Consider the following 118,921-nt stretch of genomic DNA (forward strand, 5'->3'; position numbering starts at 1 on the left):
ATTAGATAATGGCTCAATCTAATTAGAAATTGCAGGAAAAAAGTAAAAATCTCTCTTTTTACAGGTTGAAAAATGTTCCCCTAAAAGAGTGATATAAACCATAATCCAATGTATGTGATTTCCAGTTCAATCTAAAAGATGCTTGAAAATATAAGACACAGTTAAAGTCAGCCTAGCAAACAATTTGGCTAGTAATGCTAATTGTTTTCTTTTAAAATGAAGAATATTAAACATCTTGAACTTTAGTGCTAGAAAATAGCATGATATCTCTTTAAATCAGCCCATTTGTAGCTCTGTAAAGCCCAGGTGGTATATGTTTTTAATCACCCTTAAATGTTGCTTGTTAAACAGAAGTGAAACAAAGGGGCTTTTTGGAGTAATATTTATTCTCTTATCTCACTCTTTTCTTTTTTTTTTACTCTAATTAAAATGCAGCGGAGGTGGGGAAATCCTGGGATGGGCCAAATTCATATTTGGTGCACAAAAGTCAGTTGAGTTACTGCTTGCGGATGACTTTTGCTCCACAGGTTTATCTAGAGGATTTTATCCCCGCACATTTGTGTATTTAAGAATTTATGGGTCCAAATTCTAGTTTCTCAAATGTCTATTTTTCTTAGAAATTGTACTGTCTTTCCAGTATTTGATTCAACGGTAAGAGTAATTTTAAAACTGATTTGTAATGCTATTTGAATATTATAAAACATTCAATATATATTGTTTGAAAATGCTTTGGGCTGATGTGAATAATCAGCAGGAAACATAGGATTTTTCAAGACAAGGATATTATTTTCATGCAAATTGCCCTTCAGGAAGAGAAACATAGAATTCTATAAGCAGAACTGTCTCTAGATCAGTTTTTCCACAGTTTTCCATCGACTGCACATGGGTCTTTAGTAACCAAATATTAATTAATCAGTCCAGAAAATGCCTGTATAATACTAGTGTTTATATAGATTCCGGGGCAGTGATACATCTTTGTTTTGTATGCTAATTTTATTTTTCAAGTACTTTGGTTGAATTGAGCTCTCAGAAGCATGAAGATAGATATCAATGTTAGTGTAGAATTTTTTTAAATTTTGTAATTTACCACTTGCAAAATCTGTACAAAATCCACAATCGCTATATATACAACAATCACTCAATTTGAGTGAAAAAGCCAAAAATTAAGCACAAGTCATTATTGTGTTTCACTGAACTGTTTCAGGCAGGCTTGGATTAACCAGTGAGCACTGTTCAACAAGGAGAAAAAACCAAAAAGACTATGACTGGTGCTGCGACTCCACGCACAGGTTGCAATGTCAGTCACTCAAAATTGTTCTGGCCATGCCCCCCACCCCCCATAATGTGATGGAGGGGTGGCCAGGACAAACCTGGGGAAAAGAACTGGACCTAGGCTGGAAGGGCATCTAGCCTGTGAAGAATATTAGAACCACATTTAGGGTGAGAACTTACACTAAAGAAACTGGTTACAAGTATTAAGCTTAATTTGCATGCTCTGTTTTATTTTCTTATTTTCTTTATTTTATGCCTTGTTTTGTCTACTACCTCAGTAACTACTTAAAATACACCTGCTGTAGTTAATAAATGTATTTCTGCTTTACAGTATAACCGTTTGTGATTTCTAATGTGGGGGAGGAGGGGCGAGAAGTTGTGCATACCCTTCTCCACATTGAGGGAAAAGGCGAATTTCATATAATTTGGGATTTGTACTCCAAGGGTGGGTTGGACATCTGGGTGCTGTGGCAAGCCCCTTAATCTGAGCCTCTTCAGAGTGGATCTCTGTCTCTCTGTGCAGCTGGGGGTGGCCCTGCCCATGTGCTTGGCTGGAAAAGGCTGTGGAGTCTAGCCGAGCAAGACCAGGTAAAAGGGAGTCCTGGCTGGCAGAATAGTTTGCCTCAGTGGTGTCTCATTACACCAACTGACATCCCAGGGAATCCAACCCATCACAGGCACTACATACTTAAATCAGTAACAAGCATAATTTAGTAATAAAGGGGCAACTTATCTTTCCCATTGTATTTTTTTTTCTTTGTATTCTGTTTAGGATTTTGTTCTGTGGGCAGCTTTGATAGGGATGTCAGGAGCAGAGACCTCACTCAAATGGCCTAAAATATGTTCATGAGAGGAGAATGAAGCTTAAGCAGTGATTTTCCTCCATCCTTAACCTTGTAGAAGCCTGTCCTTACATATTCAATCTAAGTGGTTGGAGCTATGCGAGTTGTGGGTGGGGATGGCAAAGCTGAGGAAGATCCATGTTACATAGCAACAGTTTCCAGAAAACCCATGGGAAAATGGTAGTGGGAATTCTGGGCTTGTCAGCATTAACTCTCTTTTTCTGCTCTGAGCTTTGAGACAGTGGGCTAGCATGGCTTCACAGGGAGCCAGGTTGCCATGGGAATGAGAGGGCTTGATGATTGTCATGAAGGATATCTGACACAGATGTCCTGAAATCTGTGGGGTTTTTCTCTGTAGATTTCCTTAATTTGCTTCAGTAGGAGTTGTGGGTGCTCAACCCTTCTTAGGATCAGGCCATAACTGTTTTTCTTTAACAAAATAGTTTAAAAAAGTACCAGCACAGCCTTTTGTGGTGCAAAGCTGTCTTAGCAGCCTCAAATAGACCCGCTATGATTTGTAGCTGTGTTCCCTTTCTGCTTTTATGCAGCACCTCCTGTCCTTCTCATTGTTTTAGGCTGTTGGTGTCACTTCAAAGGTGTATGGCCTCTCCTTTTTTTGCTGCTTTAGGTCATATAAAATAGGCTCAAATGTTATTTGTAATTAGTCTACTTTTTCACCTTATAAATCTCAGGAATATTATTTTTCATCTTTCCTTGATTTGCTGGAAGAGCAAAGAATGGGAAGGGGAGCTTTTTTCAGCCCTCAATTGTAGGAGTGGTGAATCTCTCACAAAGAAAGCAAATTTTACAAATGCTCACTCATTTTTAAAAGACTCTCTTACAGGCTATAAGACAAATAGGAAGTTAAAGAATTAGTTACCTTAAGTTTGGTTAAGGAAATATGATTGCATGTGTAAAAAAAGGTCCTTATTAGCAAACAGAAGGAAGGTCTTGAAAATAATAAGAGCACTGTATGTGAAGACAGGCTATAGGGTCACAGCTGTACTACTGCTGGGCTTTAGCGAAGATGCTACTATGCTGCCCAGAGAGCTTTTGTTAGTTAATCCACCTCCCAAAGAAGTAGTAGCGAGATCAGCGAGAGAAACTCTCCTGTCAACACAGTACTTACTATTTATGGGGGGCAGCTAAGTCAGTATAGCTCCATCACTCAGGAGTGTGAAAAATCCACACTCCTGAACAATGTAGTTATCACAATATAGGTCTGTTGTGTAGACCTGGCCCAAGTTTTAAGGCCAGAAGGAATAGGGGAGGGAGGATGCCTAGCTCAAATAACTAATGAGATAAGGGGAAGCTTCTAAAAAGATCTCTGATCGATAGAGATGACTGCAGATAGTTTTACATTCAGTCCTCCAGAAAAAGGGTTAAATCAAGAGCTGATACTTCTAGCTAGAGGGTGAGTGGTCCCCAAGGGAGAACCTCCTTACTCATCTAAAGGAGGATTGCTTTTTAAACTCTGTCACAAAAAAAGAAAAAAGGGCACAAGAAGTCTTTTCTGTACCACATCACTTTTAAATGATCAGATATAGGGTTGCTAGGTGCCCAGTTTTCGACCAGAACTCCTGGTCAAAAAGGGACCCCACCTGCTCCTCTCAGCACAACTGACTGGGCTCCTAAAAGTCTGGGTGGCTGTAGTACCAGCGGGGTGGGCAGGCAGGCACGCTCTGTGCGGCTCCTGGGAAGCAGCCATCATGTTCCTCCGGCTCTTAGGTTCCACAGTACCTGCAGGTGCTGCCCTGAGCACTGGCTCCACAGCTCCCATTGGTCATGGTTCCCAGCCTATGCGAGCTGCGGGGGCAGTGCCTGCAGCCTAGGATTGTGTGTAGAATCCCCTGGCCCTCCTCTCTATTTAGGAGCTGGGGGGCCATGCTGCCACTTCCCAGGAGCTGCCTGAGATCAGAGCCACCTGGAGTCCACACACCCTCACGTACTCCAGCTCAGAACCCGCTCCTGCACCCAAACTCCCTCCAGAAGCCTGTACACTCTTCTGCACCCCAACTCCCTGCCCCAGCCTGCTCCCATACTCTAAACCCTCCGCTCTAGCCAAGCCTCCTAGTGCACTCCAAATCCCTCATCCCCAGCCCCACGCTGGTGAAAATGAGCAAGTGAGGCAGGGAGGGGGATGGAGGGAGTGGGGGTGGGGCTTTGGGGCAACGGTGTTCCCTATTCTGCAGTTAGAAAGTTGGCAACCATAATCAGAGACCAAGACTCTCCCTTGTTTTTAATCTCCTTGGTGTGGACAGAAGGAAAGATGGGTGTGGGACCTTTGATTTTACTTCTCCTACTATCAAAAACTGACGGTAAGGGGAACAAGAGCCAGAATTCCTGCTGCTGCTTCCCATTGCTGTGGCTGTGCAAAGAGGGGTTATCTCTACTATCTTCTCACGAGGGTTGAGGTGCTAATCCTGTAATAAACCCAGGGCTAACGGAGTACTATAACAAAAAGAGCTCTGCACTATGTGTGCTTTGCTTTGGCTACATTAGCCACTTAGCCAGTAGCCTTATTTTTGCACACCACCAAGGGTTCTAGGACGAGGTTCCTTTTTGCTGACACAAAAATGACGAGGTTTGTATGTTTTTGGGGTGGAGTTTGTTTATTTTTTTGCTGCATGCACCAGATACAAAATGTGTTGGCTCAGCTGCCGCACGCCAGAAGACCACGTTCGGATTGAATTTCCAAGGCTTCTAAAAGTGCTTTGCAAAAACATTTCAAGCCGCGGAACCTCACCAGCAAACTGCTGGAAAAAAAAACCCAACCCTCTGATGAGCTAGCCCGGCCCTGCACCTGAAGCCCCTAAGCGTTGTTAGCCGTGGCGCTGATCGTGATGTCACAAAGGTCCCTTGGCAAGCGAGGCGTTGCGAAACAATTCAGGTCCTGTTTTCACAGGGGTGTGCCCTAAATTAAAGAAGAAAACCAACAAACCCCTGGGCCAAACGAGACAGGCACCACGGGGCCTCAGGAGGTTGGTTTCCCAAGTTTTCTACAGGGCATCAGCTGCTCTTTAGGCCGGGGCAGCAGTGGGTGAGAATGAGTCACGGCCTCCTGCTGGGGCTGCTCATCCCCAGTAACTCCCTGTCGGTAACACCTGCCCAGGGCTGGCTCTTACCGACGCCGGGCAGAGCCAGCGGCCCGATGGGAATCCCGCCTGCCGAGCCAGCGGCGCGGCGCTTTGCACAGCGCCCCCGCCGCTTGCCCCCTTTCCGCAGCCGCACAAAGGAGAAGCGAGAAGGCAGCGGGCGGCTGCCAGGTGCTGTCAAGAGCTGGCGGGGGCGGCGCTTGTCACCGTGGGGGTGGGGAGGCTGCTTTCGCCCGCTGATTTGGCAGGCGGGCCGGGGGATGGGCCGCGGCCGAGGCGGCGCCCGGCTGACAGCGAGCTAGCGGCAGGCAGGGGGTGTGGGCAGGCGGGTTTCCTCCGCGCGGCCGGCGAGAGCGACACGTCCCCGGGGCCCCTTTCCCCGCGCGGCCGCGGCCAGCTCGGAGCTTGGGAGCCCGGCCCCATGGAGCCCGCGGGCCGGAGGAGCCGGCCCGAGGAGGGGGATTGGCCCGAGGAGGAGGAGGTGGACCCCAGGATCCAGGTGAGGCAGGAGAGCGAGCCCCGGGGATGCTGCGGAGCCGGCCGGCCCCGGGGGCTGGCTCTGCCCAAGCCCCGCACGCTTTGGGCGGACAATGCCTAGTCTCTGCGCCCTGAGCCATGGGCCTCAGCCTGGGGGTGGGACGGTCCTGCACGGAGCTGCGATCGCAGAGCGGGGGAGGGGTGTTCTGGTGGAGGGGGTCCCCTGCTTTGGTGAGGGGTCACTGCGTTTGCTCCCCATCCCTGCACAGGTCTTCCATAGATCTTCTCCGTGTTAGCCCCTTGCCACTCCGCCCCCCACCCGATGGGACGTGCAGCCGCTGTGCATCTGCCCGCTGAGCTCATTAGGTTTCTGCTGGGGTATTTCTGCGGATGGGTGGAGAGGCTGCTGGAGCACCGGGTGCCTGCCTGCTCCCCTTCGGGAGAGGGGGTTTAAAAGACCCCCTTTTAGGCAGCCCAGTGTGTGCGCTGGAGACAAGCCACCCCCCACCCCCACATAGGCAGCATCACAGTGTGGGGGCTTTTCTGAGCCTCCCAGAACTTAAAGCAGCCTGCCCCTTTCTGAACCCAAAGTGAAACCTCCTGTGATATTATGCTTGGGCTGCAAGAATATCTGAAGAGTGGTTTCTGCGGTGTGTGTGTGTCTGCACACAGACAAGACAATGCAACTGTGATTTTCTTCAGTACCATTCATACAGGGCGTCTTTCAAAGCGCTGCACAGTAGTTACAAGACCAGAGCTGAATCATTTGTGGCTTGGCTGTTAAATAAGATTGGGTTTAGGGGTGGGGAACAAAACATGTTTGAAGCTGAGACCTGAAATAAGGTTGTTGGAGGGGGTCATGGTCTCTGTTAGTTTGATGCCCGCAGCTGAACAAGGGCATTTGTGAAGTTGTATTAGTATGATTAAAGCTGTTCATGCTGGTTGTTTAAGATTATTATATTTTCCATTAAAATGTTATGTGCCATGGTTCTCTTCCTTTCCTTTAAATTAAAATTCTGACTTTTGCATTTTTTGTTGTGATTGAAAAATCAAACCTTATTTGTAAACCTACAGGGAGGAGATAAAATTCTTAATAATAATAATTAATAATGGTGGGATTTTAATTAAAAAGGAAAACACAGGCTTTGAAATACAAAATGTTACTTTCCTTTTACCTGTGATTTTAAAATGCTCTTGAATCTTTCTTTTGAACAGTGTTCCGTATCTTTCTCCCCTCAAATTCATGACCTGACCTATTTCTTGGTGGAAAGATCAGTATGGCCCTAATCCTGCAAAGACCTACACCCAGCCTTAATTTTATGCCCTGAGTAGTCCCTTAGTGGGATTACTGGCTGTGTGTAAAGTTAAGCCCATGTAGAAGTCTTTGATGGATCAGGCCTATATCTGTCTTCTTTATCTTTTTGCAAGAGCTGTACAGATTTGTGGCAACATTTTCAGATGTGGGTGCCTAAAGATAAGTCTGATTCTGCAAACACTTCAGAGACTGAGGTGCACTAGCTCCTAATGACTGAAATTTTGTCCTTGGGTTCTTTTTTATATGGAATATGGCTCTGTTTATCTAATCAGCACTGGGAGTTTGATTGCATGCTGTTAATGAAATGGTGATGGTGGTGGTTTTTGTGTGTTTTTTGATAATCTGGCTAAATAAATGTCTGTTGCTTTAACATTTGTAGGGCAAAACCTTCTTACTTAGATAACTAAACAGTAATTTGAAATGTATTAAAACCTGCTATTAAAAAAATAAAAAACAATTGTCTTTAATGTCCAAAATCAAATCTGACTTCTGTGGGTAACAAAGCTATATTGTTAGAACTAATATCTTTTCATTGTGACCAGATTAATTAATGTAATTTGGTGGACAGTCACTCAATAGCTGATCAATTCATGGTGTGGGTCCTTTAGTACAATTCAACATTGAGGGCTAAATTCTGATACTTCTGTTGCAGAAAGAGGGTATTGGTGTAACTGCTTCTAATGTATTGTGAGATGAGTCCCTTTTTGTACTTACTGTCTTTGCATGTGCCTGTTTCTATTACAGTATTGACACTATGTTCTAATCCTTGTCTTTGTCTGGGTGTATACCTCCTTCCCTACCACTGTGAAGACTAATGGCCTTGTTTTAAAAACTGTCTTACTGGGAACTAGCTGACATTAGCTACATTCTTTTAAGATACGGATTGTGTGTCATATATATTAATACTAAATAAGAATAACCCAAAGCAAGAACTGTACTTTATTAAAACTAGAATATAAGTGAAGTTTCTCAGCTTGTTTTTCTCTTTACTGAGTAGCTGAATGCTGAGACTAGGGGTTTGGCTACACTTGCAGCTGTACAGTGCTGGGAGTTAAAGCTGTCTTCGTACAGCTGTGTAGGGAAAGTGCTGCAGTGTGGCCACACTGACAGCTACCAGCGCTGCAGTGTGGCCACATTTGCAGCATTTGCTGTGGTGTTGGGAGTGGTGCATTATGGGCAACTATCCCAGTGTTCAAGTGGCTGCAGTGTGCTTTTCAAAAGAGGGGGGTGGGGTGGAGTGTGACAGGGAGCGTGCGGGGGAGAGAGAGTGGATTTTTGGAGCCGACACTGTGTCAGCTCCCTGCCTTGCAAATTCCGACCACTTCCCCCACCCCTCTCTCATTCACTCTTAAATGCAAATAGCCTTCAGATCAGATAAGCAGCTGCTCTGAGCCCCCCCCCCCCCCCCCGCACAGTGCTGTTTCTCTCCTCAAGCAAACACTAGTTGGGGACATTCCCTGCCTGCCTCTGCTGGAGCAAGCAATTGCTTTGTTTGTTTTTGAGATAAGCAGCTCCGGGAGCACCCCCCCCAGTTCACAACGAAACAAAGAGAGGCATCATAACAAAACAAAGAGAGTTCTTTAGTTAAAAGCATTATGGGAAAATTCCGGAGGTCAGTAACAGCGTAGTAAGATTAATCACTGTTTACACTGACACTGCAGCACCAGAGCTGTTCTCTTTGTTCCTCTCATCCATGTGGAGTACAACCAGCGCTGTAGCCAGGGAGATACAGTGCTTTATGTGTCTTACAAGTGTGGACGGGGAGTAAGTTGCAGTGCTGTAAAGCCACCACCAGCGCTGCAACTCTCCAGTGTAGCCAAGGCCCAGGTGCTAAACTCACAGACTTGTAAGGCCAAGAAGGAACCAACCATCCTGATAATATAGTCTGACCTCGGACACATTGCAGACCACAGAATCTCGCCCACCCGCTTCTATAATAGACCCATAACCTCTGGCTGAGTTCCTTCAAATGTCTAAATCTCTGTTTTCATTTAACATTACAGCCAGAGCCCTAATGTGCTTTCTTTGGGGATGCCAGATGACATTTAATAGAACCTTTCCTTCTTGGTCATGTTGGTGTCTGATTACTCAGTGCATGCTTGTGTGTTTGCTCTTTTCTAGGGGGAATTGGAAAAGTTAAATCAATCTACGGATGACATCAATCGAAGAGAAACTGAACTTGAGGTAGGGAGCTACTTCTCATACTGTCCTTTCTTGTAAAAAGGCTTCTGTGAGAAACATCTTTATTTTAATGGGATCGTCCAGTTCTCTGTGATAATTTGACACTAGATACCTGATGAATGACTCTGAAACAGTAGCTGTCTGGGTTTGAGCTGAAGTGGGTCAATGGTAAAGGGATGCTGTGAGATTAAAAAACATATTTAAAAAGAGAATTTCTTAGTTTAGATGATTGAAATTATTTTTAAACCATGTTCAATTCCACTGTTTTCTATAGTTTACTTTTTGTTTCTCATTAATCTTAGTCAGTGAAAATACACCCACTAGCTCAGGGGTCCTCAAACTGGGGGTCGGGACCCCTCAAGGGGCCATGAGGTTATTACATGGGGGGGTCGCGAGCTGTCAGCCTCCACCCCAAACCTCACTTTACCTCCAGCATTTATAATGGTGTTAAATATATGATAAAGTGTTTTTAATGTACAAGGGGGGGGTCGCACTCAGAGGCTTGCTGTGTGAAAGGGGTCAACAGTACAAAAGTCTGAGAACCCCTGCACTAGCTAGCCCTTCATAATTGAAGTCTCTCCATTTTTTTTTTTTTACTAGTCAATTTCACTTATGTCATCACTTTCTGGTTGTCAAGTGGGAGAAAGTTTCTATGTTTGGGTTGCAAATATTGCAAAGAAAGGTGTTAAATGCAAATAAAATGTCTTCATGGATTTTTAAATCCCTGTACTAGGTTCTGGACAACTTTTAAAAAGCTAGAACTTAATTTTTGTACCTAAGCTACACGCCACTTTCTTTTATTAGGCACCAATGAAAATGAAAGCCTGCAATAGCATCAGATGGCTGTGCAGATGGAAGAAAATCAACATAAAATAAGTGATGCAAAAGTATTACTTAATTATATTTCACTATATTATGTAAATCTGTTTAATTCTGGATAGTATGTTTCACTTCACCTTTTTAAATGATTATTACATTTTAAAAATACAACTATATAAGTACCTATCCTGTAAATTAAAAATTGTAACTTTAAAAAAAAAAAAAGACTGCTCCGGAATATGTCTCTTTTAGCCCTCAAAAGGTGTGGGCTGAGAAAAATATATTTTGGGGTATATCTTTGCTTTCTGTTGTGACTTCTTAATTTATGGGATATGTGTCCATAGCAATGTATGGGCACCTCCAGTTGTATGTCATTATTATTTGAATTTTAAAATACAAGATTACAGTAAAATGTACATTCAAAGTTGAGTAGACTTGCAAAGTTCTATAGTAAATAAGTGGTCCTTTCACATCAAACACTTATGCTTTTTTTCCCTCTGTCTGCACAACTGTCTTACACTTTTCAGGCTTTCATTTTCTGTCTGAGGCGAAGTCTGTAAATCATGAAGAATGTTTGGTGAATATAATTATCAGTGTTGCAGAGAGCTGCCTATACGACAGGCAGAATTATTAATTCTGCAGTTGAAATATATGCTTTTAAGTAGCTCTGCAGCATGATTTTAAATTTCACAAGTAAGCTTTTAATCCAATATATAAATAGTCAGTTCATCTCAACAGCCACCAATCTCCTTATTTCATGCTGAGGCACTGAAATTGAATGACATCACTATGAATGGTGGCTTGAATTTCATTAGACCTGTGGTACCCTGTGCCGACAACATATTATACCACAGGTGGAATAGTAGTATTGAACCACAACCTGTAAACGCTTATACATGTGATAATGGGACTACTCGCCTGGCTAAGTTATTCATGTGCTTAAGTGTATTCACAACCTAGAAACTTGTTCGTTCTGTACTTCGTCTGGTTGAACTATGCTTGTAGAAGACTTGCTGAACTCTAAAGTTTAAATTCATCCCTGGTCTACTGGCACCATTGGAATTCAATGAGAGATACATTTTGACACAAGGGTTAACACAATTTCTGTCCCTTCCCCTTATTTATTATAAGAAATATTCAATTTTAAACATCAAAGGAAACAATTGTGATAGGCTTCCTGCCTCTACCTTGAATAGACACTCGCTCAGGGTATGTCTGTAATGCTTACTGCAAGCAGTGTTTGACAGAATTCTTATTGACATCGTGTCTCTGTGAAAGTTTCTTCTCCAACAAAAACCTTCTTACATTGAGGCCAGTTTATGTAATATTAGGCAATCAAAATTTGATCCCAGAATTTTCATTTTTCTTGATCAGTTTAAACTTGTGACAGTTGACTGTCACAAGCAAGTAATCGCTAACATTTTATGTGCACAATGACAAAATTGGTCAATGTAAGATATATTTATATATAATATTTTTTATTTAGAACTCCTAAAAAATTATACTTAGAAAAACCCTTATTCACACTAAATAACAGGAGAAAAAAATCTACAGAGCTGCCTCATAGGCATAAATCTACAGTGAACTCTGGGGAAGAGATTATCTCAGTCCTAAATTTGAGGGTGTCATTCTACTTCAAGGATCCTTCAAAAGAGGGTGAAAACCTGAGAACATTATATTCAACGGAACTGCATTTGGAGCTTTTGTTTGTTACCTGAGTGAGAGAAGACACCCATTCAAAACGTATCTGTTGCTGCCTCTTCCTAGTCTAGAACAGCAGCTTCTGCTGCTGTTGTAGAAATGACCTGGTTAAATATTTAGATGACGAGAGATGACAGAATGTTTCTCTTTAAACAGACAGTGGAATTATATTTATCCTAGTCCTCCTTTCATTTTTCAAATTTGCCAGCTACTACCCTAACAACTTCGGTGGAAGTGAACATAGACCCTTATCTCCATTGGAAACAATGGGTCCCAGCACAGATGTAGGAGTTTGTGCAAGCAGATCTCACTGCAGATTTGGAGCCTTAGTTTGTTCTCCTTGCTGGCTGGAGTCTTGCATGTATCCTCCAGTATTCAACCTTTGCAGCTGTGACCTTTCCCAGACTATCAGCCAAAGGAAGGGGCATACTTAAATATACTTGCAGTTTCCAAAGGGGCAACAGGTTTTTCCACAGCTACTGCTGTACTTGGGAATGCTCACCCTTTCCTGAGCTGTTTTTGGGAGCGGGAGGGTGAAGACCCAAAGAAACTCACTCTTGTCACTAACCTGTCATTATTACATTGAGAGTTGATTTATGAATATTGCTCCCAGGTCACTGAAACATCCGTATGGTCCTGATGCTCTTACTGATAAGATCTGCACTGTTCTGTATACTGTAAAATCAGCTCTTGTGGAGATATTTTAGGTCAAAACCACTCTATGCAACAGTGTATGACTTCATATATGCAGAAAAGATTGAGCCTTAAGCATCTAAGACAAACCTCAGGAAGAAGTGAGTTTCACGTTGAAATATTAACCGACTGGATACCCTCTTGACATTCTTTATGACCATTTTATTTTACGTATTTACTTTCATATCAGTTTCCTTTGGAATATTTAAATCCTGATCCTGTAAGGGGGCCTACATAGTTGGGCCCATATGCCAGTGCAGAGCTACTGATGTTGGTGAGACTCCACAGGTTTAAGGAACCGTCTTCAGGGAACAGGCTGCAAGATGAGTACCAAAGTGAGTGTGTGGGGAGACTGGATCCTTATTTGAGGCACATAATTTTGGACCGTTGATTAGTTCTTTTTAGTCCAGTCATTGCTGGTGGGCTACTTAACTTACATCAAGGAAGTGAAGTGAGTCTTGTAAATCGCATAATTCTCAGCGTTAAGTATTCCAAAAATAATCTGCGAAAGCAATTTGCTAGAACATGCCATCTTTAAAGTACTACAGAAAAATGTTGTGGCATGTGTTGTGTGGCTTGATTCACTATTGATATGCAGAAAGGCTGGCTTTCTGGGTGACTGAGTGGTTGGAGTCTTATGAATTCTGGGTTCTATAACTGGCTCTGCCACAGACTTTCTGTGTGACCTTGAGCAAATCACTTAAGGCCTGATTATCTCCCCCTCCCCCCAAGTGTGGCGAACACATCCAGTTCTCATGGACTGTAAAGGAGGTTACGGATGCTGACTACCTCTGAAAATCAGGCATTAATCTCTTTGCCTCTGGTCCTCATCTATAAAATGGCAATAATACTGCTCCTCCACCTCACAGGAGTGTTATGGGGGTAAATTCACTGATATTTGTAAGGTGCTGAGAAACAATGCTGATGGAAGGGACAGACCCACAAGTACTCAGCTGCTTGATGTAGAGACAGCACTATTCATTCCAGAGAGCCAGTAAGAGGAACAGCCTATTATTTTAGCAGCTGAGCCCCACTTCAGTTCTTATCCAATAAAGTAATTACATAACAAACAAAGCAAGCGTGTGATAGGATTTAGAAGGGTGTGAGTGTAAATGCTGTGAAGTCATTTTCGGTGGCTTTATCAGTTCTGTGAGGCAGTAAATAAGTATACCGTTTGCCCTCTCAACCACCGCCATTTAAACCCTGGGGAAAGAACTTGACCTGATGCCTACTGTTAAAATGCATTCAGGATTGTTTTAGTCTTAAAAGGACACCAGGCTGCAGATAGTTACATGCTGGATTAATTAATGTACCGCCTATTAATGAATCTGTGATTAGGCTTGTTTTAAAATCTATACCTCTGCTCTCTCACAGTGGAACTCTGAATGTTACTGATGCAGCAAAGGATTATGGGGATCCTCAAAGCGATTTAACACTTGGCTTCTCTAATATTCTTGTTAATATTTGAAACATTCATGAAGAGGTGGGGGAGCCTGCTGTAAATATCTGAAAGTGGCGATAGGAAAATAAATCGGACAACAACAAGTTAGAGCGCTGCCTTATTACTTTGGGGGCTTTCTTCCTGGGTCTTGGAAATGCTGTGTCCTCCTGTCCCCAAAATCAGAATCATAAACTATTTTAATGAATGCGTATAATCCATAGTATGAAACGCATTCACCACATAAAAGGATGTCCTTGATAAACTCTGAAAAGTAGGATGCAGGTATAAGGGACTCGGCTGACCCACGGGCAGCACTACACTAGCACTATGACATAAATATAACAAACCACCACTGGCTCCCAACAATCCAAATTGTGTCTTGCATTTGTAGCACTATCTCTTGCACTGCTGTAGCTAAAGCCTTGCTGGCTTCTCTTAAGTTCTGTAGAGGGTATTAATGCTCTATGAAAATGTGGGATTAATAGTGCTGCATTCAGCCATGCACGCCACAAGCTGGCACTGTGCAGGCTCCTCTACCCAAGCTTGCCAATGTCCTCTAATCCTTCCTGACCTGCAAGACCCCTTGCTATTTTTAGTTCTGGGCTTCTCTTACAGAGACTGCCAATGATCCTGAGTTGTAGGTTGCCTTTGTGCTGGTCACAGTTAGAGAGCTAGAATGCACATCATCAAAATCGTTTTCACTTGTGCCCTCTGTCAGCATTTGAACTCCTCTGCAAAGATGAAAGATGAAGCGCACTAATCTCTGTACCTTGAAGGAAAAATCTTTTGTCAACAATTTTATTATAAAATTTTCTCCTCATTTGTAAACTTGTTTTTGGGGTGAGGGTTTCGATTCTTCAGGTGGGAACTTGCTGTACAAGATTTTAGGCTAGGATCTCTACACCTCCTCCAAATTTTAGAAAAAGTGCTTATCAGCGGTGGCTGGTTTGATTAACGTGCAGAGCATGTATGTACCTGCTGTAAGAGCTCGTATCTTCAGAGACAGTATCATTTTTGTCAGTGCCTGTATGAAGCATTTTCACAAGAATCTAGAAAATGGCCCAGTTGAAAGCTCAGTGTCTGAGACTTGTCCCCTGTTTGTTGGCTCTTTGGTGAGCACGGAGTGTGGTGAGATAGCTGCAGAATAGGATTTGTGAAAAGTTCACCTGTTCAAAAGGATGGAGTAGATGGAAATAGGGAGGGGTGTGTGCGTGCATGCACATGTGCTCACAATCCAAAACGTGGCTGGTATCATGGGTCAAACCTCTGGCCTTCCAACTCAGCCCCTCAAGCTCTTTCTGATAATCCATTAGTTTGTGGTGGAAATGGGCAATAGGCATCTGTACATGAACTGTTCTTTCCCTTCCATTTCTGACTGTACAAAAATGATTTCTTTCTGACTACCCCGCTTCTGGAAAGAACCATTGCCCAAGAGAGCCAGATGGTTTTTCACCCTCCCTCCTGCCCCCCCCCCCGAAGCAGAAGTGTGCTGATGGCACAGGGAGTTAATAAAAAAAAGAGTGCTTAGAGAGACCACCCAATTTCTCCTTTTCTATAAAACTAAACTTCAGCTTGGCAGTGGGCCCTGCCTGCAACTGTTGTGAGGCTGGAGGCTACAGGCGATGCCCCAAATCTCTATTTTCTAGCTGGCAAAAGGAATAGATCACTGGATGAGTCAGGTGACATCTTAATCTCATTAAAAAATTAAGTATTAAGAGTTAGTGGTTTTTCTTTTGAAAGACTGGCAGTTGTGTACTCTCCACATGACCTAGTAAAATACAAACCAGACAGCGAGGACCTTGAAAACTCAGAGCATTATCAAATTGTTTCTCAAGGGCCAGATTTTCAGTGTTAGGAGTGCACAAATGTTTCTGTGTCTAATGTAGATGTGCAGATATCAAGCGGGCATGCAAATTGGGTACACCTGGAATTTGAGGGCATAAGATATTGGTATGTCCCTAACTTTTGAAGGGCTGCTCTTAACTATCATAGCAGCATTAGATATCTATAGCATGAGAAAACAGAATGAATGTTTCCTCTGGCCCTTGGAAACTTACACTACTGTAAAGTAACCCTAACCCTAACCCTGAATGTATTTTGCAGTCAGTAGTACATTCCTTCCTACTGAATAATGGGTTGTCAAGAGGATCCTAGTTTCTGCATACTGCGTTGTGAAGAGGATATTGTAGCCCCAGCATTTGAAGTCCAGATGGAACTCTGAGCAATGAGTGAGTGAGCTGGGCCCTGTAATCTCCCTCAACTGCAAAGCTGTAGCAAATCACATTCCACAGAGCTCTGGATTTTAAACTGTTTTTAAATGCTGCATTTGAAAATACAGTCTGCTTGAAGGGCGGTCACCGAGGTTTGCCTGTCTTCTAGAATCTAGCTCCAAACCTCGCTTGTTGGCATTTGCATCAGAAAGGAACAAAAACATATTTGATCCTCTTAACAGCTGCTACATAAGTGCAAAATAGTATTGGGGGGGGGGGGGGCAGGGCACCGGGGACAGTTAAGTGGGGAGCCTTCTGTCTGAACAGTCTATTGTCAGATATGGTCCTCTGTTGTAGTTCAATAGCAGACTACTGCTCAAAAGAAACAGTTATTGGAATAAGTATCTGAGGGGTAGCGATGTTAGTCTGGATCTGTAAAAGCAGCAAAGGGTGCTGTGGCACCTTATAGACTAACAGACCTATTGGAGCATGAGCTTTCGTGGGTGAATACCCACTTCATCGGATGCGTGTAGTGGAAATTTCCAGAGGCAGGTATAATATGCAAGCGAAAATCAGACTAGAGATAATGAGGTTAGTTCAATCAGAGAGGGTGAGGCCCTTTTCTAGCAGTTGGTGTGACCACCAAGGGAGGAGAAACTGCTTTTGTAGTTGGCTAGCCATTCACAGTCTTTGTTTAATCCTGAGCTGGTGGTGTCAAATTTGCAGATGAACTGAAGCTTAGCAGTTTCTCTTTGAAGTCTGGTCCTGAAGTTTTTTTGCTGCAGTTTGGCTACCTTTAAATCTGCTATTGTGTGTCCAGAAAGATTGAAGTGTTCTCCTACAGGTTTTTGTATATTGCCATTCCTAATATCTGACTTGTGTCCATTTATCCTTTTAAGTAGGGACTGTCCAGTTTGGCCGATGTACATAGCAGAGGGGCATTGCTGGCATATGATGGCTTATATTACATTGGTGGACATGCAGGTGAATGAACCGGTGATGATGTGGCTGATCTGGTTAAGTCCTGGATGGTGTCGCTGGTGTAGATATGTGGGCAGAGTTGGCATTGAGGTTTGTTGCATACTTTGGTTCCTGAGTTAGTTACTATGGTGCAGTGTGCAGTTACTGGTGAGAATATGCTTCAGGTTGGTGAGTTGTCTGTGGGCAAGGACTGGCCTGCCACCTATGAAAGTGTGGGATCATTGTCCAGGATGGGTTGTAGATTCCTGATGATGCGTTGGAGAGGTTTTAGCTGGGGACTGTATGTGATGGCCAATGAAGTCCTGTTGGTTTCTTTCTTGGGCTTGTCTTGCAGTAGGAGGCTTCTGGGTACGCATCTAGCTCTGTTGATCTGTTTCCTTGTGTGGGTTCCACAGTTTTGAGACTGCTTGGTGATGATTTTGTAGGTTTTGGCCTCTGTCTGAAGGGTTGGAGCAGATGCAGTTATACCTCAATGCTTGGCTGTAGATGATGGATCGTGTGGTGTGTCTGGGATTGAAGTTGGAGGCATGAAAGTAGGCATAGCGGTCGGTGGGTTTTCGGTATAGGGTGGTGTTAAGGTGGCCATCACTTAATTGCACCGTGGTGTCTAGGAAGTGGACCTCCCATGTCAATTGGTCCAGGCTGAGGTTGATGGTGAGGTGGAAGCTGTTGAAATCTTGGTGGAATTTTTTCAGAGTCTCCTTTCCATGGGTCTAGATGATGATGTCATCAATGTAGTGTAGGTAGAGAAAGGGCATGAGTGGACGAGAGCTGAGGAAGCGTTGTTCCAGGTCAGCCATAAAAATACTGGCATATTGTGGGGCCATGCGAGTGCCCATAGCAGTACCACTGGTCTGGAGGTATATATTGCCATCAAATTTGAAATAGTTGTATGTGAGGATAAAGTCACAGAGCTCAGCAACCTGTTGTGCTGTGGCATCATCAGGGATATTGTTCCTGTTAGCTTGTATTCCATCTGCATCCATGGTGGCTAGGATGGTGTTTTCTCAGGAAATCAGTGGTGTCACGGAGATAGCTGGGAGTGCTGGTGGTGTAGGGTCTGAGTAGAGAGTCCACATATCCAGACAGTCCTTCAGTGAGAATTCCAGTGCCTGAGATGATGGGGTATCCAGTTATTGGAACAGTCTGCTTTTCAAAAAGGACTATTCCAACAGCAGCATGTTGGGTAGGAGACTGGCATGCTCCCCAAAGCTACACTTCTAGAATCTCCCTATTGGCAGGGCCAGTGCAACCACTAGGCAGACTAGGCTCCAAGTGGTTGGGAGCGCCAAAAAGCAGTGCCCCCTATTTTTTTTTTTTTTAAACAACGGAGCACAAGGCTGCTGCTACTCCCTGCCTCCCGGCTCTGGAGGGGCAAGGTGGAAGTTTCACCTAGGGCGCAAAATATCCTTGCACCAGCCCTGCCTATTGGCAAGGGGTAGAGGAGAGGGAGCTAAGGAATTCATAGTGAGGAACTGCTAGGACAATAAATATTCCCTTTGTGTTGAAGAGTAAACTCCAGTTGTCCCCATTTGATACATATTGGTGCTGCACTTTCCAGTTTTTTTTCCATGTGTCCTGTGGCTCTCAACCTTTCCAGACAATTGTACCCAGCTTTCAGGAGTTGGATTTGTCTTGTGTACCTCAAGTTTCACCTCCACTTAAAAACTACCTGCTTACAAAATCAGACATAAAAATACAAGTGTCACAGCCACTGTTACTGAAAAATTGTTTCCTTTCTCATGTTTACCAAATAATTATAAAATAAATCAATTGGAATGTAAATGTTGTGCTTACGTTTCAGTGTATAGTATATAGAGCAGTATAAAGAAGTAATTATCTGGAATTCTAGCTGTTAAGGGCTCCCAGTGTGAGGAGCTGGGTTTTGACCCTTTCCTTCGCCTCTCTCCACCATAATGCATACAGAAGTGAAACAGCCTGACTTCTGTTGCAACTTAAGGAAAAACTTCTTACAGTCTCAATTGAACAAGGGGGGAGAAAGAATGAAATGTTAGGCACAATTACTTAAAATCACCCTCTTACTGGAAATATTGTTATCCTACTAGCCTTACAAGGAACTTTGAAGGATAGTAAGATAACGTTTGGCAGACTCTATTGCCAAAAGAGAATGGAGGAAAAAGTTTGCTTTGCTCGGCTTGTTTACTTTGGCATTTGAGCAAACTGTACAGTTAGCTTTACTGTTCTCCATTCTATGTAGTTTGCCTTGTTTTATGCGCAGGGCATAGCATAGCAACAGGAGAGGGGAAAAACATTTAATTGTAAAACCACAAAAAATTGTCGGAGTGACTCATGAGCAGGGATAGTACCTGAAACTGCAGAGAAACTACTTTGAATACTACTAATTGATCAGATTTAAAGTTGATGAATGAATTTTAATTATTTTTATAAGGAACCGAAAGACCAAATATAGATGGGCAGAAAGAACTGAATCTCTGTGGGTTTCGTCTGAGCAGCCTTGCAGCACTCAACGCTCCTGTGACTGCTTTGCTGTGTGCCCCATGCTGCACCATTACAGTTTTTTCACTTCCTTTCCCCAGCAGACACATGCTAGGGCGTTAGATAGAGACAGAAGAGGTACCTTGCGGTTAAAGAAGGTAAATGCAAAACATGTACATCTACAGGACTGTAATGGCAGCTGGTCATGGAGAGCAAGGCAATAGATAATTTGGAGGTGCAGGTGGAGAAGAGTCCTCCCAGTGCATGTGATAGGCCTGTCTGGTATATCTATCTCAGGTATTTATATGGCCCCCTTGACTATAGTATCTAAGCTCCTCAGAATCTTTACTGTATTTATCCTCACAACACCCCTGTGAGAGGTGGGAGTGCTATAATCCTCATTGGAAAGACAGGGAACTGAGGCAGAGAGGACCTAAATGATTTGCCCACGGTCACATGGGAAGTCTGTGGTAGAGCAAAGGCTTGAGGCTGAGTGTCTCAGGTCCCAGGCTAATGCCCCAAGTGCTGGATCATCTTTTCTTTGCAATGGATCTGGGTGTTTGGAATGCCCGTCCGTTCACATAAGCTCTCCGAATGTTGAGCAAACACTCCAGGTGTCGTGGCACTTCTGAGCAAGCCTGGCCAGTGCTTCTGCCCACTCCAGCTCAATTCAAACTGTGTGGCAGAGCTGGTGTCAGTGGGCAGTGTAGCTATTGCAGCTGCACTAGTTCAGTTGGTCCATCAGCACAGTTGGTTGGTGGTATTCTATGCCCTTCACTGGCATATGGAGCCTGTGCTGTCATTGTATGTCCCTGCTCTGGGGAGTTGTGCCTGGGACTTTGGGCAGGTGGTACAGCAGATGTTGGTGGGAGTGGCATCAGTTTAGGCTAACTGGCTAGTGTAGATGCACTGAACTACAGGGACAAACAGTGCTACAGTTGCTTAGCTGAAACGTTTAACATGGAAGTGCCTCTTGTGTTGAGAGGGCTAATGAAAAGTGAAAGTAGAGTGGGGGAATGAAACAGAGGGGTGGTAACCTCTCTGGGAGCTAGTGGTGCTTTGGGTTTTGCTAATGATCAAGGCACATAAAAGACAAGAGTCTGCTGATCATTTTTTACCATTCAGAAGAAAGTTGAACATGCAGAATTAGGATCTTCTGTTTCTGATAAACAGAAACTTGAGGACATATTCTGGTTTAAAATGGGCTGTCTGGTTAAACCATAGGGTTTAAAAACAATTATCATCTAACCAACTTTCTCTTATTCATCAGAATTTCATTTGGGTTCCTCATTGTGTGTCGTGTCTTGTTTTAAAAAAAAAGACCCCAATCCTCAGAACACTTGAACATAGATGTAAGTTTACTCATTGACTTGAATGGGACTATTCACAGGGGTTAAGCTAAGCATGTGCTTAAGTGTTTGCAAGATGTATGCCTAAGGTGCCAATTAGAGAGGCGCTTGTTACAGCACAGTAATTAGGAGGTACTTCATTGGATAAAGATCTGTGGCTTCTCACCAGATTTGCTCTTGGTTTGATAGTTCCCTGCTGTTTTTATTCCATGTGGAGATAGTCACATCCGCTTCCCTAAGGGATGAGAGTACATATAATTAAACATGAATAAAACTGGGGAAGGTCTCAATGCACAAATTAGTCATTATAAGGAGTTTCTGTTGACAGTTTTCTTCCTTCCAAGAGTGTTTTTATGGAGCTAAGAATGAGGCTGTTGAGGGTCTCTTCACATGCATTAAAGATCTCTCACATTTTAACACACAACCCTCCCTACCCTCATCTGAAAATCTGGGGAAAGTGAAAATAAACTCAACTAACAATGTCCCTTAGAAATGAGTTTTTAATGGTAAGTTTCCCAGCAGGGCAAGAACATTCTCGCCCCCACCCCCTTTAAATATACTTTGCTATTTAAAAGTAATTTTTGTGCAATGAATTCATCATATTTGCTAAAGCAATTTAATTTCACCTATTTGTGAAGCTCACATTTTGAGTAGTGAACCATATAAAATCCATTAATCTAATTAGAAATGCTGTAATTTGTTTAACTCTTCTGATTCAGAAGCTTGCTTATTTATTTCATACATGTATTGTCTGGCCATTATCTCATGATGCAGTTTGATACTAACTCTTTTTCTCCAAGAAAAGAGACTTAAGCTAGATCAGAGTTATAAAATAGAATGGAACTGTTAAAATACTAAATTAACATTGGCTGTTGCCACATTAGGCATAACTATTAACATGGGGACAAAAAAATATGCTATTGATCCTGTTAGGATTTTAGATAATACTGAAAATCAGCCATAATTGGGTGTACTAAAAATACATTTTAATAGTTTGTTTTGAATCTTTCCCTTCTGCCTTTATGAATATCAAGTGTTAGGTTCCAATCTTTTTTTGTTAACCTTGGCAATGAATATTCAACTTTGTATTCTAGAAATCTCAGGGCTTGTCTACATCACAAAGTTGCAGCGCTGGTGAGGGGCTTACAGCGCTGCAACTTAGGAGGTGTACACATCTGCAGGGCATCACCAGCGCTGCAACTCCCTGTTTGCAGCGCTGGCCGTACTCCCGTTTTGTCTCGGGTGTAGAGGATCCAGCGCTGGTGATCCAGTGCTGGTAATCAAGTGTAGACACTTACCAGCGCTTTTCTTGACCTCCGTGGAATAAGCAGGTATCCCAGTATACCTGAGGAAGCCTCTCCTTCAAGCAGGTCTCCTTCCCTGCGGTTTGCAGGGGGGTCCGGGGAATGCGAGAGCAAACCGCGGGGAAGCTGGTTTCCTTCCCCGGTTTGCTCTCGCGTTCCCCGAACCCCCCGTGCAAGCAGGTCTCCTTCCCTGCGGTTTGCTCTCGCGTTCCCCGAACCCCCGAGCAAGCAGGTCTCCTTCCCTGCAGTTTGCTCTCGCGTTCCCCGAACCCCCAAGCAAGCAGGTCTCCTTCCCTGCGGTTTGCAGGGGGGTTCGGGGAACGCGAGAGCAAACCGCGGGGAAGCTGGTCTCCTTCCCCGGTTTGCTCTTGCGTTCCCCGAACCCCCAAGCAAGCAGTTCTCCTTCCCTGCGGTTTGCTCTCGCGTTCCCCGAACCCCCAAGCAAGCAGGTCTCCTTCCCTGCGGTTTGCAGGGGGGTTCAGGGAACGCGAGAGCAAACCGCGGGGAAGCTGGTCTCCTTCCCCGGTTTGCTGTCGCGTTCCCCGAACCCCCGAGCAAGCAGGTCTCCTTCCCTGCGGTTTGCTCTCGCGTTCCCCGAACCCCCGAGCAAGCAGGTCTCCTTCCCTGCGGTTTGCAGGGGGGTTCGGGGAACGCGAGAGCAAACCGCGGGGAAGCTGGTCTCCTTCCCTGCGGTTTGCTCTCGCGTTCCCCGAACCCCCGAGCAAGCAGTTCTCCTTCCCTGCGGTTTGCTCTCGCGTTCCCCGAACCCCCCTTGAAGCCGCCCAACAGCGCTGCAGTGTGGCCACATCTAACACCACTTGCAGCGCTGGTTGCTGTAAGTGTGGCCACTCTGCAGCGCTGGCCCTATACAGCTGTACTAATACAGCTGTAACAACCAGCGCTGCAAAATTGTAGATGTAGACATACCCTCAGGAAAAAAGGAAACAGGATCTGAATTAGACAGAGCTCCAAACCAGCTGCTCTCATTTAATCAAAATGTCACTCCAGCAGTGTGCCTAAATCCTTCTTTCTAATTAGAATTGCAAGGTTTGTCATGAGCTCACATGGTCCTTGCTCTTGGTTCCTTTAAATATAGAGCCAGGTTCCAATCTCAATTGCATCTGTCAGTCTGGAATAACTCAGAGTTATGCTGGATGCTGAAATCAGAATCGGATCCATTCTGTTTAAAAAAAATAAAAGTGGAACAGAAGGAGGATTCTAATCACCTTATCTAATTATAAAGAGGGCTAAATCCATTTGGGAATGACAGGAGTAGTTCTGGCTTTCTTAAGTATAGAAGAATAACGTCAAATGAGAAGCAACCATCTTCACTAACTGATGCAGCTAGAACTGAAAAGGTTGTCTTTCATGGCAGAAAAATGAACTGAAAGCTCTACAGAGATGTTGCCAGGAGGGTGTGTTTTAAATCAACCTTTTTATCTGAAAATTAGCATACAGACTCTTTAAAAGTTTCTGGTGCTTTCTCCTGGAGAAAGCAGGTCCTTTGAATCCTAGTTCCAGTTGTAAAATGGTGTCCCTTCTGCGAAATACCATGAAGGGCCTTCAGTTCCTGCTGCAGTTAATGTCAGTTGAGATCTCTTAACACAACATGGGATTGGGCCTTGAGATGGCAGGACCCACTGTGACCCAGGTCCAGCTTACAGAGCAGAAATGTTCAAAGAAGTGACCAGAATTCTGAAACTGCTTTGAAAGTCTCTTTAAATTCCTAAGTAAACATGTAGCTGTGTATTGTAACTATTCCCAAGAGATGTCCGTATTCTTTCCAGAGGACACTTAAAAGGACAAGTCCAAATCTCTCTGATATAGTGCAGGGACGTGAATTGCTCTCTAGTGTTAGAACTGTGATACTCAGACCTCAGTGGTTCAGGAGCCAAATTAGTGATCATCATTACCCCAAGTAGCCATAGTAGTGTGACTTAGTTTTGTTTACTTACTTACATGTGTATATATAATTATTCTTATAGCAAAACCAACCAAGTATTAATATTTTATCAACTACGGTTGGTTAATAACATAGTAAAAGCATCCTGATTGGTTAATAATTAAATCACACTGCATTTTAATATCATATGCTGCAAAGAGTCGCAGGAGCACATTAAAGAGACACTTGCCACTTGCAAGCTCAGTCTGAGTATCATTGTGGTAGAAAATCACACAACAGGCCAGGAGTATCTTTGTCCTTTACCTCCCTCTGCGCTCGGTGCGCTGCTGCTCTTCCCCTCCACTCCCAACCACTGGCCTATTAAGAAATCCTTCCTGGCTTATGCTGTCTTGATGTTTTTATATATGCTGCTTTCTGAAGATACATTCTGACATCCAGAATGGAAATCTTAGCTCTTGGGTCCATTCCAGGGTACTGGGTGTTATTATGACGGAACAGTTCTAGCTTAATACTAACGACAGCCACTATCCTAACATTCTTGGCTGCTCTTTGACTCCTAATCAACATCCCCCTACTAGGAACAACAGACCAAGAGAAGTAAATTTACACAAACGCTCTAACAACATGAGATAACATAAGAATGGCCTACTGGGTCAGACCAATGGTCCATCTAGCCCAGTATCCTATCTACCGACAGTGGCTAATGCCGGCTGCCCCAGAGGGAGTGAACCTAACAGTCAATGATCAAGTGATCTCTCTCCTGCCGTCCATCCCCACCCTCTGACAAACAGAGGCTAGGGATACCATTCCTTACCCGTCCTGTTTAATAGCCATTTATGGACTTAACCTCCGTGAATTTATCCAGTTCTCTCTTAAACCCTGTTATAGTCCTAGCCTTCACAAGCTCCTCATGCAAGGAGTTCCACGAGTTGACTGTGCGCTGTGTGAAGAACAACTTCCTTTTATTTGTTTTAAACCTGCTGCCCATTAATTTCATTTGGTGGCCCCTAGTTCTTGTATTATGGGAATAAGTAAATAACTTTTCCTTATCTACTTTCTCCACATCACTTATGATTTTATATACCTCTATCATATCCCCTCTTAGTCTTCTATCTTCTAATTTTTCTTCTATCTTTTCTTGCCTTCTTGTAGGATGCACGCCAAAAATTCCGCTCTGTGCTGGTGGAAGCTACAGTGAAACTAGATGAACTAGTAAAGAAGATTGGAAAAGCTGTGGAAGACTCTAAACCTTACTGGGAGGCCCGGAGGGTAGCCAGACAGGTGAGAACTCTCTCTTTTAAGCTTACGCTGGTAATTGGATCATGGTACGACACACACTGGAAAGTACACACTGGATACATCACATGGTACTATTTATAGCACCCTAAGTGTAGGCATTTGGCTGATGCTTTGATAGATGTTGGGGGTTGCATGCTTGCCATATGAATTGGTGGCAAAATCTGTTCCCATCCCGCACAGCAACTGTGTGTGCACACTAGTCTGAAAAGAACCACATAAGCATATGCTATCAATAGTAAAAGGCTTGTTCTATTCTCTAGCACTAATAATGGCCTTTCAGACAGTAAAAGACTTACTCAGGTTCCTTCCTCTCAGCAGTTATAATTGCTCTAAAACCAGTTATAGAGCTTGAATTCTTGTCTCTTGATTCTCTCTCTCTCTCAAAGCTTAATGCTAAGTACTAAAATTGAAGGGTATTGGAATTTGTTTAACCTCACTCCTTCTCCCCCACAACCAAGAGAATTCTGCTGTGATTTTTCCAGATAAGTATAAACACACAATATTCTCTGAAATGGGTGAATATTCAGGGATGTCTGAACTCTCCTCTCTGACATGAATTATGGCACTTGTGTGACAGTTGTGGGCAATATCACCCAAACTTGGGTGTTTAAAGTTAGGCATCCAGATCTGTTAACTTCATTGCTGGGGCTTGGAAAATCCCAGTTGCCTGGGGCAGGTGAGTGGACTGAGTTGGGCTGGGGAGCAGAGTGGCTGGAGCTGCTGGCTATAAAGGGGGTGAGAGCTCCTGGAAGCAGAGGTAACTTTTCTCTTTCTCAAGATAGGAAGTGCATGCGCAATATTTGTGCAATACATATATTTTACATCAAGCATGTTTTTATAGTTCTACAAATATGACTTTGTCAAACCCAAACGTAAAACTTTGTAAGTTACTCCCTTATAAATCGGTGATAGATGTGGGTGCTTTGTACTACTGAAAATTGGACCACTTTGTAAGGGATATAACTTCAGGCGCCAAGTTACAAAAATGTCCACTGTGACTGGAACTTGGCAGCTACTGCTGAGTCCCTGCAAATGACATTTTGTCTCTACTTCATTGTTCCCAAACTTTTTACTAAAGTGACCCACCCCCTGGGTTTTGTCCACATTCTGCCCTGGCACCGCAACCTAATCCTGGCCCAGTGCAGAGGGGAGGCATTTTGGTGGTGCAGGGGTTTGGAGAGTCATCTCACCTTTTGGCAGTGGCTTCTGTCCTGCAGGACTGGCCTAGCTGCCAGTTCCAGGCATTGCGATCCCATGTGCCAGGATGTGGTGTCTGGAGTGGGGAGCTGGGCCCTGTCCCACAGAAGAGGGTGAGTGTAAGACGTTCTCACCCTCCAAACCACTAACCCCCGCCCTGGCCTTCCATCCATATTGGGCCAGAAGTATTTGTTGCTTGGAGCCTGGTGATGTGTGGATCCAGCCCTGGAGATGGTGACTTATCTAGAACCTTCCTGAAACCTATGGTGGGTTGAGAGCCACATTTAGGAAACACTGCTCTGCCTGTTTGCTGTCTGTAAAAGCCCTTTAGTTATGCTAGCTAGAGCATCTTGTGAAAGGAGAGATTTGCGCTCTGTTAAAGGTCTTATTTCCAAAACATATATGTAACCATTGTATTTAAAAAAATCTGGATAACACTGAATTTTTTTACAGGATTGCAATATTAATACTCCAGAAATGACAGATTCATCAGTAGAGATTACCATATTTATTCAGTTCATTCTGTTAGGCTCAAGTATGATGCTATCCTCTCCAGACTTGTCCACTCACTCAGACTAATACTATTCTCTGTTATTTAGATTCTTTGATACTGTCGCCTTTTTGGAGGCTTATCTTCTAGCTATTTATAGCCTGCTTCTCAACAAAAACCTTATTTATCATTTGTATTGTGGTAGAGTTGGGTGGTCCCAGCTGTGATCAGGGTCCCATTGTGCTAGGGGCTGTGCAAACACAAAACAGAAAAATGGCTCCTTCCTTACTTAGGTTGTTTGCATGCTAAGGTCTTGTAACCTAACAGCTTTAGGGTCCAGGGGGATACTGTTCAAGAAATGTAATGAAAAAGAGAGAGCCATAAGATTACAAAGCATGTTATCAGAAATCATTTTTTGCCCCAAGCAGTTTATGATCTGAATGTTATTAAGTTTGTGTAACAAGATATAATTTAAAAAAAGGCAATAGGGAAAATGACTCAGAGTAGGGGGAAGAAATCATGAAACATTGGGTGACTTCCTTTGCACTGGGATATTGATCCATTTCAGTCATCCAGGGATCTTTTTTAACTTTGATTCCCAGAGGTGTAAAGGAGTGATGGGAACTAAACTTACCCCCCCACACACCCCCTGAGTTGTCTGATGCAAGCTGTGTTGAGTCATGATGAGATGGTTGGCTTCAGTAGTGCACTGACATTATTCTCCTATGAAAACATTGCTAGTGCATTTATTAAGGCGAAGCCAATCACAATAGGGTAAGACAAGGGTCCTGACATGAAGCATAAAAAACAAATGAAATCAGACTTCCAATTAAGGATGAATTTACTGTTCCTCAGGGCAGCCTGAGAACCCTGAGACCTCCTGTCCCTACCCCATTGTGCAATTTTGCTCTGACAGGAAAACTCAAGACTAATGAATCTCCTAAGTAAGAATCCTGTAATGTCTGTATGATATATTTCAGGAGAAAGTCAGCTTTGTCTGTCTGAGACGAAGCTCTAGTATGATGTAACGATGATCACTTGGGGCTAGGAGTTGGGTTTTCTGTACTTCCAATCCATTGCATGGAGCTGGGATGTAGATTATTGACACCAAAGCATTAACGTTAAATTCGTGATGGGGCCAGAGTGACCTGGCAAACTGAGGACCTAAAAACCTTGGGGGGAATTTTCAGGTCTGTGGCAGGGATGTTTTGCTATTTTGTACACTGTCCTACAGGCACATTAACTACTAAAATACATCTTAGTGAGGTGTCTTTGGGGAGGAAAATGTACTGCCTGGGAAGCTGAGCATATAAAAGGGTTTAGCACTTTTCTTCTGGCTTCAGAAGAGAGGTTGGCTAAAATAGCAGCCCAGCATTTCCACTGCCTTAATCAGGAGCACCGAGATTAGATGATTTAGCTACATCATGGGCTAGCAAGTCAACACTGTCATTGCAACTTATCACACTTCTTTCCAATGTGTGCTTCTTGTTTGTGTGAAATCTGTTGTTCCTAGCCTGCTGCCATAGATAATTGGTCTGAGAATGATACTTACTTGCAAATGGAATGGAGAAATGAATGGAGGAGAGGAAATCACAAGAATACATTAATGGTTTAATCACTGGGACAGGGCCTGATGCTGTGGAGAGTTTAGGAAGAGTTGAAGCTGCTTAACATCTCTCAAGATTGAGCCCAGAGTGTTCCACTGTGTGAGGATTTTATGCAAGTCTTGTTTCATCAGCTGGTTGGGAATTTGGGAATGGTGTGTTGCCACCATAGATGTTGCTGTCAGTCACTGGGAACAACACGCTATGCAAAAGCAAGTGTGGTCACCCTAGTACCTGTGAAGCACAGGCTGTGAATCAGAGAGAGGTTTGATTTCCAACTGTTATGTGGCCATGAGCATATTAAAATGGTGATGCCAACCTCAGTGAGGTGTTGAAGCTTAATTTATTAATATATGTAGAAGTGCTTTGATGCCCTTGGCTGGAAGATGCTACAGAAGAGTAAAGTATTATCCTGCATGAGATCCTCACTGATTGCCAAGCGAAGAACTAGTGACATGAACATGCAATAATGGACTGCTCCACTTCTGATTGGAAAAAATTGTTTAAAAAAACAAGTTGACTTAATGAAACTAACCAGAATAATAGAGAATAGAACCCTGGTAATGTCAACCCTGAGGGTAATGGGAGTACTCTTGATACCTTCTCATTCCCTGATTCTTCCGAACTCAGTAGTGATGCAGGGTGGGAGAGGAGTTGAATGCTGTGGCAGCTCTAGCATTGAGCTTGGTCTGGAGAAGCATTATTCTCTGTGCCAGGTTGCAGTTTGTTCTCTGCGCAGCTTCCACAGAGGACCGTCAGAAAACTTGTTGCTGGCAAAAAGAGGTGAATGACGTGTGCCAAGTTATATCTACATGTATCTCTCTCACTACAGTACCTTGCAGAAATGTTGGGAGGAGGATTCATTGAAAAGAATGCATGTTTGTTTCCTCTTAGGTCTTGGTTTTCTTCCCTGGCCCAGCTCTGCAACCAATTCTCTTGTAATATTCTTGGCTTATGTTCTTATGTACAGGGCCAGCTCCAGGGTTTTTGTCGCCCCAAGCAGTGAAAGAAAAAGAAAAAAAGCCGCGATCGGCGGCAGCTTCACTGCGCCGCTTTCTTCTTCGTCGGCAATTCGGCAGCAGGTCCTTCCCTCCGAGAGGGACTGAGGGACCCGCTGCCTCCACCGAAGAGCCCGACGTGCCGCCCCAAGCACCTGCATACTGGGCTGGTGCCTGGAGCTGGCCCTGCTTATGTAACATCTCTTTGTTGCAAACTAGACCCTATGTGCATTAGAAACAGTATATACGGGGATCACTTCACCACAAAGTGCAACCGTATTTGCAATGTAAAACCTTGTTGCTTTTGTCTGTTTAGAAGGCAAAGAGCTGAGGTCCATTCACATTGACTAGCAAACTTTTCTTGGCTAAAGGAGGGGGGAGAGGAATTTGAGAAGCAAAAATTACATGTCAGCAAAACTGTGACAGACTTGTATTCATATTTGGCAGCCTGCCATGGAGTTAGTGAAAAGCAAAACTACTGGCACAGATGCAGTAGACAAACTGACCTCTTCCGGTTGAAGGAGTGTGTGTTTAACCACTTAGCATCTACAAAAGAAGGAAATTGGATAGGGTGAATCTTTAAATGTCTTGAATTTTTGCAAATCCTTTCAACTGGGGGGTGGGGGAGGAGTATGACCTACATCCAAAATCCATGATGCAGCAGTATCATTGTAAGGTATAGTGTGTTTGGATAATTACTGTAATCTCTTAATGAGGGATAACTATATTCATCTTAGATGCAATATTGCTGCTAGGAAACTGCAGTTCTTCTCGTATTCACAACTATTTAGCCCATAAAAAAATGGATGCAAATAGCATGACAAAGCCTGTGAGAACTAGCATTGAAACAGAATTAACAGCACCTTCTTGGACGAGCACAACGCTTGTGAAGTGATTGTGAAGGGCCCTTGAGAGCACTTCCTTGGATATTCTTTGTAAATGTTCTGTTCAGTAAAATCGACTGTGTGTGACCTTTCTGTTTGTTTGGCAATCTGTGAGAACAATCCACAACCTGTGTGTTGAGTCGCTTGGTCTATAGTGTGGCTGTGATAAGGGTTCCATATAGGAGTGAATGCTTTAAGGGAAACTGTAGAGTGGGAGCTGCTCTTGCAGACCTGTATTGAATGCTACAGACTCTCCTGCTATGAAGTGGAAATAAATGGCTTCAGGCTGCTGTAGCCAACTGCTGTAGGAAGGCAGGCATAATGGTTTGAAAAGCTATTGCCTTGTCACCTGTGCAGAGGAGCCACTTGTGTGGCTAAGAAGTGGCTTTAGAGCCGAAGTGGATCTCAGAAGTGCATTGTGACTGGATTAGTAGTGGTATAGCTCCTTTTAAAAGAGGTCCTGCAAAGTGGAGAGTCCTTTCTAAAATGCTGGGTTCCTGTAACTGGAGAGCCCATATTGAGGAGGAGAGAGAAATCGGACTTGGGGTTCTTTTAACCTTTCCCTGCCACACTTGGCAGCTGTGAAGGGCAGTCGGAGCAGTTCTTGAGGCAGGACAGAACCATTCCAGGAAGTAGGGGCTGAAACAGCCCTGAAGGAAAAGGAGGCTTACCTCAGAGCCAACTTCCAAGTCTCTTTGGCCTATCTGGAAATGTAGGGGAGCCTGGCAACCAAAGGGAGTTGCTAGTGGGGGGGAAATCCATGTGAAGAGTTCAAGGAGAACAGTTCAGCTGGGTCTGCGTATAGCATCAAGGTTTCTGGAGTTAGTGTGGGCTGTGACTGATTCTTAAACTGGGCCTTTATTTCAGCTCTTTCTCTCCCACACCCTCCCAGTATTTTATTCCCTGTGGACCTGCTCTGTAGGGCAGTGTTTTTCTCTAGTGACTACTTTTTCATTTATGAAGCACGTCATTAAATCTTGATGCTCACCTCCTGACACCCCCATGGGGAATTGAGGGCAGGGTGACGTCAGTCTTCCTGTGAAACACGGAGTTCCATTGGCACAACCATGAGGGAACCTTCAGCATAGATTTGTCTCTCTTCTTGTTTGTGAGACTCAGGGCGGTGTGTGCGCTGGCTGTGTGACCAAGCACCAATTCAGCTCGAAGCCCAGGATGAATAATGCAAGAAGGGGAGTTTGACATGATAGCACTATTTAGGGAAGGCAGTCACTCCCTTAGCGGAAAAGCAGGAATAGAGTAACTAGAGAAGCAGTGTTTATTTCTAAAGCAGGATGCCCTCTGGGTTAGGGAAAGGAAATCTTTTGCCACACTCTGAATTTGATGGAGTGCCTTTTGTGCTGCCTTAGAGATATCAGATCAACATCAGTTAATCACTATATAGTGTATTCTGAATACAGGAACCAGTCAAGTTTCAGTGTGGTAGTTCCCATCCTGCTTTCAAGCACATCAGGCTAGACACGTCACAGTCTCTGGTCTGATCATTCCTGCATAACATTCTGTTTTGCTGCTGCCTCAGGGCACAGATATGTGTGACCAGAGGAAAGGGAGGTCACAGAGACTTTATTTGGTCAGACAATTAGGCTTTGGGTGACAGACTTCACTTTTCTTTAGGCCTTGATTTAACATTTATTCATTGGGTTTGTCAGCTGGCTGAGTAGAAGAATATTGAGTGTCTTGGACTAACTGTTTTAAAACAGACAATGGATACTTCCCAGTGAGACTTGAAAAGTCACCACTGGAGATCAGCTTGGTGAATTAAAGATCCTGAATATATTCCTCCCCGTTAGGCGGTTGTTATTGAGTAGGAGGCTGCTCTGACTGGCAAGTATGAGTTTTATTTATTCTTAACATAGAGGCCATGCAAAGAGTGGCCCAGGGTAGAAAGAGGAGGCAGAAGCTAGTTTGTGCCCTATGTGTTTGGTGGTGCAGGAAGGGTTGAGATTTGGATATTGAGTAGTTTGGCTGCGGCAATAAAAGAACCGCAATTTCAAGGAAGATAACTTGTCAAAACATCATTGGAAAGAAGGTGGTAAATGTACGGACAGGTCTTCCACAGTCCTGCTAGTGACATCTTCCCTCCCCCTCTAATCTTTGCTTAAGTTTTGATTAGGTAAAGAGTGTTCTGGGCTGCTATGACCATTCTGGGTTGCAATCCAGGCCAGTGATGGGCTGTGTCTCCACATGTGTGCAACCTTGGGTGCCTCACAATGCCTAGCTGATGTTACTCCCAGCCTGGGCCTCTTGCAAACAGCCTACCGGTATGCAGGTCACGCTCTGAGTGTCTGTGTGTAGCTCCAGTCCTGGTCCAGCAACTCTGGTTCCAGCAGCCTGTCAGCTACATAGTAGCCACACCTGCAGCAGAGTGACCCCAACATGCTCCCAGGCCCGGATTTTCCCCCAAAACGTGTTCTGCACTGCCCAGCCCTCTCCTGGACAGTTTGGATATTAAAGGTCCGTTGCTGCTGTAAGGGATGGGGTCAGTAGCCAACAGTTTGCTGCTTTAATTGGAGTTACCCAACAGTTCACTTTAAACACAGCACTGGATTAATTTTGATTAAAGAATAAACTAAGTTCATTTAACTACAAAGAGAGAGGTTTTTAAATGAGTTCAGATACAAGGTATTATAGTCAGAAATGATTACAAGAGAAATAAAGATAAAACGCTTCCTAGGAACTAAAACGTAACAAACTAAACTTGATTCAAGGCTGAAATCTTACCATAGGTTCCCAGCAACGTAGCTGACCAAATTCTCAAGTCAGGATGGGCCCTCAAAGTCCAAAGGGCTGGGTCCTTTGTCATCTTAGATGACAGAGAGAGTGAGAGAAAGAAAGAGAGTCTCTGGGGGAGTATTTGCCCCTCACTTTTATAGTCCAGTCATCTGAGGGTTAGTTACCTTTAGATAAAATTCCTTCCCACTGGGAGGATGGAGGCATGGAGACTCATGGTGAAAGAGGTTCCCTGTTGATATTCATTAAAATGCTAATTGCTCTGCAAAGAATGGCTGCTTGACTGGTGATGGCCAACCAACTTTGATGCTTCACTAGAGGCATCAGCTTGTCTTTTGTCTTCGAGAAATGGGTGTGCCCTCCTCCCCAGACTTGTCTGGTAAGCAAACTTCAGTCATAATTTCAGCTTATGTTCATATCTCTTAATATGCATTGTGTCCATACATTTCACCGTATTATTGACCAGCCAGTTTTTAATTTTCAAATGATACCTCACAAGGCATATTTTTGTACAAAGGTCACTATAATAGCATGTAGGGTGGAATATAGAGGGTATTCAATTGCAGCTGCTACTTAATTTTTTGTTTTTGTTGTTGCTGCAAACAATTTAAAATCTATCCTTAGGTAAGTGTCTCGCAACTGCTGCTATCCAGGCTCTTCACTACTGGTAGGTCTGCTTGTATTCCTGACCACTCTTGGACCTCTTAAACATCTTTTATGGTCTGTAAGTACCAACCATCATCTTTGCAGTGGAGCAGAATTGCACTTTAGAGCACGCCCTTGCTGCTCCTTACCCGACCAAAAGATTGGGACACTGTTGGTTGATGTGAGGCTTTCCAAGGATGGAGTACACGTCCTTGTAGGGCTGGTCTACACTGGGGGGCGCGAATCGATCTAAGATGCGCAACTTCAGCTACGTGAATAGCATAGCTGAAGTCAAAGTATCTTAGATCGAGTTACCTACCGTCCTCACGGCGCGGGATCGACGTCCGCGGCTCCCTCTGTCGACTCCGCTACTGCCATTCGCATTGGTGGAGTTCCGGAGTCGACAGGAGCGCTTTTGGGGATCGATATATCGCATCTAGATGAGATGCAATATATTGATCCCCGAGAAATCGATTGCTACCCGCTGATATGGCCGGTAGTGAAGACGTACCCATAGTTGAGACTGGAATCCCAAAGTCTTCATGTTTCATGCATTTTTCTTTTTACTTATGCTAGGATCTCTCTGGTAGGGAAGTGTTTACAGATCCTTAATGTCAACCCTCTGAGAACCTGCTGCTGCTTTGATGATTAAATGAGATGTGATTATAGTGTGCAGCCTAGTTCACTGAACGCTTATTATTTCAAGTAATTATAAAGTGAAATGTACTATGGCAGTCCACTTAAATCTTGCAGCATCTGTTTTTAGGACTTCAGTACGGAGGGTTGCTGTCAGATGCAAAATAGCATGTTGGCTGGCTCCTGTGAACTTTAACAACCAATTGTAAAATACAACCTTAGACTTACTGTATGTGCTATAGAGATTTTGTCCTGCAGGATCTTATAATCTAGATGAAGGACTCCATATTTCATCCTGGGATTCTAGCTCTCTTCTTGACGATAAGGATTTCTTATAAAACTGGCCAAGTTACTGTAAACCCAGCTTTCAAAGGGAGGGAGGGAGGGACAGTTCTATATTTTATTTTTGGCCATGCTGAAATACCCCACTAACAGATGGTGCTGGCTGCACAAGAAGTCAGTCCGTACAGTATTAGTGAGTATAGCATGGCAGGCTTTGGTGCCATAGCCATGCTAAATAAGGGAGTAACTGCAGTCTGGCTTGCAGCCGGGACAATCCCGCTCTAACAAGCAAGGACTGGATGTGTGATGCGTCTTCTGGGATCTCCATATATGCCCTATTCAAATGCATCACAAAGAATGTAATTTATTAGACAATGGAGTGGGGGAAATGAAGCCTCAGTTTTATCAAGCAATCACTAACCACTTTTGAATGGCTAAGAGCATGATGGAGGGGCTTATCACCCACTAGGGTAGGACTGGAGAGCTTAAAGCCTTCATGAGAATATCTGAAACTGGAGAGCTTTCAATGATGTTTTTGCATAGGTGCTGTCATAGGAGAAGGGACCTGCAGTTTATAAAGTCCCCTTCTTCTCAGGCATATGGCAGTGCCATGTGATTGATGCAGGCCTCCTCTGTTACTTGACTGAATTCTTTAAATACACTGTTTTTGTCCAGATTAAAATTGTTGTGTTTTTTTTCTTTAAGAGGCCCTGGAAGATTGTTATCTCTTGAATGCAAGAAAGCAATTGCATACATGATGTAAGCAGAGGCGGCAGGCTGAATTAGATGCCACACTGGGTTAATGTGTGAGCCTTGTTATTCCTGGAAATGTGGCTTCAGATTTGGGCTAGGTGATGAGGGAATTGAGTGTGATGATCTTGGCTTAGTCTGCAGCAGACATACTTCTCTGTCGAGCAGAGGTGTGTGGGAACAGTTTGCCTTAGAACCATTGCTGTAAGCAGCGATAGAAATCTCTCAATTTGCTACGTTGCCCTTGCCTTCCCTGTCCCATCTTGCAAAAAAGTTGCGATGGATGTAAACATGCTGAGGTCCAGGGGACAATTGGAGCTGTAACAATTCAGCCTCCAGAAGAGAGAATAAAAACCAAGATATTTAACCCAAAGCCGGAGTCCAATAACAAAGTAGGGACAGCTGGTCATTGTATCCCACGGGCATTTCCATTATTTATGGAGCAGGGAGGAAATAATTTGCTCCCAAGATGTTGGAGGTATAACGGTTGGGCTGAAATAACTCTTTTAAAAGGTCCCTAAACCCGTCTTTGAAAAGTCAAGTTTAACCTCTGTGCAGTGTAATAGCTCCTTAGTGGCCGCTTCAAAGATACCGAAACGTTTCAAGCTCTTGATAGGAATAGCAGAGAAATTGGATGTTCTGACACTAATGCAGAGAATAATTGTAGACTTCTTTTTTATGTAGCTCAGTAAAGATTCTTGTAAATCTGCCATTAAGGGACAGGCTTTGAATTTTATAAGCAATTGATTTGCGTGTGTGTGGAGAGGGGTTGTTCTGTATTTGAGATGACTCATCCCAGTCCCTCTAATCTGACTCCTCTTTTTGGCTTTGTTTTTGAGGGGGAGAGGATGGTTGAGGAGAGTATTTTTTTTCTTTTAAGCACACATTGTGCTCTCTGAAATGTTTGAAGGTAAGAAGGATGCTGTAGAAAAGTAACGTTATCATCTTATATGAACAACGTTTGACTTCAGTGTGAGGTCTGACAGCACATCTGTCCAAAATAACAGACATTGATTGGCTGCTATATTCAGTCAATAATTCTGGTAGCTAGAAAGAGTGCTTGTTTGCTTAGGACTCACTGGCTGTCAAATAGGTAAACCCAGGTAATTAAGAAGGGCTCACCACGGTGCAGATGTAGTGACTGCTTTCACTGGTCAATGAGTGTGCACCAGGGATAAAAGCCCAGCATAGTGCTAAAAATAGCCCCAAACCAGTTTGGGAGTGACCCTGCCCCATGTTGCAAATTAAATATGGCAACTCCGGTGGTGATATAGTAGAGTACCTAGTGTTCTCTCTTAACCAAGTGAGTAATTACTTACTTAAGAGATGATCGCCTAAATGTAAGTATATGAAACTTCCTATTTGTCTCTGAACAGTCTAGCTGGGAGCCAGTTAATTATTTTTGAGTAGTAAGCAAGTATTGGCTAGTAGCAAGACAAATTTTAAACACTTGTTTAAAGATTATCAGGCAAGAAATACATGGGTTTCACATTAACATACCAAATAGCTTAGAGCAGTGACCTTGGGCTGTAACATGATTTCCCAGTTCCTTAGGTAAAAAAATAGTTACATTCTCTTTTTATGTTTCAGTCAAGGGATTTTTATAAAAAGGAATTGTGTATGCCCTTCACAGTAGAACCACAGGGTTACAAACACCTCAGGAATGGAGATTGTTCATAACTCTGAACAAAATGTTATGGCTGCTCTTTCAAAAGTTTACAATTGAGCATTGACTTAATACAGCTCTGAAACTTTACATGCAGAAGAAAAATTGTGGTTTCCCTTTTATTTTTTTAGTAGTTTACATATAACACAGTACTGTGCTGTATTTGGTTTTTTTGGTATGTTGTTTTTTTTTGTTTTGTTTTGTTTTGTTTGCAGATTGGTGTCTGTGAGGAAAAATCAAACTTGCATCCTTCTTACTGACCAATGTAAAACTGGAAGCTGCTTTAAAACCATTTTAAAATAATTTATCTGCATTGACCGTAATGGAACCCTTGCCTGTTGCTATATTTGGTTCTAGTCCTGCAAGCACTTATGCACACAGATTACTTGAATGAGTCCTTTATCGTTACAATGTGTGTAAGTGTGTACAGGTTCAGGCCCTTGGTGAATAAAATTGGCCAAGGAGGAGAAATTCTGTCGCAGTACAAGCAGATTTATCACACTCCGCAGCCCTTTCTGTGCCTCTTCTTGGCAACTCTTGAATTCTGCCATTAGCTAAGCACATATAGTTGGAGATCATAGTTGTTGCAATGTATCCTTAGTTGTCAGTTAACCTTGAAGGAATACTGTAGCTGGGCTGCATTATGGCTTTGTATACATGAATTGGTTTGCTAGCTTGCAGTGTTGTGCAACTTAGAAGGCTTAAAAAAAAGTGTGGATGAAAGAAAAGAGAAGAATGAATATGCTATCTTTGTTTTAATATTCTTAATCTCTGTTTTTTGTGTTGGTGGTAGTTGATGTAATATCAGCGTCGTATTAATTGGAAAAGATGCCTTATGTGACAATAATAGGGGCATTTCTCTCCAGTGGTAGAGAAGCCACTTAGGATGTGGGATAAACATGGGCCAATAACTGCATCCTCCAGCACAAACATTTTGGAAATATCTTTTAATTTGTAAGAGAATTGGCAAAGAGGGAGGGCATAGCACACCGACCCTTTAATACAGGAGGAGAAGTTTTTAAGAAAAAGTGGGGTGGTAGTGGGGGAAGAATTTGACATACACAAAAGGCCAAGACTAGGAATAATGACCTCAACCTCTATCTTGAACATTCAAGTTATGATGGTAGAATGAAGAAAGTTCTCCACTGCAGTTTGGCACTGGCTTCTGAACGAAGTTGTGAGGCATAAAAGCTAGATGGATTCAAGAGAGGATTGTATTTCGTACTGAAAGAAATAGAGCAACCCATCCTTTTGCTTGGGGAAGGACTGGATGATTTCATCAGCCCTAAAGTGCACCTATGATGAATGGAGATCTCCACAGATGGAGCGCTTTTCTCAGTGTTGAGCCAATTTTATTTTAAACATATAATGAAAGGAGATATGAATGACTGCAGGACCGTTAAACATTAAATGTGTTGCACAGGGCTTTAGTAGCTCAGCTTCTATTACAGTCAGTGGGAGAATTGTGCAGCTAAAACCCTTGATTCTGGGCTTCAGAAACCTAATTCAAAACATTACTTTACTGGATTAGCCAGGTGAAATTCTGAGAGCCCTTTATCCCACACATGGCCTTCTAGAAAGTGAAAACCTTTTTTCCCAGCACCCAGGGTCAGCTGTCAGCCAACTCTTTATGGAGAACTTCTGACCTTCAGTTGCAGTGACCTCTTTACCAGGACAGACCAAACTTATTGGAAGAACAAGTAGTTACATCTTCCCGGTAAGCCGCAGAGGATATTTTTGGGACTGAGATTTATGCTCCTTTAGTATGTTTTATCAAAGGCTCAGACCCAACCTTGTTTAAAGATCATCTGAAGATTTTGCTATATCCACTAGATACTAAAGTCAAAGGCAGATAGCTAGTTGCTTAATTTAAAATATTACTTGCCCACAGGGGTTTAAGATTTATAAAATGCGTTTATTCACTCCGAGTGAGCAGCTGAAGTTTTTTAGCTGTCTTGAGCCTGCCTGTCAGACTGCCTTACAGTGAACTGGCACTGGGCTGGCAAAAACATTGCTTGTCCACTAATCTTGGCACAAAGCACAGTGTGTTCATGATGTGCACTTCTACCATAAATTAAATGCTCTCTAATGTTTTAGGGCTCTGGCAGCTAAGAAGACCTGTTTAAGGACTGTAGGTTGTAAACTGACTGAAAGCAGCAAAGGGTTGGTTGGATAGATCTGTGTGCATAAGAAGTACCTTACCACTGCTTCGGAAAGCAGTGTGCCAAGTCTGCTCAGAGCTGGTAGTAGTGAGGGTAAAAACACATTCTTACTGTTATGGCTTCTGATTTTTCTAGGCTAGTAGAGAAGCTCCAGCATGAATATATTTATCCACTGTCACTGTGCTGTAAAACATATATTTCTGAAGTGTGATATAACAGGGAAAAAGTCGAAAGAGCTTGCTACCATTTCAGAAGCTTTTGAGGGGAACTGAACGTGATTTTTACTTTTTGAAACTCCTGTTTAAATTAGGTGATACTTTGTTCCCCTAGGGAGGCCTTGTTTCTGTAACTACCTATATAAACAAGTGTGAAGTCTGATACATCTGGTGCTGAAAACAAGCTCTTTCAAAAGATTGCTGTTATACTTATTTCATATTCTAAAGCAGAGATTAGCAGTCCTTTCCTAAGTGACCACCTTTTTCTGCCTGCAAAACCAAAACCATCTACTTCCCCCACATGTGACTCTGTATTCCAGAATCCTTTGCACTATTTCAGGTCCAAACCCCTTTCCAAATGTTAGACACACAAGGTGGGTGAGGTAATGTCTTTTATTGGACCAGCTTCTGTTGGTAAGAGAGACAAGCTTTTGAGTTTACACAGAGCTCTTCTTCAGGTCTGTGAAAATGAAAACTTGTGGTTTTTAGGGTGTTCTGTCAGATCTGGTCAAAGCTGACATTTTTGTTCAGTAGATATAAATTAGTTAATTTCCTTTAAAAACTTTTGTAGTGTAACTGAGAATTTCATCTTCCCCAGTGCTGTATGCTAAAGAAACCTAATGCAGTTGCTTATGTTTGAAAGGTTTTCTTCTTAGGCAGAAGAGCTGGAAACCTTTTTTTCATTTAAAAAAAAAACCGTAGAATACAAAAGGCTATGATCATCAGTTAAACAACAAAACTCACACCCTAAAAAGGGCTTCTAATGTGGTATACCAAATGGATGTTCATAGGTAGGTGAAGGTAACTGAAGCGTAATGATCTTTCAATACCATTTCACTTATGAGCTTCTGATAAATACCTCTAACCTTAAAAACAACCTAAAGATCAAAACCCCCAGATAGCTGAGTTGATTCAGGGATAACCCTAAAAAATGAGTATTCATGTTAAAAATATGGAAATTTCCAGTAACTTGAAACTAGGTTTTTTTAAAAGGATTGTTTCCGATAATTTATCTTCTTAAAACCAACCCCCTCTCTCTCATAAACATTTAACACAAGTCATTGGTGCCAAAATATAATAGTACAGGCTGATGAACATGTAGACTTTTATCTGGTAACTGTATTTCATAGGAATATGCAGTGATAGTGGCTGTATTTATATTTTTTTGGTTGCCATGCCACCTATTTTTTCTCCCTGGTCCAGCCGCATGTGCAAATGGTTGCTGATACCACATTGGCTAAGGGTTTTTGGAAGACTGATGTGTAGTGTGTTTCAGACATGAAAACCAGATGGCTCAAAACGGACCCTGGATTTGAACACTCCCTAATCTCAAAACAGTTTTGACTGGGATTACAATATAGTCACTTGGGCCCAGTTCTTTTAAAAAGGTTAATCTGTAAAACCAGCAGCTTTTTGAAATTTCTAAGTAAATGTCCTCAAAAGTCAGATAATTACAATACATTTGTCCTGTGATGCCTCTAACTTGTATTTTCATTGGTTGGAAGTATTGTAACTTAATATCTTAGCAGGATACTTGTATGGGTGGAGTGCTTAAATGAATCCTCTTGCTCTTGGAACTAGAATTTAGATCATTATAAAGCCAGTTATTTCATAGCTCTCATCAAGACTTTTAAATACTATTAATTCAAACACAGCTGTTGACAAGAGTGTCCCTCGGTTTGAGCAACTGACCCAGGACTGGAGGCTGAACCAAATCAACATGTCCACTGAACATTGGTCTACACACTATGAAGTACTGCACTTAACTGATTGGCTCCCTCCATTCTTCCCTCTCCCCTGTGCGTCAGACCTGGGACCTGTAGTGCCTACTCTACCCCAGTCATAACAGAGTAGAAGAGAATACGTAGAACTGGTTTACAGATCTTTTCCCTGGAAAACTGTGCATCATGCTGTGTAATAACGTAACCTCTCAGAAATGCTCTTCTGCTTGGTTAATACTGCACTGCAGTGACTAAAAAATTGGTATTGACTTAAATTCTGCACTCGCAAAATGTTGCTCCCCATTGCATTCTTGTGAAATTAAACACCAAGCTGGCTATGGAGAGCAGAGATGTTAGGAGTTTTTTGTGTTGTCTTGCTGCCTCCTGTTTCTTCCTGATGGATTAAAGCTGGTTCACACAGTGTTTCTCCATCTGTCATCCAAATGCTTATTATGCAGAACTCTGATCTTCTGCATTCTGGGTTCATGAGATATGAACAGCATGGTAATGCTTTACAGAAGGCGTGTGGCTCTGAACTAGCAGTGACCCAGGCCAGGAAATATGTATGTGCTGCCAAACAAAAGGGTGGGAAATCAAAACACCGGAGTGTTTTTGTCCTTAAAATCCTGGTCTTAGTGTGGCAGTTTTTAAAAATAGTTAAGTGTTCCTTGATGTCTGATTGCCGTGTCTGTCTTTTAGGCACAGCTGGAAGCTCAGAAAGCGACTCAGGATTTCCAGAGGGCTACTGAGGTGCTGCGTGCTGCCAAGGAAACCATTTCACTCGCTGAACAGAGGCTGCTGGAGGATGACAAGCGTCAGTTTGACTCTGCCTGGCAAGAGATGCTCAATCACGCCACCCAAAGGGTGAGATCAATAAGGGGCTGCTTGCCTTGTGTCTTGCTCAGTTTGAGTTAGCTGCTTTGCATGCCACAAGGCCTACATTCTTTTTGATTTGTGCGAGGGATGATGCAGAAGGGCTGTCATTCCACTGGCAAATGAATAGAAATGGATTGTGAATCAGGAAGTTGGGGCACTATTAAAGATGAAATAAGATGGGGCTTCCTGTGAGATGGTGAAGAAAGCAGCTTGCCCACCTCTGAGAATGGTTAAGGGGAGCCACTTTGGATAAGCTAAGAGCTGCTCCCACCATGACTGGAGGGCATGGAGAGGGTGAACACAGTGGAGTCTGTGTAGGGTGTGTGTGTGTGTATGTATGTGTGTGTGTGTGTGTGTATATATGTGTGTATATATATATATATTTTTTTTTTACCATGCCTGACGCTATGGTATGTGAGCCCCGGGCCAGCAGCTCCCTTCCCCGATTGTATGGTGAGGAAGAGGAATGCTGAGTCAGATGTGCAAGTGAAGTTGAGTGGGAAGGAACCAGAATGGGGAGTCTCTGCAAAGGCTAGAAGGGAGTGTGGGGGAGGAAGCAGCTCCAGCGTGTCTCAGGGCCAAGAGGCCTCTTGGGGTATGTCTGAACTGTAGATAAAAACCTAGGGCTGGCCCATGCCAAATGACTGGGCTGCGGAGACAGCAGCAGAGTCACTGCCCGAGGGAAGGCCCCTTCCAATGAGGCGTCCATGGAGAATAAGATTAGTATTTTGAGAACCAAAGCTGCTGTTTGAAGTGCTGTGAGCCCCACAAATGTTAAGAGTGCAGGGTAGAACTACACTGAGACATCAAAAGCCTGCATGTGGGAGTAGCCCTGGATTCCACTCAATAGACCAGAGTTCTGTCTCTGGCTCTGCTTCTGGCCTGCCGAGTGACTTGGCCTTGTCAATTCACCTCTCCATGCCTCTGCTTCCTCCATCTGTAAAATACGGATCATTACACTGACCTCCTTTATAAAGTGCTTTGAAATCTAGAGAAGGCAAGTATTGCATAAAAGCTAGGTGGTGGCAGGAATGTTAAATGCTTGTTAGAGAAATTCATACTCAATTTTTTTATGGTTTCTTGCCACTTTCTTTCCTAAAAGAATGAAAAAATGGCTTTGGGTTTTTTTTTAAGAACATACAAGAACCAAACCAAACTTAAAACCTCTCATGCCAAACCTCTCCAGATGTGCCAGGAAAGCTTAACCCGCTATTCCAAGCTGGCTGAAGCAATAATGTAACATTATCTTAGTCCTGAAATCCTAATCCTTTTGTGGAAACTGTATTTGATTATAAGACAACATAGTCTTCATGTATAAATTGTATACATCAGCGCTGCCAGATGGTGCACGGTACCAAAAGAGCAACAGGTGTGCTGTGTGAAATGGGAAACCTGGTATGTGAAAACTGAACATTGCTGATATTGTTGTCACCACTGTCGTGTGTTTAAGGTTCCTATACTACAAAACTGCATGACGAGACTAGCTCCACCCCTTCATTGTGATTGCCGAGAAGGGATCAGCTGTAGCCCTTATTTGAAATGAGAAGTCTACTAACACACTAACATTTTTCTTTCTTGAAGCATGAGGATGAAAACTGGATGCTTCTGCAGGTTTGCAATGGGCTATACAACAGTGCCTCTTAAAGTCCAGTTAAGCTTGGTAGTGACCAGTTACTAGTGTGAGCTGTGCAGTTTACATGTGTGATTCAGGATGTCTAAGCCAGCAGCGGTATCAACCAAAAACTGTTCCTGGAAAGAATCATTTTGGCATTCAACTGAGAAGTGACAACAACTGGAAACGAACAGCTCCATCTCTGCAGAGCTTCCAGCAGGGTTAAATTCATATGTCCCAAGTTTCTAATGTTCCACTCAAGGCCCGGTCTTCGTTCCACTCCTTTCTTCAAGGGCCCACCCCTGCTCTGCTCTTCCTGCTGTATTCATCCCCTCCCCCAAGCATGTCCAGCCCTCGCTTCTCCCCCCCAGGGCCTCCTGCACACCACGGAACAGCTGATCGTGGTGGGCAGGAGTTGAGTTTGAAGATGTGGTTGCACTTGCTGGTGCTGGTTGCTGTTCCAGTTCCGGGCCTGGGACTGGAGGTGCTGTGGCTGTTTCAGTGGTTGGCATGGAATCTGGGTCCACTACCTCTGTCTGGGTCTCTGGTAACCCAGACGGGGCGTCTGTGGACGGTTCAGGAACAGGAATGGGTCTGGAAGCTTGCCTGGTTTGGCTACGTGTAACCATTTCCACTCTCTTGTCCCGCCTCACCTGGTTGGCCAAGTCTTCCCCCAGTAGCATGGGGATAGGATAATTGTCATAGACTGCAAAAGTCCACATTCCTGACCAGCCTTTGTACTGGACAGGCAGTTGAGCTGTAGGCAAGTCTACAGCTTGTGACATGAAGGGGTAAATTGTAACTTTGGCCTTTGGGTTGATGAATTTGGGGTCAACGAAGGATTGGTGGATAGCTGATACTTGTGCCCCCGTGTCTCTCCACGCAGTAACCTTCTTTCCGCCCACTCTCAAATTTTCCCTTCGCTCCAAGGGTATTTGAGAGGCATCTGGGCCTGGGGATCTTTGGTGTGATGGTGGTGTAATGAATTGCACTCGCATGGTGTTCTTGGGACAGTTGGCCTTGATATGTCCCAGTTCATTACACTTAAAGCATCTTCCATCTGATGGGTCACTGGGCCGAGGTGAGTTACTGGAGACTGGTGAGGTGGAAGAGTAGGGTGTCTGTGGCTTTACTTGGGTGGTATGTGGGGTCTTTGGCTGTCCTCGGTTGTAGGGTTTATGGTCGGTGTGCCCCTTGGGGTATTCGTTCCCCTTGACAGTAGCTTTTTTGCTTTTTGCCACTTCCATCCATTTGGCTCCAATTTTCCCCGCCTCAGCGAGATCTTTGGGTTTTCCATCTTGTATGTACCGTGTGATGTCTTCAGGAACACCATTCAAGAACTGCTCCATTTGTATGAGGAGGTGCAGTTCTTTCAAGGTTTGAACGTTGTTTCCTGTTATCCAGGCCTCATAGTTTTTTGCAACGTAGTAGGCGTGTTTGGGAAATGACACCTCTGGTTTCCACTTTTGGGTTCGGAAGCGCGACGGGCATGATCTGGGGTTATTTCCATTCTGTATCTGGCCTTGGTTTGAAAAAGTTTATAGTCATTCATTTGCTGCTTAGGCATTTTAGCTGCCACCTCTGCTAAAGGTCCACTGAGTTGTGACCTTAATTTTACCATGTACTGGTCTTCGGGGATGCTGTACCCAAGACAGGCTCTTTCAAAATTTTCCAAGAAGGCCTCGGTGTCATCACCTGCCTTGTAGGTGGGAAATTTCCTGTGCTGTGGAGCAATAGTTGGCGCCGGGTTGTTAGGGTTGGCTGGCACATGCAGCCCAGCTTTTGCCAAGTCCAGTTTACGTTTTCTCTGTTTTTCCTTCTCTTCATTTTCTTTTTGTTGTTTTTTCATTTTTTTTTGTTGATTTTTCATGTCTCGGCGGTGGGCCGCCTCTTCTTCTTCTTGCTTCCTTCTGTGGGCCAACTCTTCTTCTGCTTGCTTCCTTTGGTAGGCCACCTCTTCTTCTTCTAGTTTTCTTTTGTGTGCTGCCTCTTTGGCTGCCTGTTCTCTTTGGTAGGCTGCCAGTTTGATGCTTTCTTCCTTTTCTTTCATCTCCATCTTTTTTTGTTTTATTTCTAGTTTCTGTTTGTGTTTTTCCATCTCTCGCCTGTGTTCAGCTTCTTTGATTTGTTTTTCGGCCTTAATTTTTGCCTTAGAAGTCACGGTTCCTGTTTTCTTGGGTTGGGGTGCCCTCCGGTGTTTATCTTCTGAACTGCAGGTTCTCTGTTGCCTCCTGAAGTCTGCCTAGCAACAGTGCCTTTAGCTAATTTTCAATGTTAAGTAAACCTGAAAAACCACTTTATTTGCATGCATATAGTGCTGGTACTGACTCTCAATGGGAGTGCTATTGTGTGACAAAAGACCCTTAACAGTCTGGTAATGGCTTCTTGCTTAACATGCAAGCCACAAACTGCCAGAGAGAGCAGAAAAAAAAAAATCTCTCTGGTTCCCTTTTAAAACCAACTGTTTCTGTCTGCTAAAAAGCCCTTAGCAGAGAAAAGAAAAATATAATATTCCTACTGGCTTCTGGATTCTGTCTATCCCACCTCTGCCACCATATCATAACCTTAGTCCCAGATTTGGACCTTAGCGTCCAAAATATGGGGGTTAGCATGAAAACCTCCAAGCTTAGTTACCAGCTTGGACCTGGTACTTGCTGCCACCACCCAAAAAATTAGAGTGTTTTGGGGCACTCTGGTCCCCCTGAAAAACCTTCCCTGGGGACCCCAAGACCCAAATCCCTTGAGTCTCACAACAAAGGGAAATAATCCTTTTTCCCTTCCCCCCTCCAGGTGCTTCTGGAGAGATACACAGACACAAGCTCTGTGAAACTACACAGAGTGACTCCCCCTCTCTGTTCCCAGTCCTGGAAACAAAAAGTACTTTCCTCTTCACCCAGAGGGAATGCAAAATCAGGCTAGCAAATTCAACACACACAGATCTCCCCCCTGATTTCTTCCTCCCACCAATTCCCTGGTGAGTACGGACTCAATTTCCCTGAAATTTCCCAGTAAAGAAAACTTCAACAGGTCTTAAAAGAAAGCTTTATATAAAAAAGAAAGGAAAAATACATACAAATGGTCTCTCTGTATTTAGGTGACGAAATACAGGGTCAATTGCTTAAAAGAATATTGAATAAACAGCCTTATTCAAAAAGAATACAAATCAAAGCACTCCAGCACTTATATTCATGCAAATACCAAAGAAAAGAAACCATATAACTTACTATCTGATCTCTTTGTCCTTACTCTTAGAAACAGAAGACTAGAAAGTAGAAACTACTTCTCCAAAGCTCAGAGAAAGCAGGCAGACAGAAAACAAAGACCTTAAACACAAAATTCCCTCCACCCAAAGTTGAAAAAATCCGGTTTCCTGATTGGTCCTCTGGTCAGGTGCTTCAGGTGAAAGAGACATTAACCCTTAGCTATCTGTTTATGACAGCAGGATGTGCTGGAGTGGGAGGCACTGATTGGGGTTGCCAGTGGGCAGGAGGTGTTGGGGGCATGCGGGAGGTGCTGCTATGGGGGCTGCTGGTGAGTGCTAAGCACTACCATTTTTTTTTCATGCGTACTCCACCCATGCAGTCTGCACCTATGGCTAAATTTCTTTGCCATGCCCAAGGAAGGGAAACCCACTTCCTTGCTGTCCCAGAAGAATGCCTATCTTAAATATGACACTTCCTTGCCAAAGACAGGCTTGTTTAACTCAGTGGTTTTCATCTTGTGGTCCACGGACCCCTGGGGATCTGCTGACTGTCTAAGATTTTCAAAGGAGTCGGCACCTCCATGTGAAATTTTTGTAGGGGTCTGCAAATGAAAAATGGTTTATAACCATTGGTCTAATGCAGTCTTCTAGGAAAGGTCAAAGCATCATTCTAGCTTTCTAACTGCTGCACAAGCTGAGTAGCAGCAAAGAGATCAGCTAACGTGCTGGATGTAGAGCAGAATCTATCTTGAATATTTTATAATTTTGACCTTTCCTCCAAAGCAGAGAGTCTTATTTATATATGCAGGCAGCTGAGGGGCACTAGAGCTGAATATATATTCTTGGATCTAGTCAGAGCCTATGAAAACTATTCTTTCTAGGTTAGAGGGTTCACAATAAAATGTATATTTTTTTGGTTGCAAAATATGTAGTACAGATAAGGGGAGTGTGGCCTTAAGTAAAACTTCTCACTATTACGATAAGTGAAATTGCTAGACACCAAAATTTAATTTCATCATTGTTCAGTCTTTCATGTAAGCATCGAAAGGAGTAAAGCACAGGTTTACTCTGAATGCAATGGAAAGCAAAGGTCAGTTGTATACTTCACGTTGGCGGCATCTCTTTTGCGTGTTTTGAATATCACTAACTGTTTGGCTTGGCCTCCAAGAGATACTGCTTATTTGATCATAGGGGAACACAGCAATGCTGATGAGACTATTATTTGAAAACAAAATTATTTGCAATTGATTTCTCTCTTCTGAAATTGGAGCCTGCTTCTTTGGTCTGAGGTAGACTGCCCCTTCTGACATGTGTTGGAATAGCTCAAATAATGGAATATACTTCCAGCTATTTACTTTGGAGTTGGGGAGTAAATTGGTGTGCATTCTGAATTCTTGGAAAAGGAATATCGCAGAAAACAGGGTCCCATCGCTTTCTGTAACAATGCTTGCTCATGAGAGAGCCTGCGTATCACCTATGCAATGGAAACTTTCATGTCTTGTCAAAATGTTGGGGGGGGGGGGTGAGAGAGAGTAATGATGACTTTAGTTTATCCTCTGGCTGGACCCTGTTATGCAGTTCATTTCACTATTACGTTTTCTGCCTGGTAGTACAGAAAAATGGATGTCCTAATTTGCCATGTGGCTCTTCAAATTTGCAAATCAAAAATAACCCTGATAGGATTGCTGGCATCATAAACGAAGCAGGACATTCACTGGAGCAGATGAGGATATTTACAGCAATTAAAACAAAATTTACACAAATTAAAGTACTAAGGCAGTGAGCATTTATTTATAAATGTTCAAATGTTTGCTTGACTTGTACCCGAGCCATGGCCCTGTGTGTATTGGACTGGAAGTGTTCATGGAAAGCATGATACACTTAACCTTTGGGCCAGTCCTACACATGCATCTCTACCTGCCTAGTCAGTGTGGCAGCATTTGTGATGGCTTATCATCCCAGCCAGAAGAGGAATATTCTGTAAAGGAAATAGCTCACTTGTGGAAGAGAATGGGGAAATAACAGGGATGATATGGTAGCTCAGAATGGAGCCATGCTGGTGGATCTTGAACATCTCACTGGGACTGCAGGGGTACTGAGCTCTCATGTTTGAGGCTGCTTATACCAAAGCGCCCCTAGAATGCACTAAGCAGCAGTATGCTCCTTGTGTTGTTAATATTTTATTTGCTAACCAGACATGTTGCTGTTTCTTCCAAGAAGGATTTTTCTAAGTAGGTTAATTGAAAGAAGATCTCTCTTCTCTTCTATATCTCCCCTCCACCCAGCTATACTCTGAGAGGTTCAGAGAGGTTATGGAAATGCTATTCATTAAAATTATATGAAACTGATAAGCATGTGACATGCCTGCTACAAATCAAACCATTTGTTTCCTCTCTTGAAGGTCATGGAGGCAGAGCAGACAAAAACAAGAAGTGAGCTGGTGCACAAGGAAACAGCAGCCAAATACAATGCTGCCATGGGCCGGATGAAACAGCTAGAGAAGAAACTGAAAAGGGCCATCAATAAATCCAAGTACGTGTTTTAGCTGGTGGTGCGTTTACGTGCTAAGCCTACTTGCATGGGGTGCTTCACGCACGTGGCTTTCAGGACTCTGTCTGTGCTGAACTTGCCAGGGGGCTGCACAGATAGTGTAGCTGGTGTCTGACTTGCAGCCCAGCCTACATGGTGACAGAACTTCACACTGGCTAAGAAAGCAACCAGGCTATTGATTAAAAACTTCAAAGGTGCAAGACTACCTCAGAGCTCCATGTCATACGTCAGATTTGTTTGCTTTCCAGAGCCTTGGCAAGTCACGTGAGAGCTATTCTCATGGAAAGGCACACGCTTCAGAGGGCATAGCTAAGAAGCATGTGTGATAAATGATGATAAAATATGTTCAGTGTGTGATTCTCTTCTACTACATAGAAGTCTATGCAAATATGGTGGTCGTCTAGAAAAGCTGCCTTTTGTAGTACTCGCTCACTGCCTCTGAAGAAGCTTTAGGTAATCTCCAACTAATATTTTTTATTTTAATTAATTTCCATTTTCTCTAGTTTGACTAATCCCTCAGTCTAAAAATGACTTTATCAATGTCTGTTACTATTTTGCTCAATACATATACAAGTATTGGTGCTTTCCAAGGAAACTCTGAGCACGTGTTCTCTCTCACGTTGCCACATATCTGTAGCCTGCAGCCATTCCACCTTGTGCTGTGTGTTTCTATGATAAGCTAAGCTAAGCAGGGTGCCAATATTGGATGGGAAACCTCCATAGGTGCTGAAATAAATATTCTGCAGTTCAGTAGATGGCACTCTCTCCTCTAGATCAGAGTGGTGGTAGGGCATTAAGTTGCCAAAAGAACCTTTATTTGAATGGGATGGAAAACGAAGGTCCTGATCACTCAACATTGAGGACCTTTTAATAAGAATAAGGGTGTTTATCCTGCCGCCCTGACCAGCTGTTACCTTGGGTACATTCTGCTACCCTCGATTCACCTTGCAGTGTCAAATGGATATAGCTTCCTCACTTCCTGCCCCAAACTGTTTGTGTAAGGATGCTGTGTCCTGCAACACTCCACATCAGAGCTTTCTATGTCAGTGGTGAGTGGAATGACCCTGCTACATGCCGTGCCAGTTTACAAAGGAGTGCCAAGGCTTAATTAGTTAACACGGCAAAACTTTTTAGAACATCAAACTTTTCATTTTTCTCATGCGAGCTTCATAATTTAAACAGAAGACAATCCCACCAATTTTTATGGGGAATAGGAGTCTACTGTCCAGTTTCTTCCCATGAATTTAGGTAGAGGGGCTGTGAAAAACAGACTTCTTCCCCAGGGAAAAGCTGCTCATATTCTTTATCTGAAAAATGGAAACAAAAATTATTTCATGCATCTCAGCGATATTGAGGCTGAGCTAATGACTCTTCAGAGTGCTAAGATACTATGGCAGTGGTAAACATAAAAAAAAAACCTACATAGAAAATATTATAAGTAAGGCTATATTTTAGTCATGGGTGTTTTTAGTACAAGTCAGGGACAGGTCACGGGCAGTAAACAAAAATTCACAGCTCGTGACCTGTCCGTGTTTTTACTGAAAATACCAGTGAATAAAACTTGCGGGGACTGCCTGAGGGTCCCACGGGTGGCAGGGGTGCTGGCTGCTTGGAGGGGGGGTGGAGCCACATGGCCTGGGACCCATGCTGGGGGAGGTTTGGCGGGGCTGGCTGACAGGCTCCCTACCTGGCTCTGGGCCTCTCTCTCTTCCCCTCCACCCCCAGCAGCAGAGTTTGGGTGTGGGGCATGGGATGGGGTGAGGTGGTCTCTGAGTGGCGCTCACTTGGAGGCTCCCAGGAAGTGGCAACATCCCCCTCACTCAGCTGCTAGGCGGAAGCGTGGCCAGGCAGCCCTGCATGCTGCCTCATCCCAGAGAGCTTGCTTCGCAGCTCCCATTGGCTGGGAATGCTTGTGTGGGGACGAGACTGCCCCAGCAGTGGCCGCTGCACCTGGCGAAGGGGCTGCCTGAGCTGCCCCTAAGCAACGTGCACCGGCCAGTGCAGAAGTCACGGGTCCGTGACAAACTCGCAGCCTTAATTATAAGGCACTGATTTTCTCACACACTAAGAGATGGTGAGGTGCCCCAAGGAATGAGACCAGGAACCAAGCTTGGTTGCTCCCATGCAGTAGAGAGAGAACTGTGACTTGACTGGCTTGCGTTGTTTAGCCTAAAATTAGGGTGGAATCCAGGGCCTCAGGAGAAACCTTCACTTTGAACCAGGCTTGTGTATAGATTCCATATAATGTGTTTGAATTTCAGAGTAGCTTAATCTTCTTCATAAGGCTCAATTATGTGCGGAGGCTAAATGGAAAAAGGACAATGAATTCTTTGTTTTTGGAGCCAGATTGTGAATCCCTGCTTCTAATGGTGGGCAGTTACTGCCATATGAATAGTCGTTAATGGGCCCACCAGTGGAGTAGTGACTTACCTGAGGGTGTAGAGCCGTAGTGCAGTCCTAGATGTTTTTGATAATACAGTAAACAGAGAAGTGTGTTTCACGTGTTACGATAATGGAGCGAGGGCCCTTGAGTTACAAATATCTGTTGTGCACAGTGGGCTGTAGGGGACTCAAAGAGTGTGCGATGCAGCTAAACAAAGAATTAATGACAAATATTGAATTTTGGCTATTAAGTGCAGGTCAAGTTTTATTAAATGAGCTTGAATTATGAGCCAGGTTAACCATATCTACGTGTCTGGTATTTGAAAGCCGGATTTTGGCACCGTTACATTCAATAACACATTGCTCCCCAAGAAACTTCAGTGGAACTGTTTGCAAGTGAGGTGCTACTCAGTACTAGTTGCTATCTCAGAATCTAGCTCACAGTATGGAAATACAGGGTAGTGGTTGAAGTCTTGATTGTATGCGAAGACGTAGCTGACGATTCAACTGCCTGACCTTGACTGGGACAGCTCCTGAAACGTGCGAGCGCTTGGAAGGTCTGTCTCAGTTGAGTAAGATGATTTTATTATTGCCCCGTGTAGCATCAAATTGATGACTCTGTCTTCAAAGCTTTGGAATAGAACTTGCATTCTTGGCTCTGAACTGTGCCTTTTGTATACTTGATATCTGCTGCTGCTATAAATAAAGCAGGAAGCAGCTCAAGTGTAGCATCTTTCTGCTTTGTGACTGAGCAAGGACAAAACCTTGGAGTGTCGTGCAGCTGGAGGGAAAAATGTGCAGATGTTCATCTGACTCCTTCCTGCAGTCTGGAGAGAGACAGGCGTTTTACTTCCAGCGTTCTTAAAAAAACCACCAAAGATCTGTGTATGTGCCCCAAGAATTGTGTTTTAAAAAGAAGAGGAGGGGAAAGGGGGAAACTCTACCCATTTTTAGAGGGTTAAGACACTGATTCTACAAGGTGCTTAGATAAATGCTTAACTTGAAAGCACACTGCTACAGTGTGACTATTTGTGCTTAAAGTTGGGCATGTGCTTAAGTACTTAGCAGAATCAAAGTCTAAAAGATTTGTATTCAGTCAACTCAAGTAATCTGTATTGCTCAAGAATATAACTTTTAGAACAAGGGTCTTGTTAAAAAAAATTGGTGTGTGCAAACAGGCAAGTCTGAGGATTAAATTGCTGGCATAAGACGTAACTGCTTTAATGCTTTGGACCAGAGCCTCTCTCCCACTCCAATCCCCTGGGGTTATCCCAGCAACTGTAACAAATTATTCTTTGTTTTTCCACAGGCCTTATTTTGAACTGAAGGCAAAGTACTATGTACAGCTAGAGGTATGTATTTAATTCAGATCTAGGAATGACTGCTTGTGGTAACATATTTTTTAAATACAATGCAAAGGGCTACTGTAATCACTCTGCATTTCTGTACAAAGTACATTCCATTCCAAACGCTTCATGTTGAGGAATACACTTAAGCCTGTTATTTTTAAAAAAGGTCAAAAAAAGACTCTTTCTACATGTGAAGTTGGCAGGCCCCAAAACCCCATTAGAGCCCTGCTGCTTATTGCTAGAGCTGAGCAAATAATGTGACCAATTTTGCCTCTTTCTGCAGAATCTGAAGTGTGTTAATTTCATTTACTTTCTGGTTTACAGTTCAAGTTGTTTCTTAAGTGTTCGAAGTCACACAATAGTGTTTCTCCTCTGTGATTGGATGAGAGTTCTTACAATCGAGTTTCCAGTAGCAATACTGCAGAAAGCAAACCTGAGTAAGCTTTCTATCAGTGCTCAGATATGAGCTTAAAATTTGTGCTAGGATAATGAGCTAAAGAGGGTGCAAACACATATATACAGTGATTGGTTGGAAAAAGTAGAATATTCACAGAAAAAGGTGGGCAGTATTCACTCATCTCTACCTGTTCTCCATGAAGTGTCTCAAGAGCTGTGATCTGTGGCTAGATTAGCAGGTCATTTCTACTGGTGATAGTAAGGAGGCCAGAAGTGTGTCATGTGCGTGTGTGGAGGCAATGGAGGATGGTGGAGGGATTGCTGAGTACCTGTGGGGCACGCAGGAGAGGGAAACAGCTATATTAGCAATGTTTCTATCTGGCCCAGCAACCAGCTGTGCAGGCACCAGTCTGTAAATGGACCAGTGGGTCCCACGTGCTTCTAAGCCAACTGAGTCTGGTCTCTGTTTTTTAGCTTTGGGATGGAACCCTTGAGCAGACCCAGACTCAGCCCTCATCTAGGGCCCTTCTTTGGGATGTGGGACACAGCCATCTGGCTCCTCTAAACCCTGAAATCAGCTTCTGAGCTGTTCAGGGTGCCCCCTTGTCACTTACACGTGCTCACCCAGAGCTCCATCTAGGCAGTGAGCCCAAATTTAACCCCTTCTGGGACAGGGTGGCAGGAAAGCAAGGGACACAGGCTCAGCAAAGGAATTGTTTTTAACCACAGAATACTGGAGCGCACTTCCTCCCCTAGTCCGAGCTCCCCCTTCCTGTAAGTCTGTGGTTCGTCAGCAGTTCAGGCTGGGCAGAATCCCTTCTGTCCCCTCTCTCCCGCACGTTGTCCTTCTGTGTAGCGATGGTCAGTCCCCTTCTGCACAGAGAAGAGCCTTGCTGAGTAACCCCATTGCCCCTGTGCCAGCTGCTCAAACTGAGAAGCTACAGACACCTTCTCTCCCCACCCCCCCAGTCATGAGCCCCTGTGCAAAGAAACCATAGTTCCATGGGAGTAGGGCTAGTGGTTGAAAGACAGCAAAGTTGGTGGCCATCGATTGCTCTCTTGATGGTGTCTTGATGATAGTTCTTCAGCTCGGTGTTGTCCAGTGTCTTTCACAGAGGCAGGGCACATCATGTTCATGGCAGGCACATGGAGAAGTTAGATAAAAACAGAAGTGCTCTTGCAGGAAGGTTGCTACGTAACTCTACTTCATTTCTTACTATTCAGAACAATAATGTACAAGAGTCAAAACCAGAGAGTGACAAGCCAGGCGGCTCCCTAAAACAGAGGCACAACTCACCCTCCCCTTACTCTAGGCTGTCTATTCAGACTGATCACATGCTTTCCTACGGAACCCTCTAGCCTGCAAGCAGGAGCAGGAATCCCCTGAAAATTAAAGTGACAAGTTGTGATATTTACCCCAGGGCAGCTGTCGAAAATGCAGTACAGTAGGCTGTGCTCAGGCAAGTTGTTTTGTGTTCAACATATAATACAAAATGGAGTTCATAAATTGATACTGTCCTATCCTACCTGTCACAAGCTGTATTTATTTTTAGTCTTTGTTGTACTCCTTAACACCAGTCTTCTCTCCTAGCTGTGGAGTGGGGTTTGTGCCTGGAGGGGGGAAGGGCAGTTAAAGCTGCACACTACAATATTCAAGGCTTTGAAGCTTGCTGCCCCCTGGGTCTGAACTCAGGCGTGCAGTTTTAGTGACCAGGAAGTGATGAGTTAGTTCTGTTTCTACCCAGAAAACCACCTGCATCTGTTTGGAGCCAAGTGAGCAGTTCAGCCTTTCCTATTCCCTTATCCTGCAGGGGGAGAGGCAAGGACTGTTAACATTCATGCTGACAGCTAGTGAATTGCTGAGGGTATATGCGATAGCTCCGCTCAGGCACATTCAGATTTAGGCATTTGTTCCAACATGTGGCAGTAATGCCTCAAATTGCTCCAGAGCCCAGTCTAGGTGATCAGGAACTGGAGACCTGTCCCAAATAGTTTTCTGCTAGTTGTGTATGTCCATTCACTTCAATAAATGATCAGAATAAACAGAGTCTGTTATTAAGCACTTTCATTAGCTCTTCATCTTAACATGGATCATCCTGCCCTCCACTAATAGAGGCTTATGCGCCATTCCTGGCTATGTGACAGAGAATCCTTTCCAATGCACTGGAGTATTCAGTCAAAGTGGAACACCACAATTGTTTGTTTTTTTCCCCACATATCCCCTCACAACTTCCCTGGCTTGTTGCATAATCGGGATACTTTTCAACTAAAACCCCTCTCATCATCTGTGCACCAAAATTATTAGTTACATTTTAACCTATACACTCAAATTATTTAAGTATACCTAGCTCTAATATACTACTTTTCATTGGTAGATCTCAAAGCACTTTACAAAGGATCCCCATTATGCCCATTTTACAGATGAGGAACTGAGGCACAGAACAGTGGCAGAGCCAGGAATAGAAGTCACCTGCATCCTAGTCCATTGCTCTATCAACTAGGCCATGTTGCCTGCTTAACTGGGGAAATTAAGCCCCCTTTTCCCTCCTTACATAATGAGAATTTATTTGAAATCCGTAATGGTTTAAAGAAACCCCATCTGCCTTCCTCGTTAGCAATTCAAGAAGACTGTGGATGACCTGCAGGCAAAGCTGGCCCTAGCCAAGGGAGAGTACAAAACAGCTTTGAAAAACCTGGAGATGATCTCAGACGAGATTCACGAGAGGAGACGGTCTTCTGCCATGGGACCCCGGGGATGTGGTGTGGGTGCGGAAGGCAGTAACACCTCATTGGAAGATCTTTCAGCATGTAAACTGGAGTCAGACTCCATCTCCAGTAAGTATAAAGTTGTGTGTTCAGAAATTCCCATGGGCAAGTGTCCTATACGGGGATTGGGGGCTGAAATGAAGGACCTTGTTTGTATCGTACAGCTGGTGATTAGTCAGATACTTTACAACTTCAGTTAACTGAGTTACACCTTCTGTTAACCCCACAATTTACCATGCACTTGAGAATTCCCTTCTCAGGGGAAATAGAGAAGAATGGTCAATCAATGGCTATTAGCCAGGAAGGGCAGGGATGGTGTCCCTAGCCTCTGCCAGAAGCTGGGAATGGGCAGCGGGGGATGGATCACTTGGTGATTACCTGTTCTGTTAATTCCCTCTGGAACACCTGGTATTGGCCACTGTTGGAAGACAGGATACTGGGCTAGATAGACCTTTGGTATGACCCAATATGGCTGTTCTTATGTGTGCATAAACCTTTGGCAACGTAGGCCCCAATCCTGCAGTGACCAAAGACTGGAAACGTTAGCTTTAACAGGATTTACTGTAATGCACAAAATAGAACAACTCTTACTGATTTATTGCCCCCCGTGCCGCCCTCTCCCACCCCCACAACAAGGAGTCTGTGGCTTACTTCAGCCTGCACTCTTGCGATGGTTAATGCTAATAGTCATTTTGCACACACAATGAGCGAGGAGATAGATTTTATGCTGCTTAGTGATCCCTGTGCCAAGGGAGATTCTAGTGCAATGGCTTTCAATGTATTTACCATTGTGGGCATCCAATACTACCTGTATGGCCTTGAGAATGTCACATGGGCTGCAGCTGTGTGGTGATTGGGCCGTGGGTTGAGAACCACTGTTCTAGTGAGTCCTGTTGGATTTTAGCTGCATAAGCACTAAGATAACATGCAGTAACTGAGCTCCCACCTTCTGCCACATCTGGCTTTGAAGTATTACTTCAGATAAATATTGACAAGCCCCAGTCAGGTACCCCATTGTGATGGGTACAGTACACTTAGTACAGAGAGAGTCACTGTCCCAAACTGCTCTGTCTAGCTTACAACAGACTATAACAGGTGGACAAGAATACAAGACACACAACTGGGAAGGATAGACTTGTTTTTATTTGTACTATCTTAACACAATGAGGAGTTGTTGTTGTTAAGTATTGGATGGTACATCACGTTAGCTTGTTTCTCCCAAAAGCGTCTCAAGAAATGGGAATATTTCCCCCTCACCCAAGGCCTGCTAATGAGATGCAATGTTAATAGACTACAGAGAAATAGTGAAACTCTGTGTAAATGCAGCCTGTAAGATAGCAATGTACATCCTGCTGATGGAAAAGCAAACAACTGAAATTGCATGTAAAAACTGCTTTGTGGAAATGGGAAGGCTAACTGGAATTCCCCTTCAACGTTCCAGTGGCTTCTGAAGTGTTTGAGGATGACAACTGCAGCAGTTTTGTGTCAGAAGAAGATTCTGAGATCCAGTCAGTGTCCAGTTTCAGTTCTGGTCCTACAAGTCCCTATGAGATGCCCACTCAGTTTCCTCCAGCAACACGACCTGGAAGCCTGGATCTACCTAGTCCTGTCTCCCTGTCTGAATTTGGGATGGTGTTTCCTGTACTAGGTCCTCGAAGTGAATGCAGTGGGGCATCATCGCCTGAATGTGAAGTTGAAAGAGGTAAGCAGAGCTGGATTAGCCCAGGACCATTTTATTATGCAGCTTTATAAAGGAACAGAAGAACTTGCTCAGCTCCTCCAGGGAGGCTGTGCTGATTGGGTTCAGACACATTATCTGCTCTCTGGATGCTTGGGGAGTGGTGCCAGAGCCACCTTCATCCCGCAGTATTACTGCCCTTTGAAAACTGAGTTATTCATTCCCTAAAATGAGAGGTTCCCCAGTTTCACTCCTGCCTGAACCCATGTTCTATACAGCAATGATGTTAGCAGCATAAGTAACTAACTGATACATCAGTTGCTGCCTTCCAATATTTGGATTCTGATATTACATTATTTGAAGGATAAGCGCTGAGCTGCTTTTTGGGCGGAGGGGGAGGAAATGATGTCCTGCTTGAGAAAAATCCTGATTCCCAATAGTTCTGATCAAATAGGTGCCAATGGAGAAACTGAGCTTAGAGGATTAATCACTCTCCTATAGAAGTCTGTCAGTCATTGCATTTGGTGATTCAGGGCACAAGACAAAACTTAGCTTGGAAGGCCAACATCCATTATTTTAAGGCCTTGTCCACACTAAAGGGAAAAGTCGGTCTAAGCTATGCAATTTGAGTTACAGTAACTCCTTGCTTAATGTTGCATTTTTCAGGAACATAACTACAACTTTAAGTGAAATGTTAAACAAATCCAATTTCCCCATAAGAAGTAATGTAAATAGAGGGGTTAGGTTCCAGGGAATTTTTTTTCACCAGACAAACTATATATTGTATAGATACACACAGTATATGTTTTAAACAAACAATTTAATACTGTTCACAGCTATGATGATTGTGAAGCTTTGTTGAGGTGGTGAAGTTAGAGGGTGGGATATTTCCAAGGGAATGCCTTGCTGCTAAATCATGAACTATTACTCAACTGAGCCCTCAAGGGTTAACACATTGTTGTTAATGTAGCCTCACACTCTACAAGGTAGCATGAACACGAGGGAGGGGACACAGCATAGCAGACAGACACACACCTTGTGTGGGAGGGGGAGAGAGAGAGAGATGCACACTGCCCCTTTAAGTGCATTGTCTTTTTAAGTGGATCAGCTGTTGCCCCAAGCTTTCTCTGTCTGTGTCCCCTCCCTCCTCTATATGGAGAAGGGTTAAGCAGGGTGCAGGAGCAGGAAGGAGGGGGACACCTTGACATTAGCCCCCTCCTTCCCCCCCCCTGCACAGCAAGCAGGAGTCTCTTGGAGCAGCTCCAAGGCAGAGGGCAGGAGCAGCACATGGCAGTGGGGGGGGGACAACTGAACTGCCCAGCAATTGCTAGCCTGCTGGGTGGCTGCAGTGCAGGAAACTTAGGGGAGCGGGGAGCTGATGGGGCAGGGGAAGGGGACTGCCAGTCCACCCTGGTTACAAACCCCCACCAGCTAGCTGCAACGCACTTCTCTTCCTGCAAGCAGTGGACAAAGCAGGCGGCTGTCAAATGATGTTATAAGGGAGCATTGCACAACTTTAAACGAGCGTATTCCCTAACTGATCAGCAACGTAACAACGAAACGTTAACTGGGACAACTTTAAGTGAGGAGTTGCATTGATTTGAGTTATGCTATTCACATACAGTATCTTAGATCTACTTACTGTGGGGTCCACACTATGTGATGTCGATGGGAGATGCTCTCCTGTTGATTCCCCATAGTCCTCTTGATCAGGAGTCGAAGGGAGAGCGATTAGCAGTCGGTTCAGCAGGTCTTCACTAGACCTGCTAAATCGACTGCTGATGCATAGATTGCCGCAGTGTCAATCCTCCAGTAAGTGTAGATGAGCCCAAAGTATATTACTACTTGTCCTAGGTTCTTAAATACTTTGGCGAAGGAAGCTGTCCGAGTGCCCACTTGACCAATATAGCATTCTAAGACTTAAGGTTCAATAATATTTTAATTGTGTCTTTGCAGGGGATAGGGCAGAAGGAGCTGAGAACAAGATGAGCAACAAAGTGAACAAAACTAGGAGCAGTAGTGGCAACTCCACTGAGGGTCTGGCTTTAGATAACCGAATGAAGCAGCTTTCACTCCAGTGCATGGAAGTCAAAGACGGGATCATTGTGGACAGAAAAGCTGTACAAATTGGCTGAGTCCTCCTGCTGCTCTGGTTACTGGGAGTATAAATATACATGAACTTCAAAATGTCTGAAGAACATTGTGCCAATAACTATTTAATATATGCCAAATCTTAAGCGTTTACTCTACAAATTTAAAACTGCACTAAAGAAGTTTAATTGATGTTGAGGGCTGAAGTTTTTTTCAGTAAAATCTTTGTAGGACAGACAAGTTGTCAAATGTGTAAGTTGTGCTCGCTGTATTTCACAGCCTTTGTAAACTGTTTTGTAGCAGCCTGGCTGAAGCAATAACTAGCATTGTTCCTGTATAAACACATGCCAGTAGGGGTGTGAAATCCAAGCCAAATGCTTGTGGTAAGCAGTTTGGCTTCAGTTTTGTAGAATGAGATGCACTTTAGATACAGTGGATCTCTGAAGTGGAATTGGCATATCCTTTAAACAGCCGTTATTTGTCTGTTATTTCAAACTGTAGAAGTATTTTGTATACAAGGCAGCTGTTGCATGTGAGAGTCTGGAAGTCTTCGGTCTGCCTCCAGTGCTCATGAGGAAGCTAGTCATGACCTAAAGTATTGGCCCGAGAGGGTGGCAGAAATGTGGCAGCATTGCTCAATAGTTGTGTGCTCTTTCTAGCCCCCTACTTTTTGGGATGGGGTGTGTGTGACTTTTCCAGGGTGAATCCAGTGCCAAAATGACAGATTTAACTTGTTTCTAAGAATCTGAGTATCCTTTTTCAGCACCTTAAGTGTTGTTACTGTAAAACGGCATGAACCGGTGTGTGCCAGAGAGAAGAAGTTATAGATCTCGACCTGCCGAATATTAGAAGCTTGTCCTTAAGATACGCATGAAGAAAAGGAGTTGCTAATGTGGACTGATGTGTTAATTTCTCTGTAGGTTGTAACGTGTGGGGTTTTAGAACTGTTTAAGGGACTTACAATTTTAGTATCCCCTAGAGAAACTGTTCACTAAAAGGGAATGGGGGCATGTTTTGGCAGCAGCTGTTAGGCAGTAGTGGTGTCTGGTAGTTATGCTAATAAGTGGTAGCAAAAATCCTTGGACTTCTGAGTTTTGGTTCTATATCTAAAGCATTCAGTTTTTTGTTGTTAATTGGATGGGAATTTAGCATCACCCAAAGTATTTTCTATTCCATGTTTTGCAGTCCTGGTGTATTTTGTCCTGCCCCTTGGCTTGTGTATCTATTCTCAAAGTAAATGTAAAATTCTTCACACTACAGTAAACATTTTGGTTTTCCACATTTTATTTTGTGTTGTTCAGTATCAGTGTATTTGAAGTACTAAATATTTCAGTAGCTATTCTAAACGTAGTTCCATAGTAAAATCATAGTCTGATATTTAAACCTCTTTACAACTAAAATGGGCACATGGTCCACATTCACTCAATGAAATCATCACCTCTTGCCATTCTAATGCCAAATGCACTGGCAATTACTGAAATGAAAACGGAGGCTTAATGCAGTTCCAGAATCGTGTACTGGAGAATACCCAAATCTGGGATGGTCAATTTTCAAACAAGCCCAACACTGGGAACACCCTGCAGTATATGGACAAGTATTGTCTCATTACAGCGTTGTAACTAGATTTATATTCATGACTCATTTGGTATTATGGATTTCCTATGACCAAAGATTCGCCAACTTTGTATACAGGGTTGCCTTTTTTGAAAGCTCATTTAGTGTACAGCAGAGGAAGGTCTTGTATGTTGTCTAACGCTTGTGTGCTTCATTTCACTATGGAAAGCTGTAACAAAGCAAGGCAAAGTCATGGGGAAGGAAGCCTGTTCTCAGAATGGCGATTCAGTGTGTTACAGCTACTGATCATTTGAACAGAGATGGGCATTCAGTGATCTGGAACTTGCAGAACAAAGGTTTAACCCCTAGATCATTAGCCTCTTTGAGCTAGACCAATACTTAAGAAGAAGTGTTTATATCCCCCGTTTATGAAGTAACAAATACTTTGGGAAACATGGATAGACCGTAGCTTAAATAAAATACAGAAGTGTCTCTTAATAAAACTGCGTGTTTTCACCTAATCTTTGTAGCTAAACCAATTGTCTATTCTGCCTCTAGTTAGGTAAGCAACCAAGCAATTAAGTGCTGAGTGCCTACTTTTGCAGATATGCCAACTCTCAGTGCACTTGTTTCCTACTTCCCTTGGCATCAAATCCTTCCTCCTATTAAAAGGTAAGTTACTACTTAAAGATCCAAAACACCTGCACTCTTGGAAAGTTTACTTGTTTGTGCACCACAGGTCACCAAAACAAAGTGTTCCTTATTAACCAGTGTACCTCCATGAAACTTCTAGGCAGATTCCAGTAGGGTGAGACATTACTAGCAGAAAGTATGCTAAGAGGTGATGTGGCCCAAGAAACTAAGAGCTGGTACCCTGCAAACTTACAGCAGAAGGGCAAACTACATTTTAAAGAGTAAATATGTGGAAGGGCCTCTTCCTCTGGACACCTCAGCATTCAGTAGCTAACTGTACAATTGAAGTGTATGTGCATAGTTTGTTGTGTTCAGGCAGGCTTTGGAGAGCACACAGACACCAGTAGAAATGAAAAGCAGTTTCATAAATAATTGCTCAAATTTTATTTTTAAACTTTTTATAAATGCCAATTCTGTATAGCAAATGCATATTGACAAATGAATACGAATAGAATATTACCATGAAATACCAAAGGAGCAAGTTCTCTCGAGTTACTTTTCATTAGACTGCCCAAAAATCCTTTCATTTACTATTACACTAGCTGGCAGTGTGGTGCTGAAAGTATAAAAATAAGCCTTTGACATTTAAAGAATGTTTGGTAACGAGTTAGCAGCCTTGAAGTGAGATGCAAAGTAAACGGCTTTACCAAAGAGTGGTGAATTGATGGCTTATCACCTTTTAAGCTTCATTATACTTTTGGTAATATGCACTGAAAACTGGTACTCGGTGAATTTTTTTTTTTAAATCTTAATTTTTTTCATAGGCTGTTCAACATGTTTCTGAAAGCCTTCTATATGTGGCATGTTCACCTTCAGGTACAGAAGCCTTAGGTATTTCTGCTGTACAAAATACGCATAGACACAATTTTGTCAGACTGCGTAAAAATGTTTAAAATTAACATTTTTCTATGTGTAGGAGAAGTCTAACTTCTAATGGAGTCTCTCAGCTTTACTGTGTTTTAGAACCACATGGATGCTGCTAGTACTCCCACTGAAAGGTAGCTATGTGGATTAAGTCTGTCTTTCTGAATTCTGACGGATTAAGTAAAACAAATGATTAACCTAATGGCTTTTTAAAAAACAGAAGGCCCAATTCTGGGCCCTAAGGAGGTAAATAAAGCATGATGTCCTCAGCAGCTCTGAGGTAGGATTCACTAGCAAACTATGTAGCATCTACAGTGCCTAAAGTGAAGGATATGTCAAAAATCCTTTTGAAGGATACTGAAAACAGCTCTTTGTAAGTATCCTTCCTCTCAGCGTGTGCAACCCAGTAAACAGTTATTCCTCCTCTTAAAGGATCAAAGTAAGTATCCTTCCTTTTATTTAAAGACATTTCTAGGCCAATTCGTTTGCATCTGGTGACTTATGATCCTTGTATACACAATTCCTTAGCTGTAGCACCTTCAGTGTGTATTAGAGTAGTTTCAATCACCAGCTAGCTAAGGGCAGTACATACTTACAATGTGGATCTTTGTAGTTCTGTGCTTTAAAACAAGTTTGAGTTGATACAGTTGCATACAGAAGGGAAGTAGGAGTCTTATATTTGACTGTTTGTTGGAAACATAGCAAAATAGCTAATTACAGTGTGCAAATTCCTGCCCAGAGTGTCTGATCCATCATTGTGTAGTAAGAAACTTTGACAAAGAGATATACTGATGTCTGTAAAAAGTTGCTTGCAGTCAGTCTCCCATCTCTTCTATAAGTGTTAGAATGGAGCATTCCAGAAGGATTACCTCAATGTCTACAAATATTTTTAATCCTAACGATCAGAATCTCTGAATGGCAGTGGTGGAGATTTAGCTGAGCAGTTTTGTTTTCCTGGTTGTGCAATAGGGTCATTTCCCAATAACCTTTTTACATCTGATAAATCTCTCGAACTAGATTAATATGCAATAGTCGGATTGCTTTTATTATTAGTTTTGTAATCTGCTGCTTTTCCTCTTTTAATGATATTCTTTAAATGAAGTGTAAAAAGCATATCCTTCGGGCATAAAGCTAAGGCTGGCATGCACAAAAGGTAGCATATACATCTGTGATGCTGTCTGAGGTTCTATGACTGAAAATTTCCTTCTCATGCTAAGGTGCTCCATGCCCCAGATAAGTAGGGCGATGTAAAATGGTTCTAAACTGTCAGAACACCAAGACTGCAATATTTTAAGGATATAACTGACTTTCATATTCTGCATACCTGGCCTCAAATATTAATGGGATCTGGACAGTCAAATAGGAAGGCTTTGTTTTTGTAGCACAGCTGTAAATGCCTGCAGTGTACCAATCTACCCTTTTGTATTCTCTGAGAGGCACAGCTTGCCCTGGCATCAGGGACAGTTATAAATTTGTAATCTGCATAGAGATTGAAGATTGTTCCTTTATTTAATCTATACTAAATTCTGTGATCTAGTGGCTGGAAGCTGAAACTCACTTGTACAATTTCAAGTCAAATTACTGCTATAAAAGCCAGTGAATTAGCTTGGTGGTAATCAGGGGGAAAAACTGACTTCCTGTACAGTATCAGCCAAAAGAGAATGACGTAACAGGTGATTTGGGCAAGTCAACTTGCTTAATTCCCTGTCAGCATCCCCTGTACAGAGTTTTGAAGAAATAGGACTTTAGCCAATATTATTTAAACGTGCAAACAGCAGCAGGTGGAGCAACATCCACAATTCAGGCCCCTTAACTGTTTCTGGCCTGTGAATGGAGCAAGTGACCTAAACTGTAGCTGCAGGCCTTTGCACATGCACAATAAGGGCTGGTTTAAGCCTGAGCTGAAATCTTCCCCTACAACATATTTTAAACTGGACATACAGCTCTGTAGCTGAACAGCTGTCCTTAGTGCATATAAAGACCAACTTACTGCAGTTGGACATCATTTAGGCTATATCCTCAAACTCCATCCTCTCCCCCCCAATCTGCAGTGGGACAGCTCTTAGATCAATGCTTTTGTCCTACAATACAACTTTTTATCTTAACTTCCTTACCAAGAAGCTAAGCAGTGAGTTAGTTAATTGGCATTAATGCAGTTCTTAACCCAGCTGATCTTTCAGAGAACTGCACTTAAGGCACATCTTAATGTTTTTTTTCCAAACTATTTTCTCCTCAGAGCTGCTGTCTAACCAGAGAAGAACAAATAAAGAAGTGTACCTGTGCTATTAAGCTGCTAGATACATTTGCAGCAGTAAACTTTAGTGGGAGACAATCTTACTGCTTAATCTCCCCAAACTTGTGCACTGGTGCTCTTTTGGGGAAAAAACACCCAAAGTTGCCAGTGGGGTGGGTGGGTTGGTTGGTTGTTTTGAGGCTTGCTCCCCTCAATGTCAATGTTTTACCAGTGACTACAGTAGAAGTAGGGTCAAATGCTGTGGCTAGGATTGCCAGTTTCAGCTGGATGTAGTCCTAGTGGTTTCAACACATGACAAGATTAATGCCTGAGGACTGCAGGACAATCCTGGACAGTTAGCACCCCTAGCTGCAGATTTAGGGTCTCTTCTTGGCTGGTTACAGCTTAAGAAGGTTCCTTCTCTAACTGAATGCTGCCTTCCACAGTCTTCTGTCGGGGGGGCTGTAATGCCAGTGCTGGAGATGTGTGGTTTATTAGAGAGAAGGGAGTAGCCTCTTATTTCGACCATCGTAACCCCCTGCTCATACAGAAATGAGCTAGCACCTAAATGACAATTTTGTTGAAGCTGATCAACAGCTCCTGCAGCTAACTTATTCAACTACTGAAGCAGAATACAGGTATGTTATACTGTTTGTACAGTGTGCTCCGTGGAGTGGCTCTTATCAGAGAGGGCCAGTATAAACAACTCTGCTTTAACATCCAGAACAGCAGCCCCTGGCTTTTACTTCATTCCTCTAAAGCAGGGGTTCTCAAATTTTTGTACTGGTGACCCCTTTCACAGAGCAAGCCTCTGCGTGACCTCCCCTTTTAAATTAAGAACACTTCTTTACATATTGAACACTATTATAAATGCTGGAGGCAAAGTGGGGTTTGGGGGTAGAGGCTGACAGCTTATGACTCCCTGAGGGGTCCTGACCCCAGTTTGAGAACCCCTATGCTAAACACACACAGTACACACCACCTCTTCCTTTTTCTCTACAATGTTTACTGTAAAAGTTAAGCAAGGATTGTTAGAACTAAGCTACCTTGTATGTTGGGAGAGGAAAGACTTTTCAAAACTTGATGAGGTATAAGGTGCCAAACTGCAGTAAGCTAAGGCCTGCCATTCGTTAATCAAGATTTACATTCAAGCATTTCACGCAAAAATTTACCATCAATCAGAATTTCTGAAGTGTTCTCTCACTTTCATGGTTGCACAGCAAAAAGCATGAGCAAACTCTGAAGTGGCTAATGCAGTGAGATTGGTGGCCCAAGCCCTGGGCTGTTACTTTTTCCAAGTAGAGTAGGGTTTTATGATCTTGTGTCAATGGTTGAGAGATGTATTTCCCCAGTTCTTTCAGGAGATAGCATTGCGCTAGCTCTTGACTTCTTCCCTAGAGAGTAATGTAGAGACTCGCCCCCTTATTGCAGTTGTGATGTCTTAAGAGGGCTAGTGCTATTAAAGTCCAAGAAGAAAGGACCCTCTTGCTGAGGCAGGAAGGTGCTGGGAACAACATTGTAAACTCCAGCTGGGACATTCTCCACCTCCATGTAGCAAAATCCACATCTGATTAAAAAAATACAATGCCAGCTTAAGAAGGTGTATTTAAAGGAGAAAGGAAAAGTGTATCTATGATCAAATTGAGCATTACCTGTAGTCACCACTGTTCTTCTTCTGAAAGCCAGAGGGACCAGGATCTCCTACTGTAGAGACTGTGACAAGTTCAAACCCCACACTGTACTGCCTGCATGTAAAGAAAGATTTCATTACCCTTGTTTTAAATGTCAATACAAGATTTACCAAATTAAAAAGTTGAGCTGTAACTGGAAGACATCTGCAAGCAACTAGCACATCTGCAAGTTATTTCTCTTCTTAATTAGAGCAAGGCTATTTTTGCCACTTAACTACACTTGTCAGCACTTACTAAATTTGTCTCTGCAAGCTTCTGAATGTATTTGGCTGCAAAAAAGGTTTCAGCTCAAGAAGTGAAATAGGTGGGAGATGCCAGTTGTGCTGCACACGTCCACTACGCTAAGGGGGTTAAGCTTGTGGTTGTATAGATCAGTACAGGTACTGAATAGCAGAGACCACAGAACAAAGTAAAAGTTACATGGGTCCAGATTTCACTGACTTCCATGGAATTTCCCCCAAGTTCCTCTATAACTGAGGAAAAGTTGGCTCCACGCACATCAGAGGAGGTGCATGCCCCTTCCCATTCAACATGGAATCAAATCCCAAGGAGCAGAGGTGCCAGAAGGGAAGTGTCAAGTTATTGTTGCAGCAGCAGGCTAGTGACAGGTAAGTAACCTAGTCTTGCCTACATGAAACTGCTTCTACAGATCCTCCAAGTGTTGCTTACATACCCTGAGGAAGCATGAATGAGTGCTTTGCCAAAACCAACACCTACCTACTTATACTGCTCAGTGACCAGACCCTCTAGTGTCAGTTAGGAATGACGTAGTGGGGCTCTGCTAGAAAGTGACAGTGGGGGCCAGGCTTGCCACTCACTGCTTCACCTGTTACTGAGTGAAGACATGAACAGTCTTTCTGATGGGATTTTAGGCAGAGGCCCTAACATGACCATGCACTGTCACTGGACTTGCACTGGTTGTAGCCTCAGTGTCTACATTAGTCTGCCTTCCCAAATTCCTCCTACGGTTTTAACTGCAGAGGTTGTTCTTAGGAAGTGGAGTGGAGTGCAGCAGGGGTGGTGCACAATTACCAATTGGTACCTCAGAGGTGAGTGCATTTCACTGATGGGCAAATGCCCCACGCATGCTTAATAAAATACTTTGGGGGGCTTTCAGGATGAATGGTGCTCTAGTGCTATACACATGCCTCCCTCAATACATGCTGCTATTCGGCTATAGCACAACCATGCTATTTAACTGCATGCAGCTCAATGTTGGTGACCGTGTGGAGTGGAACAGCCTTAAAATATGAGCTGTAGCTTGCCATCCTGAGAGAGCACATCTTCTGTTACACCTTTGGGGTGGGGTGAGGTGAGGTGAGGTGAGGTTCTCCTGCATGTTGACTCTGCTGCAGGGCTGAAGGGGCCATGCCAGGGCAAGGAAGGGCCCCTGTGTCCTGCTATGCAAGGTGCAGCTGGGGGCTGACCCCTAGCCAGCAGCCAGAAAGAGAATTATGGCATATGAGGAGAATTCAAGAGGGGAAATAGGAGTTATCCTTTACATTAAAAATGATTCATTGTTTAACAGCTGGGTGAAGAGTGGAAGCTGTTTGAAAATCTTGAGAAAAGGGAAAACGCCATAATGAGGTTTGGTTCAGCTGGAAATTAAGTGGCCTTTAAAGTTCAAGTTTGATATGACAAGTTTTAAAAAAAAAGCTTACCCTTGATCTGTCTCTTGTTCTAACTGTACTGATACACAACATTTATTCTTCACAAACCTTGGTCCTCTTAATTCAATTAGCAATGGCCCAGTCTTCTCCAGCTGAAATTGGTAAATGGGGTTGTTTTTGTAGGAGTCTCTGAAGTTTCCACAGCCTCCAGCACTATGACCTTTCCACTGCCCATTAACCTGACAAGAAACAAAACAGATGGTGCCCTATTTATTACAGGCACATGTTGCTTTCTCTCTCTAGTTTCAATACAGAGAAATTAAAAAAAAAAAAGTCCTGGATTCTTCTCACTTCAATTGACTACGTATGTGACTCCACTGATTTCAGTAGTTACTCCTGATTTATACTAGCATAGCCAAGATCCGATTTTTTTTTTACATAGTGCCTTCCACTTCAACAAATATTAAAGCTATTTAGATTAAAGCCTCAGATCCCTTCTCATTTGGATTAAACAATTCAGTATCCAAATTTTCCTTGATCATATTCAGGCCACTTACCTTTGAGTTCTAACAATCCAGAAAGAGCAAGAGTTTCTGGGTATAGATGAACAAAATGAAGCTCGCAAGTTATTCTAACTCTCACTACTGTAGAGGTTGCACAATACAGACGTTCTAAGTCAAGGCATACATTTGTGTTTCATCAAGAGGCTCACTTTGCATGGAAAATACCCAACAAAATAATGTGAAATTAACTAATACAAAATTATATAAAAACTCCAGAGACAGAGAGGGGCCTTCTTTCTAAACGTCAGGAATTTTAAACGCCCATAGCAGATTAACAAGCACTGATTTATGGAAGAAAATCCAATTTCTTACCCGTTTGGAGATGGTGTATGGAGTAGGAATCTTGGAAAAAGTAAACTTGCATACTGAATACACCTACATTATGGAAGGAGAATTCAGTCACACATATCAACCAAGCATTTACATTATGAAACCATCACAAAATACCATTATGGGCAAAATGTGGCTTTATGTGCACAGCAGCTTTGGAGATCTTGAGTCCCCATCTGCCTCCAGTAGGTAAAAGATGCAGACTGACATCAGCTAATTCATACAAGATAATGCGCTATCCAAAAAAAAAAAAAAAAAAAAAAAAAAGAGAGAACATTCCCTATTCCCCTTCCTTGCACTGGGGGAAAAAAAACACAACAGATCCTTCAAACATTATTAACAGTTGGAGGGCACAGAGTATAACCAGAATCGTGGGCACCCGTACTCCTTTCAATCATTAAACCCTAGTCCCCTCACCAAAGCAAACTGTGAATACCTGAAGTGGTGCTTTAATTTGCTCTCGGATACTTAGCACAGTGCATGCTCCCCTAAAGCTCCAGCTAGCTGCTCCATGTGTTTAGTGTAGAGCAGAGGGACATCAAGCAGGTTACGTATGGACAGGAAAAGGCTGGTGATATTAAATGAGAACCAGAAGCACTTTCTGCCCAGTGAGTACTGGGAAGCAGCAGATACCACCCACAATAACATGCCCTTCAAAGTTTGTGTATTTGATATGTAAAGTCACCATGGGGTGACTGGGGCTACAGTGCTTGGGCTCCAACCATTATCCTCCACTGCCCTACTTTCCCCAGAATGCTTTTGGGTGGGGATTGAGATTAATATTTGAGTAGTGAAATAAGGGGCAGTTGTTTGTTCTGAACTGTGTCCTCCTCATACAATACTTGGTTGAGAACGCAGCTCCTCTCATTGTTTGTGAGCAGTCTAGTCATTTTAAATGCAGAGCTCAACACAGGTGCAACACAGTAGCAGTAGAGTCCTCAGTTTCCACCACTGCTTGTCAAAGCGGCCTGTAGTGAAGTCCAGTAAGCCAGCGGTGCACTGGGGAAGCATGACTGAACTGCATCCAATTCCGTATCACACTTTTATAGTGTAAAGAATGTAGGGGGAGAGGGTATGAACTGTCTTATTTTCTGTAGTGACAAAGGAAACGCGTTAACACATTAGCATGCATTTGTCAGTTACAGGATGACGACTGTGTATGGAGGATTTAGAGAAGAAAACACTTTAAACCATCTTTACTGAAATATGTGGTGGATGAAGGCTGGGTAGTGCAATGAGAAGCTAGTGCTAGAGCCTTTTACCATAAAGCAGATGCTCAATTTTAGCAGAGGAAATAAAACAAAAATACTTTCATCTTTTTAACCTAGTCTAATTATAAAATTATGCTCGAGAGGGCTTCTGGACTGCGGTAATGTAACAAAGCACTGCAAGCGAGAACTGACTCTCTATTGCCCCCACTAGATGGAAATCCATATATGGGTATGTCTACACAGCAGCTGGAGATGAGAGTCCCAGCCCAGGAAGATACACACATTATAGCTCAGCTAACATTAAAAATAGCAGTGTGGCCAGAGAGGTGGGCAGTGGCTCACGTTAGCCACCTGCATATAGTCCCACCTGACCCCCTGGGTATGTTCTCGGGCAGCTAGCCTGAGCTGCTGCCTGTGCCATCAGGGCCACTCGGCTATTTTTAGCACCTTAGCCCAAGCTGAGCTAGTGTCTATTGAGCTGGGAATCACACCCCCTAGCGGCCCTATAGACATGCACGAAAGCACCTACACAGTGCTCCCCTTTCTCCTGTGCGTCCCATCCATGATTCACATCTTCCCCCGGCCCCTTCCAAAAACACAACTATCGTCATCTAAAAATAACTACTTTGAATATAGGGCAATCAACTTAAAAAAATCTGAAAACCATCCCAATGGGGAGGATTTTCTCTTTGCTATGTTTTCCCACTGGATTCAATACTCAGCTTATAATATAATTGTAGTTTCTCTATAGTACATACCCTGACAGTATAGTGGATCGTGTTCTGTTTCTCATACTGGGATACCACCAGTGTAAACGTATGGGACCCTGGAGATGTCAGCGCTATCTTGGTCAGATAGTGGGGACTGTTGATCCGAATCCCATCAATGTATGGGGCAGGATCAGCTGGAAAGAAAGAGATGCATGTTTCCTCATCACCAAAAACGCCCCCAGCAGTGGGGAAAATCTCTATCCACTCTGCCTCTTCACTGGGCTTTATGCCAGGAACGTCATTCTGCTGGCACCACACTGGTGACACAGGAATACAAGCTACACTCAGACTAGCTAACTGTAAAAACAACATCTTCCACTTTCACAGATGAAACACTCAGAAGGCTTTCAAGAGCAACTCCAAACAAACAGTGTTTGGGAATTAGGTATGATATGGTATCCACTCATTGTGCCATAGATGCCTTTCCAGGATGCTTTGGGAAATGCAACCTAATGCCCTTTTCTTGCATCACAGGCCTCATCTAACTTCCAGTGACTTCAACGGGAGATCAGGCCCAATCCCTCTACTCTAGAGAGTGTCCTACTGTGATTTTAAGTAGACATTTTAAATAAGACCCAGAATCTTAAATTAAAATATATTTGATGGGAAGAGATCCTCAAACTTTTTCCCGTAATGAGTTTTGGAGGCTCCCTGCTGGGCTGGCAAGGCAAGTTCAGGAATCAAAAGACTGGATCTGGGCTGTGGAAGTGTCCAAAGCTTTTAAGAGTCAATCTTCCTAATATGCTATGTTTTCTCTTGTTCAATTCCCCTTTTCCTCCCACCCACACTCTCCTAGAAGAGAGGACACAGTATATTTCTAACTCTGCAACTGTAGACTGTATTCCATTATCTACCCACATAGCTGCAGTCTGAATGTTTGCTTTACTATAGCTACATAACACAGTGACATAATCTGACAGATAATGCTTAAGAACCTTTCAGGAATATTCAGCCTCTTACAGGCACCTTGGTTCTTTTCAGGATTTTTTCTGTTCCACTGAAATCAATGGGAATCTAGTCACTGACTTCAATAGGTCCAGGATCAGGCCCTTCGCTCTCTTGATAAGGGACTTAATGGGGGGAGGGGAGGGAAAGAGATTAATAGAAAACAAATTGAAGCTTAGCATTGGGAAATCCACCTCTCCATTCCATAGGATTAAACTGTATTTTTAACAGATGGGTGAAATAATATTGCAGCTTTACAAATCTGTTGCAATTCCCAGTAAGAGTGGGTGTTTTAAAGAAGTTTGATGACTGTCAGTTTGAAAGCTCAGTTAAAAAAATGGGGCCATAAAAAACAAAACAAAAACTGGAGAGATCATTTGTTGGAAGTAAGAGGTCAAACAGCCTCTTTGGAAAATCCCTCGTAGATCTTTCAGACACAGATTTAACCTTCAGTTCTTGCACTGTACAAATGCACTGACACTCGATGAGAATATTTTTTGGTCTAATACGGCATGTAAGTGCTGCTGCTAGTGCTCGTCACATCAGAAGCACGCCTCCGATGCAGCAGAAAGGAACACGAACATGTTTAATGAGATCAGCTCTTGCAAAAATGGATGACAATCTGCCTAGGTCCCAAAGGACCTTCACTGCTGAAACACAGCCTGGAATCAAAGAGGAACCTGTTGGCAGAGTTCACTGAACACGTTGGCAGATGATGGGCTCTGCCCTTACTAACAACTGCTGCAGTCAAACCAAGGCGCCCGTGTTTTAGTATAATTAACCTTTCCTCTCAAGGGCACGAAGAGCCACCAGCAACCCAACCTCAAATCCAGTTTTACACAGGGAGCTGCCTGGCTGTAACCAACAATGGGCCTAGTCCTGATTGCCTTACACTGTGTTCACTGCAATAAGAGGTGGGGTTTGTACACTAAGATCACTAGCTTGATGTCAGTGCAGAGGAGGCACAGGTAGTTTCTACCTTGAAGGATCAAGTCAAGATCAACTTTATATCCTCCCACCTGAGTTGGACCTTGACTTGCTGTATCAAGGTGAAAGCTACCTGTGTCGCATCGGCTCTAGGGTTTTACAGTTAGCTACCTTGGTACAGAAACCCCACCTACTACCGCAGTGAAGACAAAGCCTGACAAATAGTCCCACTGACTTCAAGGCAAGCAGGAGTGAGCCCATAGTGACCTCAGCCAAGACATTCAATTTTGGGGGGCTAAAGTTAGGCAATGAAAATCCATAGTTAACTCAGTTAACTGAAACACGTGACTATCTCTGAGTACATCCTTAGGTATAGATTTAAATGCTTTGCTGAACTGGATCTTTAAATAAAAAGGTATTTATCAGTGGTGCTGAGCACCCACAGCTTCCACTCAATGCAAATAGCCATAAAAAAGTTCCACCACTTCTTGTTTTTTATTTCACAAAAGAATGATTGTGCCTTTAGATAATCAGGAGCACGTTGTCACTTCCCTTTTAATATGCACCACCCTTGGTCTGTGCAGGCACAGCAGCTAGTTTTACAAGAGAAAGAGATATAAAAACTGTGCCTGTTTAAGTGGCAATGGATTTCTGTATATCTGAGGGCACGACTGAGCCTCTTAGGACTCTCCACAATGGAAGTAGACCAACGTTGACCATTGACCATTATTGGTTGGTCAATCAGAGCCCAACTGACCACACTGAAGTCTGAATCCTCCCTCACCCCTTAGGACTTTGGGTTTCCCATTCATGAATGACTAATCAGCTTCTTAAAAAAATTAAAAAGTCTTTATCCACTTGTGAGTATCACTGACATTTAAAAAACACACGTACTTGGATAGTAAACTTTTTTGCCATCAGTCTTGTACACAACCATTGTGATGAATTCCCGATTGCGTGCGAAGTCATCCTAAAAAGATATTAAAATGAGTTGAACACAGATCCAAAAACTATTACTAATGTATTGTGTAATTCAAATTCATGTTCCATTATTGCTTTTGTATTAGCAAGGTGGCATTTGGCATTTATATTTACTGAGGTGCCTATTCCAGCTCCCACGGAAGCCAGTAAAGAATTTGCCAATGACTTCACTGAGAACAGATCAGGCCTCTAGCATATTGCTCTTAGGCCTGATTAGGGATGGATTTACTAGTTATGGAAAAAAATCTCTTTCTCTAGCAGTAACACATCTACACTACAGCGTGACAGCTTACAGGAGAAGTAAATTCACGACAAATTTATTTAAAAATATATGAATGAAAACTGTTAGAAAGATTACATACATCCTACCATAATGAACTAATTAAACCCCATGATTAGGGCAGAACAAAAGCTGTGTGACATACATTTATGTACCATGATCTGAATTCCCCACTACTTCTGCAGTTGAAAAAAAAGACATACAGTGAGGTTCACTAGGATCTAGAGAATCAGACAGCCAATCTTGTACCCAGATCTGACTATATTCTCAATTGTAATAAATCTGCAGGAAAAACAGTATTATATTAGTCAGAAGAATTTAATACCTTGTCTGTAATGTGTCTGCTGAGCAGAACCCAGACAGCAGCTCCACCTTGTGGACATTGTACTTCCAGTTTGTACTGTGGATTATTAGCCAAGCTGTAGGCATCTTTCACTGGGCCCTGTTTTGCATCCCAAGTACTAAAAGTAATAATAATAGGTTGATGAAGAAGATACTAATTCATATTTCTAAAAGTAACCGCAAATCCTGCATGGAAGTGATACCACTCCTACTTAAGGAAAACTAAGTAACAGAAGCTAAATGATTAAACCTGCATAACTTCTAGCCACAAGCATGACCATGGTTACAAAGCACAGCTGTGAGAAACACTGACCCTAACACTTTCCTTTACAGATGGCTGTGCTGCAGTATGCTGAATAGGAACAGCACCATGAATAATGAGACCAGGCACAAAACACTATAAAAGTGCAAGCCATGATTTAGGACACACCCACAGAGGTAATGAGGTATTGCAATGTATGGCATAAAAGCTGGCATGTGGAAGGGAACCTGTGCTTTCGGTAACTGTAGGACTGTTTAAAAGCTATTAAAATACGGTTAGATCCAAAATCTACAGACATTGGTCTCTCCAATTTTATGCGGGGGGCGCTTTTTAGTTTTAATTAGCAGCTCCACTTTTGGACCAGCAGCAGCTTGAATCATAATTTCAAAGCTTTCACACTACCTCATGCGTTGCCTGGAGGAGGATGCTTGATGTGAAAAACAACAGAAGGGGATTAATGCTTCACTTAAAAGCCTAGAACACTGTGGGGATGAACATGGAGACACAGGCTCTTTTCTTGTCTAGAATTAATTTTTTCCACTTTACTCAGATGTGATCCATGGAATGCTGCATCATCAACTAGCAAGTCCCAATTATTACTGTTACACCTTTATGGTAATGGCCACTATGTGCCAGGTGCTTTCCTGACACAGGAGGAACAGTCCACAACAATAAGGACAGCCAGACATTTGGGAAACTGGAAACAATAATTTCCTATTTTACTTAATATACACATTAAAGAGTCTTGCTGTAGGCAGCACAGCAGAAGTGGGTCTTCAAGACTGAGTTAAATGTGGATTCAGCAAGAGCCTTTGCAAAAGTTGTATCAGGCAGTCAGAGAGTGGCACAGAAGAAGGCATGAAGGGGTTTGTGTGAATCTGATACATGGGCCAACAGGGCGAGAACATTGGCAAGGTGGAGCTGGCAACACAAAGTGAGGAGTTCAGAGAAGTAAGAAGTGAGAGTTACACACATCTTATAAGGGAGTGACAAGCCAGAATTTGATGTGACAGAGGATGGGGAGCAATGTGATCAAATCAATGGACAAGGAAGATGACTTATGACGGTGAATGCTGAAATGCAGAGTTATGGGTAAGGTCATGGGACTCATCCATCCCAAGTTAATAATTTCAGTGATTTTTAAAAGTGCAAATATTCTCAGTTTATCTGGGAGAGACTGCGTGCATTGCACAGGCTACATACCAACTTCCCAGGGACATGGGATAAGTAAAAGTAACTGCCTTATTCTTCAAGCACCCCTCAGCAGACTATTCAGGGAAAGCATGGATGGAAGATGCAGAAGGCTACAGCAAGTCCAGTCACCTAGCAGTTAGCACTGAAGTCAGTGGAGTTGCGCTCGCATAAATGCAGTGTAATGAAGAACAGAATCTGGACCATGGATTTTAAAGTGGGATGTCAGGCTCTGAATGAAGAGATTGGTCTCTAGCCAATACTCATAAATTGGGGACCAATGAGGAGAATGGAGAGAAGGAAAATGCCACATCAATATTGTTGTTTCAAATAATATATATATATGACTATGTTGTAGATCTTAACATTTCAATCTTTTCTGTTGGACCAACCTGTGAATACACGTTGATTCTTTAAAAAGACTTGGGTTCCAGCTCAAATAAATAACATCGTAATACTGGCAAAGATCCTCCCAGGCAATCCAGAAAATTCCTAAAAAGAAAACACATTTCATTGTTTGCTTGCAAAATAACTTTGCTCCACACATTTTGCAGGACCCTAATTACATACAAGCACCAAGGTTTGTATAAAATCCATTCCCATAAGCCCGAATACAAATGTCCATGCTGTTCACCTGCCCCGTCTACAACCAACCTCCACAACAGGCCAGTTTGGTAAACCAAAAGAGATTGAAGTTGACCTCCAGATACATCTGGTCACTGTCTCTGCTGATCAGTTAGGCCTTTGCTTTTCCTCAGCAGAAAGAATATTTTGCATTTTTAAGTGATGAACAAAAGCCATAATCCTTGTGGCCTCTTAAGAGCGGCAATATTAACCACTTCTGTGTTGCCCCCAACTTTCTTAGGATTCTGAAAAATTAGATACAATTAAATAGGTAATCTCCAGTTTAGGTAATCTAGCTCACTGTTTTCTACCTATTTAACTGAAGGTCTATCAGAGAAGGGACATCACTTGTCCAGCAGAACAAGCTCTTACTCTGAGAGGAAAGTACACATGGCATTGTTTGAGATCTTTTCCTAGCATTCCACTTAACATCCATTTGGGTGAGCTCCAGCACACTGGAATTTGCTTTACAATATTATACAATCTTTACAATATTCACTGGCAATTATTATCTTCTCCCCAGCACACTCAATTGCAACCACAGCCAGTGCTACTACAAGCTATTGAAATCCTGCTCCTTGAACTCTCCATGCGCTCACAGCACTGTAACACAAGCTGCTAATACAGATGTATTTCAGCCTTACAGTAGAAAGAATATCCAGTGTCATGGCAACTGTACATTCTGATACCAAGACTAGTCAGATACCAATCCAATCATAAAAAAGTAACATCTTTACAAATGTACTTCAGAATCAAGGGATTTAAATCCAAGTACTGTCAAGTGATGCATTAATAAATGAATAACTAGCTATCCTTCCTGAAGATTATAAAGCCAGTGTCAGGATGGAATTACTTTCTGCTAATAAATAATGTTTTTCCACCTAGAGATTTACATCACTCATCAACATGGAATCTCAGTGCCTTTGCATCCATCGTTTTGTAAAGAACGACCCCAGGCCAAAAAAGGGGTAATTAATTACAGTGGGGAGATAAGAGACAACTGGTAGCATAGAGGAAAAAAATGACATTGTATTTCCAAAATGGAGCAGCTACTTTAGCATTTGGGAACCGGCTGATCTAGTGGCAGCATTTTGCCCTGCCGCATGGGAAGCCCATGCTGATTTCCTTGATGCAGTGCATTAGTTCTCCCTGGGGGAAGATGGGGCAACAAGACAGTGCTTGGTATTGCTCAAGCCATCTCTCTACATAATTATGTAGTACTCCTGTTGGGCTCAAAGAAATATCTCAGCAGCTTATAGTCATCCAGTCAACAAGTGCATGCAACTACAGACTTGTGTCCATTAAAGTGTAGCACAGGGAGAAAATCTTGAAGTCTCCATTACAGGCATCATGGATCTCTTGGTGAAAGGAAACAAAACATTCCTTACAAAGAGCGTACGAACGTGTAATTCTGAATGCTAGGAAAACAGCTAATGCAGTACTGAAGAGTACACTCACATACTAGTAAATGGTATTATGAGGTCTCTCAGTCTGTGTTATGAAGTTCTAAGGATGGCCAAAACCAAATGATTAAAAAAAGGAAAATAGAAGCTAATACTAAGAAATAACCCCTTACATTTAAAATATATTAAAATGACCCACTGTACTTGAAATCTAGTCAATTTTGAAATGTGTTTAAAGGGGGAGGGTTAGCTCAGTGGTTTGAGCATTGGCCTGCTAAACCCAGGGTTGTGAGTTCAATCCTTGAGGGGGCCATTTAGGGAAGTGGAGATTGGTCCTGCTTTGAGCAGGGGGTTGGACTAGATGATCTCCTGAGGTCCCTTCCAACCCTAATAATCTGTGATTCTGTGAATTTCAGGTACTTCTTCCCTGCTTTTGCCTTTTTTTGTTGCTTAACAGTCACCCCACCCCACTCCACCCCCCGTTGCTGTGTGAATGACCCACACAAACAAGGAAACTGACTCCCCCCTTCACATACCTGCTCTCAATTAATTATATGGACAAGAGATCTTTTTTCCTAATCTTCTAGTGATAGTATCCTTAAATGTTACTTGTAACAAAGGTAAACAACAAAAACAGTCAAAAAGAAGTATGATTCTTTTTGACTTGACATCATCCTTTTAATTCATTTTACCATTGTCTATTTTTTGAGCTGTTCGAGGATCAAAGTTTAAGTATTTTTGTAGGTCTGGGGTCCAATTTTTCACATCATTTTCACTGTATCTTCCTTTCCAGCGTAAGTGACTCCACGGATTTTTCAACTGAAGAAATCTAAGCCCCTAGAGAAAGAGTAAATTAAAAAAAAACAAAAACGCCTGGTTTATCTTCTCAGGATAAGAGTGAATGTACTGTTAATCTTACCTAATAGGTACACAAACTGAACACTGAAGGAAATACAGTGTTAAGTTTTTGGAATAACTTGATAAAGTTCTTGAGCAAGATAAAGATTTCAAGTCCCTTCTTGGAGCAAAACTCCAGTCACTGGACAGTCATGTTTAAATCCACCATCCATTACAACTGATGACAGGTATGTAAAAAAGCACCCAATACAAAGCTTCCTGTTTTACTGGATACCTTATATTCTCTAATATCCAAAACAGCATAGGCATGGGTTGGAACTAAACCCCATTTCTCTCCTTCCTCTTCAGACATCACTCCGGTTGCTGTTGTGATAAGGACATCGCCTTTGTGAAATCTGGAGGGGAAATTAAGGAAACTTAGTTTAGGTTATGAGCACATATAAAATAACCAGTCTAATAATATTACATTTATCGAACACTAAACTCTCTTTTTCCAAATTGTCATATTGTTAAGACCCAACTTTGCAAACCTGGAGTGCAAGTAATCTTTTCTGAAGGAGACAGAAATTATTTGTACAAGCTCAATAAAAGACAGTATAATTGTTACTTTTCAATATTTAAGATCAGGCTCTAGTAGGAAAATTACTGTTGTCATGAAAACAACGCATCTGAGTCAGTCTTACACTGACAATATCATTTATTAAAGACGCTCAGTGAAATAAATCTTCTACCTAACACACTGTTCGAATCTTTGATGCTAGTCAAATTGCTATATACATCAAACTGAAAATTATAAGTCCCTGCACTTATGATCTTGGGGGCAAATTTTCTAAGAACCAGAGGGTGAAAAGTACATGATTCCATATTCCTACACCAGTTTGTGCGCACAAATGCTGGTTTAACATCAGCGTAGGTTTGTAGCATCTGAAAATTTAGCCCCCCAATGTCTAAATACAGAGAAACATCATAAGAGTGACTGTCAACCTATTGGGAGGTCACAAATCTGCAGAAGAAAAAGTGAGTTTTTGTGCTAGGAGTACAGCGTTTGCTTGTTTTAATGCTTTGGCCAAGCTGAGATCCCTTTCCCATCATGTTGGTGCTCTGCCTTCCTTGACAATGAGGAGAAAGTAGTTGGCTAAATAAGACTTTTTTTTAATTTGGAGACGGGAAAAAGGAACACCATCTGCAGCTGAAAAACATAATTAGGCCACACTTATCACGACAGCAGGTTATACTAAGTCCCAGGTTAGTATCATGGTCCTGACAGGTACAGAGCACTTCTGTGGTCCTCCACAGGAGATCTACTGGTCGGGCAATTAGTAAGGACTCTGGTGGCACTGTTAGAGCAACTTCACCACACCTGTTTCCACTCTGAAGTCAGCCTCATGCTGCATAGTCAGGAAATCCAACCTCCTTTCTCTGGCTCCTGCTTTCTCCTGAATCTAGTTCATGAGAGGATTCTAATTTCCATTCCTCATTTTCCACTTTTTCTCCCTCCCGCCCTCCACCACTGGCAGTGAAGAGGAACTATTATTTTTTTAAAATTATAGTTCTGCTAGAGATGGGGATCCAGTTGTCCATCCTTTAACAGAGCCCCCTTGTTTCTCCATTAGCCTCTGACGTCAAAGCCATTAATAACCTATTCATCCAGTGGATTTCAAAAGGAGAGTGCAGAGAGGGGCTATGAAGGATCAGATGTAGTAGGACCATGAAGCTTGTGTTGAGAGCTAGTGATAAAGACCATCACATTTTTAGACACTTTCATATTATTAACACATCTGTTTCACGAACGGCATCTTATGTCACCAAGGAAGAACAAATTTCTACCTCTGATAGAGCATTCTGAAAGAACCATCCTTATTGAAAGCCTGATTGTCTGAGTGCATAGCAATCCTCTCTGGTATCCAGCCAGTCAGTGCATGGAGATCAATGTTCTGAAATGCAAGCATATTTGATCATAAGAGACACATTAAGCTACCTTTAAGTGTATTTTAAAATGCCTTCTATTAAATTAGTTTATCTTGTACACACAGAGCTATTTTGCACCAGCCCCGTAACACTTATGAGAGCAATTTTTCATTAGACTAGCCTGTGCTTAAGCATAAGAAAATGATTTTTTCAAACAAGTGGCTTGATAATCAGTACTGTTCACTGGTATCTTTTTAAAGTACAATTATTAGTATTTCAAGCTCATGGTTTCAAATTCCCAGCACTCGCAGAACGAGGTTCCAAAACAAGCCTCTCTCAAGTCTTGCCACAAAGTGCACCTTCAGTAGTTTAGCTTTTACTCTAGCTTGTCTCCAAGACACAACTAGCTTTACATGGCGAAAAGGCACAATAAAAGCAATTTCAATTTAACTAGCAGTGGTGTACTTTACAAGCACAATACTGGGCTTCACTCCTCCCAAAATACTTAGGGAAAAAGACTTTTTCCTATGCCCTCTCCCAAATAAGCAAGGTTATGAAAGCACAAAGAAATGCCTCCCAACTTGTCTAAGGCCAGTATCGACAGATAGGCCTTGGAGAGCAACACATCCGGTGCAGGCATTGAGAAATACTTCTCTGATTATGCAAAGGAGGAGACAGTGTCAAGAGCTGAAGTTTCTATGTTTCATTGAAACAAATGCTAGAAGTCAAGTTGTTCCTTGTCATTGACAACTTCCCTATTCTCTGAAATTGTGTGTCATGGTAGTGACTTGAACAACCTTAGAAAAATCTACACTGTTGTTACTCTATACAAGACCAAATTCAACGAGAAAGTCCCTGATAACCAACCCAAAAGATCAAAAGAAGATGAGTAATCAAAATAAAAAGCAATGAAGTCTGGTTTTCAAGACATCATCAGGCGTGAACCTTGGTATGAACTGAGAAATATGCTGTGAGAGTTCAAATCTTAGGAAGCATTTCTTCATGTGATTAGAGACCAAAGTCTGTGTGGCTCAGCAAAATCGGTCCTGTTCTTGTTGCAAGTATTTTGCTTCTCAGATTAAACTTGAGCATTATATAAATGTCAGGGTTGCTAAAGAAACTACTATATGAATATCAAGTTACATAACTATGTATGTAAGTACTATTCTATCAAATAATACTAACTTATACATGTACCCATTCTCACCACGTGCATAACAGCACTAAAATGATTGATGTGCTCCTCCCCTAGCCAACTCCTCAACTTAATAAGGGAGACTGTCTCTTTTTCTTATTATACAAATGGCAGTAGGCACCAAAAGGGTTATTAGTGTAAGGCACAAAACTATGGTTTTATGAACCATATAAGAGCCCTAATGAAACTTCTCAAAATAAACACATGTACTTTGCAGGTTTGGGGCCTATTTTTTAAAAGACTTACTCAGGTCTAACTGTACCCACAAGCAGTCTCATTGAAATCCAATTCCCCCCTTTGGATGGGACTATTCCTACTGAGTCCAGTTAAGCACGCGTGTAAGCATTTGCAAGATCGGGGCCATGATCTCTAGCACATGTGATCCGAGAGATGCTAAAAGCAACTTAATTTATATGTACTAAAATCATCAAAATAACTTTTAAAATCTATATATAAAAATAAACCCAGACAACAACATACAAGAGAAAAGTCATTCCTCTCCTCAGACAATTCATTTAGATCTCTTCACTATTCATTCGAAGGAAAGCTGTGCGCTATGGGATGATAGACATTTTTGCCTATTGCGAAGAATAATCTGGTACTCACAGAATTTGATCCAGGAAAGTCATATCCACCCATGACCTTCATGTAAGCTTTTTCTATCAGGGACACCCACAATTCACTTTTATTGTTGGAATAAGAGCAGAGGAGTTCTCCACTGTGATCTACAGGTAACTGGTCATCTATTATCACCTGAGCAAATAAGCAAACAAAATCATCATAAAGGTGATAATTCAAACAAACTTTTCTCAAAAGACGAAAATCCTCAGAAGCTCATTCTATTTCATATAGCCGCTTTCAAACTGTGAGGAAACTAAACTTCATTCCCTGACTTAAAAACACAACAATTCATAACAGCAGCGTAGCCTAGTGGATAAAGCACCGAACTGGGACTTAGGAGACCTGGATCCTATTCTGAGCTCTGCCACTAGCAGGCCGGGTGACCATGGACAAGGCACTTCACTCTGTGCCCCAGTTTCTCTAGCTGTAGGATGGGGATAATAGTATTGACCAACTTTGTAAAGCACTTTGAGATCTACTGATAAAAAGGTCTATACACGAGCTAGGTATTATTATTAAATGTATAGAAAAGTCTAACAACCCCTCCTCACCCAGTCAATCAGAAATATGAATAATTATTTGTTCAAAGGGAAGACGGCCTCAGACTTCATCACTTCTGGTATTCCAGTTCCTTCATCCCTGATTGATTGTAGTTTTTCCTTTTCTTGAAAGAAGAAGCCACATGATGGTGGTTTTGAAGCTATTAAAATCTCTTGTTTTAAATTAGGCAGAATAGTGTGTGAGGTTTTTACTCTAAAAATGGTCTGTAATGGCTCCACAAAGAACATATCTCAGCCTCATCACGACACTAATCTGTCATTGGTAAGACCATTAATGAAGCACAAATTTATGGTCCAACCTTCCCAACTTGCATGTGAGTAATCTTACTCTCCTGAATGGCCCCAGTGATTTCAATGGGACTCATTCACGTGAGTAAGGATACTTGCATGCATGTGTTACCCTAGGAGCACACAGCTGGCAAGAGGCTCCCTGCTACGTAAAACTCAGCTGGCCTAACCTGCTCAACACACCTCACACACTATAGTTGGAGTGATATTTATTTAAGAGGTGTCCTGTAATATACAATATGGAAAACTATTAAGTCACTGACCCTTAATATTCTTGTGCGATGTAGGGTTAACCTACAACCATGTATACAAAGGTGCTGGAAATGCGTAACTAAAATGTGTTTACATCAGGCACGTCAGGGAAAGTTGATAAACAGGTTTTTCCAGACAAAGGAAAGGGGATGCCACCTCTCGCCAGGTGTGGCCAAGGACAGTGGGCTATTCATTTGTATTGGAGATTGCAGAAAGATCATTTGCACTGTAAAAATCACAAGCAGAGGGTGAAGTCAGCACGGTGTCTACGTTAAAAAGCATGGTGTCTACACTCAGCGAGGGAAAGCAATTTTATCTGGGGGTACACTTAAGAATATATTTCAAAGGTTTACTGAACCCCTAAGTTATCCTTCATCTAAGGAGGCAATGAAACCAAGTGCTTTGAGCTCCATGTGCTGGGTCCTAGCTAAATAATGGGCCAAGCATGCTGGAAGAATGACAGTGGTGAAATAAAATTTTTTGAACCAAAGACTCTAGTTGTTGAGTTTTAGTCTGAGAGGTGTATTTTCATATGTTTGTTTTAAACTAATTCTATCCTTATTGCTTATACTTGGCATAACTGAAACCTATATCCATTTGTTAATAAACTTGTTCTACTTTTACCACGAACGAACTCAGTGCTTTGACTGAAGTGGAGAGTTTGTCAACCCCAGTGAATAACCTGCTGTGTACTGTCTCTTTAAAGGAGCAGCAAACGTGATAATGTTTTGTGGTGATACCGTAAGAGGGGCTGAGCACTGCAGAGAAAGACGTTTTTGGGGAGAACTTGGATCTGTAAGGGTGCTGATGTACCTGAAAGTCAGGGTAAGGCTACTGTGATACAAAGCACACTGTTGGAATCAGCGCTCTGAACGAAAGTTGCACAGAACAGCATCACCCAAGGTTACAGGGCAGGCGGTGGCAAAACCCCTTACTGCTCTGTGTTGAACCCCAGAGTGTCACAGCATCTTTACAGGGTCAGGCACCTATGCTACATTACACATTATTATGTAACCAAAATGAAATGTAGCAAGGTGTAATAACTGCATGTGCTTTCCAACAAATGTATATCTAGAATTCTTACTGAGAAAGAGAACACAGCTTCACATTGAAACAGCATGAACTTTCAAGGTAGTTAGCTTATCCAATAACCATACTACTCTCCTTAAAGCTAATTACCTTTCTAGGGACACCGTTGATATGAAGTTTTACCATGTACTTTCCACATGGATTATACTCTGGTTCTCCTTTTTTATTCTGAGGGTAAATTATGCTATTAGAAAAAGAAAAAAATTATAATGTATCTGTGAACAATGTGTTGTATGTATACATACTGTCTGATGTTTAAAAAAGCATTACATTAATTAGATCTATTTTTGGAATTTAAAAATGCCTGCTACCATCTCAGATTAGTAGAATGTCTGTGTAAATCACAGCATGAGAAATTTAACTAAATTTTCTTGTTTTAATTTATATTTCGAACAAGATCTGTATACCTCATTCTTTCTGAAGTCACCCACTCAGTCAGCTAGTCATTCATAGATAATCGAACAAAATAAATGCATCCAACTGTGTATTTTACCATTCAAACAATGTTATATATCTTTCTGAATACATACATGCAAACCAAAGACCATGAGTGAAGATGTTAAGCTGTTAAGAGACCATTGCCCAAGGTATAAGGTAATAAAAAGACAAATGGTAGTGGTTTGGGCAAAAAACTGCTAAAAACTATTTTGATTAAACCAAAAATTTCAAAAACTCTTGGGCCCTAATCCCACAGTGGGCTCCATGTGACAGACTGCTAAGCCCATGTGGAGTTCATCACAGGATAAGGCTTTAGTTGATAACAGTATCTCAATTCTATTTAATATCACTGCTGAAGCAAGAGGTAAAATGTGGCACGTACTGCCATAGTAAAGAGTAAAAACAAGCGAATGAAGCATGATTAAGGAAGATAAAAGTGAAATAAAAAAATCCCCCCAAATGGCCAAATTTTCCAAGCATGGGTGTCTAAAGTTAAGATTCAAAAACCATATTCAGCATGTGTGAAAAGGTGGGTTCATTTTCAGAAGCGCTGAGCAGCACAAATTCCAGTGACATCAACAGGAACGGCAGGTGCTCTGCACCTATGAAAACAGGGATGTTTTTATTCAGGTGCCCAAATATGACTTTAGGAGCCTAACTTTAGGCAGGTAAGCTTGAAAATTTTGAACCAAATGTCTATATTTGGACTTTCTACAAAATGTAATATCTCAGGTTTATCTATGTTTATAAGCAAGCTTAATGTAAACCTATGTTAAATCATCACATCCATAATATAGCCTTCTATCTGACAAGATTTTAGACAGGAACAGCCATTTACCTTGTAATCAACTTTTTGTTGTACCGTCTCTCATATGCTGCGCTGATAGCTAGTGATGCGACAAAAGAACAATCCGATACTATTGTCTAAAAGTAAAAGACACTAGTGAGGGTTTACCAGTTATTAATAGTTAACAGGAAAAAGTTCAATTAGAAGTGCTTCCAACAAACAAAAGGATTTCCAAATCAAGAGAGGCAGAGGCACTCCCAAAGGGTTGGGAAACCTAAGTTTCCTCGAAACTAAAACCTGATTAACTGAGACTGAAATAAGGAATTAACTGGATGAGGGCCAGAGACAGATGATTCCTAAATGTCCACGGTGCAAACAATGGAAAAATTTCTTACTGATTTCAGAGCACTCTGGATCAGGCCCTATGTGGCTTAATGGGACAGATTATATATAGTTTTGCCACAGAAACCCTCCATCACTCTCGGTGGTCTAACTTCTATTTCCATGTAAAGTGGCCTAAATTTAAATGTACCTACGTAGAATTTGGCTAATCATTTGTCAGGACCAATTAGTTTAGTCTGACTTCAGATTGCAAATGGAGCAATGTCACAGCTATTTGGACTGGTAAAGCAAAAATTGCCAATTACAAAATTCCACCAACCTCAATGTAAAGTTATATCTGTGGTAGAGGAGAAAAATAACTTAAGTTGCCATTAATTTTCCTAGCAAGGGTTAAAAAAAACAACAACAAACGAACAGACATCAAATTAAACACATGGTTTAATATTACACATGTTTTAATAAGCAAGTGTGTAATATGCTACTGTTAGGAAACAGAAGGGCAAACCTTACTTCTGCTGTTCTTAAATCCACAGAAGCAAGTGGAGATTGAAAGAGATTAAAGCTAGCTGAATAGTGGGCCCTGACATCTTGTGGCTGTTTGCAGGATAGAACAGTTTGTGTCAGGCTAGACAGTGCAAGCTCTGAAACTCATCTTACTGCTGCTCAGAAAACCCATTGTATGTGGCCCTCCCATGTATGGTGCCAAACACTGTTTTTATTTTCACGGTTAACATGTCAGAAGCTACAGTGCTCTGCCCCTTGTCCAATTTTACCTTGTGCATCCCATAGTTAACAGATCAATGACTCTTGATTCTTAGAGGTCTGAAGAAGGCAGATACCTTATGAGTCTATAATGGGCTGCTCACTGGAATACATGACTGCCTAGTGTAGGTTTTTAAACTAGATTCCTTTGGATATGGAGATCTGAGGTGTACAACAGTTACGTTTTCCATTCCTACCTATATTTTCCCTCTGTTTATTCTTACACTCATAAATAAAGTAAGGCTGTCAACTGCAATTAATCATGAGATTAAAAAATAGTCTTGATTAATCAGTTTCAATCACATTGTTCAATTCACCTCATACAATATAGTGCCATCTCTATTGTGAAAGTTCAACAACAAATATAGATTTTTTTATTCTATAATTGCACAAAAAGAAAACAACGTAAAACTTTAGAGCCTACAAATCGAAGCATGAAGGGGCATATGAATGTTTAGCATATTTGGCACATAAATGCCTTGCACTGCCGGCTACAATAGTGTCATGTGGATGTCTGTTCTTATTTACAATGTCACCTGAAAGTGAGAAGCGGGTAGCATTATCTCCCACAAACGTAAACAAACTTGTTTGTCTTAGCAATTGGCTGAACAAGAAATAGGACTGAGTTGACTTGTATGAGGTGAACTGAAAAATACTATTTCTTTTATCTTTTTTACAGTGCAAATATTGTAATCAAAACAACGAAGTGAGCACTGTACACTTTGTATAATGCTCTAATTGAAATCAATATTTTGGAGAATGTAGAAAAACCATCCCAAAAATAGTTATTTTAAATTGGTATTCTATTATTGTTTAACAGTGCAATTAATGATTTTTTTATCTCGTTTATTTTCTGTTAAGCGCATGTATTAACTGCAATTAATTGACAGCCGTAACAAAGTCAAATGGTCCACAGTGAAATCTTAGAAGAGGGCAAAGTTCTCCTACTTGCTAGGTTTTAATGAGCACCCCAACATTACTTTAAAAGTCCCCAAACTCGTTCTGCAATTATCAGAATAGCTGATGTAAATTTCATTTGAGAAACAACTTACCTGCTTTATGCTGAAACTTGACACAGTATAGATCATTGTAGGGTTATTTGTTAGGTCATCTGGCCGCACCCACTTGGCAAACATTGCCTTTTGTTTGGGTGACAATGGTAACTTGCCACATTTATCTCTGGATTTAAAAATAATAATAAAAAAATAATTCAAAACAACCAAAGACAGATCAGAAACAACTTTCCATGGTATGTCCCATTTTATTTACAGCAGTCACAGACATCAATCAACGAGGTCCATTACTCAATAGCGGCGGAGGGAGGATAGACACTAACAGAAAATGTGGAAATGTTAAATGCCTTTTTTGTTTCAGTTTTCACCAAAAAGGTGAGTAGCGATTGGATGTCTAACATAGTGAATGCCATTGAAAATAGGATCTGAGGCTAAAATAGAGAAAGAACAAGTCCAAAATTATTTAGACAAGTTAGAAGTCTTCAGATCTGCAGGGCCTCATATCTCTAAAGCCTTGTCTACACTACGAAGTTTCTTTTGGCAAAAGCTACTTTTAGCAGCAAAACTCCTCTGTTTTGCTTTCAAAATAAAACCACCTCAATGAGACGCATAAAGCATTTTGCGGCAAAGTTAAAGCATCAAAGTGTCAGTGTAGATGCTGCTGTTTGTTTTGTTGACGTAACTGGCTTCCACCAGCATCCCACAATGACCACTCTGCTCACTGTTCTATGACATATGTAAATAAAGTAGTTTAAGTTAATAGCCTTACAAAGCTAATAATTATTTGGGACATATCATAATATAAAACACTAAATGTTGACATTTCCCTCCATATAAAACCAAACAGGAGAGGGGAATTCCAAAAGCCATCTTTAACAACACAGACGATTTTTTTTTTTGTCACTGGTGTTGGAGAAATTTATTCAATGCTGGAAAGTGCTGAGCTAGTCCACTCAGGGCCTGGCAGATCTCAAGATACTGGACTGTAATTCATAATTTCCCACCTCCCCCATATTATCATTGAAGTTTACATTTATAAAACTTCCCAACAGTTTCACATAACTGAACTAAAAGCAGTGTCTGTCCCTGCTGTGGTCCCCTCTTCCAAGGAAGTCCCCTGAGTCCCAGGTTGCTGCTCTCATAATAATACCTAGCTCTTATACAACATGCTTCAGCAGTAGATCCCAAAGTGCATTACAAATAGGTCAGTATCAGTATCCCATTTTACAGGTGGAGAACAGAGGCATAGAAAGGTAATGTGATTTGCCCAATGTCATCCAGAAAGCTAGCTGCAAAACCAAGAATAGAAGCCAGGCCTCCCAAGTCCCAGTTCAGTGCTCTACCACTAAACCAGGGGTTCTCAACCTCTCTCTTTCTGAGGCTCACCCAACATGCTATAAAATTTCCATGACTCACCTGTGCCACAATAACTGGTTTTCTGCATATAAAAGCCAGAGCTCGCATTGGGGGATAGCAAGCAGGGCAATTCCCTGAGGCCCCATGCCACAGCACCATGCGGTGGGGCTTCGGCTTTCTGCCTTGGGTCCAAATGAATCTAATGCTGGCCCCTTGACTCCTGGTTAAGAACCAGGGCACTAAATCACGATTTTCACTCTGAAGAGAAACTAAAGCTGCCCTCTGACATTATGTGGTGAAGATGTCAGGCTTATGCCCCCCCCCAAGTCCAAAGATTTCTAACAAGCTGGAAGTACAACTGAATAAGACAAGGTGAAAAAACACAGCACAGTAGGATCAGCATGCATTGAGCAGCACCACATTCAGACAGTACAAAGGAGGGCAAGGATTTTCAATTAACAGATGAGTTGGGGTTTTCAATTTGAGACCTTTTAATGGGGCCTGATTTTTAGAGGCTAGGAGTTCAGCACTTTTGGGAAGTCAGCCTCTATTAAGGTGTCAAGCAGAGCATTCAGAATTTGAGGTACCCCAAATCCATAGTCACTTTTCAAAATCGTGGCTGAGTTTTAAGCCAACTTCGCATGCAACTCCTCAGTTTTTGCTGTTAGACTAACTTGGTGCAAATGGCACATTCTCTACTGGCTGGCAACAGTAAAAGTTGAGTTACAGCCTTACTTGAACAATTTGGATTTTGAGAAAGGAAATGCAGTGAAGACACAGGAAAACTTTGAGAGAAAACAAGAGCAAAAATAACTGGAGTAACTCATGATCACTTACGAAAATGGCATTGGAAAGGCAAAACGCTCCCTCAGGTCAACACTCATGAATGGGACATACTCTATACCATTTATCTTTGATGTCTTTCTGCATATCACAAAAGGAGAACATGATCGTAAGTGTCAAAATTGGAACCATAATATTCAAAGCTGTTTTGTTTTACCAACTTCCAGAGCACAACACCCAGGAAATAACAATGAAGGAAGAAATGAAAAAACAGAAGCCAAGAAATGGTGCACTTGAGGACGAGTGACATTCTGCCTCAAATAGGGAATAACTACAAGTTCTACATTTCTAAAGCTGGAGTACTTGCTGGGTTGGGCATCAATCCTGCAAAGATATGCACAAAAGCAGCCCAATGGTCCTCTGTAGAGGCACAATGGTCTGCTGCCCGCACAACAATCTGTAGCTTTGAGGTCCAAGGTCTTAAAATGCGTTTGTTTAAATATACTTTCAACAATGTCTTTAGATTTCTATTTTCACAAAGTTTTTTATTTTATATATATATACACACACACACACAATACACTAACAACTTTTTAGAGATTAACTGATCAAAAGTCGATGAACATGAAAAAATAGCCAAAAGTATAGGTACGAATGATAACACTGGATGTATTTATTAGTGTGTTTACAAGGAGATAGTCAAGTGCACACAAAGCTAAAGATGGGCGCTATTTTAGATCAGGAAGAATCAAGAAACATGTACAGGTCAGATGTGACCATTCCAAGTTTCAGTGACCACTGCTGAACAATAGGTAGTCAAAACAAACAACAACGATATTTTCAAAACAAAAAGATATGTAGGATTTAAAGCAATGTGAAATTCTCTTTGAAGCTTTAGAAAAGTTTACATTTCACAAATATCAGTTAAGATAAAAAAGGAAACTTGTTTTTAAAACGAAACTGGTTCATTCAACTGTCCAACTTTTCCTGCACGAAGATATTTATATTGTTAGGGCCTGATCCAAGCCCATTGAAGCCAGTGGAAAGACTCTCACTGACTTCAGTGGGCTTTGGATCAGGCCTTAAGTTTTTAGGACCCAAACCTGCACAGAGCTGTCTGACAAGGAGCCATCTGTGTTCACTTACAAAGAGTTTTTTTTGGGGGGGGAACATGTTAGCTTTCAATACAGTAGAACCTCAGTGTTATGAACTGACCAGTCAATCACACACCTCATTTCAAACGGGAAGTATGCAATCAGGCAGCAGCAGAGACGGTTTAAAAAAAAAAAAAAAAAGCGAACAGTACTGTGTAAACCATCAATTACTAAAAATATAAAGGGAAAGCAGCATTTTTTCTGCATAGTAAAGTTTCAAAGCTGGATTAAGCCAATGTTCAGTTGTAAACTTTTGAAAGAACCATAACGTTTTGTTTAGAGTTATGAACAACCTCCATTCCCAAAGTGTTCACAACTCTGAGGTTCTACTGTACTGTGGTAATGAGTGCTACAGAAATATTTCTCCCACCTCCTTAAAAAGCAACCAACAAAACTAAATCAAAATCACCCCTCCCTCTTTCCCCTCATAAAACCCAGTTATGTCTCAATCTAGTGCTTTGCAGTAGATTTACATGGATAATAAAATTTGGGAAAATTGGACTCTATCTTACCTGAGCACTTCAATCTCCTCTGTGGTGTATCTCTGACCTTGAGATTCACTAGCTTGCACTGTTCTGATTGTCTGTGGCTTATCATTCAAGGAAAAATCAGGTCCCAATGGAAAGAACAGTCTGACTGGCTGATTCGGTTTAGCTGCAGTTTGTCTGTCTTTCTGAGAAGACTTTGACATAGATTCTTTCAGTGCCTCTGCTCTAAAACAAATATTCTATGATTGTTTACAGCAACAACAAATGTATGGTTTAATATTTGCTTGTTCATGACTCCATATAATTAACATCAGATGGAAAGGCAAAATTTGATCTTGCTAAGGCAGTCACTTCATGTAGATGTGAAATGCACACTCAGGAAGTTCCTGATGCCAGCATCACTCTCTACTTTCTCCCGTAGTAAGAATGGCAAAAATACACCAAAAGTAATTAGCATATAAAACAATTTAGGCACAATTCATTTTCAAGCTTCTGTCACTTTTAGAATTATGCTAGTTGGAGGATTTACGTGAGACTGTAGGTATGTTTTGGAAGCTAAACATAAAAATCAAAATCCATTAGGATGTTCACTATTCACGTGGATATGAAGAGATTTAATTTATCATGTTGAGATGGACAAGGGTGTTGAAATAACATCTGCCAGAACTCAGCACACTACAGACCTTATCTTAATCTCAGCTACATTGTTGATTTATGTAGAGTTACTCTGGATTTATACCTGTGTAACTGAGATTGGAATCTAGCCCACTAAATCTACTATATATACACACTGATATACAAACAGATTAAATTAAAGGGTTCAATTTTCCCCTGCATCAAAGCTCCACTCAGTGCAGGGGAGGGGTTGGCTCAGTGCTGGCTCGACCCCAGCATTAGTTAGAGAAGCCAAGGGGCTGCTCTAATTTATGCTGGGGGGGACCTAAGGGACCTCGTATCAGCAGAGAACTCACATTATGAAACCACATTCCACTCTTAACCTGTCCATTCCCTACACCAGCATAACACCATACCCCTGGAGCAGTAGACACAGAAGCTGCTTCTGTCAGCTTTATGCCAGTGGGGAACTCTCCTCCAAAAGGAGAACTCTTCATGGGCCATTTCAAGCCAGAATCCATCCTCTTTGTGCTACCTGAGCAACACAAAATGGACAGAGTGGACCAGAGAATCCAGCTCAAAGTATGCATTGTAACCCGATGCCAATCGTTTGCATGAGTATTTTGTAAATATTCACCTATCCAGCGCTTGTCTAGCCAGCTGTTTGAGTTTTGATTGAAGGATTGCATCTGAAGTTTCATTAGCCTTAAGAGAAAAAAATAAAATAATAGGCACTGTAAACCTCACCTGTCAATCTAATTCCAGATGTGCAAGTTGTACTGCCAAATATCCACTAGTTATTTTTCACCTGTAGATTTTAACTTCAGAATTCCTCCAAATTTGTCTTTTTTAAACCAATCAATACTTCCTACACTGTTTAAAAAAAAAAAAAAAGGCAAACTCCACATACTAAGATAAATAAACCTGCTTCTCTCATTGTCTCATCTGAGTGGGTGTGCACAATATGTTAGAATGCAAGGTACCGTTTTAAATTTTTCAACATGGGAAGCACTGAATTCACACAGAATGCTGCGGGGAAAATAAATCAAGTTAAAATCTACAGGGGAAAAAAATACAACTATTAAAGATGTTATGTTAAAACACTATTGAACTTGAGTGTATCCCTTTAAGTTTTCCAACTGACTTTTCTGACACCCCCACCCCCAAATCAGAGAAACTTATGATACAAGTAAAAGAAATCAGAATACTTTCTTCCATTTTCAAAAAAAATCTTAAGCTTACAAGTTAAAGTCTCATTCCCAATTTTTCCTGGCTGGAAGGGGCGTGGGAACAGAGCCAGTGGAGGTTGAGAGTGGGGTGGAGAGTAGGGTAGAAAGTGACCATGGGAGAAGTGAGAAATGGAATATTCAGGCTGGAACAGATAACTTCTCCCTGCATATAGCCTGCACAGAAGAACAGACTGGTCTCTCCACCTGGATACGGTGGACAGAAAGCCCTACAGCTAAGGAACTAAACAGAACCACTGTAGCCAAGAGAGTGAACGGACAGTTTGTTTGGACTTTCTTTTACCTTGGAGGGGGAGAGGAACCTTCTTGCACTGCCTGCAATGCCAAAAGCATAAAACTATCACCTTGCTAAAGCAACAGATTACCCAAGGTGAAGGGAAACTCAGACACCAGCTGCATCTAATGAGGGACCCAAGCGAGAAGAATGGTTAAAGTGATATTAATTGTATGCACAATATTTAATCTAAAGATATGTGACAATGCCTGGTAACAGAGAGCAGGATACAGCAAAGACAACAAAATGATATACGACATAGGCAGAAAGGGCCCAGGGCCAACAAATCAAAGGGAAAAACATTTAGTCTTTGATTAGACCCTGATCCTGCAAAACTGAATGCAAGTGCTTAACTTCATAGCTTGTGCGGTCCTTTTCAATTCTGCGGAACTATTTACCTGAGTGAAGTCAGGCATGTGCGTAAGTATTTGCAGGATTCAGACCAAAACGTTTTAATGTTTTATGTAAATATTACCTTGAGAAATAGTAATGTTACCCTCCCAATATATCACATCACAAAAAATGGGCAGAAGAAGATAATCAGACTTGGTGAAGTTACATCATGATGGTGAGCTCTTCCTCTAATGAGTTAGTTTTGGCTACTGGACTTAGTATGAAAAAAGCAGTACCTGTAATATTATTTAGTCACACTTAAATACTAAAAGTAATTAGGCAATTATTTATTTCTATTTTAATTGGAATTAATTTGTACAGTGTTAATGTCATAAAAGAAGTTTAGTGAAAATCTGTAGGAATACTTAAGTTATGTTACGTGTTACTTAAAAAAAAGCGTATTTGCTTTTAATATATTAACAAAAAAATGTCTCCAATGACACATTAGAGGACCATCTTCTTGGAAGAAAATTACACTTTAAACTGTTTTAGCTTTCTACTGGCCACAGGCCATAGATTCCAAAAGAATATTCCAGCAAACGTATACGGTTTATATACATTTTAAAGAGAGTTTAGGAAGAAAAAACCCATATATCAATTTTACACTGTTGAATAACAGTGCAGGACCAAGTGACTGTAGCCAATGTATGCAAAGTATTTCTTCAATGGGATGTAGAGAATAGAAGGCAAATAAAACACCAAAACAAAACAAAACAAATAAAAATACAGGTACTACATTTTTAAGCCAGCCTCTAAAGATCAGTCACCTGTGTAAATGGAAGAATTTCTTACCAACACATAATTCCACTAAGTTAACTTGTAGCATAACATACTGTTTTCAAACAGAGTTCCACGGCTTCTGTGTACAATTCTATAGCTTCCTCTGCATTGCCCTTGTCATCTTCATCAAAAGCCTGTGTAACCAGGAAATGGGCACGCTCCAGGTCCAACTGCTGTTTTGACTTCAAGGGGTCGGTGTTCTGTGACTGAACTAGATTTAAAAAAAAAATAGCATTTAGCTAGCTATGATGGTTGTTTGGGTGGAAAAATCTTTATTACAATGGGCAAGCAAGAACACAATGGTCACATAGCTTATGTTTTGCTCACAGGCCAGAAACCAACACCACTTTTAAACATCCTGTCAGATTTTAAGCTAAAAGACACAATATAAGAAAGGAACAATATAGGAACTAGAGACATTGTCCCTCAGGGTACTCTGAATTTGAAATAAAAATAAGATTATATTGAACTTTAATACTATACATGGATTAATTGTTGTCTATAAAATATGGTGAGATCCTGTACTTCTTGTGGAAGAAACTCCTGTTGAGATAAATGAACTTGGTAAGACTCAGTGGGAGCTGTGTGTGTTGTAGGCACAAGCACCAATACTGCAATGAAATCACAAGTGGACCCATGAACAAACAGCATTCCACAAAAGAGCAGGAGTCCACTTATACAGATTTCAGTACAGACATGGGGCCTAAATGCACGTGTTAAATCTTGGCTTTTTTTTTTTTTTGCGTGCTATGGCTATACCATTTCCTCAAATTTACCATGACAGAAGTGCTCCACTTCCTTATGTAACAATATTTAGTAAAGTCTATCCATGTTAATATGAAATAATTCCCCCAAATAAGCTTCACTTGTGATGCCCCTTAGCATTTAGCTTACTCATGTGTTGGGGGGTTCTGGATATCAGATGAAATAGAGTAATTCAGCTATATGGTTGACAGGACCATACCTCTTCCTACTCAGTGAATCTAATCTGAAGTATATAATCAGAAAGCTCTTCACTAACCTGCTGAATACAGAGCCTGAACTCTCTCCAAGTACTCATTTATCTTCTCTTGAATATTTTCCAGGTTTGAGCCTGCCATTCCAGCATAAATCAAGGCTTGGGCAGCTTCCTGGTGGAAAAGTTAACATGCAATAAATCTGCTTGCTGCAGGAATAAGTCCTTCCTGCAAGATGGGGTTATAAGCTTGCAATGAGCTCTATGCAGGTGAACCCCTGGGCCTGCAAAACGCCACAATGACTTCAAGGAGGAGCTGCCTGCACAAAACTTGTTTCAAGTCACAACTGAGGCCTCTGTTGTTTTATCTTCCACTTAATATTTTAGTGCATGGAGTGACCTGCAAAATTAAAACGAGCTTCCTGAGAGTCTATAAAGCTATCTTTTAGGATTTGTCTATACTAGACCAGTGCCCACCTTAACCACGGCCACAGAGAGATGAGGGGCTCCATGCCTACAGATGCTCCAGGTAAACAAAATGAAAGTGTATTAGATATTCAGTTCAATGATTCCATAGAGTTTAAAATCATCAAATTTGGTGTAGATCCATTTATAAGCAGACCTCCGCTCTTTGATGCGTCACCGTTTTACTAAAAATATTCAGCTTATGAACGAGTATATACGGTAAGTATAATGAGGTTTGCACAATGAGAACCTGCAAGATCAGGCGCCAAGACATCTGTGCCCACCTGCAGCCTCGTTAATAATAATCAGACCATCATTTCTGATTAGGCAAAAGTCTTCAAAAGATAAGACTGATAAGCACCATTACAGCACAAAGGTAGCTGTTCAAAAGATGAACATCCCAAGCTATTTTATTGTAACTATAGAATGGTCATGCTGTCAGAGTTACTACTGCTAGTCAATAAAAAGTCTAGATAGAAAACAATCACTATTTTATAGTCAGTCTTTAGAAGCTTATTTCCTACTGATAGGACAAGTGTGCACCAAATAAAAAACAAAAAAATAGTGTGGATATTCTATAGATACCATAAAGCTTATGTATTACATCTGAACTGGACTAGAACTTGCCACTTCAACATAATCAAAATAATTCAGAAAAGTGTTGTGCAGTAGCTGCGGTCAGAGACTGGAAGTCAGGATTTTATTCTGAATGGCACGAATGTGACCCGAGACCATGGGCAGGTCATATAACCTCTCCATGCTAACCTCACACAGCTGAACAGCTGCTATTAAAACTGAGACCTCCGAGTGCAGTTAGGTTTGTAAAATGCTGTTAGATGAAAGGCTGCATAAGTATAAGCCAAGAATCATTATATGGGAATACACAAGTAGTATGTGGTTTGAACTCATCCCATTAATAACCTTTTGCAATGGGGCTTCGCCACTTCGGTTACTCATCTTATCATAAACAATACAGCTAAGACTAATTGCTGCTGTGTATAGTACTTAATAGCCCAAATCTGTTCATTTGCAGTTTTATAGCATACTTTGTTCTTAGATCTCTGACGTTAAACAGATACATCTTCCCACTTCGCCACTGACCAAAAGCAAAAATGTCTTCGAGGGCTAGCTGTGAAAATCACCACAAAAATGGAAGAAAAACATTGTATTTCTCTTCCTTTTGCAATGAGATCACATTAAGTTTCCTAATGTGCAATAATCTATAATCTATGAGGTTAAGTTTCTGTGGGCTAGAACTCCATCCACTCCCATTTGTAAGCAGCTTCCGGATGACAAGTCCAACCAGTTTTAAAACACACAGGTAGTTTATTAGTTTCCGCAGTCTAAAAATAACCTAGGGAAATCATATTTTTGAACTTGTATTTAAGAACACAGGTTACCCAGATCCATCATCACCCCTCACACCAAATGTGTTTTTTCTAAATCACCTCTGATCAAGCAAATGTCTCAAAGTAACGGCAAAGCCCCCCAGTCCTCAGGGAAGAAAAATGGGTGGGGATGAGATCAAAAGGAAACCCACTGCAAGCATAGCCATTCACTTCCCTTCTCTGTGAAGATGGGACACAAGTGTTTAATACTCTCTGCTCTGAGGAAGGCTGTCTAAATGAAGGGAGGGAAGACAAACAGCCATGAGATCTGATAACATACTTTCTCCCCTCCAAGCCACCATTTTAAACCTTGGCCTGCACTCAAGGGGGAGTCCCCCACTAAACAAACCCACCCCATCTGCCCCTCCATCCCCGCTTGGCAGCTATGACTAGGGTGACCAGATGTAACCCGCCGCAGCAATCCGGGGGAGGGTCCTTCAGTCGCTGACGGTCTCCGGTGACATTTCAGCAGCAGGTAATAAACGTTGCCGCCAAAGACAGAAGTACCCAGTGCCGAAGACCCAGACGGGTGCTACGGTCAGGTCACGGGACAAACTGCTTGAAATTGGGACGTCTGGTCACCCGAGCTACGATGGTCAGTGCCAAAAGCCCGGGCGATCTTCCAGTCCCCGCACAGTCGTTATAGGACTAACGCCCTGGGTGGAGGAGGAGCCTCACAGTGCGGGGGACACAGCTGTGAGCGATGTGTGCGGCCGGGGCTCATCCATGCAGTAGACAGAAACACCCGGGGCAGCTACATGGAATCCGGGAGGTAGGGAGCTCCCGGGAGGGGTCCCGGGGAAAACCGGCTGAGGCTGCGGCGGCAGGGGGGGTCGGGGTCCGGGGGCGATCCCGCTGCGGCGGCGGGGGGGGGTCCCGGCACCTTGTAGTAAAACGCCGCCTCCTGGTAGCGCCTGCCCTGGTCTCTCTGCACCGCCAGCTGGGCGAACTTCACCGCGTCCAGCTCTAGCGCCGCCGCGTCCATGGTCGGGTCAGACCCGACCCACGCTCGCTCCCTTCTTCCGCTTCCTGCGGGCGCCAGCTCCCGGCCGGCTCCACGCAGCGGCAGCTCCGCCTTGGCCGAGGCGTCCCCGACTCCGCCCAGCACGCGTGCAACCCGCTGCTGCGCATGGGCGGTTCGGGTTCTCCGGCAGGAGGCGGCGGCGGCTGCTGCTCAGCGTCCCCGGGGGGCAAAGCCGGGCGGGACTCCCCCGCCGGAGCCGGTGTGGTGGGCGGGCGGCCTTCCGCGTGTGCTGCCCGGTCAGCTGCAGGCGGGGCTAGGGGGGCAAAGCCTGGTTTCAGGTTACCGACTGGTCTGGAGCGCCCTGCGATTCAGTTTCGTTGGAGCTGGCAGTCAGCCCGAGTTTATGCTCTTTTCTATTTTGCACTGTAGAATGCAACGTCCAGTTTTCAAAGGATGCCTTTTTGCTTTTAATCACTTATTTTGCTTACTGGTTTAACCATGAGCACACTTTTTTGGTCCTTTTATTTTTTTAAATTTTACCATGTTTTTAAAAAGTTTCCGTGCAGTTTGCAGGCATTTCACTCTTGTGACTCTTCCTTTTAACTTTTGTTTAACTAGCTTCCTTATTTTTGTGTAGTTTCCGTTTCTGGGGTTACTGTGTTGGGTGGTCATGCCTTAAACAGAATACTGATTTTTACAGGACTATCCAGCTGAGAAAGCTAAATCTAGTGCTGATAGTCTTGTTTGCTGTATACATTTTATTGCTTTGGTCATGTTGTTAATCATACAGAACAGTCACTTTAACTAAAAATAATTGGAGATATACTAATCTCCTAGAACTGGAAGGGACCGGATCTAAGGTCATTGAGTGCAGCCCCCTGCCTTCACTAGCAGGACCAATTTTTGCCCGAGATCCCTAAATGGTCCCCTCATGGATTGAACTCAGAACCCTGGGTTTAGCAGGCCAGTGCTCAAACCACTGAGCTCTCTCTCCCATGTAATCAACATTAGCGTTGCAATTTTATGTGTTACCCATTTAATTAATTTTTCATACAATATTTACTGTATAAAATAACTTGAATATGTATGATGGGTGATGTTTGGAAGGTCTATGCAAGCATTTGGAATTGCATGCAGGCACTATGTTAGCGATTGCTAATGAAATTATGTTACATGGCATTAAATAATTTCCAGAACTATGATTGCCTTTTGCTGACTCAGCATGGAGGCAAAACATTATGGAAAATAAACCCCTATTTCAACAGTAAGATGTCAATCCTGTTTCAGCTTGTGTCACAATGGCTGTTTCTATTCTGCAAACGATTGCTGTAGACAGTAATCAATATGTTTAATATATTTTGGTCAACTGGAATAAGAGTTGGTCTCTGTGTCTTGGTTGATCTGTGGCATTCAGTCTGCCTCAGTGTCATTGTGCATGCACAGAATTTATGTCTCCCCCCGCAGATTTCTTTGCTTCCCACCGAAAGGGAAAGCAAACGGAAGCCACAAGAGTGGTCATGTGACCCTCCCAAGCAGTATCTTTCAGATGCTGTGGGCTGAGAGATAAATCACTGTGGGGCAGGAGTTGGGACCTGTGAAGACTCCATCTGGTGGCTTTTATGCTGTGTTGGGTTCAGCTACTAGTCATGGTGGGCTGGGGAGGATGGGACTTCTTCCCCTGCACGGCATCCAGGGCCGGGTCGGACCCACCCCCAGATTTCTCCCCGGGCTGTAGGAAACTCAGCAAATTCTCCCCTGCCCACTTTCTGCACCCATTGCTCTTTGGGTGGGGAGTGGAGGGAGGGATTCCTGTACAGGGAGCTGCTTCCCCATCTGCCCAACCCCCATACATCCAGACCACCTCATACCCAGACCCTCCCACTAAGCCTCACTCCCTTCACTCAGAACCCCCCGATGAGCCACATGCACTGGGATTCCCACCCCACCAAACCCCAACCAGTTGCAACTTGAATCCCCACCCCTAAGCCCCAATCCCCCAGCATCTGGACCTCCCATTGAGCTCTAGCCCCCTCACCCAGACCCCCTCCCTGCTGAGCCCCAATCACCTTCACCTGGACCCCCCTGCAGAGTCCCATTATTGTTACACCCAGAACCTCCAACAAGCCCCTGTGCATCCAGATCCCCCACCACCCCCCTTGCCCAGATCCTCAACTGAGCCGCCCATATCTGGATTGACCCACATTAGATTGAGAATCCTCTCAACCCACAGCTAGATTCCCCCACATTAAGCCCCTCCACACCCGGATTCTGCCTTGCTGAGCCTGCCTGCCTGCCCACACAAAGAGGCAGGGCCCCGGAGTGTTTCTAGGGCAGGCCCAGCTCTTGTGCTGTGTCAGGGTTGGGTGCAGCCTCACCATCAAGTCCATGTCCCGGGGGAAGGGAGAAGGACTGCAGGGTGATCTCCCACCTGCATGCAGCAAGTGACTTGTGCTCACCACTGCCATGCCGAAGCCTTCACCTTTATTTATTGACAAAAATTTGCAGAATTTTAAAATATCGTGCACAGAATTTCCTCAGGAGTAATTAGTAGACACATGAATGTGTCTGGATCATCATTGAACTGGAACCCTTTTTGTAAGCAAGTTAAATAATATCCTTCCTTACACAATTTTCACACAATCAGATTAATGCTTTGAAACATCCTGCATACATGTAGACCGCATGAGTACAGTATGTTTCTGTTTAAACTATTAGAGACCTCTCCAGGTTTTTTCTGTGAGTAATACCTTTCAAACCTAATTATGCACTGGATCAAAGTTATCTTAGGGAAGAATTATTGATGGGTCTTTCTAGTATATATTTTGAATAACTTGTTGCTATTGTATAGATTTGTCTGTCCCAATTGGTTTTGAACTATATGCCATAAGCATGTTGTTATTTCTGGAATCTGTACTAGAGCTGGAATCTTGAGTTTCAATTATGGTCAAAGCCTCTTTGGTGAGTGGAAGTGTATACTCTGAACTATTAATGTTTTTCTTCTTATCCGCCAGCCAGTATAAATCATTTTAGAGCAGTTACTTATAAAAGTCATTATCCTGTAAGAAGTTGTTTTCTTTGCAGTAAATATTTCCTACTCAACAAGATTAGGGGTTAGTTTGAGCCTGTATTGTATTAAAGTTTCTAGGAACTAAGAAACATGCACTGAAAATAGTGCAGCCTCCATCAATTATTTTGATAATTTTGAATCACATTCAGCTGGTATTACTGGATAATTCAATTACTGGCTGAAGAATACTAACATTAAAGAATACTAACATTCCTCAAATTAAAAAACAGAGAGAAGCAAAGAAGAGCCACTGTGGCTAAACAACAAAGTAAAAGAAGCAGTGAGAAGCAAAAAGGCATCCTTTAAAAAGTGGAAGTTAAATCCTAGTGAGGAAAATAGAAAGGAGCATAAACACTGGCAAATGAAGTGTAAAAATACAATTAGGAAGGCCAAAAAAGAATCTGAGGAACAGTTAGCCAAAGATTCAAAAAGTAATAGCATTTTTTTTTAACTACATCAGAAGCAGGAAGCCTGCTGAACAACCAGTGGGGCCACTGGACGATTGAGGTGCTAAAGGAGCACTCAAGAATGATAAGGCCATTGCAGAGAAACTAAATGAATTCTTTGCATTCGTCTTCACGGTTGAGGATGTGAGGGAGATTCCCAAGCCTGAGCCATTCTTTTTAGGTGACAGATGTGAGAAACTGTCCCAGACTGAGGTATCATTAGAGGAGGTTTTGGAACAAATTGATAAATTAAACAGCAATAAGTCACCAGGACCAGATGGTATTCACCCAAGAGTTTTGAAGGAACCCGCACTCCTGGAGTGCGGGTAGCATAGGCCCAGTGCCAGAAGGGCCTAAGCTGGGGCCACGGCACAGGGGAAGCTGCAGAGCGGGAAGCAGGGGGGGGTGGGGAACCAGGGGATGGAGTGTGGGTGGGGCCATACCTGGCTGTTTGGGGAGGTACAGCCTCCCCCAGCCTATGATAGGTGCTGCCCACGCTTCCCCTGCATCAAGCTCACCTGTGCTCAACTGTCGTGACTGGCTGGGCTGCACTGGACTAAAAAACATGTTCTGGCTCACTGTCCCCCTGGATAACCTGGTCACCTGTCCCCCATAATCCTCCTCTTCCTCATCCACCTCCTTCTCCTCCTCGCTGTTCACGTTCGAGGCCTAAGACTTGGGCTCCTCCTAAGTATCCATGGGCTCTTGGGGGTGGTGGTAGGGTCTTCAGCAAGGATGGCATGCAGGTTTTTGTAACAGTGGCAGGTCTGTGCTTCCACGCCAGATCTATTGTTGGTCTCCCTTGCCTTCTGGTATGTCTGCTGCAGCTCCTTGGCTTTCATGCAGCACTGCTGATGGTCCCTGTTGTACCCCTTCTGCACGCCCCGAGCATCTGCTTGTAGATGTTGACATTTTTACATCTGGATCAGAGCTGTGCCTGCACAACCTCTTCTCCCCACAGACCCAGGAGGTCTAGCACCTCCTGTGTATTCCAGGCAAGAGCATGTCTGCAGTGTTTAGCTGTCATGGTCAGCTGGGCATTGCACACAATGGAGAGCTGCTAGGTATGTTCGCCAATCCGGGCAACCAAGGAAAAGGAATTTCAAAAATGTGTAGGATTTTAAAGGGAAGGGGAAGCTTCCTGTCCATCTGGCCCCGGGCAGCGGAGTTCACAGTAGTGACCAGAGCGGTCAGGCTGGGGCATTGTCGGACAGTTCCTGGAGGCCAGTAATAGTTGATGTATGTAATGCAGTGTCTACACTGACACCATGTCAACCTACCTACATTAACCTTGACTCTATGCTACTTGGGAAGGTGGTGTTATTAAGTGGACGTAGTGGGGCAGTTTCATCAGTGGGAACAAAATTTAAGTGTAAACACATCCATAACTAGGTTGATGTAAGCTGCCTTGCATTGACCTAACTGTGTAGTGTAGGTCAGGCAGTAGGAAGTATTTCTAGCTGTGATCTTTTCACTCTGTTTCCCTACAGAGTGTTAGAGGAAGTAGCCTGCTCTTGTCTTGGCTGTCCCAGTGGTTAAGTATTAATGGCCTGGAACTTGACTTTTCCATTGTAAAGACAGGGTCTTTCATTCATGTGCATAGTTTCCAGCCAGTTCTTTTTAAATGGTCTGATTCCAAGCAAAATGGTTTAGTGGCTCAGACCCATAGCCCTTACCTCCCTTGTCCCAGGGAGAATAACCCTTTCCTCACAATGGGTAGCAGTAAAAAGTAGGCACCTTGATTTAGACGGATGGTTAATAAAAATATTACTGAAACTTTCCGCCTTCCTCACAGTGCACAGCTCAGCGTATCATGGACATAAATTCTGGTATCTGGTATTCTGGTATCTCAGTAGTTTTCCTACAACAAAATGGACAATGAATTTGTGAAGACAAAATGTACGCTATTCAGATTGCTTGGTCCTTTGTAAAACTTACCTGTAGTGTTTACATAATTCCCCAATGTTTCAGAGTGCCTTAATATTATTACTACTATAAAACCTGATAAACCTGAATTGCCAATGGATAGCTGGTGAAGAAAACAAAAGCCTACAAACATTACAGTGGCACTGCTGCACCATTGTAGTGCTTCAGTGTAGATGCTACCTACTCTGATGGGAAGGGTGCTCCTGTCAGCGTAGGTAATTCACCTCCTCGACAGAAAGTAGCTAGGTCAAAGGAAGAATTATTTCATCGACTTAGCGCTGACTACACTGGGGGTTAGGTTGGCTTACCTGCGCCACTTAAGGGTGTGGATTTTTCACATCCCTGAGCGATGTAGTTAAGCCGACTTAATTTTCTAGTGTAGTCCAGGCCCCAGTTTCTTTTAAAAATGGGACCTAAGATCCTAAGTGATTTAGTTGCTTTTGAAAATTTTATCCACAGCTTTATTGTCTCCTTCCAGTAGAAAAGGCTTGCATTCTCCTTTACCTGAAACAGGGAAAAGATGTGTATCACTCCAATAAAGAATGAATGCTAGACATGGGCATGGCATATTATCAAGTAAGCTAGTTAAGAGCTTAATTTTTAAAATGACCTCCCAATATGAACCTGCAATTTTGCATGTGCTCTTGTTGGTGGGTGCAACTAACAAAATATTGCAATCAAACTACAAGATTCATGCCACTGCAATTTTACTAGTTGTGCATGCTAATAATTGTGCATAAAGAATTAAAGAAACATTTATTTCAAATAAAACTGAAGGAAGCAACAGGTTGGAAAGCAAGCTGAAGACTCTTTGAAATTGTTACCCTATGTATGGGGCTGGTGTCTGTACCTCATTCTTTAAAATATTCACTGATCTTAAATTTAATGAATAGACTTGAGAATATTTACATTTTAATTCCTGGTTCCCTATTTCTCATGTTCATTAAGTGAAAAAAGTCATGAATTTAGAGCAAATGGACAAATAGCACAGGCACACTAGGCTTTTGAACTCAGTCACAAAAAAACAGATGCTCTTTTTATATAAAAACAATTTAATTTATCTGCTGCTTTTGCTGTGAGAAAGGTCATTTGCTTGATACATTCTTTTGAATAAATGAGTCATCTCATTCATCATAGGGAACACTGCAACTGATTTAGGACCAAACCTTACAGTTCAATGCAGTCTTGCATGAGTAAGATCTGCAGAATTTGTCCTTAGACTCGGGAATGTTAGTGGCTTTCTCTGAACTCAGTTCTTCAGGTATTTACTGTACTATACAGTAACTTTCTTTTTCCTCATAGTTTGTTTCACTGTTGTATCAACTTAATCTGATCTGAAATTCCTTAGGAATATTTCTACAACTCTTTGTATCATAAAAGAATGTTTTTGTTCCAATTAAAAAAAATGTAGTTCATAAACTCCCATTTATCTACTATCTAACTTGCAGAAGTTCAGCCAAGTACTCCTTCTTTCACTTTCCACACAGACTAAATTCTTCTGGTCCTGCTTATCTTCTCATGTCAGCTTTATCTTTTTTAAAATCTGACCTTATTATCTGTGTTGCATCAACTTATTTGCCAGAGATTTAAATCCTGGCAAGCAAATCCTTTAGATTTGTCTGAAACAGCAGTTTTGCCATAAAACTTGTACTTGGGGAAGAATTATTTTAATGTAATCTACCTATGGCTTTCCAGTAGCATGATGATTTAAACCCTTGTCATCTGATATAAATTACAATATAAAAGAAATATAGTAACTCGATATTTTATTAAGTATTTTAAGTTATTGAAACAAAAGAGAAGCAAATTTTGCCTCAGGTGGACAGAAAAGCAAGAGAAAAAAATGATTTGGAGAACATATCATATGACAGAGATGCTGTTTAATTGTGAATTCAACCCCATTCTTTGATATGGCCAAGTAAATGTTGCTCTACGTTAGTTTCCAAGTTGCATCAACAATATTGGCACATGCAATGTGTAAATGTGCCTTTATGGGCAAAGCTACCTGTTTTACAGTGGTGAGTGCAGACGCAATCAGGTGTAAGTGAGACTCCACCGTCTGGGAAAACTTAGGCCCTGATCCTGCAGTTGGAGCTGGACTTGGTAGATGTCAGTGAGCCAACCTATGTAGCCCTCAGTGAGAGCAGCAATATTTCATACTGTTAAGAAAAAACATTTTTGTGAACTTTGACTTGACAGCATTTTAAACCCTTCTGGTAGATGAACCCATTTTGATAGCGTCTATATCTTTCAAACACAGAAATGGATACTCATGCAAACATTTTTACTGTAGTGTGAAATATGTCCAGTAGTGTGGTAGTATGGAGGGTCCACCAAAGATCACTGCACTGCCTTAGCCCAGCAACGGGGCTTAGCCCAGACTGGCTGCTTTGTGAGGGTCTCTTCACTACCTGGGCATCACAGTAATGTGTCCTGCAGGGCCTGGATATGCTTGGACATATGGGAAATGTGCATGTAGGTCTGGGCAGGAATGGGCCATGGAATATGTGACTACAAAGATCCAGCATTCCTGACACACTACATAGGGCTGAAAAGGGGTAAGAGCTTCTCTGTTAGCCTCTTGTGATGGGGCAAGGCCAGATGGCTATAGGAAAGTAGTAAGAAACAGGTATGTCAGTCCCAGGCTAAACAAATCCCTGTTACCATTGTAACCAAATGGCAGTTGCGCCAGGTTAATCAAGACACCTGGGGCAATTAAGATCCTTCTAGAAAGCAGTGGAGATACACCTGAAACCAATCAAGGGCTGGATGGAACTAGTTGGAAGTCTCCCAGTTAGTCAATTAGAGGTGTGTGTCAGGAGCTATAGGAGGAAGCTGCGCTGCTGGAGAAACTGGGCAGTACAAACCCTATCAGGCACAAAGAAGGAGGTCCTGAGGTAAGGGTGAAGTAGATTTTGAGACAACAGAGACTGTATGAGGGAGGGTTGCTTCTTCCCACCTTCCTTGCTGGCTTATGATCAAAATGGCTCAGTAGGCTCTGACCCTTGCCTTTAGAGAGAGAAGGGCTATGTGGAGGGTCATAGTGAGCCTCTGAGGCTAGTGTAATCTGCCTGGAAGCGCAGGACCCACTGAGACAAGATTGGAGCTTTGTCACGCTATGTACTGAGGAGTTGTGTTGAAGCCCCACAGCCTGCCCACAGAAGGATGGCGATATAGATAATGAGGAAGATAATACACCTCTGTCCCGATATAACGTGATTCAAGATAACACGAATTCGGAAATAACATGATAAAGTAGCGCTCCAGGGGGGCGGGGCTGTGCGCTCTGCAGATCAAACCAAGTTCAGTATAACGCAGTTTCACCTAGAATGTGGTAAAATTGTTTGGCTCCCGAGGACAACGTTATATCAGGGTAGAGGTGTATTGTATTTGAATATAAGACTTGAAATAATAGTAAACTGCCCTGTCTTGTAGGTTCTTTCTTCAGTGTGTTGCGGATCATGCATAACATTAGCCTACTGGATTAGAGAACTACTCTCAAGTTCCAACATGATGTTTAGGCAAGCCCGATGAAACAAAGTATTTCGTCAATGTGATGTTCTTGTATTGACCCTCCCATCGTAGCAGATAACAAAGAAGTTGGTATATAAATGAGCTCTTTCCCTTGTATCCAGCCTGCTTCTCTTATCTGATGTATTGACTGCCAGCAAGAAGCAACGAATATTTTATTTAAAAAAGAGAATATCTTTCAAGCAACAAGTAAACTGTCACAGGATCTCATTGTATAGCCTCACTCTTAACTGTTGTCTTCCAGGACCAGCAAGACATCATGTATCTAAAATACTTGTTCTTCTTATCTATATCAATTTTTCCACTCATCCAAGAGCACCTTCATTGCTCTACTAATAAAACTATGGGGATCAACAAAGACCAAAGCAACGAAAGTGTCAAAGACTAACCAAGCAGTCTTGAAGACAACTTTTTAATAAAAGTATCACACTGTGCTTACACTAAAAGTTCAGACTAAAATTACCAAGATAAAATTTATTGGAAAAATACCATAGAAATTACTCCAGGACCATTTAAACAGCTATTTCCTCTACAAAGAAAGTTAGTATCTCATTAATTAAGACAGACCACTGGCTTCACTGCATTCCAACTAAATGCAAAGCCTGTCTTTTAATCTTCACTCAATCAATTCTACCCACTTGCTGATATACAACATGTATTAACTAATTGAGCTGTTTCTCCTACAGTCTGGATAAGTAAGAGAGATTATTATTTCAGTGTTTAAATATTTGGGAAGTACTATATCTGTATCTGTGTGTGTGTATTTACAGGTGAAAGTTAAGGATGGTATGTAAACACCAATGTAGATAGGCAGATATGGGATCTCAAAACACCGATATTGACTTCATATGGTGATACTGCCAGACTGGTATTTATGCTTCAGCGTCTGTGCTAACATTCCAACTTGCAGCAATCCTGCCATACTGCACTACAGAAGAACACGACAGAAAAAGACTTAAACTCTGCTGTGTGTTTGGTGAAGATGCTCTATGTCGATGGGAGAGAGCTCTTCTGTCAGCATAAAAAAACCACCTTCGCAAGCGGCAGAAGCTATGTCAGTGAGAGAAGCTCTCCCACAAACATAGCACTGTGTATGTGAGTGCTTATATTGGTGTAACTTACATTGTTCGGATGGTGGTTTATTCACACCCCAAAGCAACATAAATTTTGCCAACGTAGGCTGTAGTGTAGACAGAGCCTTAGTCTCTGAGCCTGCAATCATTTATCCATGTGCTGAACTCTGTCCCTATGAATAGTTCCAGTGAAATGTTCTCAGATGGGTAAATTACTCCTGGGCATAAGTGAATGCAGAACTGGGGACTAGAGAGAACCAAAGCTGCTAGGTGTGCACTGTTTTGTATCTTAGGCCTGGTCTACACTAGGAAATTAGGTCAGTATAACGATGTTGCTCAGGGATGTGAAAAATCCACATCCCTGAGTGACACAGTTAGACTGACCTAAACCCTCGTGTAGACAGCACTAGGTTGCCAGGAGAGTTCTGTTGACCTAGCTACTCACTCAGGGAGGTGGAGTGCTTATACTGATGGGAGAACCACTCTCATTGGTGCAGATAGTGTCTTCAATGAAACCCTACAGCAGTGCAGCTGTGCTACTGCAGCCTCAGTGTAGGCAAGCCCTTAAACTCACTGGGAGCCTTGGCGCTTGATGACATGGAAAAAGAGAACAAGAGCTGGTCTGATGTGGAAAGTGGCAAGGGATATAAAAAATGAAAAGGAAACCAATCAGTTAAAGCCGAGTAATGGCATACACTGATTCTGAGATTTAAAAATACGCACAAAGCTGTTGCTTTGGTCTCATTTTTATGAGGTAATCAAATGGAAACATTACATTTTACATAAACAAGCAGAGCAAATCCTCCATCTTCAGAAGGCAAAAATTATTTTATTCCAATTTCCTTTCCTCGTTTTGTACCAAAACCATGATTGCTGGAGGAGAAAACACAAGGTTTGTAGCAGAGGGTGTGGTGCTTCTGTAGAATCTCTCTATTAACAACAGTAACTGGAATTTTCACCAGTAACTACCTGTCACAGGGCTGGCCCCTTAAGGGACTCAGCTGCCCAGCTTACCTGTGACAGGCTCTGCTGAAGGGAATGAGCCAACCCAGGTCCCCCTGGAGACAGTTAACTGCCTACACACCTGGAAAGCAGGTAATAAAGAAATAAGCACCTGGGCCTAATACAAGGCCTAGGGGAGCTCAGTTGAGGGGAACCTTTGGAAGAGGAAGGATGCCCTGGATTGGGGAGAGATGCTTCTAGGGAGTCTGAGCTAGGCAAAAACTGTCCAGCAGGGAAGCCTGAGGGAGACTCTGACCGAGTGGGGAATAACGGCAGAGCTCTCCAAATAGTGAAGAAGCTTGAGGCCTCACAGCAGAAGGAGCTGCTGAAACCCAGAGGCTTTTGGTTTGGGACATTGAGGTTTCATCTGGGTAAGAGCCTCTAAACACTTGCAGAAGTGCTCCTTTCAGGAGGCTTTCTTAAAGGGTGCAACTCTGCTATAGAGTGTTTGTTTGGCTTTTCCTTGACTGGGCTGTCATTGTCTCCTCAGGAAGGAGGGGAAACTGAGGCAGACCATAGCAGAGCCACACTCCCCCATAACGAGCTGCTCAGGAAGTGATGGTGCCCTATTTGCATTACCCTTCAGTGAATTCTGTTGAGTATCACATTAGTGGGTTGCTTTAATAAATACCATTCCAAAAGCTAAAGGATGGTGTTAAAATTTGCTAGTTTAACTCACCCCCACCCCATCAGTTCTAGCTGTAGACATTTTACTCAAGCATTTCCTGGTTAAAATATTTAGACTTTTTAACTGGCCTTCTACAGAAAGGCACTGAATAAATGTGGTATATTTAAAATAAAATAGAAGCACAATTTCTTAAGTCAATATACACACTTCTAGCTCTGATGAATACAGTTTCTGCCCCAGACTTGAAGGATGGATACACATTGTTATGGTGTAGTCTTGTAGGTTGAAAAATGCATGGATATACAACTTTGGAGCAATGGCTGATACTCCAAAGAGTTTTTATTGGCTTAACTTTTTCTCTTCCATTAATGTGTGTAATGCCAACAGACTCTGGTCATCGTCCGCTGGGATCAAACCTGAGACCTCTGGAGCTTAATGCTTGAGCCTCTACTGCACAAGCTGAAAGATGTGTGTCTGTTAGCCAAGGCTGTAGCAGACTCCTCAATCTCTAACTGCCACTGAAGTGGGACAGTGAGCCACACCAACCAGACATGGGTGACATGCACAAAAGGCTATATTTACCTCAAAAGTGGTAGGCCAGATCTGGGGTTGAAGTTAATTTTTTCTGTAAAACTTGAAGTGAATCAGACAAAGCTTCATGCATTATGACAACCTAAAAATGGGTGTTCAGTGTAGTTCAAGAAGTCTTCCAACTTTGTTGACTCATCTGTGTTTGTTTTTTAGTTGCTCCAGAGAAGTAAAACTTAATCTCAGCCAGGGGGATTTAAAAGACTAACTGCCTAGCACCTTAATTTTGTTGTTCAAAGTCTAATTTTGAAAATTATTCACTTCTGAAATTGGCAAACTGATGGTGGATGTGGCCCCCATCAGTGTTAATACAGCACATGAGTGCTGGAGATCTAAGCTTTCATTATATTCTATTGAAAAAAAAAGAAGGCCCTAACTCTTTTCCTTATCTGCATTTTCTAGGTCTCTTTTTCACGTTGTCTTCAATGGGAGCAGAGTTAGGTTAATCTCACCACTCTTGAAAATCCATCCTGAATTCTCACTTAAAAAAAAATAAAAATCTAACATTCTTGAAAAGTAATGGGTTTCAGATCACTAATTTGTGTCTAATAGCTTCATTTTAACAAGGACTGTTTTGTGTGGGATTTTCTGACTATAAGGTGGCATTGGTTTCCTTGGTCTCACTTCTCCTTTTCCATCCTTTCAAGAGAGAGTGCAAGTGTGTGTATGTGCATGTGTAATTCACTGGGCCCCCACTCTGGGCCTATGATGTCATCTCAACACTGGTATACTGTCTTTAAAGCTGCTGGCCAAGCTGCCAATGTACTGTATGAACATAACTCAATAGTTCTTATTACTTGTTAGTTCCTTTGAGGCAGTATTGTTAAATCCCAAACTTCAGATGCCACCGCATGTGTGCATATGCGTCTACAGCTCATGGTCAATCAGAAGAACATGTATATTCTTTCATCAGTGCTGAGAATGTCTCTGTGAATGGAGTGAATGGTGCTTGTAACCAAACTTCTTAAACTTTGATTTATATGGAGGATTTTCACCTTAGTGACAAGAATGATTTTCTACTGAGTGAGGAATCTTCTGGTCTAGACCATGGTATTAAGAAATTACATTAAGCTGTGCTAGGTAACGAAACTACCACAAGATGGCAGTGTTTCAGTAGTTTACTGTCCAAAGTGCTATGAATCAGCAGTGACTCTTTTCTATAACCCAGGACCTGGTTATACCAGGGCTTGGCAGACCATTACTGGCAGTTCTCCAAAGTCTTTATGTAACCCTTCTTCCAGGTGGAGTTGGTAGCAACCAGGGCTGGGTTCAATATCTAGGGGTTCCTTTTAACAATACCACACAGAATTGGCTCAAGCCCCCACCCAGTAACCTGGGAAAATTACACACCACCCCAGGGTGCCTCTAAAAGGCAATATTTCTCCTCACAAGCACACCATCTGTGTATAGAAAAGAAACTCTTAGTGAAAAGAGAGAAGTCACCTGACAATTAGGGAAAACACAGGATTCAACTGTGAGCAAAACACCCACCCCACATTATATTGGGCAGTGGTTTTTGCCTCAAGTTCTTGAGATCTACAACTAAAAGTTTCTTTAACATGCCCCTCTCTGCTCCCTCACCACACCCCACTAACAGTGATTGTCTTTGGTCAGTGAAGACCCAGAGTTCAGTGGGGCATCTGTGTGAGTTCACCTCCCACCCAGGGGTGGGAGGGTGAGGGCACCTTGCTTGCCCCACCAGCTGCTGTTCCGTTCAGCTCCACTGGCTGCCCCGCCCAGTGTGGGACCCAGATTTAGGGCTCTTCATACCAGAAAAAGAGAGAGGCCTGGCAGGTGTTGCTCCTCACAGCAGGTATCATACCAGGTAGTGTGGATGGGAATTGATACAAGCACTGGTTTAAGGGTCCCGGCTGGGTCTTTCAGTGAGGGTATGATGGAATCCCTATTCTGTTGCCCTCAGCCCAGGAGAAGTGCAATGTACTGCTGAGCCCAGTGTGGGTGAAGACAGAATATTGCTGTGCCAGCGAAAGACTGAGCATGATGTTGCTGGATATCTGTTCACGTTTTGTTGAACTCAGTTGTAATATCCTAGAGCCTGGGATGGGATGTTTGACTTACATATGCATCTAGGACAGTTCTGAGACCTCAAGACTGGGAAAATTAAGGCATCCACAGGATCTGATGCAAGATATAAGGCTCTGCTACAGAGGTCCACAAAAATAAATCTGTTAACTTTCCTCTAGGTCTCAGTGAGTTGTCTTGTCTTTCAGCTCCTTCGGATGGTTCCTTGAAATGGTGCCTCAGGCTCACCTCTCGCTCACAGTACAGTACATCTTCTATCTGGGCATATAGGAAACACCTTCTTTCAAAGTTAAATATAGGGGCTGGTACCTGTGGCTTCGTGGTCAGTCTCTGTCCGGTATAAGGAATATTGGCGTTCTTAGTCACACTTAATTCCTGTGGCCAGTATACACTGTAAATACTGAAAAGACATCACATTGCCCTCTGGAGGGAGGCAGTGCTTTACATATCTCAACTGTCTTCAGAGGAATGAATGGTTCTTAGGTTTTCACAATGATTTTGAGCCAGAAGGAAGACATAGGGCCTTCATGGGAAACTGGGGATAAACTATATGGGACGGTGGTGGTGAAATGCAGGAACCTTGCATTAGAAGCAGAGGGGAGAAGAGGAATTGAGTAACTTTATTTGATGGGTAGGAAATCTAGGTTATGGAGGAAAACACTGCTTCCTTCCTGCCTCTTAAGAGTGAAAATAAGAGTTAGTAAAATTTACATTGTACTACTTAATAATGGTGTTTGAAGCTTGCTAGAGTAGTATTCACCTCTATGTGCAAACTGGTGAGAAATGGAGAACACCCACATTAATTCCCCTTCTAGGGCTCCCAGTTTCCAAGTTAAGTGTAAAACCTACACTGAAGAAGTGCAGCCTTTTTCAAGCATACCCCTGAACATTGGGATTTTCATTAAAAAGAAATAGGTGGTTCAACCCAGACCAGTAAGGAGTTCTCACTGCCTGCCCTGCAACTCTGAGTGTCTTAGATCATAGACTCATAGAATATCAGGATTGGAAGGGACCTCAGGAGGTCATCTAGTCCAACCCCCTGCTCAAAGCAGGACCAATTCCCGACTAAATCATCCCAGCCAGGGCTTTGTCCAGCTTGACTTTAAAAACCTCTAAGGAAGGAGAGTCCACCACCTCCCTAGGTAATCCATTCCAGTGCTTCACCACTCTCTGAGTGAAAAAGTTTTTCCTAATATCCAACCTAAACCTCCCCCACTGCAACCTGAGACCATTACTCCATGTTCTATCATCAGGTACCACTGAGAACAGTCTAGATCCATCCTCTTTGGAACCCCCTTTCAGGTAGTTGAAAGCAGCTATCAAATCCCCCCTCATTCTTCTCTTCTGCAGACTAAACAATCCCAGTTCCCTCAGCCTCTCCTCATAAGTCATGTGCTCCAGCCCCCTAATCATTTTTGTTGCCCTCCGCTGGACTCTTTCCAATTTTTCCACATCCTTCTTGTAGTGTTGGTCCCAAAACTGGACACAGTACTCCAGATGAGGCCTCACCAATGTCGAATAGAGGGGAATGATCACATCCCTCGATCTGCTGGCAATGCCCTTACTTGTACAGCCCAAAATGCTGTTAGCCTTCTTGGCAACAAGGGCACGCTGTTGACTCATATCCAGCTTTTCGTCCACTGTAACCCCTAGGTCCTTTTCTGGAGAACTGCTTTCTAGCCATTCAGTCCCTAGTCTGTAACAGTGAATGGGATTCTTCCATCCTAAGTGCGAGACTCTGCACTTGTCCTTGTTGAACCTCATCAGGTTTCTTTTGGCCCAGTCCTCTAATTTATCTAGGTCTCTCTGTATCCTATCCCTACCCTCCAGCATATCTACCACTCCTCCAAGTTTAGTGTCATCTGCAAACTTGCTGAGAGTGCAGTCCACGCCATCCTCCAGATCATTGATGAAGATATTGAACAAAACCGGCCTCAGGATCAACCCCTGGGGCACTCCACTTGAAACTGGCTGCCAACTAGACATGGAGCCGTTGATCACTGCCCGTTGAGCCCGATGATCTAGCCAGCTTTCTATCCACCTTATAGTCCAATCATCCAGCCCATACTTCTTTAACTTGCCGGCAAGAATACTGTGGGAGACCATATCAAAAGCATTGCTAAAGTCAAGGAATAACACATCCACTGCTTTTCCCTCATCCACAGACCCAGTTATCTCCTCATAGAAGCCAATTAGGTTAGCCAGGCATGACTTCCCCCTGGTGAATCCATGCTGACTGTTCCTGATCACTTTCCTCTCCTCTAAGTGCTTTAGAATTGATTCCTTGAGGACCTGCTCCATGATTTTTCTGGGAACTGAGGTGAGGCTGACTGGCTTGTAGTTCCCCGGATCCTCCTTCTTCCCTTTTTTAAAGATGGGCACTACATTAGCCTTTTTCCAGTCATCCGGGACCTCCCCTGTTTGCCATGAGTTTTCAAAGATAATAGCCAATGGCTCTGCAATCACATCTGCAAACTCCTTTAGCACCCTCGGATGCAGTGCATATGGTCCCATGGACTTGTGCTCATCCAATTTTTCTAAATAGTCCCGAACCACTTCTTTTTCCACAGAGGGCTAGTCACCTTCTCCCCATACTGTGCTACCCAGTGCAGCAGTCTGGGCGCTGACCTTGTTTGTGAAGACAGAGGCAAAAAAATCATTGAGTACATTAGCTTTTTCCACATCCTCTGTCACTAGGTTGCCTCCCTAGTTTAGTAAGGGGCCCACACTTTCCTTGACTTTCTTCTTGTTGCTAACATACCTGAAGAAACCCTTCTTGTTACTCTTAACATCTCTTGCTAGCTGCAACTCCAAGTGTGATTTGGCCTTCCTGATTTCACTCCTGCATGCCTGAGCAATATTTTTATACTCCTTCCTGGTCATTTGTCCAATTTTCCACTTCTTGTAAGCTTCTTTTTTGCATTTAAGATCAGCAAGGATTTCACCATTAAGCCAAGCTGGTCACCTGCCATATTTACTATACATCGGGATGTTTTTTTCCTGCAACCTCAATAAGGATTCTTTAATATACAGCCAGCTCTCCTGGACTCCTTTCCCCCTCATGTTATTTTCCCAGGGGATCCTGCCCATCAGCTCCCTGAGGGAGTCAAAGTCTGCTTTTCTGAAGTCCAGGGTCTGTATTCTGCTGCTCTCCTTTCTTCCTTGTGTCAGGATCCTGAACTCGACCATCTCATGGTCACTGCCTCCCAGGTTCCCATCCACTTTTGCTCCCCCTACTAATCTTCCTGGTTTGTGAGCAGCAGGTCTAGAAGAGCTCTGCCCCTAGTTGGTTCCTCCAGCACTTGGACCAGGAAATTGTCCCCTACGCTTTCCAAAAACTTCCTGGATGCTGTGGTGCTCTGAGTCACAGCCCTGACACCAACAGCCTGACTATAAGCATGTAGGTCATAGCCTGGCTTTCATGGCCCATTTATGTTTTGCAGTGTAGCTTCAATGCCCTCCTTAGTCTTGAATTTCCCCCAACCATCAGCCTCTGTAGTGTCTAGCTCTTTCTCCTGGAACACTCTCAGAAGTTAATTGCTCTTTTTAAGAGTCAATACCCTTGTTGGGTTATGTCCATTTTGTATAATTTCTGGAGTTTGTGCCCATGTGACCCAGGTGATCACAATTTTCCCACCTTTTATTTCTCCTCAGAAATGGCAAACAACTTCTGGATAGAACTGGTTTTTATCACCTTTTCCACAGGATTTCTGAGAAGGAGTTTTCTGCTCTTTCTATGGGGTTTCCCAGGCAAGGTTAGATAAGTCTGCACGGAGCAATGCTCAGGGGCTGTTCATCCGAGTGACAGTAAAGAACTGTCGCGGGTCTGACTTGCACTTACCTATCCATCCTAGTGGTGGGAGGCTAGGGTTTTCTTTTTACAGCTCTGCTTCCACTTGGACGTGCATTTAACATCATCTGCAAGCAAGGCCTCCCAGAGGGGGGTGGCAAGTGGGGAAATTTGCCCCAGGTCTCGGGCCCCACAGGGGGCCCCATGAGAGTTTTTTGGGGCCCTTGGAGCTGTGTCCTTCACTCGCTCTGGGGGCCCTGGAAAACTCTCGTGGGGCCCGGGCCATCTTCTGCAGCAATTCGGTGGTGGGGGGGTCCTTCCGCTCCCCAGGTCCCACCGCCGAAGTGCTGCATAGATCAGCAGCATTGGGTCCTGGGGTGGAAGGACCCCCCTGCCGCAGTGCCGGGTCTTCAGCTGCAATTTGGCCATGGGGGGCCCCCACCGCCGAAGACCCCAGCCCCCCTGAATCCTCTGGGTGGCCCTGTCTGCAAGGAGCAGAGAAGGCAGGGAGCCACATCTGATTTCCATCATCCATCTCCAGCTGCTGTCCCCTGACTTACCATCTACTCTTCTTCAGACCCAGAGGAACATCAAGGGACTCCCTGGAGCTCCTCTCTGATGGCTTTCAACTAGCCAGAGGATTGAAGTCCCAGGCAACAATCAAAAGAGGTTTCTATTAAGGGGTTTACTTACCTGTTTATGGGGATTATTTTGGAGAATCACTGTATTGCATAATTTTTACTGTTTACTCCCTCCTTTTCCTTTGCCCTATCCATTGTACACCACTTCTTCAATACACTTTATTTGTTTTTCACCTTATCCCAACTGATTCCTTGTTATTCAAGGTGGGAGGGACCCCCCATGGGAAAATTAAACCTACCAGTTGACAGATGCTGGACAGGGAGGGTCGAATCTAAGGACACAGGAAGCAGTTCATTACTTTAACTGGTGTTTGAGAAACACCCTTATTTCAATCACAGCACTGAGTTGGTTTTATAGGAAAAGTAAAACCAGTTTATTAAACAGAGTCATAAATTAGAAAGATATCAAGTACAGGGCTGGCTCCAGGCACCAGCTTATCAAGCAGGTGCCTGGGGCAGCAACTCCGGAGCGGGGCAGCACTTTCAGCTATTCGGTGG

The 118,921-nt window shown here is 42.7% G+C and overlaps 2 protein-coding genes across 8 annotated transcripts; one reads left to right on the top strand and one right to left on the bottom strand.

The window, feature by feature from the left end:
• The first annotated feature begins 5,543 nt into the window (after nt 1-5,543).
• Nucleotides 5,544-61,525, top strand: SH3BP5 (SH3 domain binding protein 5). The gene is made up of 9 exons (XM_050938493.1): nt 5,544-5,708; nt 9,123-9,185; nt 25,193-25,321; nt 42,037-42,201; nt 49,429-49,559; nt 53,269-53,311; nt 56,320-56,539; nt 57,912-58,172; nt 60,105-61,525. Exons 1-9 carry the CDS (start codon nt 5,631-5,633, stop codon nt 60,281-60,283), a joined length of 1,269 nt encoding a protein of 422 aa, XP_050794450.1. The 5' UTR covers nt 5,544-5,630; the 3' UTR covers nt 60,284-61,525.
• A 1,321-nt stretch (nt 61,526-62,846) lies between these two features.
• On the bottom strand, nt 62,847-99,781 carry CAPN7 (calpain 7). 7 transcript variants are annotated; one of them, XM_050938367.1, is made up of 21 exons: nt 99,608-99,781; nt 96,938-97,046; nt 95,970-96,127; nt 93,860-93,927; nt 92,632-92,832; nt 91,020-91,106; nt 88,866-88,992; nt 86,761-86,846; nt 85,575-85,668; nt 83,281-83,427; nt 81,399-81,505; nt 79,846-79,966; nt 79,406-79,550; nt 77,079-77,178; nt 75,217-75,352; nt 74,525-74,600; nt 71,747-71,892; nt 69,760-69,822; nt 68,993-69,123; nt 67,236-67,328; nt 62,847-67,150 (listed from the first exon to the last, which is right to left on the bottom strand). In XM_050938367.1, exons 1-21 carry the CDS (start codon nt 99,707-99,709, stop codon nt 67,006-67,008), a joined length of 2,442 nt encoding a protein of 813 aa, XP_050794324.1. In that variant the 5' UTR covers nt 99,710-99,781; the 3' UTR covers nt 62,847-67,005. The 7 variants fall into 7 exon arrangements, with proteins under 7 accessions (XP_050794324.1, XP_050794326.1, XP_050794325.1 ...); XM_050938369.1 differs by having other exon boundaries at nt 96,938-97,042; nt 99,608-99,684; XM_050938368.1 differs by lacking the exon at nt 91,020-91,106.
• Nucleotides 99,782-118,921: the final 19,140 nt, after the last annotated feature.

The sequence above is a fragment of the Gopherus flavomarginatus genome, chromosome 2, assembly GCF_025201925.1.
Source record: "Gopherus flavomarginatus isolate rGopFla2 chromosome 2, rGopFla2.mat.asm, whole genome shotgun sequence".
NCBI lineage: Eukaryota > Metazoa > Chordata > Testudines > Testudinidae > Gopherus > Gopherus flavomarginatus.

Bases quoted from the DNA above. Each gene is read 5' to 3' on its own strand.
- CAPN7 (XM_050938367.1), bottom strand. From the start codon at position 99,709: ATGGACGCGGCGGCGCTAGAGCTGGACGCGGTGAAGTTCGCCCAGCTG. The intron at 83,428-85,574 runs GTAATTAGCTTT...TTATTTGCTCAG, and splicing joins TCAACGGTGTCCCTAGAAAG to GTGATAATAGATGACCAGTT. The intron at 77,179-79,405 runs GTAAAATGAATT...TTTTCTTTTTAG, and splicing joins AGCTCAAAAAATAGACAATG to GAATTTTCTGGATTGCCTGG.
- SH3BP5 (XM_050938493.1), top strand. From the start codon at position 5,631: ATGGAGCCCGCGGGCCGGAGGAGCCGGCCCGAGGAGGGGGATTGGCCC. The intron at 5,709-9,122 runs GTGAGGCAGGAG...GCTCTTTTCTAG, and splicing joins AGGTGGACCCCAGGATCCAG to GGGGAATTGGAAAAGTTAAA. The intron at 42,202-49,428 runs GTGAGATCAATA...CCTCTCTTGAAG, and splicing joins TCAATCACGCCACCCAAAGG to GTCATGGAGGCAGAGCAGAC.